The sequence below is a fragment of the Mustela nivalis genome (assembly GCF_964662115.1).
Source record: "Mustela nivalis genome assembly, chromosome: 6".
In the NCBI taxonomy this organism is placed as follows: Eukaryota; Metazoa; Chordata; class Mammalia; order Carnivora; family Mustelidae; genus Mustela; species Mustela nivalis.
In genome coordinates this window covers 25,082,152-25,226,330 of record NC_139025.1, presented here as the reverse complement: position 1 = coordinate 25,226,330, position 144,179 = coordinate 25,082,152, and the positions used below count along the sequence as shown (strand labels likewise).

At 39.7% G+C, this 144,179-nt stretch overlaps 1 protein-coding gene across 4 annotated transcripts; it reads right to left on the bottom strand.

Annotated features, from left to right (window-relative positions):
* Positions 1 to 26,342: 26,342 nt before the first annotated feature.
* On the bottom strand, positions 26,343 to 134,143 carry FLRT2 (fibronectin leucine rich transmembrane protein 2). 4 transcript variants are annotated; one of them, XM_082736310.1, is made up of 2 exons: positions 131,407 to 134,143; positions 26,343 to 39,994 (listed from the first exon to the last, which is right to left on the bottom strand). In XM_082736310.1, exon 2 carries the CDS (start codon positions 39,556 to 39,558, stop codon positions 37,576 to 37,578), a length of 1,983 nt encoding a protein of 660 aa, XP_082592436.1. In that variant the 5' UTR covers positions 39,559 to 39,994; positions 131,407 to 134,143; the 3' UTR covers positions 26,343 to 37,575. The 4 variants fall into 4 exon arrangements, with proteins under 4 accessions (XP_082592436.1, XP_082592435.1, XP_082592438.1 ...); XM_082736309.1 differs by lacking the exon at positions 131,407 to 134,143 and adding an exon at positions 127,981 to 128,089; XM_082736312.1 differs by lacking the exon at positions 131,407 to 134,143 and adding an exon at positions 127,767 to 127,788.
* Positions 134,144 to 144,179: the final 10,036 nt, after the last annotated feature.

Genomic DNA, 144,179 nt, shown 5'->3' with positions numbered 1-144,179 from the left:
TTCTAAAAGAAAACTTGCTATGTTTGTGATTCTTTGATGAAAAGGAAGCATGTCAGGAAATAAAAGTTCTTCCCAAATAGAAAAACAGTTGTTTCATAGGAACATTGGGGTGCAGGTGCCCCTTTAGATCACTACAGAACCAAGATGTCCATCAGCGGATGAATGGATAAAGAAGATGTGGTGGGATGCCTGGGTGGCTCAGTCAGTTAAGTGTCTGTCCCATGATCCTGGGGTCCTGGGATTAAGCCCCGCAACAGGCTCTCTGCTCAGCGAGGAGTCTGCTTCTTCCTCTCCGTCTGCCACTCCTCCTGCTTGTGCTCTTTCTATCTCAAATAAATAAATCTTTAAAAAAAAAAGAATGGTGTATGTATATTTATGTGTACATATATATGCACACATACATACAGTGGAATGGTACTCAGCCATCAGAAAGAATGAATACTTACCATTTAATTTACATCAGTGTGGATGGAGCTGAACGGTATTATGCTGAATGAGATAAGTTTATCACCAGAATGTTTGTCACCAGAAAGATAATCATATGCTTTCACTCATATGTAGAATATGTAGAACATCACAGGATATCATAGGGGAAGGGAGGGAACTGAATGAGAAGAAATCAGAGAGGGAGACAGACCAAGAAAGACTCCTAACTCTGGGAAACAAACTGAGGGTTGCTGGAGGAGAGGTTAGTGAGGAGGATGTGGTAATGGGTGATGACCATTAAGGAGGAAATGTGATGTGATGAGTACTAGGTGTCATATGCAACTGATAAATTATTGAATACTACATCTGAAACTAATGATGTACTATATGTTGGCTAATTAAATTTAAATTTAAAAAATAATATAAGAAAAAAAGAAAAACAGTTGCTCCTTAGTGTAAATAGATGCTCCCATCTACCAGAGCATCTAACAGTGAGTTATTTAAAGATTCTCTAAATATCAGCATGAATCATTAAAACATCTTCTGAGCTAATAAGGTCATTAAAAGCAGAATTATAATTGACTTAAAATAATATGTTTGTAACAGAATCTTCAGTAACCTCAAACATACTTCTAATAACACTTTACTTTGCTTCATGTTTAAGAAATATTTGATATTCTTTGTTCATTGCTTTACTTATAAACAGTTCATTTAAGGAGACTTATCTAATTGAGATGATTTTCTTGGTATTGTTTGGAAGCCCCTATATAATATAGAAGCTTTTTTTCAGATGCACATGTGAGCTCCCAGTCCTGGTGGCAAACCACATGTAAGTAGGCAGGTGATGAAGGGCAGTAACATGTTTGAAATTCCTCTTATTTTTCAGGGGAAATAAGAAAATATTGATTAAATTGGACTTTAAGTCAAATAGGCATTCTGAGATTGTCAAGAAGCCACTTGAAAGAAATAAAAATAGAACATGCATCTTCCAAATCAGTTGAGGGGGGGGAAAACACCTCCTAAGAGACAGTTTAAGCACATGGAGATAGGAAGCCTTAAAATAAGAGAAAAAAAAAATCACACCACCAACAAGAAAATACTGCCAAAATAAAGCTGGTATAACTATACTAACAACAAGATAGAGTTTAAGGCAAAAAAGTAAAATGTCCCTCTGAGAAATTAAATGAGTCATACATATTTATAAAAGGTAGAGCTTACCAAAAATACAGAACTTTCGAAAATCTACCTATTTAATAACAGAGTCATATATAACACTATTGAAGAAACTGAAATACTCCCAATCATTTAATACATCACTCCAATAACTGATAGAACAAGCAGGTAAAAATGAGATAATCTTAGTTCGATATAATGTAGTTACACAGAATTTTGTAAACAACTACCAAGGAAAAAACATTCGTTTCAAGCAATGACCAAATTTTACTAAGCCATAAAACAAATCAAAACAGATACCAAGGAAATGATACTTTTCAGGCCATATTCTCTGACTTAAATGAAGATAGTTCAGAGTAAGTCATTATAGATATCGATCTATAAAACAAAAAACAAAGACAAATTGGAGACATACCAAATAATTTTTGGATAAAAGAAGTTATATCAATTGGGTTCTGGAGTTAAGATGATGGAGGAATAGGAGACTGAGATGACATCAGGTCCCAGGAGTTTAGTTAGATAGTTATCAAACCATTCCGAACATTCCAAAGAGAAAAAAACAGCAATTCTAGAAACAGGAAATCAACCATTTTCTGAAAGGTAGGATATGCAGAGAAGTGAATCCAAAGTGACAGAAAGATAGACAGTGGGGGGGAGGGGCCGCCTCCTGGCAAGTGGCAGAGCAACAGAGCACAAAATCAGAAGTTTTAAAAGTCTCATCCACTGAGGAACATCACTCCAGAGGCTAAGCAGAGGTGGAGCCCTCGCAGGGACAGCATGGTCTCAGGTCCCACGGGGTCACAGAAGGATCAGGTTTCTTTGAGTGTAGCAGAGCTCACAGGTATTAGAGCGGGGAAGCTGGCTACAGAGACGGAGCTAAGGAGTGAGCTCTCAGCTCAGGGTTAGGTTACCTTAAACTGTGATCTGTGGCATAATCAGACCACTGCTCTTTGAGCAGGGACCCCATAAGTGGCAGATCTGGGGGAAGACCAGAGTGGCAAGAATTTGCTTGGACTGTTTGCCAGAGACAGAAATGTTTGGTCATGGGCTGGGTAAGTTCAGAGTGTGGCTAGAGACCAGGGAGGAGGGAGTGACAGGCTGCTTTTCTCTGAGGGCACACTGAGGAGTGGGGCCTCAAGATCTCAGCTCCTCTGGGCCGCAGATTGGGAGGATGTCGTTTTCATTCCCCTTCTCCAGAGCTCTACAGAAAATGTTCATGGAACAAAAGCTCCCAAGAGTGAAACCACACAGATTACTTAGCCCAGCCCCTGGCAAAGGTGATGTAATTCCACCTTGAACAAAGACACTTGAGAATCACTACAAGAGGACCCTCTCCGAGTAGATCAGCAAGAACATCCAGCCAAGACCAAACTCACTGATCAAGAACAGTGGAATTCCAGAGGAGGGGAAAGAAAAGAATGGAATTTATGGCTTTCTCCCCATTATGCTTTAGTCTTGCAAAGTTAACTAAATTTTTTTAATTTTGATTTTTTTTCTTATTCTAATTTTTTTAACTTTTACTCTTTCCTCTTTTTACATTTTTAACTAGATTATCTTAACAATGCCTTTCTTAAAAAAATATATTTTTTAAAGATTTTATTTATTTATTTGACAGATAGAGATCACAAGTAGGCAGAGAGAAAGAGAGGAGGAAGCAGGCTTCCTGCTGAGCAGAAAACTGGATGTGGGGGCTTGATCCCAGGACCCTGGGACAATGACCCAAGCTAAAGACAGAGGCTTTGACCCACTAAGCCACCCCAGCACCTCCCTCAAAAATATTTTTGAACCTTCATTATTATAGTCATTTTTAATCCTTCATTGTATCTAACTTTATTTTTTATATACATATAGAGTTTTTTTTTCTAAAAAATTTTGGGATACAACTTCTTCTAATAGATCGAAATATACCCTAAATCTAGCACAGGGCTTTGTTCTAGTCTCCAGCTTGAGCAAATTCTCTCCACTTTTTTTTTCTTTCTTTTCCCAACCAACTTATCTTATCAACTCCTTTTTTAGAATTTTAAAAAAAAATTTATCTTTATAGTCATATTCCATCCCTTCATCATGTTTACCCTTATTTTTGTATATATTCTGTGCGTGTGTGTGTGTGTGTATATATATATATATATATATATATATATATATTCTTCCTTTCTTAAAAATTTTGGGAGGTAGTTTCTTCTAAGAGATCAAAATACACCCAAAATCAAGTCGGTGGCTCTGTTCTATTCACCAGTCAAATATATATATATATATATTTGAGGTTAATAAGGTTATATATATATATATATATATATAACCTTATTTTTAACCCCTTTCTTCTCCTCACAATTTGGGGTCTCTTCTAATTTGGTTAATGCACACTTTTGGGGTGTTTTTGCCACCCTTTTAGTATTTTATTCTCTCTTCCATATATCCTTATCTGGATGAAATGACAAAGCGGAAAAACTCACCACAAAAAAAAAAAAAAAAGAAAAAAGAAAGAAAGAAAGAAAAAAAAAAAAAACAAGAAGCAGTACCAAAGGCTAGGGACCTAATCAATATGGACATTATTAATATGTTAGATCTAGAGTTAAGAATGATGATTCTCAAGGTGCTAGCTAGGCTCGAAAAAGGCATGGAAGATATTAGAGAAACACTCTCTGGAGAAATAAAAGCCCTTTCTGGAGAAAAAAAAATAACTTAAATCTAACCAAGCTGAAATCAAAAAAGCTATTAATGAGGTGCAATCAAAATTGGAGGCTCTTACTGCTAGGATAAATGAGGCAGAAGAAAGAAATAGTCATATAAAAGACTGAATGACAGAGAATAAAGAAGCTGAACAAAAGAGAGACAAACAACTACTGGGCCACTAGGGGAGAATTCGAGAGATAAGTGATACCATAAGATGAAACAATGTTAGAATAGTTGGGATTCCAGAAGAAGAAGAAAGAGAGAGGGGTCAGAAGGTATATTGGAGAGAATTATTATAGAGAATTTCCCTAATATGGCAAAGGGAACAAGCATCAAAATCCAGGAGGTGCATAGAACCTTCCTCAAAATCAAAAAGAGTAGGTCCACAACCCGTCATCTAATAGTAAAACTTATAAGTCTTAGTGACAAAGAGAAAATCCTGAAGGCTGTCTGGGACAAGAAGTCTGTAACATAAAATGGTAAAAATATTAGATTGGCAGCAGACTTGGCATGCCAGAAAGAACTGGCATGATATATTCAGAGCACTAAATGAGAAAAACATGCAGCCAAGAATACTTTAACCACCTAGGCTATCATTGAAAATAGAAGGAGAGATAAAAAGCTTCCAGGACAAACAAAAACTAAAAGAATTTGTAAACACCAAACCAGCTCTATAGGAAATACTGAAAGGGGTGCTCTAAGCAAAATGAGAGCCTAAAAGTAGTACAACAGAAAGAAACAGAGACAATATACAGTAACAGTCATCTTACAGGCAATGCAATAGCGCTACATTCATCTCTATCAATAGTTACCCTGAATGTAAATGGGCTAAATGTCCCAATCAAAAGACACAGGGTATCAGAATGGATAAAAAAAATAATAATAATATGCTGTCTACAAGAAACTCATTTTAAACCTAAAGACACCTCCAGATTTAAAGTGAAGGGGTAGAAAACAATTTTGCCATGCTAAAAGACATCAAAAGAAAGGTGGGGTGGCAATTCTTATATCAGATAATTTAGATTTTAAACCAAAGACTATAATAATCAAAGAGGAAGGACACTATATCATGCTCAAAGGGTCTGTCCAACAAGAAGATCTAACAATTTTAAATATCTATGCCCCTAACATGGGAGCAGCAAACTATATAAACTAATTAATAACAAAATCAAGGAAACACATCAATAATAATACAATAATGGTAGGGGACTTTAATAACCCCCCTCACTGAAATGGACAGATCATCCAAGCAAAAGATCAACAAGGAAATAAAGGCCTTAAATGACACACTGGACCAGATGGACATCACAGGTATATTCAGAACATTCCATCCCAAAGCAACAGAATACACTTTCTTCTCTAGTGCACATGGAACATTCTCTAGAATAGATCACATCCTCAGTCACAAATCAGGTCTCAACTAGTACCAAAAGATTGGGATCATCCCCTGCATATTTTCAGACCACAATGCCCTGATGCTAGAACTCAGTCACTTAGACTCATATATTTGGAGGCTAAATGACTGAGTTCATTTAGCCTCCAAATACATGAAGGTTAAAGAACATCCTACTGAAGAATGAATGGGTCAACCAGGAAATTAAAGAAGAAATCATTTGTTTTGAAACAAATGATAATGAAAACACAATGTTTCAAAATTTGTGGGACACAGCAAAGGCAGAGAGGAAAAATATCGCGATACAAACCTTTCTCAAGAAACAAAAAAGGTCTCAAATACACAACCTAATCCTACACCTAAAGGATCTGGAGAAAGAACAGCAAAGAAAGCCTAATCCCAGCAGAAGAAGAGAAATAATAAAGATCAGAGCAGAAATCAATGAAACAGAAACAACAACAACAACAAAAACAATAGAACAATGAAACTAGGAACTGGTTCTTTGAAAGAATTAATCAGATTGATAAACCCCTGGGCAGACTTATCAAAAAGAAAAGAGAAAGGACCCAAATTCATGAAATCATGAAAGAAAGAGGAGAGAGCTCAACCAACACCAAAAAAATACAATTACAAGAACATATTATGAGCAACTATATACCTGCAAATTTGACAATCTGGAAGAAATGGATGCATTCCTAGAGACCTATAGACTACCAAAACTGAACCAGGAAGAAATAGAAAATGTGAACAGACCCATAACCAATAAGGAGATTGAAACGGTCATCAAAAATCTCCCAAAAAACAAGAGCCCAGGGCCAGGTGGCTTCCCAGGGGAATTCTACCAAGCATTTAAAGAATTAATTCTTATTCTCCTGAAGCTGTTCCAAAAAATAGAACTGGAAGAAAAATGTCCAAACTCATTTTATGAGGCCAGCATCACCTTGATCCCAAAACCAGACAAAAACCGCCACCAAAAAGGAGAATTACAGACCAATATCCCTGATGAAAATGGATGCAAAAATTCTCACCAAAATATGCACCAATAGGATCCAACAGTACATTAAAAGGATTATTCACCATGACCAAATGGGATTTATTACTGGGCTGCAAGGTTGTTTTAACATCCACAAATCAATCAATGTGATAAAACACAATACAAGAAAGAACAAGAACTATATGATACTCTCAGTAGACACTGAAAAAGCATTTGACAAAGTACAGCATCCTTTCTTGATCAAAACTCTTCACAGTGTATGGATGGAGGGTACATATCTCAATCTCATCAACCCATCTATGAAAAACCCACAGTGAATATCACCTTCAATGGGGGAAAAGTGAGACCTTTTCCCCTAAGGTCAGGAACACGGCAGAGATGTCCACTATCATCACTTCTATTCAACATAGTACCAAAAGTCATAGTCTCAGCAATCATACAACAAAAAGAAATAAAAGGCATCCAAATTGGCAAAGAAGAAGTCAAACTCTCACTCTTTGCAGATGATATGATACTTTATATGGAAAACCCAAGACTCCATTTTCCAAAATTGCTAGAACTCATACAGGAATTCAGTAAAATGTCAGGATGTAAAAATCAATGCACAGAAATCAGTTCCATTTCTGTACACCAACAGCAAGACAGAGGAAAGATAAATTAAGGAGTCAATCCCATTAACAATTGCACCCAAAACCATAAGATACCTAGGAAAAAACCTAATGAAAGAGACAAGGAATCTGTACTCAGAGAACTATAACATACTCATGAAAGAAATTGAGGAAGACACAAAGAAATGGAAAAACGTTCCATGCTCATGGATCGGAAGAACAAATATTGTGAAAATGTTTATGCTACCTAAAGGAATCTACACATTTAATGCAATCCCTATCAATATACCATTAACTTTTTTCAAAGAAATGGAACAAACAATCCTAAAATTTTATGGAACGAGAAAAGACCCCGAATAGCCAGAGGAATGTTGAAATAGAAAACCAAAGTGGTTAGCATCACAATTCCAGACTTCAAGCTCTATTTCAAATCTGTCATCATCAAGACAGTACGGTGTTGGCACAAAAACAGACACATAGATCAATGGAACAGAATAGAAAGAGCAGAAATAGACCCCCTATGGTCAACTAATCTTCAACAAAGCAGGAAAGAATGTCCAATGGAAAAAAGGCAGTCTCTTCAACAAATGATTTTGGGAAAATTGGATAGCCACATGCAGAAAAATGAAACTGGACCATTTCCTTACACCACACACAAAAATAGACTCAAAATGGATGAAGGACCTCAATGTGAGAAAGGAATCCATCAAAATCCTTGAGGAGAACACAGGCAGCAACCTCTTTGACCTCACCCACAGCATCTTCTTCCTAAAAACATTGCCAAAGACAAGGGAAGTAAGGGTAAAAAATGAACCATTTGGGCTCCCTCAAAATCAAAAGCTTTTGCACAGCAAAGAAAACAGTCAACAAAACCAAAAGACAACTGACAGAATGGGAGAAGATATTTGCAAATGACATATCAGATAGCGGGCTAGTATCCAAAATCTTTATTTATCAAACTCAACACCCAAAGAACAAATAATGCAATCAAGAAATGGGCAGAGTACATGAACAGACATTTCTGCAAAGAAGACATCCAGATGGCCAACAGATGCATGAAAAAGTGCTCCACATCACTCCGCATCAGATAAATACAAACCAAAACCACAATGAGATAGCACCTCACACCAGTCAGAATGGCTAAAATTAACAAGTCAGGAAATGACAGATGCTGGCGAGGATGCGAGAAAGGGGAACCCTCCTGCACTGTTGGTGGGGATGCAAGCTGTTGCAACCACTCTGGAAAACAGCATGGAGGTTCTCAAAGAATTGAAAATAGAACTACCCTGTGACCCAACAATTGCACTACTGGATATCTACCCTAAATATACAAATAAAGTGATATAAAGGGGCAAGTGCACCCGAATGTTTATAGCAGCAATGTCCACTATAGCCAAATTATGGAAAAAACCTAGATGTCCATCAACAGATGAATGGATAAAGAAGATGTGGTATATATACACAATGGAATTCTATGCAGCCATCAAAAGAAAGAAAATCTTGCCATTTGCAATGACGTGGATGGAACTAGAGGGTATTATGCCGAGCAAAATAAGTCAATCAGAGAAAGACAATTATCATATGATCTCCCTGATCTGAAGAATTTGAGAGGCAGTGTGGGGGATTTCACAGAAGACAAGGAAAAAAAATGAAACAAAATGGGATCAGGAGGGAGACAAACCAGAAGAGACTCATAATCTCACAAAACAAACTCAGAGGGTGCCTGGGGTGTAGGGAGAGGGTGGCTGGGTTATGGACATAGGGGAGGGTATGTGCTATGGTGAGTGCTGTGAAATGTGTAACCCTGGAGATTCACAGACCTATACCCCTGGGGCTAATGATACATTGTATGTTAATTAAAAATTTTTAAAAAATTAAAAAAGAAGATATCTCAATTGAATTGGAAAAATTTAGAGCTAAATATAAAATTAAAATTACACACTAAAAATTTGAAGAGGTAGATAAATTAGTACTTAGAAAGTACTTAGAAAATACTAACCTCACTTAGTCTTGGGGTTCCTTGGGTGACTCAGTTGGTTAAATGACCGACTGTATTTAGGCTCAGGTCATAAGATTGAGCCTCATGTTTGGCTCTGTGCTGAGTGCAATCTGCTAAAGTTTCTCTCTCCCTCTTCTTCTGCTGTCTGCTCCTCCCCTCATCACACACACACACTCTCTCTTAAATAAATAAGTAAATACATCTATTAAAAAAAAAAAAGAAATTTCTATCTTATATTAAAGAACACAAAATATAAAATTATTGCAGAAAACATAACAAGCTAACAACTACTAGTCAGCATATTTAGAGGACTTGAACCAATTAGGAAAAAAATGAACAAAATTTCCTGACCGATTAAAAAAAAATTAATGAAAAGAAGCTTAAGTGAAAATTCAAACCAGAATGACACTATCTCCATTCCTAAGATAGACAAACATTTAAATGTTTTATGAAAGGAAATAGAAAGGATGTGGAAATGAGAACTGTTTAACTGGTGGTAATTAAAATTTGTACAAACACTTTGGAGAACAATTTGGTAATATCTAGTAGAGCCCCAAATGAAAATTGAGTCTTCAATCTAGCGATTTAAAACTTAGATATATATGATTAAGGAATTCCAGTATATGCCTAAGGTATTAAAAGAATGTTTAATGAACAAAATTTTATAATCCTCCAAAACATAAAATGGCTTAAAAGTTCATCAACATTCCAAAGTAAAATCTGAATTCTTATATATTTCTTAAATGATATATTTATATGACAGAATATCAAAGTGTATTGAGAATGAGTGAACGAAAACAACATAGGGACATTTCACAAATGTTATACGAATACAAAGAAGCAAAGTGCAGAATGATTCATAGAGTTTGAAATCCTTTATTTATAAATTTAAAATATGTAAAATGGCACTATATACTGTGTATTAACTCATGTGAACATAGTAAATATTTGAGAAAGGAAAAGAGACTAGTCTGATAGGTAAGATGCATGAAGTCTTCAATTGTAATTGTAATTTTTTTAATAAATAAAAGATCTGAAGCAAATGTAGAATAATATTAAGATCAGACAAAGGCAATTGATGGGTACATGACTGTTTCTACTATCCCTCTCTTTATTTTCCTGTGTGGTTAAATAACAATAATTTTCCAATAAAAATAAAATAATCATAAATAATGAAATAACAGAGCAACAAATTTTATAATCAACTAACACAGAAATTCTACATTCTTCCTCAGAATATGAGAAAGTTTCTATATATGTATAGGGTGTATATTTTTAAAAAAGGAACTCAATGCCTTTGCCCAAAATGAGGTTTCTTCTCTTGAAATTGTTGATAAAATTCCAATAAAGACAACTGAAGAATTCAAAGACAACACAAAATATCAATGATACAAAATTCATTAAATTTTATAGTAATGAAACATATAGATACTATCCAAAATTCCATTTTGATAGAATTCATCATAAAATCGTTTACCTAAAACTATTATGATAGAAACAAAATCCTTGTTTTGTTCCTCAGTTTCTTGTCGTCAGGATCAATCTGACACCATCCTTGCACATTATTCAAAAACTTAATCCAATATATTTTGTGCCACTGCTAACAAATGTGGTTAAAGAGTTCCTCTGACAAAACATTTTGTACAATTTTGAGTTAAGTTCTGCCTCGAGACATACATATCTATCTTGGTTCCTGATTATCTTCTTGTTTTTCAAATTATTAAAGCACATAAACTGAAAGACCAATGAATGCAAATAGGAGTTATAGCATCTGCAACAGATTTTGTTATCAGCTTCAGGCTAGTTCTTTCAATGAGCTATTAAATCATCAAAATTTGGGTCAAGTGATTTCTGCTCAAATAAATTGTTACCCAAAATAAATATGTCGAGCTTTCTGGAGGAAACTGTAGAACAGAAGATTAATAATTAGTACATTTTCAAATTCTTAATATCATGCTTAAAATGAATACATTTATAGTTAGGATTCTGGAACCAGACTTCAAGGAAATCTTACATCCCATTGAAGCACCACATGTGGTGATGAGAACAATACCAAAATTCCCTCAGAGATATGAATTTTTGTCCACATTAGTTATGGAGCACTGTCTGTGGGCAAAATACTCTACATAGGTGCTATGAGCCAAAGAAACTAGTCAGTTATAAGATAGAAATACAAATTCTGTACCTGCTAAAATCTATACATTCAAAATTTTTTTTATTTTTTAAATTTTTTTCTGATAAGTGCTACTTTAATTACTATTAGTTTTCAAAGATTCTGCCATTTTTTTTGTTTCTTCTACTTTTTTATTAATTATTTTTACTAACATATAATGTATTATTTGCCTTAGGGGTACAGGTTTGTGAATTGTCAGGCAGACACACTTCATAGCACTCACCATATCACATACCCTTCCCAATGTCCATATCACAGCACTCACCATATCACATACTCTCCCCAACCACCCTCTTCACAGGCCCCCTCTCCCAGCAACCTTCAGCTTGTTTTGTGAAATTAGGAGTCTCTTATGGTTTGTCTCCCTCCCAATCCCATCTTGTTTCATTTTTTCCTTTCCTACCCCTTTATCCCCCACTCTGCCTCTCAAATTCCTCATATCAGGGAGATCATATGATAACTGTCTTTCTTTTATTGACGTATTTCGCTCAGCATAGCTCTAGTTCTACCCACATCATTGCAAATGGCAAGATTTCATTTCTTTTGATGGCTGCATAGTATTCCATTGTCTATATATATATATATACCATACCTTCTTTATCCATTTATTTTTTGATAAACATCTTGGCATCAGGAAAATACAAATCAAAACCACAATGAGATAGCACCTCACACCAGTCAGAATGGCTAAAATTAACAAGTCAGGAAATGACTGATGCTGGCGAGGATGCGGAGAAAGGGGAACCCTCCTACACTGTTGGTGGGGATGCAAGCTGTTGCAACCACTCTGGAAAACAGCATGGAGGTTCTCAAAGAATTGAAAATAGAGCTACCCTATGACCCAACAATTGCACTACTGGATATTTACCCTAAAGATACACATGAAGTGATCCAAAGGGGCAAGTGCACCCTAATGTTTATAGCAGCAATGTCCACTACAGCCAAACTATGGAAAGAACCTAGATGTCCATCAACAGATGAATGGATAAAGAAGAAGTGGTACACACACACACACACACACACACACACAGGAATACTATGCAGTCATCAAAAGAAAGAAAATCTTGCCATTTGCAATGACGTGGATGGAACTAGAGGGTATTATGCCAAGCAAAATAAGTCAATCAGAGAAAGACAATTATCATGTGATCTCCCTGATATGAAGAATTTGAGAGGCAATGTGGGGGGTTTCAGAGAAGGGAAGGAAAAAATAAAACAAGATCGGATCAGGAGGGAGACAAACCAGAAGAGACTCATAATCTCACAAAACAAACTGAGGGTTCCTGGAGGGGGTTATGGAGAGGGTGGTTGGGAACCCTCCTACACTGTTGGTGGGAATGCAAGCTGTTGCAAGTACTCTGGAAAAAGGCATGGAGGTTCCTCAAAGAATTGAAAATAGAGCTACCCTATGACCCAACAATTGCACTACTGGATATTTACCCTAAAGATACAAATGCAGTGATCCAAAGGGGCATGTGCACCTGAATGTTTATAGCAGGAATGTCCACAATAGCCAACCTAAGGAAAGTATAAAGGTTTTTGTTGTTGTTGTTTGTTGTTGTTGTTTTAGGTCTTATTATGTGTGATAGTCTCTCTCATTGAGTCAACCTTTAGAGAGTTTCCTCTGAATCTTTGTTTCAATGAAGCCTCAACCTTGAGCCTTGTCATTGAGCCTGCCTAGCCCACTTGTAGCAAGCATCCTGCTAATTCAAGTTTGTGAGAATCTTCCATACTTGATATGTGATCACCTTGACCTGCCTATAGCAGGAATCCTAAATCTGTTTAATTAGAATACACCTGCTCTGGACATTTCCTCTTAGTAACTGCCTATCACTGACACTTCATTGCCATCCTTGGCTATATTCACAACTCCTGTCCTTGCTCTATTCACAACTGAGGCCAGTTCTACACTGAGATTTCTGTCCCATTGTTGCAATAGTTCCTAAATAAAATCTGTTTTTACAAATTTGCTATCTGCTGCTTCAGGTTCTCTTTATAATATGAAGCATTGTGCTAAGTTCTGAGCAAAACAACAGCTGTCCCTATTTTAATGGATCTTGCAATTAAATGGGAGATGGGCGTTAAACACATATTAACAGAGACAGATGACCACTTAAAGCTAGTGTCCTTAATGTAGTTCTGGGGGCAGTTAAGGAGCCAGTTAAGGAGCCAGACAGAGGTACAGTTCAAGAAATAAAACCTACCCTAGTATTTAGACAAGAAAGGAAATTAAGTATGTAGGAAATTGTAGGGAGAATGGTAGAGGAGCAGAGAAAGGGGAATGCCAGTGCAAGTAATGACAGTCAGTTCTATAGTACATTCGAGTGATTATTCTCTGGGAATTAGAGAAACTGCTGCTTGGGCACTACCACTATTCCATCTCAGCTGCTTTGGCAGTCATGTGTCAGTGAACTAGCTAACTAAAACAGCAACATAAGCATGGCCATGGCCTCATATTGCCTTCAAAAATGTTTATCTCATGGCAATACCTAAATCGCCATGGGGGAGGAGGGTCTGGAAATGCCTTTTTAGGTTCATAGCTTCTCTAATACAGGATGGCACCCTTTGGCAACCCAAGACCCATACTTAAAAAAGAAAAAAAAAAGGCAATTTCAACATTCACCTGCCGGTCTTTATACGAATCTTTATACAAATAGAAATATTTGTATTTCTCCCCAAATTTCTTTGTCACCATATCCATAGCTGGTTTTTCATTATCCTTCAGCTCCAGTCATAATCCTAACCTGATAGTCTGTAACTGGAGGACCAAATTACAAACATCACAGTGTGTATAAAATGTTGGGGAAAAGGAAAGAGGCAAAAAGGAAAGTCAGTACATACATAACAAAGCAAGGAAGACAATAGGAATGGTCATGGATTCCTTATTCTGAAACTGGTCGTGAGCTCACAAATGTCTTTGACGATAGCTTTTATCCTCATCCCATTCTCCTTAATTTTGAGTTCCTCTGTGAGCACTGAAATTGGTCAGAGATTTATGCCCAGTAGAGGAATTAAACCTTCATTGCTGAGTCATCTTTATTCTTGGAGGTTCTTCCTATATAGGGTTGTTATAACCTCCCATTTATATTTTGACCAAGAAGTATAGAAGTACTAACAGGTGATCCTATAAAATTTCCTGGGCTCTACATATATATCTCTTTGTGTAGAAACAACTCTGTTTTTCCTTAATACTCAGGATCAATTGTGCCAGCCAAAGCAGTTAACTTCTTCACCTATTTGTTAAGTGGCATGGAAAGACCAAATTACTCCGTTGTAATCTTAAGAGTTCACAGGAATTGCTGGGTGTCATCTTGGACAGGAAGCAATCTTCCTTGAGGGCTAAGACCTATAAGCCATCACAGCCCAAGGTCATGTGAATGGAAAGCTGAATATTCTGAGTAGTCTTTAGATGAAAAATAATGTTTCCTCTCTCAGTTCCATCTCTCAGTTTCCAGAGTTGTATGAGTTACATATGTTATATTATTATTATATTATTACACAGCATTCAATTCTGCTATATAAAACACTACAAACTCATAAAATGTGTTAGTAAGTCAGTAACCTATGAGCCATGTTAAACATAAAGCAAGTATGTTTTGAGTGTGCTGAACATAGATATAAAGGGATGGGAAGACCAAGAGCCACCTAACATTCATAATATGCTAAATATACATGAGGTATCGGAGGCACCATATGTTCTTGACACACTGAATGTACATAAAGAAAATGGGGTACTCAAAATTTGTGAAGTTGAGATTTAGCCCCACATTAGTGAAACTCCTCCTAACCCATGTGTTCTGTGTCCCATAACTGCAACAAAATCCATAGGTGTTGGTGCAGTAATTGGCCAGCTATAGCTTTGGCCAAGTGTACATGCTTCTTAAAAACGGTATGTTGACCCCAGAAACTTCTGTCTGTTAGAGAACTTTCCTTAAGCCTTAAGAGCACTTGCACCTTATTTTAAGAATAGCCCTTTCCCCTTGCTTTCTGGCATGTGTTTTAAATTGAATTAGCCATGTGAGATTTGGGCATCTTCATTTGGTCTCGGAAACGCCTCTGTGTTCAATGACCTCTACGACATCTTAAGGTAATTCCCACACAACTTTTAACTATAAACAGTAATTTAGATCATATTTCTTGTTCTGGAAGACTCGTCCCAGAGTGCCCTTATTCTCCAGCAGTGTTTTCTTCCAAGTGGTGCCATAACTGAGTCTTCAATAGTACATTATACTCTTTTGAAAGGCCAGTTGCTTCAGGCAGCTCGTGGCATATGATAACACAAGTATATCCAATTGATTTGAGTCCATTTTTTCAACCTTTGCATTATAAACAAGTGCATTGTTCAAAAACAATGTTATATGGGTCACTCTGTTGCTGTCCCATTAAGTAAGTCAACAGATGCAGAGGCATGGTCACAAAAAAGATAAATCTGTATGCAGAATGATTGTCTATTCCAATTTGGATAAATAGTTGCCCTTTCCATAATGGAAGGAATCCAGTGTCATAACCTGTCATCAGATGGATGACTGGCCCCCTAGTGGATGGTGAATTGTGAGAGTGTTGACTAAGGTTGGCAGCTTGGGTACTCAGCATTGGCTGTATCAAATAATCCATGTTGCTGAATCCATGTCTTAACCTATCTTCTTGCTGTTATACATTCTTTGTTTATGAAACTATTGAGCAAGCAAGGGGAAGTGGCTATTGAAAGTAACTGCTTAATAGTCACATAATTGGTCACTTATTCTCATATCCACATAATTATTGAGAGTTTCTTCAGCTAGGAATATTTCCTGAAGAGAAGTCATATGGGCATTAATATCCACAGAGATTCTATCAGCTCTGAAAGGTCCTTCCACATATCTTTTCCCCTTTATCTCCTTATTACCAATCCTCCAAATCATATCCATGCTTCTGGCAACCTTTGTTTCCACACAAAGGGAGCAAACAGATGTAGCACTCAATGATCTGCCCACTTGGAAGATGTCTCTTCTCTATGATTTTTCTGGGCAATAGACATAGATGAAAGAAGTGCCAATGCAACAACATAAAACTCATTGGTAAGGTAAACAATTGTTCAAGCAACAAATTTGAGCATAGAGCCAATCTTATATATACTATTTCTACTGTGTATAGGTCTTTTGTTGTCCAAGCTTAGCTTTATAGTTAGTTCATTAAAACAAAACAAAACAAAACAAAAATGATGATAATGTTTGCATGGCCACTTGGTCTCTCTTAGCATCCATTAACAAAATAGAATCTTTTTCTCAAAATGATAGTAATAAATCAGTCTCAGGAAAAAAAGCTCGATTTTTTTTTGGTACTCCAAACGTCTACCTTATTAATCTCCTATCAGATTTGCAAGATTTTCCAAACTACAAACCCATCTGCTTCAAACACTATAGGCATCATTGAATTTGCTGAATCATTATGACCAAATGGCAGAGAGAAAAGCTTATACTATAGCCTGAATAAGCTTGAGAGTCTACTCTTATTCTGGGATAAACTGAAAATTCACAGATATAGCAATTACTTGATAAAAGTATTGAAACAGCACATCCAAAAATGGTGTATGTTGTTTTCAAACATCCAGGAAGCCCACCAAGAACTGGTCCAATTCTTTTGGAAGGGATGTTCAAACATGTCTCACTGAACTTTCAGAAATATGAAAAAGATTGTAGGTCCTAAATTTTCATGGTGCATAGGGTAGTTTCTTCTACCTTCTGGCATATATGCAAATTACAAAGTTAACTTAGATATCATGTATTCCCAGCCCTCCAATTTTAGTCACTTGATGTCATTAAGTAGTAGACCTGTGTAATATCCTCTGGTATGGTGAGACAATCAAGGTCCCTGGAAGTAATTTATGATAGAAATGAGAAATGTTAATTAAGTTGAAAACAAGCCACTCTAGTGTTCTTTGCTTATTGAGATAAAACAAGAAGATACTTTATAACCATTTCTAGATCAATAGCTGAATATAAGATGTCACAACTCAGTTTATTTTTTCCAATAGACACCACATATTTTATTATTATTATTATTATTATTATTATTATTATTATGTTCAGTTGGCCACTATATAGCAAATACATCATTAATTTTGATGTAGTGTTCAATGATTCACCCAGTGCTCATCACAACACATGCCCTCCTTAATACCCATCACCCTGTTACCCCCTCCCCCAACCCCCTTCTCCTCTGAAACCCTCAGTTTATTTCCCAGGGTCCATAGATGACCCTCAACAGATGAATGGATAAAGAAGATGTGGTACATATACACAGTGGACTATTACTCAGCCATCAGAAGGGACGAACACCCACCATTTGCATCGATATGCATGGGACTGGAGGGGATTAAACTAAGTGAGTAAGTCAAGCAGAGACAGACGATTATCATATGGTTTCACTCATATGTGGAACATAAGAAATAGCACAGAGGACTGTAGGGAAAGGGAGGGAAATCAGAAGGGGGAGAAATCAGAAAGGGAGATGAATCATGAGATACCACATCTTCTACAATAGTAGCTGCTGAAGTCTTCACTTAATTAGATGTACACTGACCTTCTTTTCTCCAAAACATAGCCCACTTCTTCTTGGATGAAAGAAGCAAGTGAAATGGGGATAACATAGAATCACTACCCCTACAACTTAACTCTTGGAATTGGTAAGTGGCTGTGATACTCCAACCTGATTATTAAAGTCAAGCTACCATTTGTCACACCTGGGTCATTTCTTCAGTTGAACAATTTAATAAAAGTTAAGTTGGCTGGATATCTAATTTATTCATGAAGTTATGGTGAGCAATTATCCACTCCTACAGAATGGGTTAAGTCATTTACCTACTGCTATACTCTTGATGCCTATTATAATCATGTCCACCCTATACCTGATAGTAAGTGTTGTCATTTGACCTCTCCCACTCCAGGATTCCATCATTCTCACTTAAACATGGAGCCCATTTCAAGATCAGCATCTGCACCTTCATCTCTGTCCAAAAGATGACAGCCTCATCAATGTATTGGTAAATGCTTTAGTGAAGAAAATACCTTGGACTCTCTTAGAAGACAGATGAGAAGTTAAAGAAAGATGATAAATCACTCCTCTGTTCATATGCCTATAAGTCTCAGATTCTACAATATACCAAGAAATTCCTTGTCTTGCACCTTCACTTGGTGTGAGCCATCATGGAGCCCACACTTCAGGCAACCAATCCTGCTGGCAGTTACAGTCACTCTGGGCTGCTTGGGCAAACACATTAGATACAGACTCTGGTGCACACACCCATATTGGGGAATCTTGACCAATGTGTTTTTTATTTTTCCCACCTGGTGAAGCTCCTTTCAAATCCTATTGCCACACACACTCCCCAGTTATTTGCTAATAAAAGCCAACAAATACTTGGCATTTTTTCATATTTTAACCTTTTCCTCTTGGCTCACACTTTGGCCTCTACTAAAACCCTGGGACAGGATTCTAATTCTAGGTCCAAGGCAGGATGGTAGTAAGGACAGGCCAAGCAGAGAAATGCCATTCCTTATATACCTCAGGCAAGTTAGTACCCTAAAAAAGGAAGAACCAATTTTCTACAACAGGGATAAGAGGCTGTTAATGGCAAGAAGGTTTAATCAGATTTGGACATTTGGTATAGTCACACTAATCTATATCTACTTAACATTTCCATCTGAATTTTCTGGGTTCTCAGTCATTCCCAACCAAGGCCATAACTTTCACAGAAGAGACCTGGTGAGGCTGTGATTCAGCCCACATTATAATTCAGCAATAAACAAGATCAGACACCGTGTACTTTTTTTTTTTTTTTCCCAACAGCTGCCCTACAGCTACAAGATATAAAAGACTGTGGGAAATAGTCATGGATGCTCCCTGGGCCTCTGACTTGCCTTAAGCAAAGTTTTTAGAACCCTGAGCTGTTGTTTTCTTTCTCTGCATATTTCAGTCCAGTCAGAAAAAGCTAGCCTACCCCACAATTATTATATTTATATTCTTATCATAAAATTCTATTGAAGAAATCATACAGCTTACCAAAACTTAGACTTAATGGGTATTTCATTCCAAGTACCTCAGATAATAATTTTAGTAACTGATTTTTTTTTTTTCACTTCAAGTCAAGAATCGCCAATGTTCCATTACACACTAATATAATTGTCTCTTTTATAACCGGGTTAGGCAACCAATACCAAATTTATATCCTTGAATAAATAGACTTGCAGCCAGTTTGGGTACCAAAAACTTCATCCAACAAGAATAAAATGCTAGAGATAGAAAATACTGGAGAGGACTTAATACAAATATTAGGTCTGCACAAAATATTATGTGTGCATAGTATTTGGACTATTTATAGGTTATTTTATTTAACATCTTCACTTCCAACCTTCACTGTAACAAAACCATGGTTTACCAACATTTAGAACAAACACTATTTTTAAATTATTTCTATGTCACTCCATGTAAAAACTCTTCCTTCCATTGTCTATTTAAGAGGTGAACTTAAGGGCATCTGGGTGATTCAATCATTTAAGCATCTGCCTTTGGCTCAGGTCATGATCCCAGTGTCCCAGGATCAAGCCTCACATCGGGCTCCCTGTTCAGTCTCCCTCTACTTCTGCCCCTCCCCCTTCTTCTTCTCTCTTCAACTCACTCTCTCTCTCAAATAAATTAAAAAATAATAATTTAAAAAAAGGTAATTTAACAAAAAATTCTATTGTCTATGGTGGCTGACATTAGCTCCAAAAGAAAAGTAAGGATGGTTAAGTGAGGAGAAGTCTGGGACCACTCACCCCTTAAACTGTTGTGTGCAAAGACTTTTTATTGTAGCTGTTATCCAGAAATCAGGGTTCTCCTGCTATTGCCTCTTGACCCCAGGGAAGTTAATGACCAGACACTGGAACCCTAATTGTAGCTACATGGGCAGACTGCCTCTGTACCTGTGACCCAATATTGATAGGAAGATAATCTCCACTTCAGGATTGTCTTGAAAACTTTGTGTATGTGCATATAATTGGCAAGCTTAACTGACATACAGAATCCTACATGTGAAGATGTCCTATACATGTGCCAGATTTCTCCCAGAAAAAAAAGAAAAAATTTTTATGGAAGGAATTAGGAATCACACCTAGGGCTTTGTCAAAAAGTTAACTCTTACAGTGTGTACCCCAGCATTCATTACTGCATTTCCTGCTTTTATTTTATCCTTGGAAGTTGTAATACTTTGAAAAGTCCTATCATTAGTTTTTATTTTAGTTTTATTTAGTTTTAGCAGAAATGTATTTTATTGGGATAGCAAGGCACTAGAAGTAAATCATAGACCAAGTGCACCGTGGGAGGGATTAGAATATTGCAACCCACATTATGGAAATCTGGATGTAGTACGTGCTTTATATGCATTTAAACTCATTTAGTACTCACACCAAGTCTATGAGGAAATTATGGCTACAGTTTAAGCAACTTGACCAAGGTCACATGGTGAGATTTCCACCCACGCACTCAGCTTTGCTGCAGAAAAGCCCAAGGTAGGATCTATACTTTAGGAACATTCACATTAATTCTCTCAAACTTTTTTAAAGGATAAGAGGTGGCTTCTAATGATGTCTTTTCTAGGTTGTTTGAGTCACTTGCTGTGTTCCAGTCAAGGGGTTTAAACTTTTTTCAGAGATGCTAGACTCCAACAGAAAAGACAAAGCAAGACCAGTGAGAATCTAGCACATGTATCTAAATACAGTAATATTCACAAAGCATATTTATTAAAAAGTAAGAAATTTATGGCAGCAAATGCTAGTGTAATGGCAAAGGTCTTAGAGAATTTAGTCATCATTATTATTATTATTATTAATGAACTCTCCCTCTTCTAATTAGCTTCTATAGAGAAGGTTTTTAATGGCTTTCTCAAAGATGTAAGAAAATAACAAAATAATTCTCGAGGATATCTTATATATTTATCTTATCTATATGCTATATATTTGTTGGTGACTAAATCTTGCTTTTTACTTGCCAAGGAAAGCTGGGTCATGGTCTGCATTAAAACCTAGTAATTGCATGATTCTAAAAGTAGTCAGCATGTTGGTCTGGTCATTAATCCACCAAAATACACAATTTGGGGAATCCAATGCTCAGATTGGTCATTTCCAGATCTCTTTGGCTTCATCTGCAGAACGGCTCACCACAGGTTCATAGCAGAGTCAGCACAGTTAGGTAATGAGACAACAACGATGACCTCAAGAAAACCTACTAGTCAAGTAACACAATGCAGTAAAAGGAAGCATCTGGTTTGAAATTCTAAGCCTTATGTTTCAAAGCTTCCGAGCTGCCTCCACCATTCATGGTCAGATCTTCCCTAATTATTTCAGGGGGCTTCAGTTTTCCCTTCTCTGAGACAGATGATACATTTAATGATAGCAAAAGAATCTATAAATATAAATCCTATTAACGAGCACTCTAATCTTAGCCAAAATCAGAAGGGAAAATTCAGCAGCTCTCCAGCATGGTTGAGTCACTCATTCATCGTTGTCATTCTTTGCGCATATTGAAAACTAATGGAAGAAAGTAAAATCAGAAGTCTTACAATTTCTGGTGGAGTCCAGAATTGTACTTGCATTATAGAAGGTAAATTTCGTGCCCTGAATACCTGATAGCTTTTCATTCTCATCCTCTCTTTGCCCTATGGGCCACCGCTTTCGAGGAAAGCTGCTTATGTTAAAATCATAAACCACTCCAAAAACAGAATTCAGCTCTTTTACTCTTGTCAATATTTTGTCAATACAATGAGAAGGTTGCTGTCCAGTTAGCTGCATTTGTCAAGAAGTATTGTGGCTGGAAGAAGGACACCTGACCACAATAAGTGAGAGTCATCCATTTTTCCCAGTGTTCAGCCAATGATTAAGAACATTTCCGGGATCTTGCAGGTATAGTTGAAATAATCAGATCATGAGAGAATGTTGTTACAGAGTAAAGACTGCCTGCTCTAGAAATTGTTTTCATTTTACTTTAGTTTTTGTCTGTCCACAGAAAACACTTATTCTAAGGAAACCAGTAACCAAAGGGTCAATGGGATGAATCCCAGCTACAGATTTATTACTGCGACTACGACTTTTTAACCAGTTCTTTTCCCTTTGACTGTAAATTTCCCTGCCTCCTCTCCTTCTGGGAGGTGGATCTGAGGCTTGCTCTCCTGTCTTCTCTGGCTGCCTCTCCAATAAGGCCTTTCCTCACTACATTGTCTTTGCTGTGCATCCAGCAGACAGACTAGGATTTAGTTACAGTAAACCACCAATCATTTTGGTTTTCTTTTCTTTTCTTTTCTTTTCTTTTTTAACATTTTATTTATTTTATTATTTGAGAGAGAGAGAGAGAGAGAGCAAGCATAAGAAGGTAGAGTGGCAGAGGGAGAAGCTAACTCCCCACAGAGCAGAGACCCTGATGTGGGGCTTGATCCTAGGACCTGAGCTGAAGGCAGATGCTGACATAGCCACCCAGACACCCCAATTGTCTTTTTTTTATACATTTTTTTTTCATATGGAGTTGAGAAATTTTGGTTTTATTTGGCTTTAAAGAACTGAATGTTGAGACACCTGAGTAGCTCAGATGGTTAGGATTCTGCCTTCCATTCAGGTCATGACCTCTGGGTCTGGGAATCCAGTCCCACATGGGTCTCCATGCTTAGTGGGGAGCCTGCTTCTCCATCTCCCTCTGTCCCACCCCCCTACTTGTGCGTGTGTGTGTGTGTGTGTGTGTGTGTGTCTAAAAGAATTGAACATTAACTTTTTTTTTTATTTAACAGCCAGTGGTTTTTTTTTTTTAATTTTTATTTTTAAGTTATATTTGGGCTATTTTCTCAGAAATTGGACAATCATCAAAGAAGGGGAAAGGTTAAATATTGATTAGCTAAACTAGGTTTGCCATAAACATGCAGCAAAATTTGGGCCTCGTGTGTAGGTGCTCATGTGTCTCATTCAAATTCTAGAAGTAAACAGTCAGGGGTTATGACTTGAAGTTCATTTTATTTCATGTTGTTCAATGAGTAGGGAACACCTTTGGGTTCAGTTTTACACCTTCCTATAATTATAGTCCTACTTCTGGTGAAATTTAGCCTTGAGCAGAAGTGTGAAGCAGGCTGTGGCAGGTTGGGGTGTCAGGGAAGCAAACTCAGACGGAGATGAGCACACACGCGTAGACAAGGCTCTTGCAATTGACAGCTGTGAAAGCGGTGAGTGGGGAGGACGGGCAGGGTGGAGGGGAAAGTAAACCCAAGATGAAATCTCAGCTGAAGCTGAAATTGAACCTGCAGCCCATTTGTGAGCCAAGGTGCCTACCAGTCATCAGGTAAGAGTGGTGGCCTGGGGAAGAGGGTAGAACCTTAGAATCTTAGCGAATACTTTCTCTTCAGCCTCAGGCTCTCTACCAAGAGTGCTAGGGCACTTCATAGAATACCAAACAGGCAGGCAAAGCTTGTTCCCCTTAATGCTGTCCCCAAATTTGGGGACATGGCTGTCCATCCTAACGGCCTGTGCTCTAAAGTTTTCCATTTCTCCTTTCTCCAACCATACTCGACCGTCTTTTGCCCCATCCTCTACTGGTCTTTGCTATATTTGAGTAAGACACTTATTCCTAGCCCCCATCATAATGATTAATAAACACTCCACTTCTGGAAAATCTAGGTATCACCTCACTATTTCAATGAGGATGCCCGGAATCAAAGGAGTGAAGAAACTGGTGGGCATTTTAAGCAAAGTGGAGGGTGATAGTGCAAAGGGTAAGAGCCACAGGGAATGTAAGCTTTTTTTAAATGACCCGGTTACATGGGTACACATGGTTAACTCCACTGTTAATACTGTCAGGAGATTACATCATGAAAACTTTGCAGAAGTGTGGGCCCACCAGCTCTCCCACAAATACCTAGAGAAGCTCAAAAGGAAGCTACTATGTTTTAAAATGTCATTTAAATCAAACAGTCCATGAGCATGCCCAAAGTATGGTGGGACTGGTGGATCCGTGCTCAAAGCTCGTCACTTACAGGTCACATGAGATAGCATCTCTCTCTCTTTCTGACAATCTCATGGAAGAACAGACTGTGAGATGTCTGTACTCATTACAGGAGTGCAAGAAGCATTTTGTTATCATCCCTGGATGATAGAAAAGGAAAGAGACAGGAAATGACAGGAAGGAATTTGATGGAGTTAACACAGCTAAGCAACCACTATGTACTAGGTGCTGTGATGGTAACTTTTTTTTTTTTTTTAAGATCTTATTTATTTATGAAAGAGAGAGAGAGAGAGAGAGCACACACACGAGTGAGGGGAGAGCCAGAGGCAGAAGGAGAGGGACAAGCAGACTCCCTGCTGTGCATAGAGTCTGAGGGTTGGGGGCCTTGATCCCAGGACCCAGAGATCATGACCTGAGTTGAAATCAAGAGTCAGATGCTTCTCAACGGACTGAGCCACCCATGTGCCCCTGTGCTGGTAACGTTAAATGAACTCTCATACCAACACTATAGTAGGGGTTTTTATTATACCACTTTCAAGATAAGAAACCAAATATTAAAGAGGTCAGTTATTTGGCTAGGGACACAACTGGTAAGTCAATAAGCCAATATTTGAACTCCGAAGTCAATGCCATTTTCACCCTCTCATGTGGCATGGATTCTCAAATAACTTTTAATAAAAGCAGGTCAAATTTCTAGTATTAATATCTAGTATTAATATTTTGATCTACTTGTTAATTCTTTTGATAGCTTCTTGGTCTAGATTTTTTAATTATTATATTTTCTAAACTAGACCTGATTAACTTATACCCATTCCACAAATTATTTGCATATTTAAGTGTTTATTCATATCTCCACAAACATGTTGCTTATTTTTCCCTAAAAAAATATGTCCCACCAAAATATATTTGCCCATACTTTGATCACTCTTCTGCAAAACATATTTTTAAAGTGTTTATGGTTTTGGTTTGGTTTGTGTTGTTTTGTTGTTGTTGCTACTGCTGTTAAAATGTTGGTACTTTTATATAAAATTTTATAGATTGATTGATTTTTTTTTTTCCCTTACGTTGGTTTGTTTGTTGTTTACTCTTCAGGCTGCACTGACTTTTTAAAACAGATTCACTTTTTAGTAATTATTTCATTAGTGAAAGCTATCTTTGTTAAAATAAATTATTTCAAGAACATGCCTTTGAAAATTTGAACTTCCTTCACTATGCAAAAATAGATAAGATTAACAGCAATGTGCTTTTCCCTCCAGATAACATCATCTTTGATTTACTTATAAGTTCCTAAACTGCCTGGTAGAATTTTTAAAAATTTTAGAAAAAAAATGCTACTAAATAATTTTGAAATATTTGCTTTGATAAATTCCTTTTAAAATGGTATTTTGGTCCTTTAGAGAGGTAACATAATCCTTAACTAACTTTTGAAAATGAAATTTTACTAACTTGATTACATTTTATTTGATTCTCTTTATACATTCAACAAGCTTAAAATTTCATAATGAGGACCTAATGAAAGAATGAGATTGTAAAAGAAGTGAATACATAATGATACCTCAATTTGTGTCCCCTGAATCACTTTCTAACTACACAGCTAAAAGCCATTCATTTAAAGTAGCCATTACTAGATTGGAAACTCTGAATTATATAAAAATCTTTAATAGAGCAATGTTTCATTATTAAATTCAGATATATGATGTAATCAATTGAAGCTATTACATACCGGTATGGATTCTTAACCACTTTAAGGCCAAATATTAACATCCAGTGCTACCTGGTAAGCAGCAGTTCTATAAATTTATTGAATGTCCTGGAAAGAAGTATTTTCTGATTATTCTAAAAATTCATTCTTTATTTTTAAGATCATAATTATATCCTTTTTCAAGATTCAAAGATAAGAAGTGGCACAGTCAGTGTTAAAATCTGTTCTATTTCATCAAAAATAAAGCACATTTATCATTCAGCATTTTCCTGGGTATTCTTCTCATAATTTCTTTTCTGTTGAATATTTAAAGTTTAATAGCTATTACATAAAAGGCTTACAAAGATAGAAGATGCACTCAATATTTTAAGAAACAATCTTGCTTTATACAAGTTTTATTGTAGGGAAATCTATCTTTAATAATTTTAATTGAAATAAAGTATTTTATAAATATGTCTACTTAGTAACATAGTTTGAACTTCCCTCTTTTGAGGGAAAGATAATTGAGTTAATAAGAATGAGTTTTGTTTCCACTTGCTTCTCTATTCATTTGCAATTTTTCAGCCACAATGAATTTGAATGAGTCCATCACTGCACCAAACACTTGACATAAGTTATCTTGTTGACTCTGCACAAGTACTGTTTCCCCATTTCACATTTAAGGAGAGTTATTAAATAATAACACACAGGTACAAAGTGGCAGTTCTTTGTGATTCCACAGCTCTTTTGATAATTGTGCATATTGCTTCCCAAACATACTGAGCTTACTGTCATTGTCACCAATGGGGGCATGCTAGTCTTTACAATAAAGTCAATGAAACTGGGTGCTTGCATGCTCCCTGTTTTCAATCCTATATGCATCTTCCTAAAATTTATAAAAATGTATAACAAAAATCAGCCCAATTCACTACAGCTGCACTTCATTGAAAATTGACATAGATGAAATGAAATTTAAGTCCAAAGAACTTAAGAATCAACCAAAGTCTTATGCACTCCACTAGAAGAAACAAGCCAGAGAGATGAATGGTCTTACCCGTGATCCAAGGGATCCCCAAGCCATGTAACCCAACTTTCTGGACATTAACTCCACATATTTGCAGTAAATACCTGACATTGAGTATGTGTCAGGCCCTGTGCTGGACAATTGTTGTTGAGGTAAGTATCATAGTTACCCCCATGAACATAAAAGGAAACTGAATTATAAATATGCTCAAGGCCCAAGGTTAGTATGGACTGGAGTAAGGCTAACTGTAGCTCTGGACAGCTTTGAACTCAGACTCAGAGGAATTCCTTCTGCTCAATAATTAGCCCCCATAATATAGTCTGTATAGAAACTACTGTTCTCTATCAAAGGTGATTGGCCTTCATTGCAAAGCAACTGGTTCCCACTTATCCCAGATATACTAGTGGAGTGTGCTGTGTTCCAACTAAGGATGGCCAATATGTAAAATATTTAACAATAGAAAGAGCTGGGCAGGGGGGGGGAGGTCTATCAAAACAGACACCAGATCAAACACAAGAGAAATTGGCTCTAGACCACGGGAATGCCAGTATTGATTTATACCTGTGGAATAACTGCCTTGAAATCAATTAAACTCCGCAGTCAAGAACTAGAAGAGAAAGCATTTTTCCCCCTAGCATCGCACCTCCTGCATTTGTTAAATGAGGAAAGTCTGGATAAAAAGGAAAATAATGCTAATATGGATGCCAGTGACTGTGCTGCCTTGAGACTATCTTGTCTGCCATCAACGGAAAGTGTACAGAAGGAAAATACATGACCTGTCTGAAGAGGACGCATGCATTGATTACAAAGAGTTAGCAGGGTGTCAGCTGGTACATGTTCACATCTGCACTGCACAACCATTAAAATGTCCTTCCAGTTGGTGCTACCAGCCCCAATAGCAGCCAGCCAAGTGCAGTTGTAGATCGTATGGTTGGTCATAGAGTAAAATGAAATAACACTATACCATTTAACATTATAGTTTCTGGAACAGAAAGTTATTATCTTGAGTTTTTTTTTTTAATGTTTTAATTTCCCAGTGTTTTCTGAACACTCCATTCTGGAGTGCATTTGATACTTCTGAATAAATTTTCATCAATAATCCCATGCATATGTTTTGAAGACCAGAGAGGAAACATGCTAACTACACTACAAGGAAGTCTATTCTTTTCTCCATTCAACAGTGCTGCTCAGTGGTCCCACCCATCATCAGACAGAGGACCCGGTATGATGCTGTGCTGCCTGATGGCACCTCCTTTTCCCCAACTTTTCCAGGAAAAAAGAGAGAAAGAAATAAAAAAAGAAATAGATAGATAGATAGATAGATAAGGAAAATGGAAAAACCCCTGTCAACTTGTATTGATAATGGTTGTACAGTTATGTGTAACTTGGGATGCTAATTAATTCTTTTTAATAGTTGACTCTTACATATAATTCTGATCTTAATACTTACAAAGTTTGGTTTCTTCATATAAAGCTGGCAATATGTCACCCTGTGCTCACGAACGACGTTTGTCTGGAAAATACGTGGTGCTCAGTGCTATGTATTCAATGCTTGCCTTAGTCTGAGACTGCCAGCTGCTCTCCAGGCCCTCAGTTCTGACATCCTCCATACATGTTCAACTTCACTGTCTCTATTTCAGGTCAAAGAAACGGATGGCCATAAAGCATAAGCTATTAACAAGGTCAATGGGCAGAGACAGGTTTCCAAAATAAGTCAGCCTGTTTCAGGTGTGAGTTCCTACTAAATACCCCCTCTTCTGCCTCCTTCTTTATGGGAATATCATTTCTAGAAGAGAACTATGTCTTCTTGTAACAAATCACTGAGATAATAGTATGTGAACCTCTAAATGATGCATATCATATTTTAGATATAAGATATGACACAGTGAATAATGACTGTTTGATATTGCTGATGGAACAAAAAAATAAAATAAAAAAAGAGATCTTCTTCTGTGTTTTACATGTGAAAAATTCATCCTGACTAGAAAACTGTCAAAGTGTTTTACTTTGACTTTATGTCTACCCATATGTCAGGTACTTCCCATATGATGACATTTTGTGTTAAGACAATTCTTCAAGATATCTCTTTATATTCTTTTCTGAAAGTTAGTTTGGAGCTTTTAGATTGTCTGCAAAATATTAAAAAAAAAGTATGTTCTTCAAATAATTTGAACAGTTCTTTCAGCCTTTCTTGTGGGTGGAGACATATTCTGATTTTCTAATATAGCTTTCAAATCAGACACATGTGTGGTCACCAAATAATCATGAAAGCAATAATTGCTACAGAAATTGCCATAGGTAAACAAGAGTTTTGTTTTGTTTTATTTTTGTGTTTGATATTATTTTATTTTGTGTTCATTTTGTTTTATTTTGTGTTTTGTTTTATTTTATTTTTAGAAAAATGTATGTTTTGTTTATTCTTGTAAAGTATATATTGTGGAATTTGAACAAGGTTAATTCTACATATCCAGTATTTCACAGAACATTCTGGGGCTTTTTAGAAAGGCATCGAGCCATAGAAGATTGACAAGGTAGATATCATTTGAGCAGTTGCTGTTCGGGGATGCTTGAAGCCAAAGGGAGCCTGCCATCATGGCAGGGTCTCATGTGTTCTACTCTCATTTTACCCAAAAGCATATACTAAACACCTGCCAAGGTCTGGATACTATACTCAGCACTGGATGACATATAGCAATTGACAGAATGTGTAGTCTGTCCTCAGGGGGGTTGGAGCATAGGCATGAAACAGACCCATGAAAACTATACTGTATAGATGCCATAACTAAAAGTATTCTAAAGTTATGTTAGCTGCACGGAAGTCTCAGATAATTGACAGATATTATTTGAGAAATTTCCCAAAGGTGGGGGCACTTGAATTGTATTTTAAGGAAGGAACAAGTCACTGAGCAAAGGAGAAAGTGCATGTCATAGGATAAAAGGCCTTGAGTAAAACTACGAGAGTCAGGAAGGAGTTGGAGGTTCCTTAGAGATAGACTCTGTTTATATCAAATTTGGATCTAGTCTAGAGCACATAATGAACGAGGGGGACACTCTGGCAAGGAATGTCTGAGAGCACAGTATATATGGCACATATGTCATACAAAGAGTTTGAATTCTCCCTTAAAGTCATGGCAATGGAAGATTTTGAAACCAAGACAGTGTCACAGTCAGGTATTCTTTACGGATCTTTGTCCTTTGTCCCACAGTGTGTAGGAAAAATGTAAGTGGACTAGAGACCACAGGAATTGTCTTAGCCATGCCAGAGTTTGGAAACTGAGAGAAGAAAATACATTCGTGAAATCTTACAACTGTTGGAAGTAGAAATGTGCCAGATTATTTAAATGTAAGAGTGTGAGCTCTTAAAGAAAGCAAAGAAGTGGGAAAAGCCTAACCCATGTATTGAATGCCAGTAACTTCCAGGGAAGATTTTCAATGATATAAAGTTACTGTCAGCACCAAAACTTACCAGGCCTCAGCAAATATTTGTGGAATGGGAAAAAAAATGAAACTAACAAAAGCCCTTATTACCCAAATCACAGAGTTTAGCAGACTCTCAAAAAGCACAATTTTATATTTGGTTAAGAATAGAGTGATCCAATATGGATGTTGATTATGTCATTGAAATGACCAGAATCTCCTTAAAGGTGTAATAAATTTTTCATTTAGTTTAGACTTCGTACCAAGAAAATGGGTAAATGGGTTCATCAGTCGGCGTGTGTGCTAAAAAGCATCTGTTTTAGAATGTACCATTACTAAGTCTTTACTCTTAACTTTCAGTATAACTAATGAAAACAAAACTCCTATATCCTCTAAAACACACGTTTTCTATTTGTGCTATTAAAAAAAAAAAAAGTGTAAATCCAGAAGCCAGTTTGCTAAGGCCCTAATAGATTCTGACATATGAGCATCTTCAGCAGGATCTACAAAATACTTCGAGCAACCTCTCAAGTATGAAACAAATTCATTACCAAAAATAACCTGACTCAGGTCCTTTTAATAGTTCTTTCAGCTCACCCTGTGGGTTTAGGCATATCTTGATTCCATCTGAAGCTTTCAAATCAGATAAATGTGCAGTCACCCAATAATAACAAGCATAGCATTTCTATTAAAAAAAAAAAAAAGCAGGGATATGTAACCAATGGATTTAAAAGACAGATTTTTTTAGGTTTTAATAATGTTCCCTTGATTTGTCATGAACAATAGTTAATATCATCTACTGAGTGAAGTTGTGATATCTCCATCATCACAAATTTTAACCATTGACAAAGAAGTTGCCTTGAAGCCTTGTCAGTCTTAAAGCTAGTCAATTTATTAAGAGACAGGAAATAATTAAGAGCCTAAGAGTCACGTTTAGGTTAATTCCGACTCTTGTCATTTTACAGGTTTTGTGATCATGGACCAATCACTATACTTCTTGGGAAACTGAGCTTTACAATCTGAATAATGATGATAACGTACCTTACATGGATAAAGACAAAATGTGACCACATGTATCAAAGCATTCTATATATGGTCTTACATAGGTGATCAAAGATTATAAGGTGCCATTATTCTTGTTTTAGATTAGTTTATATTCAGGTGCCCAAAGGAAATTTAAGATTGCATGTCTAATTACCAAACACAATTCCTAAATGTTCAATCATGTAGTATATGTTTGAAAAGTTAATTCAAATTCAATTCTAATTTTATCAATTCACTATCACTTTGTGTCATCTATTAAATACCAAGATCATCTAATATATACAACTAATGCATCATCAAATTTACCAAGAAGTACATGTATTTCTTTTGTCACCCTAGACACTGTGGTGAGTTGGAGAGAATGCAGTCTCTGAAAATCTGGAAAGTGTTAGTATATGAGCTTATTGCATGATCTATGAGCTCCTTAGCAGCAGAGTCATATTTTTCTCCAAATCCCCAGAAGGATCTAACATAGTACTCTGTAAAAGTAGATAAGGAGTGAACACTTTGGATGGACAGATTTCTTTAGGAGCACAGGGAAGTGGAAGATATGATTGATGTGCCAAAGACTACATTTTATTCCTCTCTGAAAACTCTATACTCACCCAGGTTCCTGGAACAAAATAGAAGGATCTTAATAACTTTTTTTTTCTTTTGATATGAATTGTATTCCTTGACTAAGGGTCTGATTTTCACAGAGTAAGGTCTGTAATTCTTGGTAAAAGTAACTAGGAGTTGCCTGAACATTACTTGACATAAAATCTCCCAAATGGAATGTGAATCATCTGTTACCATTGTCTTTCATACTTAATTTTCCAACAGAGTCTACAAATAATTAACACTAGTTAACTGAAGTGTCGTGATTTTATTTCCTGATTTAATCTCTGTCAAATACATTATTAGTGAAATGGTCAAGAAGAGTTAAGAGAAAGGGCTCTGGCAAACTTTGAGATTAATCTGAGTTGAAGTGGAGCATATGAATAGATACATTTTCATGAGTGCTCATTAGAAGTATGTGTACATGAGCTGTAAACAGATCTGAAGTAGAAATGTACCATGAAAATATGTCAAAGAAAATTGACATTTAAGACCAATAGCTTATGTGTTGAAATAGGAAAAAAAAGATTATTCTGATTGGATAACTACATTGGTATTTATCTCTACCCTAAACAACATGGATTTTACAAATACAAAACAATATGTTTGATGTATGTGTGTATACTAAAAAGATATTCATAGAAACACACAATCTAGTTGGGAAGTAGAAAAGAACATGAAGATGTCATAGAAATCCCTCACACAAAAAGGCTCACATGGCCTTAAAAAACACTTCTTTAAGGTAGGAGAAAGGGAAAGATCCTACTACCTTCTTCATCCCTGCCATCCTCCTGCATCATCAAGAAGCATCCCATATTTCTTTTTAACATTAAGAATGCAAGTATTGGTAGAACCCCAATGAACTTACTCAGATAAACACAATGTGGTTTTCTTTTAAAATAAGCCTTTACTGAATATATCAACAAGGTACTGTATAGTGTGGAGTGAAGTTGATAGTTAACAAAATGTGTGACATGGTAGGTCTCAGAGGGTGTGTAATGCAGAATCTTCCAGCCCCTTGCAGTCCCTTGTCACTGAGAACACACTAAACGTAAACCGGAAGCAAATCAACGTATGGTTCAAACAATAACAAATCACTGGAATTAACTTTCAGTGAATATATACTGGTCCTAGGAGGAACAGACAGTGGCGACAGCTTCACCTTACCTCAAAAAGGTTATAAATCTTACATCCTATGGATATCTTTATAAATGCCTCGGGGTGTGCATTTGTGTGTGTGTGTGTGTGCACACGCACGTGTGTGTTTCATACTCGTTTAAAAATGTCTGTTGCAATGGCCTTGCTTTGTGCTCTTCGGTGAATGTGCCGCTAGAAAAAGAAAAATGAAAACCATAGCACAAGACTCTGATCCATTTCTTACAACAACAGTATCATACATGTACAAATCTTTCTCCCCACAATCTGTGACAAACATCCCAGTTGCCAGTAATTGTCTTTTGACCCTGCTGAAGAAATCGGAGAAGGATATAAGCTACAGCTTTCTTCATTAGTATTTTGACTGAAAAACAAAAACAAAAACAAAAACAACAAACAAACAAACAAACAACAAAAATCAGGCCAGTTTTGACTATGATTAAGAATTAGGAGAGTGTTTTGTTTGTATCTCTTTCCCTTTGGGGCACAAAGAAACTGCTTTGCTTTCCCATTAAGCAGGAAAATCATGGGCAAAACCATTCTTCTCATGTTCTAAAGTAATGTCTTCTTGTTGTAGGTTCAAGAAAAACGCTATACACAAAGAAAGCAATGGAAATGAACCACTTCATGGTCAAAAGTTGCACTGAGCTCTCCAGCTGAGGTTCCCCAGACTAGTGCAGCAACTGTTCCGTGTAAGTTGTGTTTGGACTGAGTGTCCTGCTAGCCTCATGCAGAGCAGGTTTTCCACAAAGGGGAAGGAAGTTGTGATCTTGTGAAATGACTAAGACATCATGATCTGCACTCATAGGAAATGGGGACTTAGAATTAGCTACTTCATTAATAATTTTGCCAGACTAGTCACATTACAGGTTTTTTGTTTTTGTTTTTGTTTTTACCTCAGGGAACATATCTAATATATTCTCAACAAGCATCCAGATAATTAGAAATTGCATTATTTCTCATGGGATGGAATGTTTTCCACTTCTTACACAGGGAAACACTTTTTGTCTCTGCCCGTGGTTGTGCATTGCAAAGACTGTTAATGCATTTGAGAGTTTTGTGGGAAGCCAAGAGCCTCTCTCCATTCAAGCCCGTCTCCCCAAACAAATAGGTATTAATGATAACCCTGGGTATGAATAACGATCCGCAATATCTGTGTGATCATGGGTATATCTTTTCCTTTTAGAATTTCCTCTGCACAGTGACAGTCCCCTAGCTCTGAAAGTGGCTGTGTATTATCTGATCATCTTGTTTGGTCAAACAGCGTCAAGCTCTTTACAAGCCAGTCCCTTGTGTATGGCTTTGTTCACGGACTGGGCCTGCACCTTTAACTGTGACTCTTGACTAATCTCAAAATACAAAACAATGACAGCAAAAGAAGCTCGAATACAGAGTAGAACACATTCCTGTGACCATAAATGCTAGTCAAATCCTAATCCAACACCTCTGGTTGGTTATTCAGCAGTTTTCCTAAGACACATAAGACATTACAAATACAGTGATGTGCTTTCTATCCTGGTATAAGCGAGAGCCCCAGGTATGCCATGACAAATGACACATTGATATAAATTTTAGCAGTCTCTGCTGTATTGTGTGCAAGAGCAAAGGGAAGCCTATAACTACATTCTATCTCTTCAGGAACATCTTCTAGCAAAGGAACCACTTCAAGTGACTAGGTCTTCATTGTACCAGTTAAGCCCCAAATAATTTTATGAATCCCATAAGACGTCATAGAAACCTCTCCAACATTGGTCTTCTTGGCCCAAAGCAAAAATGTCTCAGCAGCTCGGGTTATACACACAAATAGAAATAAATGAAAATGATTATTTTGTGGATAAGAGAGAAAAAAACCCTCAAAAGTCCAAGTACCATCATTTGAACACATAGTTTTATCTACACAGCCAAGGGGAAGAGGACAGTGGAAGGGAATTATCCAGGTAAGGACACAAAACCCCATGTCATTGTCCTGAACCTTACATGGCTTACCGTTTACACGGATCACCTTCACAGACTGTCTTGTCCCTTTGCCATGTGGAATTAGGTTTAAAATAGCAACAGCCAAAATTTGCTAGCTAATAGACTAAAAGGGAAACCTAAGCCACTTTAGAATTAATTCAAATTAATTCGTAGCTAATTTCAGCTCAACTGACTGCAGTTTTGATTCTTGCTTCTACAACATTATAACTTCGATTATATTTTCTGCTTATTCTGAGGGACAAGGGAGATTAAAACATAGAAGTTGGGGGTACATTATTAAAGAAAATAAAGCTCTTACTATAAAGAAAAACTTGCATAGCATTTTATACCTAAACTCTTACAAAGAAGACACATCACAGTTCTATTTTGTTAAAAGTGAGAGAGAGAGAGAGAGAGAGAGAAAGCGAAAATGATTGTGACATTAACTTCATAGGTCCCTAAAAAATGGCCAGCGGTAAAGGAAATATGCAACACAGGATGAAATTTGATTTTATAAGGAATTTTCCAAGGGTGTGTGTGTTTTAGATAATGTATGCAATCGATAGCCCTTCTACATCTAAGGGATGAAAAGGAGTAAATTATACATACTTTGTGAAGATGGGCATTGCTTCCAAAATATCTAGAATTAAACACAGACATCCCTCCCTTCCCTGTGTCCTCTGCTGTATGCCCTACTCTGCCAAGATTAGGGGAACAAGTGCACACTCCCTGACTTGTTCATTTTTCATGTTATCCTGTTAATAAAAGATTGATCATCCCTCCATGATTCCCAAAGAAGAGGGACATCCAAGACTGAAAAGGAATAAATGAAATTTCAAAACTGGAACAGGGTCAAAGTCAGTTCAAGGTGGAAACTCGGGATTGCTTTAAAAAAAATTAAAAAAATCTATGTGTCCCCATAGAATTATAAACACTGAAAATTAGTATACATTTTAAAGTGTTTAAGTATATATGGATATTTTGTGCAACCAAAACTGTAATCTAAAATTTTCTTTCAAATTTTAAGCAGAGTGGGAAAAAAATCAAAAAAGGTAGCATAAATAGCTAATTACGAAAATATATGTGAGGTGATTGGAAGACAAATTTGCAAGGGGATAAAGGTATTAATTCAAGCTATTTCAACATGATACGTGTTAACACAGCCATTTGATAAAGTATAGCAGAACCGCTCATCACTTGTTTTTGTCTAAATGGTATCAATAGTTTTTAAATAACAAGTTCAGTATATTCCAAATGCTAACCTCTTGTTGGTCTAAATATCATGTTGACATAGCTGCAGTGAATCTACCCAAATAATTCTCATTATCAAAAATAATTCCATTCAATATAATTCTTCCCATTATTTTATTAGCCTCTTCTAAAAAAGTATTCTAGAATATATCTCTGTTGAATGTGATTCAACCTGACATATAATTTGAATAGTAACACTTTTAAAGGGAGTTTTCTTGCTGGAACATCCTACCTGTCCCTGCAGATGACTGAAATCAGACTCAAGTCTCTAACTCTGTTATCATATAGGGTCAAGGAAGCATGAGGAGTGATTTTTAAGCTCCCGGTCAGAAAGCCAACACCCGAGTTTGAAGTTCTTTTCCAAAATGTCATTTGCTGGGTTCTGACGGGTTGGGTTAACTTATCTTACAGGAACGGGCTTCCTCATGATGCTTTTCTCTATTTCCTGCTTTGGGTCAACTCAGGGTAACTACCTCCTTTCTTCTCTTTCAAGATTTTTAACTTCTCTTCCAGACTAGGAAGGGCAGAACTAGCATGAAGGTATCTGGGCCATTTCTTGTTTCACCCACATCACTTAGCCTACCCTGACGAGCTCTTCTAATCTGCCCTTTCATCTAACCACTGACCGACGGACCGTGAGAAAGGAATTTACTCTGACAGCTTCCACAGCAAAAATGGTTAATGTGCCTCATGAGGAAGAATCACTCCGTCTTTTGCCTTGGCGTTGGGTTCTCCTTGTACAACCCTGTACAGTACTTCAGCGACTATTTTTTTTTTTTTTAAGATTTAAAAAGCAAAGAGTTACAAAACTGTTTGTAATTAACTTGAAATAGAAAAGATAGCACTTTTTTTTTTTAAATCCCATTATATAGTACACCGTATAAATTACAGAGTATTCAAATGCACAAATGCATCTGGGTAACATTTATCAAATGTAATTCGCATGTCTCTAGGCGCACACACGTGTGTGTTCTCGAGAGTCTCACCGTCCGCCTTCCTAGCGCCGGGGCTCGGGCTGTCACGTGTGGCAGTGCTCCAGATCTGGAACGCTGCTGTTGCAGTATCGCATGTTGTTGGGGATGTGGCAGTCTGTGTAATTAATGCCCCCGTTCGGGGTGTAAATGGGCTGCAGTCTGAAATCTCCTTTAAGGAGCTGATCGTTATTTAAGGAGACGATCTGAAAGCTGGTTTCGGTCATCTCCAGGATGGAGTTGTCCTTCTTGGTGCCGGCCTCGCAATAGTCATCTTTCCGCCGGCCTCGGTTGTACTTCCACTTCTGGGACGTGTAGCGCCCCTTTTTGTGCATGTGCCAGCAAAACACACTGAGCAAGACCACGAGCACGAATATCACTGCCCCCCCGATCAGGCCGGCCAGCAGAAAAGGGGAGCCCATGCTGTGGGAAGTCGTCTGCTCGTGGCTGGAAGCAGTGTTGCTGCCGTTGTTCAAATAGGAGGCGTGGGTGGTGGCCTCAGAACAAATGGTATCCTCCACAGCTCGGTAGTTAAAAGCATCCAGGGGCACCAAACAAATCCGGTAGGTGGATCTGGGCTCCAGGTTCACCAGGCTCAAGTGCTGCTTCTCACCGCTGACGATGCGTTCCTGGACGATGCCGCCCACCAAACTGTGGCCCATTTTCACCCACGTGAGTTTGTACGCCATCACCGTGAAGAGAGAGAGCCAGCTGACTTGAATGGACGTGTCGTTCACAAAATGGATAGAGAGCTGGATCCGTTCAGAAATTGGCGGGGTCGCTCTTTCCCTGCCGTCCCAGTCAGGAATGGTGGGCAGTCGGGAGGTGGTGGGAGTCAGGGGGGTATCGCTTCTGCTGGGGGTTGGGGCAGAAAGGGTGGGGGGCTGAGTCGTTGGAGAGGCTGTACTTGGGGCCGGGGTGAAGACGGGCAGCCCAGGGGTCGTGGTGGGGCACGATAAAAGATTCATATTCAGCTCCCTGACGGCCATCCCCCGGACTTGCTCGGGCCCCTGGCACATGAAACCTCGCACGTTGAGAGATGAAGGGATGTATCTGAGCCATTCCGTGACCCATTTAATGCTGCAGTCGCAAAACCAGGGGTTATTCCGAGCAGTGAGTTGCTTCAGGTTGGAGAGATTATCAAAGACCCCTTGAGTCAACACGCGCAGCTGGTTGTTGGATATATCCAGCCGTTCCAGCTTGCGCAGGTTTGAGAAGGCGGTCAGAGGGATGTGGTTGATCTGGTTGTCCTGCAGGTAGAGCTTGATCAGATGTGTACCTGGGAGATCGGGAGGGGGGTGGGAGAGGGAATTCCGCACGATGGAAAATTCCTTGAGCTTGGTGAGGTGGCTGAAGGTGCCCTCGGCGATGCCCTTGTTGGTCAGGAGGTTGCCGTCCACGATCAGACGCTCCAAACTCGTGAGGTTCTGAAAGGCCATGTCTGATATGACAGCGATTCGATTTTCATCCACTCTCAGCTCTTGCAAATCCACAGGAAGCCCCACAGGCACACTGCTCAGGTGATTCTTGGATAGAAACAACAGTTTGAGGCTAATAGCCTCCCGGAAGGCCCCGTCCTCCACCCCCACTGTGGATATTGAGTTGTCATCCAAGTGAAGCTCCTCGAGCTTCAAGAGCTGGGCCAGAGCAGCCCGTGAAATGGTCTGAATGTTGTTTTCCTGCAAATGGAGAACTCTGACGTTCTTGGGAAGGTTCATGGGGAATTCATCCAGTTGGTTGCCATAAAGGTAGACCGTGTGCACAGACCGGACGTTGTGCAGTTCTGCAGGAAATCCAGCATTATTAATTTGGTTGTTGTGGAGGTAGAGTACGGTTACGCCCTCCGGGATCCCAAGAGGCACTGAGGTCAAGCTTCGCTCATTACAGTAGACAAAGTTCCTATCGCAGCGGCACACGCTAGGGCACGCCAAGATTTCTGACACTTGTGAGTAGAGCCCCAAGGAGATAAGAAGCCAAGATTTCAGGAAAAAAGCCCCATGGTTGGGCCACTGTGTGGTCTGTAGGCCCATTTCTGAAGTACAGAAACAAAATACAAGGTGGTAGGGAAACTAAAAAGAGAAGAAAAAAAAAAAATATATATATATATATATAGCAAAACCAAAATGATTGGACAGGGTTCTGTTAAAGTCCAGAACTCCAAGTAGAGGAAAAGTCTTGAAGGCCTGTGGTAAAAGAATTCTCCTATGGTCTCTGGTCTTATCAGCCTGTGTTGTCTTCTTTGTTATTGTCCTCCATGTGAAAAAAAAAAAAAAAAAAAGAAAGAAAGAAAGAAAAAAGAAAAAAATCAATAGGGAGAATTTTCCACACAGGCAATGAGTGAAGCCAAGTTTTCAGCGGTCACCAGGGGCCCAGCTGGGCAGGCAGAACTGAAACTCCCTTCTCGTATTGTAGATCAGGTCAGCGTTGATCAGACTCTGAACTTCTTGGTTAAGCTCAATCCGCAATCTGTTGTAGGAAAGCAAAGAGAAAAAAGTCAGCTAAGGTCCTAATGGATGAAGGGCTAATCTGATTCTTTGCCCTTCAAGAGCTGGGACCAAGTGACCAGAGAGGCAGGAGCTGGCTTAAAGTGATGTTTTAAGTAACAATAATTTGGTTGAAAAGGTATTCAAGAAAGGAACATGATTCAATGTTGCCTCTCACACTCAGGGGTCAGCCTGTGAAATTTACATCCCCATCAGTACCTTCTCTTACATATCTATTTGCATAACCAAATAGAAAAGAGCAAGGCTCACTGTTGAATCCACTGAATCAATCTTTAACCCACTGAGCCACCCAGGCGCCCCACCACTGAATCAATCTTGATGATACCTACAAATCCAATTGGTCACATCTTATTTCAGGACAGCACAAGTGACTGAGTAATTAATACAATTTGAGGGCAAACGCATGAAACCCTTTCTAGTTATAAATAAACAAAGGCAAGATAGGGACTGATGAAGTCCTTTAAAAAGATGTGTCCTTTTGATCTGATGCTAAATGAAATCAAGTCAGAGAAAGTAAAATACCACATGATCACTCATATGTAGAATTTAAGAAATAAAATAGATGAACACTGGGGAAGGGAAGGAAAATGAAACAGGAGGAAAATTGAGAGGGAGGCAAAACATGAGAAATGCTGAAGTCTAGGAAACAAACAGGGTTACAGGACGGGAGGTGGGTGGGGTGACGGAGTAACTGGGCGATGGGCACTAAGGAGGGCACGTAATGGAAAGAGCACTGGGTGTGATATGCAGTTGATGGGGCACTAAATTCTACCTCTGAAACTAATTTAAAAAATAAAAGAAAAGAAAAAGATGTGTCCTTTCGATCTGACACTGTGAGGGAGAGGGATAAAAGTAACGCACAGAAGCATGCATGAAGGCAAAGGGAAGATTTCTCTTTTCTTCCCCACTTTTTGCCTCTTTTCATCTTCGCCCTTTTCCAAAATAGTTCACGCTTGAGTTACCAAGGAGAACGACTAGGCTCCAGCCCATGATAATGTTTCTATTTATTCCCCCTTTCGGGCCCTCCGCGTACAGATGCCACGTACAGATGAGATACACCCTTCCAATCTCCTTGAGAGCTGCCAAACTCATGACTGGGAATAAGTTATTTTTCACCTCTACCACCTTCCTCTCATCGGTGAGGGCTTTTTTTCCACTTTTCAAGAAGGACCTTCAGCAGACTTTGAAATGCTAGCACACCCAGTTGGGGAAGTAAAGGCAATCCACAGATAGTAATGATGCCTTCCTGCTCTGGGTGTTCTGTCTGGTTTTAGATCAGAGAGGTAAAGCAGTTAATTGAAAGGTGCCAGATTTGATTTCCTTACAAAATAAGCTAACATGACAGGACATGGCAAGCTATGAGTTTCTTAATTCTCACCAACAGACAGAAACTCAAAACAACTTATATCGAGAAGCACAGAGGAACTACTTGAAATTGTTCCCTTTGTTATCTTTAGAAACATAATTTAAAAAAGAAAAAAAAAAACACTGTAAATGCTGTTTAAGTGTCAAGGATATTGTAAATTTGTTCCACTACTTAAAAAAAAAAAAAATTGCGAACACCTAAAAAAAAAAAAAAAAAAAATGGCTCTGGTGACCTGAAACAGCAAAATGCATGTCTTACTATTCAAAAGCTTTGAAAGGGAAAGGGGTGGGAGAAGGAATGCTTGTCCAGGCAAAAACTGCCTGTGCTATGATACTGCCTGTAAAAACCAAACATAATTTAATTTGTTAAGACTTAAAAATATACGTTTCCCACTAGACAGGAGCCATGCCCCCACTCCAGCAAAAATCTCCCTGGCTGCTTAAAGAATAATTTATAATACAAATGGGATAGTACAGGAAAAATTGAGTTTAATGTCATCACCCTGATGTCATCCTTAGCTCAGATTTCAAATTTTAAAACCATCTCGGTGTTCCCCAATAGCATGCTACTCGAAGGTGATCCTGGTCCAGGAATGTGAACTCAAGCTGGGAAGTTGTTGGAAAAGCAGAATCTGCATGTTAGCAAAAACCTAAGATGTGCACCTTAACATCTGAGAGGCATTCCCCTAAACACAGTAACATCTTATTTATTCATTCAAATGTTTTACTTTATTAAACATAAAACAAATGCAAAAGCATGTCAAATAACCCTTAAGGAGGAGTAAAAGCATAAGGCATATTGATCACTTTGGTCCCCAGGAGATAGTCTCAAATTGTATCTTCTCCATAAATGACATCTTGTAGAAGGAGTAATGCAATGACATACCATACACTTGGCCTCAACATACCTTTGAAAATGTATGTCTGAGTGACAAGCACTAATGCCCAGTAGAAGCTTAAAAATGTTTTTTTTTTTTGTAATCAGGGAAGCCCGCTTGATATAGCAGGATTTATTTAAGAACAAACATTTGTTTGGTGCCATTCACATTTACTCCTCACAGGAGGTAGGAAAGTGAGACCCATAGAACCACAGAACAGAACCTAACCCAGTTCTGAGTATTCCACAGGAATCTTCGACATGGAATGCCAGCACAGAATAAATAGAATCTCCCAAGAGAGAAAAACAGCTGCTCCAGAGTTCTAAGTTCCTAAGTAAAAAGAATGGATGGTTCTTAACTATGTTTATAGCCAAGTTTTAGGGCCCTGGAAACAAGGAACTAGTACTTGAGGATGATCGAATTTACTTAGAAAGGTCATCAGGTAACAACCACAAAGCAATAATCACTGGAAGCTAACAAAGTACTTGGGTTTTGGACCTGGAAACTATCATGTTCCCAAATTATACATTTTCCATTTGTCTGCACCTCGTCTTCTGTACGGAAGGGGAAAAGCCGCACCCCCTCACCGTTTGCCCCAGGCCTTGCTCTCTTGCTGACAGACTCTACTTAGGAGTGCTTCTTTTGTAATTATGTAAGAGGAGGATGTGGTCCTGAAGAAATCCTCTAATAGGATTACTTCGGGCAAACTGTCAGGGTTTATCCACCTTAACAGAAGAAAAGTCCCATCAAGATCACAATAGGTTGATCAGCTATGACAACTTCAGTTCTGAATGAAAACAAACTCTTTCGGGGTTTTCTTTGAATTTCTTGAGAATCCCACAAAATTACAGCAAATAGCAGACGTGTTGTAATCCTTGCATCAATGACAGCCTATATTTGTCTGTCAATATACTGTATCTTTGCATTCTTTACACTTTGCATTCAAATTAATGCAAGTGTAAAATTACAAACATCTAGGCAATAATGACCTTTTTTTTTTTTTTTTTTCCACTGAAGTAGTCTAAAATTTCCTCTATATTTTCAGGCTAATTCCTATCTAATACTGAGAGCAGAAATGCTTTCAGACCTTAAGCTGGAGACTCTATTCTTAAAAGAAAGATGGGATCCAGAGGGAGACAAAGTGTAAGAGACAGGAACAAACTGACGGTTGCTGGGGGGTGGAGGATAGAGATGGGGGGGCTATGGACAGTGGGGAGGGTATGTACCATGGTGAGTGCTGTGAATTGTGTAAGACTGATGCTTCATAGACCTGTACCTCTGAAGCAAATAATACATTATATGTTAATTTAAAAAAAAAAAAAAAAGAAAGAAAGAAAGAAAAAGAAAAGGAGAAAAAAAAAAGGAAAAAAGAAAGCCTTATAGTAGAATGGTCAAAAGCAAGGCCCCCAGTTCTTGTCCCACTCCTGACAAGGAGTAGCCTCAGGATCTTGACCTTTGACACCTTCCTTCCCTCACCTGGAAGATTAGGATAATAAATAGCTCCTAACTCGTAGTATTCTTGTTAGAATTAAATGGGATAGTATTTGCAGAAAGCTTTCATGATGTCTGACACAGGCAAGAACATAATAAATAGAAACCATTATTCTCTCCCTAATTATGATTATTTATGTTGTCCAAAGAGGTAAACTCCAACATGTACTGCAAAATAAAATCACCTTGAACCTGCTAAGTTCTATGCCTTTCCATATACTCCAGAATTTCTCAGCCTCAGCACTATTGACATTCTGGGCTGGATAATTCTGTGTGGGGCTGCCATGAACATCCAAAAATGTTTCCAGTCACACTGTCATAGCATATGTCCCCTGGGGTGACAAATCATTCCCAGTTACGAACCACTGACCCACAGCATCTTATAAGTGCCTTAGAAGATTAGCATTATTATTTTAATTTTATAGAAGAAATTGAGCATAGATTTCTAATAAACAGAAGCTAAAAATGCTTCTTGTCATGGACACCAAAAAAAAAAAAAAGAAAATGTAACGTGTTTTTCATTCATTTATTCAACCAATATTTCTTGGGCACTAGAATGAGAATACAGACTGAGGCGAAGCTAACGTGGGTTTTGGCTTCACGTGCTTGACTAAAGTCAGTGAGGGGAGAGAAATTAATAAGCAGGGAATTACGGTACTATGTAAAGTATCCCACTCTTAGGGTATCAGAGGATTAAGGTACTGCATAAAGAGATCTAACCTAGTCCCTGGGGTATCAGGAAAAGTGCTGCAGGACAGAGATTGTTTATGTGCTGGTCTGAAGGCTAAAAAGTTGCAAGCAAGGGAAGAGATTCCAGAAGTTCTGCACATGGACCCAAGCTGGTTGTAACAGGGATCAAAAGGTGAAAGCCAGTCCAGCCAAAAGAAGAAATAAAACTTGGACAGCACGTTCTCCCAACTCTGCCTGCTTCTCACTTGAGGAGTCCTACTTCCAGAAGATAATAAATAAACCTATGTTTCAAGTTCACTGGCCATTTCCATTTATAAGTCTCTAAATATTGGGAATAAAAGATTTTGCTTACAAGATGAGTTTCAAATATCAAGGGCAAAACTTGGTTTTTGTTTGGTTGGTTTTGTTTCTCCTTTCCTATTTGTTTGAATATTGCACTGAATATGCTTCCTTTCCAGGAGAACTAGAGATTGTGAAGAATGGTTTAATGGAAGGTGCTAAGGAAAAACAGGAATTTTCACTGAAAATAGAAAACACAGTTTCCAAAGGTTGAGTATAAATCAACATGGAACAAACGCTCTTTGGAGACTCCCAAGAACCTGGCCCTGCCATTCTGTTAAAGCTGACCGTAATGGCAGAAGTTTTTCTGGGCTACTTTACTCTAATTTAACTCTTTTCATAGGAACTGAGACTCAAAGCGTATAAATCACGTAAAAGCTTTCAGCAAAGTGTTTCCCTCCCAGTGCTGCATAAGAAGATTTTTTTTTTTTTAATTAATTCCAGGAGCCTGTATTCCAGGAGCGCTTAATAAACTCAGACTATAAAAATCATAGTACAGAAAACAAGAATTGTCAATAAGCACTGCTGATTACATAATATAATGACACCAGGACAAACCCAATAAAATCTTAATGGTCTCAGCATTGGCTGGATTGTGACAAGACAGCCCAGTGCATGAAAGGCTATGAATGAGAAAGCTAACCCAAAGAGGGATTCTTTACAAAAGTATCCCTGGGTACCTGGGACTTAGCACTTCTGGAGTTAGACACTTTGTGCTTAAAATCAGACACACAGGTGCAGAATCCATAGCCTCGACTATACTACAAGTGTCTCTGTTACAATCTGGAAACACTAAAACAATTTATAGATCTTGTGCACATTTCCACATTCCGGAAGATAGGTTATAAATACTGTTCTTACAACAGTCAGGAGAGTTCTATAGTTAGCGGGCCAAGATGTGGGGATTAGCAGAGGAATTTGGGGGAAAAATATAACAATAGCCGCCCCCTAACTTGAAGCCATTTTTCCATCTCATTCACTGACACTTAACCAAGCCCCTTGAAGTTTCTCATTAGATGAACATTTTTATTTGCTGAAGAAAAGAAGGGAAGAGGGAGAGAAGGAGGAAAAGAGGAAAGGAAGGAAAGGAAACACTTTATATAAATAGTTGACAATTCCCTGGCTCCAGTCAGTCTAGAATTGAAAACATTAAAATTGGACCAAAAAAAAAAAAAAAAAAAAAAAAGCTATTCTCCTGGCAAGTATAAAATTCTCTAACACATTTGAAGAGTTGTTCCCACATGGCTTCCAATGCAGTTGGTTCAAATAATAAGTTTGGAACAAGCAACCAATGTTAAAAACTCAAGTGCACAAACTTTGAGGACACATGCGTTACTGTCTCTGGCTGTTCTTCACCCGCTACAGAGCTCCCACTGACCAGTTCTCGGTTCCACCAAAATCTTCATATCTGGATGCAAGCCTGGAGCTTCATGATGTTTAAACTTGGGGGTGAACAGACACTAATAGAGAAGAATTCTACTGAGATAGGACCAAGAGGACTAAAAAAGAGAAACAAGTATACAGTTCATAAAGGATGGACCCCCTAGAGCCCATATCTCTCCATTTTTCAATCCATTTCCAAAGAAGATATTCGCTCAATTATACATTCATTCATTTGCTCAGACAAATGTATACAGAGAACCTCACGGTTCAAGCAAGGAAAACAGCTGGTTTCCGAGGCTCTTCTCTTTGAGAGGACTTTGCCTCAGCATCTGATTCAGAGATTCTCCAACCCCAAGGGTCATCAAAACCCCTAGGGAAAGATGGTGATAAAAAGGAGTTTTCTAGGTAAATCCTACAAATGTTTGGTTTGATGGGTCTTCAAAGAAGGCTGTGCATGTGCCTTTTGTTTATATTCTCCAGAGGGATCTGATGATGAACCACCTTAGAGTTTGACTGCCCAAATACCCACTATAAGGGCATGGAGACAACCAGTTTTTCTCTTTTTCTGGATCAAATTGACTTGTGAGAGGTGGAGCAGTAGAGGTGGTGGCCTGGCAAAAGCAAAGGGTTTAGGGTAAGTTAGAGTTTGGTTTTGACCTCAGCTCAGCGACTCCTCCAAAGCATGACAATAGGCACTTGACTTAATTTCCCTCTCTTTGTTCATCTCAAGAGGGGATAATAAGGCATGCTCACAAAATCCTTGGGAAGACTAGAGGTCACACATGTGAAGTAACGAAGAATACCAAGTCGGCACTCAATAAACTGTGCTGGGCTCTGGCGACAGGTACCCAGACAGTTTTCTGACTTGCCGGTGGTGTTAATCTGGGCGAATCACTTCCCCTCCCTTGTTAACTGATTTCTCAAATGGAGAAATTGGTAGTATACTTTTCTCACAGTTGTTAGGCTGCAAATCATTTCAAGTATAATCGAACATGTGGAAAACATCCGCTCATTATGTGTTGGCCATTCCCATTTTTAGCTTTAAAAAACCAGCAGCAATAGCAAAAAGCATTCCTGCTCAGGAAGCTTTTGTCCTGAATTTAGTAGAGAGTTGATTCTTTTGAATCCATCAAATTTTACTTTCCTCTTTTGTTTACCGATCATAGTTCTTTCCTTTGGAGATATACACATACAGCTTCCCACCCATCAACACTGCAAATATGTGGAGACCATGTACTGAGTCAATCAGATCTTCTCCTTTCCTATGTAAATGTCCCATTTCTTTCCTTTGCTTCAGAATCTTAGCAGTGCTGATGCCTCCATTTCTTGATATGTGCTGTCTGGAATGGAAAACAAGACCCATGTGGTGAGACCAGCACCACGTACAGCCTAGCCAACCCGTGGGGAGTACCCACCCCCTGCCAGGCATAGACCCGGTTACTAGAAAGATATCTATGGCACAGGCTCCATGTTTGAGTATCTATTCACATCAGATCAAATAACTCTGTGCATGAAGCTCTTTATAATTCTAAAAAGCATTTTAATATATTTCATTTCTTGTAATCCCACAACAACCCATAGGAGATAGGCATATCAACCTCAAATGAAGTCTATAGAGATGAAGTAGTTTGCTTGAAGCCATATTGACAGAATGAACAGAGGATGGTATTATAAATTTTCCCTAAGAAAATACTAGCTACTGGCATGATTTTATGAATGGCGTTAGTTATGATGGTATTAAAACCAACATGCACTTTCCTATAAAAACAAAAGCCTCTCCCTACTGATTAAATATACAAAACTATCAGTAGCCTGGCATCTGAAGTGAGTAAAACTGCCAAGATGGACTGATGCATAAATAAAGGGTAATTATCCCAGGGAGCCCATTGTCTGTTCTTCCCTGTGACTCCAGGACTCAGCAGGAGTGGGAAACTAAGCTGCAGTTCAGCTGGTGGCCAGCATCAAGGTGCCAAGGACGGGAGGAGTCTGAAGGACTTGAGGCTACTGATAGGCTGCTACCAAAATGATCAGCAAAGCTTCCTTTTCCACTTTATCTCAAAGAACCCCAAGTTGGCCGCCACCACATTCTACAGCTTGGGAAGGTCTTTATGTGGGGCCACTGTGGCAAAAGCTGTTGAAGCAGTAAAGCCAGTCACCAATTGCCCAACATATGGCCACCTTCTGCATACTAATAGCTTGGGATGAGATGTCATAGGTATCAAGAATTCCTTGAATTCCAAGGGAAAAAAATCTGTAGAAAATGAGATCAGCATTCTAACAGACAATAATTTTAAGGAAGATCTTGCTAGATCTTTTTTTCTTTTTGTAGGGTACTGTTTCTAAATAATCCCATAAGAACACTTGACTCCAGAAAAGTCAAAGATCTCTTCTGTCTTCTGCCCTAAGAATACACACACAGTGCTCACTCTGAATACTTGTGTCCCTTTCCATGCTGTCCCCCAGTCTGTCATGCCCCCAAGCATTCACCAAGAGTGGGGGAGGGAGAATGAGAAGTCATCTTCTTTTCTTCCCTTCTTCTCCCTCTTTTTTTTTAAAGGAAAGCTATGTTGGGACAGGACAAGAGATTGGAGCTTCCTGTTCACACTGCCCTTAATAATTCAACAGAAGAAATAAGTAAATGACTATAATCACTTTATGCACCCCTAGACTCTGGTGCATTTCCGACTTGAGTTCAAATTCAGCTAAATAGTCAAATACCTATTAAGAGCTAACCACTGCTAGTTTGGTGCAATACTCACAGAGCCATGCGAAATAAGTCATTATTATGTCGAATTTGCAAATGATGAGACAACCTTGGAGAAATCCCTGACTTACTCAAGTTCAAACAGTAGCAAATACTAGCCATAGAATCCCAGGTCAGTTTTTCTGATAAGATTTTAAAAAGAGAGACAGAGAGAGAGAGAGAGAGAAGAAAACAAAAGAAAAGAAAAAGAACAATTTGGTGCTCTTCCCACCACATTTCCCTCCTATCTCACTGGTTTAGGGTATACAACCTCTTATTTCAAAAATTCTTCTGCCCTCTATTCTTTCACCGCATTTTGAATCAAGCAGACAAACCCACTCAATCACAAACTCAGTCTCCTCTGCGCCTGCCTGAGTTTCAGATTCTCACCAGAAAAAGTCACCTAATAGCCCACATGAGATCGACTTTAAATAAGGGATCACTCATCTACAGTGAGGCTCCCCCCCACACACCTAGCAACCCTGTCCTACTTCTCTGAAAAATTCCTCCCTCATTCTCTCAAAGATGGAGTCAGTCTTCACTTTCCTTATATCACTAACTTCTCTCACTTTCAGTAGACAACCTCACCTTAATCTGAAGACAGGCAGAAGACATCAGACAGATGTCCCACGTCTTCTCGTTGCCAAACATCTGAATCCATCTGTGTCTGCACCTGCTTTCTTTTCCTTAAAAGCTGACCACTCCATCTCCATCTCTCCTGTGGGGCCTTACCCTACAGGCCTCTCTAAAATGTATCTTTCCGTGTTCTCTTCCCCTCTGCATGCAAACTCTCTGTCTCAGACTGGATCTATTTCTAAACATTCTCTGGGGGCGACTGGGTGGTTCTGTCAGTTGGGTGCCCGACTCTTGATTTTGGCTCAGGTCATGATCTCAGGGTCATGGGATTGAGCCCTGTGTGCAACTCTGTGCGTAACGCAGGGTCTGCTTGTCCTCTCTCTCTGCACCTCCCCTGCTCGCACTCTATCTCTAAAATAAATAAATTAAAAATTTAAAAAAATTCTTTAGTATTTTGCACGTAAAAATAATGCTTCCTCCAGCTGTTGCCCCATTTTTCTCTTGACGTGTAGCCAAACTTCTAGAAAGAATGGGTAGAAATTGAATCTCTGTTGTCTCACCTCCCACCCAACTCCACCACCCCTCTCCACACTGGTTCCTGGCTCTACTTTAACACCAGCATGTCTCACTGACGTCAACAATCAGCCCCAGATTGGTACATCCAAGGGCTCTTGCTTGCCTCTTTCTTTATCTCACAGCATCATTTAGACCTGCTGTGTGTGTCTTTCCTGAAATGTTCTTATTCTCCGACCGCTATGACATCATAGTCTGCTGGGTTTCCTCCTGCGCCTCCTATCTGCGATTTTTCAGGCTTCCCCTCCTCTACCCAGGTATTCAGTGTGAGTCTAGTAAGCTCGGATCCAGGTGCTGCTCTCCTCCTCTTTCTGTAGGACATGGCGTCCAACCCCAAGTTTAAATTGTCATCTGCACATGCAAATGAATCATAAATGACAATCTCCATCCTAGCCTGTCCTCTTAGCTCCTCTCCTATTCAGCCAAATGCCCACTTGACTTATTCATTGCAGTGTCTTAAGAGTATTTCTAACTTAGCTTTTACAGTTTCAGATACTTTTTAAGAACCTATGTAACTGATTCATAATAAAGCAATAAAATTTTTTTAAAGATTTCATTTATTTGCTTGATGGAGAGAGATCTCAAGTAGGTAGAGAGGCAGGCAGAGGGATCCGGGAAGCAGACTCCCCGCTGAGCAGGGAGCCTGATGCGGGGCTCAATCCCAGGACCGTGAGATCATGACTGAGCCCAACGCAGACACTTCACCATCTGAGCCACCCAGGTGCCCCAAAGCAATGCATTTGATATGGTTATTACCTCCACAGAGAGGAAGAGTACCAAGTTAGGTAGCTTCTCCAAAGCCAATCATCAGATAAGGGACAGGAAGGGACAGAATTTGAACTCATGTATAAGCTTCAGGGTCTTGCTTGTAACCCCTTTCTTGCTTCCCTGTAAACTCTATACGGGCAGAGTTTGGACTGCTTTTGCTCACTATTGTTTCCCCAGAGCCTACAAAGCAGACACTACATACAAGAAGTGTTTATAGAAAAAAAAAAATGATGAATCAAAAAACAACCTTCAGATGATTACTTTGCTTGAAGAGGCAGTCTGTTAAAACTCTTTGACATTTCAATCTGAGGTCCCATAAGGAACCATACCCAGCTAATATTTTGGAAAAGGCTTCACAGGTTTTGAGCAACACTAACCTATGTGTACAGATAGAGAGATGGATGAATAGTTTTTAGATACAAAGAAACTAGATGACCTAAGCAAGGGCATAAAACATAAAACATGCAACTAGAAAATTGTAATTGCTACAGCACTACACTTGTTTTGCAAAATAACTTCAAATTCTGTGCTATTATTGACTGAAATGGGGTCAGTCTGACCCATTATTACAAACTTGGCTTGATGAAGGCACATCTGATCACCCTAGATACATACCCTTTCCGTTCTATGAAGTTCTGACCCGAATTCAGGTAAGTCCTTATGCTCTACTACAGAAACTCTGTTTCTTTAACAACAACAACAACAACAACAACAACAAAAACAAAACAAAATAAAACAACAAAAACCCAAAACAAAAACGACAACAACAAAATAATCCAAGTGTTGTGTTTCTTCTTCTATAATGCCATAGCTTATAAATATTTACACAAATTTCAGAGTGACAGTTCAACTGTGCTTTAATTGCACGGCAGTTTACCATTACTCATAGTTAGAATCCATACAAAATAGGCCGGGAACTTTGAGAGCTATAAGAAAGCTCGTGAAAAAAAATAAACTGAATCCAAAAATATAAACATGACCCATTTTCCCACCAAAATACTGCACCACATATGTAATATGCATAAAGAAACAGAAAATCTTGTTGTCTCCTTCACACGGAGAATACAGATTTCAGGCAGTGATACTGATCAGGCACATGAAATGAAATTACATAGTGTGTATTTGCAGGTGAGTTATCTGGTTTTGAGTTTAAAAAATGAAAAATTCATTGCAGGAGCCTATTTTGGTATCATAGGGATGGCTCTGAATGCAAATGGTACAAAATATCCTAACTGAATAAACAGGTTTTACAGAGCGCCTCCTCGTCTTCAGAACACCTGTCACGCTGAAGTGTCAGGCTATGTTCAGGAGACTATTTCTGGATTTGAGGCATGAAAGGGAAAAAGAAACAAAAGAAAGATGATGATTTCTTATCCTTGACCTTCTCCTTTTCTCGACGGTATCTCCCCCAGCACGGTCAGATATGGGATAAGATAAAATCAAGTGATTTCCCAGACTGAAAATTAAACCCCATTAGTATTGTCCAATATAAAATTCACACGGCACAAAAAGAATCATTCAAAACAAAATATTAAAAATACACAGCAGATTTTAAAATCTATCTTTGAAAAACCTACACTAGCAGATTTTCTCATTTGAACGAAATGTTGATGTTTCCCAAACAAAGGAGAATTTAAACGTACGCGGGGATCCTGTTACAGGTTTATACACAGTCAGAGCACTCCTTTCATTTATGAACACTGCAGGCTTCAAACTTTATCCCCAATGCAGAAAGTTTGTATTTTCTTAATTATATGCTGTCAATCAATTTCAATCACTTAATTCTTTGTTTAAAAAAATTGCTTCCCCCAACCCCTGACGAATACACACACACACACACACACACACACACACACATATATACACACACTCATTAGAACATGATGACTTTTTCTTTCTTTTTATTAAGAAAGCAAACAACAGTCTGACCCAATGCCACCCATGTCCATGTACACAAAGCCGCCACCAGAGGGAGGCATCGCAGCTGAAAGTGGTCTCAGTAACACATACCCACACCCCACTACACACCCCAACACACAACCACACCATGCAAGACCATTTTTTTCCCATCTTTGTCTCAGCTGCTTGATAGTTGTCCAGAAAAGAGTTCCAATCTTCACTTTTAAATAAAATTAAAAACTCAAGTATTAGACAGTACCATGATGTTTGGGATGATAAAGCAGATTAAAATACTGAGATCGATGAAGGTAGCATACATGTATGAAATAAGAGCAGTTTACTCTTTGCTTCATTAGCTACATTCTCATGCTTGACTAAAATATGGGCTCCCCAGACCCTTGGCAGTATCATGACTGGTCTAACAAGGTCTGTCTTCTAAAGGATTACATCTAAATGGCAAGTCTGCTCTCTGAGAGAAACATTCAAGAAATAGGTCAAGGAAAAATACACATTGAATGGGCAACCACTTAACATGATGTAGTTTCCTCCAAAACCTTTCCTCACCAGGTCCCTGATGCTTAAAATTTTATAATTATAAACCAGTTCCTTTGGTTGAGAATGCTACTTTCTCCAGAAATTGAAACATTCTTGGCAGACATTCTAATAATGCATGTATCTGACCTTTTCCTAGAGCTAGTATTTCTCACTCATTCATTCATCAAACAATTGTCGAGAGGCCACTTACTGTGTCTGGTATACGGTGGGGTCTTTGTGATGTAAAGGTGAGAAAGATAAAGTCCTTAGAGTCAGGAAAGTGACATGTTTAGGAAGTAAGACAGAAAAGGGAAAAAACAAAACAAACAAACAAAAACACATGAGACAAGAATAATAAAGTCCTGAGCAAGGTCATGAAGGAAATAAAGAAAGATGACAGAGAATATCACTGTGGATGATAGATGTGGGTTTAGATATGGTGGCCACGGTTGACATCTTGGAGAATGGGATTCCCAAAGAATGAAGAGTTGTAATGAATTAGAGACCTGGGACAAGGAAGGACAGTGCATGGGGAGAGGTCAACTCATCGTCTGAGCGTAGTAAGAGCAGGTGCAAAGGTTCAAGGGAGGAAAAGCCTAACCTCTTCCTGGAATGAGAAAACCAATGTGGGTGGCATTTATTTATGAGGAGGGAGTGGACAGAGGCCCACTGATGGGCCTGTCACACAAAGTCTCATGGCTCTGGCAAGCCATTTGGATTTTATTCTAAGGGCAATGGGAAGCTCAAGATTCAAGGGAGTAGAACATGGAGGGTATGGTGAGAGAAGGTAAAGATGGAAAGCCATAACAGCAAAGAGCTGAAAGAAGTTTTGGGAGGAGGGATAAAGTAGAACAGAAAATGTTATTGAGGAGCTTGGAGAGAAAAAGTAAGCTCTGTCCTCGGTCACAATTTTTTCTTTTAATGTCCTGTTTCAGGATAAATAACCCCGACATTTTTCAGCTGTCTCAAATTCTCTTTGGAAAGAGATGAAGTATAAATAATAAATAAAAGAAATAGTTTTGACTAAATAAGAACTTTATATATTTTTTTAAGATTTTATTTATTTATTTATTTGACAGAAAGAGATCACAAGTAGACAGAGAGGCAGGCAGAGAGAGGAGAGGAGGAAGCAGGCTCCCTGCTGAGCAGAGAGCCAGATGCGGGACTTGATCCCAGGACCCTGAGATCATGACCTGAGCCGAAGGCAGCGGCTTAACCCACTGAGCCACCCAGGCGCCCTAAATAAGAACTTTAAAGACAAAGGGAGGTACCCACGCTGGGTAAAGACAGCCACATAATTAATTAGAAGGGTCTCTCCCCTTCTATCCTGAGTACAGAAGAAAGCCACCCTGGTTAGCATAATGTCCCTTTCACTGAGAAAGGTACAGACCACCCGCTGTTCCCTAGCAAGTAAATTGGTCCCTACTATAAACTATTCTATGTGGTAAGGAAAAGCACTGACTTTTAATTTATTTATTTATTTATTTATTTATTTATTTATTTATTTTTTCCTGTCACTCTGAAGGCTTGGAAAACAACCTTAAATAATTTGAAGAAAAACAAAAAACAAACAAACAAACAAAAAACCCAAGAAACCAAAAAACAGCTTTTAGTGGCCGTAGTGGCAAAAATATTTGCCAGTATTGTCCAGGGTTGGGCAGGGCTGCATCATTCCAGAAAGGTTGTTCTTTCTCACCTGAGGGGTTGGGCACTGCTGCTTTGCTCTTTGCAGTGACAGTGGGCCCCACTCAAGGGGGGCAGGAACCTGGGTATTGTCTGCTTCCACCTGAAAGCTCATATGCTTCTAGACCCAAGTTTGTTTGTTTGTTTGTTTGTTTGCAAGTGGTGAGTTGGTCTTTTGTGGGACTTATGGGGCCAAAACCTGAAGACTTAGAGTCAGGATTTAATGGAGAGATTCTCAGGTGAAATGACAAACTCCATTAGCTTCCTTTGGCTGCCACTACGCCCTGACCCTAGTATTTCCTCAGAACATTCTTTCCCCTCTCTTGCTCACTCTTCAGGGAAGTCAGAGAATGAGAACAATCTCAAAATCCGTGGGAGTTCCTCTAACCATGACTGACCACAGTTCCACCATCAGACCTGTGACTTGCACCCTCCTACCAGGTCAAGATGTGCCCCAGGCCAAAGGCCAGGACCATGTGAAGCCTGGATGGCCCCCTCCAGCTACGCTCTGGAGCACCCAGGTTGCGGAAACCTTGTCCCATGGCCTGGACTGGCTTCTCAGCGGGGGCGGTTTTCCTGAGGTTACAGCACCTCTAGGTCTGTTTCTCTGGTGCGGGAAGCACAGAGCTGGTGTGTGTGTGTATACGTGTGTGTGTATATACGTGTGTGTGTGTGTGCATGTGCATGTGGGTGCACACACAAGGCCCCTTGGGGCTCAGGATGGGACCTCTGAGGGAACAGAAGATGCTTGGTACCAGTTCTGTCTATATTGTCCCTTTCCATGCAGAATGTGGTGGAGTTGGGGCACCTGCATGGTTCAGTGGGTTAAAGCCTCTGCTTTCTGCTCAGGTCCTAATCCCAGGACCCTTCCCCTCGGGCTCTCTGCTCAGGAGCCTTGCCTCCCTTCCTCTCTTTCTGTCTGCCTCTCTGCCTACTTGTGATCTCTGTCTGTCAAATAAATAAATAAAATCTAAAAAAACAAAAACAAAAAAAAAAAAACAAAAACAAAACAAAACAAAGAATATGGTGCAGTTTGAGAATTCTAAAGTTAAACCTGACTGGCCTTCCAGGACATTCTAAAAGGCAGATCAGTCACATAGAAGAATAGTACACAGTTTTTAAGCAATTTGTTAATAAGATTTACAATTTTTGAGAGATTAACTCTGTGGTGGGCCTCTCTGTAACCCTGGAGCAGGGCCCTGCAAACGTCTAGGGCTGGCCTGCTGGCATCAGTGGCTCTCCAGGGGAGAAGGGGACCTGCCTTCATGGAGGGAGCAACTGAACATAGTTATTTAAAAAACCACAAATACCCCATGGGATTTTGTCTCTTTCAGGGTAAAATAAATATAAAAATTTTAAGAAACTTAATAATAACTCACAAGTATTAATGGAATTGCTAATTCAAATTTGGCAAAAACAAAACAAAAATAAAAATTCATTCGTTCATTCATTCGTTCACTGTTGAATGTCCACACACCATAGGTAGTGAGTTGTTATGGACGCAGTTGTGTCCCACAAAACTCTTTGTTAAAGTCCTAACTTGTCGAACCTCAGAATGTGTCCATATGTAGAGACAAAGTCTTTAAAGAAGTAACTAAGTTAAAATTAGGTCATTAGGGTTGTCCAAATCCCATAGGACTGGTGTCTCTCCAAGAAGAGGCGATCAGGGCACAGTTACACAGAGAGGAACCATATGAAGATACGGGAAGAAGAAGGCCATCCACAAGCTGAGGAGAGAGGCCACAGAATCCTGCTGACATCTCGATTTCAGATGTCCAGCCTCCAGGATTGTGAGAAGATAAATTTTTGTGGTTTGCCCAGTCTGTGGGGTTTTGCTATGACAGCCTACACAGTCTGGTGAATAATTCCCTTCCAAAGTTCACAGTACGGTGGAAAAGAAAGATATGCCAGAGTCAATCATAAAATGAGATGAATAAGAAGCAGCTCACTCATACCCCACTCTCCGAGGAGGACCGCAAAGCAATTTGTTTATACACCCCTGGGAAGTCTTCCTTCCAGAACTCCACTCTGCACCGAACTTCAGCTGCAAGGCCTTAAGCTTTCTCAGTCATGAAGCTAAAATCTTCTTTTCTCAAGTGCCATGGTCATATGACCCCAGCAGTTCCAAGAATCCATCCACTCCCTATTTTTCAGGCCAGAGAATAATGACTTCATACCTTTGACGACAATCCATTAATAAAAAATGAAAACTGCTAGGAGGTTATTAAGAAAAGTGTATTATCTAACTCTAATTGCTCTTTCAGGTTCTAAAGGTCCATGATGTGCTTCAATCCTTTACCGGGTTCTTTGCATCAACACCTTCCAAATCGAAGTGTCCATCTCAGGGCGGGCTTCCTCTGGCGGGGCAGAGAGCATGACTCCCAGGTCAACTTGCCCAGTCTAATACCGAGCCAGCCCCACTCTGACACAGTGCCCCCCAGCCTTGGGTGGAGGAAAGCACAATTACCTGACATAGAGTAGATCAGAACATACATTTTCTACAAGGGTAATATCACCCCCAAGGTGGGTAAAACTGGTTCTTAAGAAAAAGAGGGAAAAAAAAAAAAAACTTAGATATTATGATAGTCCGTGGCCTTTCCAGGGGCCACATGACACAAATAGATATACAGCAGATCGCAGTTCTAAAATGTCACAAGGGAAAGGGAGCTTTAGGAAAAGAAAATATCTAGGCAACCTTCTTAAGGAAGCAATAAAAATAAAGTTTGAGAGATACTTGTATAGACTGGAAGTAAGAGTACCAAGCATGGAAGTAAGAAGACTAATAACTAACATGTGCTGAGTGCCATGTAAAACTGGAATGTACAATGCCACGTGCTTGAGCTTTGTCAACACCTTTAATTCTCGCCCCAACCAAAGAAGTAAATATTATTATTATACTGCCATTCTAGTGATGTAGCTATGGAGGCCTTAAGTGTTTTTTTTTGTTTGTTTGTTTGTTTGTTTTGTTTTTTTTTGTTTGTTTTTCCATTCTTTTTTTAATTAATTTTTTATTTTTTTATAAACATATATTTTTATCCCCACGGGTACAGGTCTGTGAATCACCAGGTTTACACACTTCACAGCACTCACCAAAGCACATACCCTCCCCAATGTCCATAATCCTACCCCCTTCTCCCAAACCCCCTCCCCCCAGCAACCCTCAGGTCAAGCAGAGAAAGACAACTATCATATGATCTCCCTGATATGAGGAAGTGGTGATGCAACATAGGGGCTTAAGTGGGTAGGAGAAGAATAAAGGAGGCCTTAAGTGTTTAATTTTGTGAAGGTTACACATCTTAGATCTATAGTGGCTGGGATATATGTAGCAGAAAGCTCCTTACCAATAGGCCACTTAATAATACACCTAAAAATACTATGCTCTCATACTCTCACTGATGGTACCAACGGCATACGGGGCCTTAGTGGCTTCTTAGATAGTCTTTTAGTACATCTGTACCTGCTCTGGACTTCTGAGTTCTATGCCTACCAAGAGTTCTAAACCATATTATGCTAGTTACACTTTTGTACTTTAATTACACAATTAGAATAAAGATTTTGCAAAACAATATAAGAGAAGTACAAGAAAGGAGTTACTCATATGAAAACATGGTTGAATAGTTTAGAAAAACTAGTTTTGTTTGTTGGTTTGTTTGTTTTGTTTTTTAATGGCAAGTCAGTTAAAGGTGCCAGCACATTAGGTAAGACAAAAATGGAGAGAGCAGAATCTTAAAGATCTGTTACAATTCTATACTCCGATTATTCTCCTAGATCCTGATTGTTTTATTTCCAATATAAGAAAGGAAACCGGAAATCAGAGTTGCTGCACTTGGGGAAGAAAAGTGTATTAATCCAATCAGGTTCCCCATGAAGATGGAACCCTGGTGCCTACATCAAAAATTGCAAATTAATGTCCACTTAAATAGTTTTGTTTTATGTGCGTACAAGTTATTATTCACTTTTTAATTATTTCTTAAATAAAATGAACTAATTGACCCAATTTTGTCTGATATAGGTATCTTGTACACGATGGACATTTTCAGAAGCATCCTACATTCTATCAGCCCTACAACCTAGAAAAGCTGTAATTTATTACTGAGGCAAAAACGTAAGCAAAACCGAAGAGCACCATACAATGGGAGACAGCTACCACTGCCAAAATAAATAATGCTCTTTATTTCCAACTAGAGTTGTGAGTTCTTGAAAGGCACCACGTAGCTAAAATAAAACAAAACCCTGCACTCCCTAAATGATCTTTCTTTTTTGTTCCTAAGTGACCTTTCTTGATGAAAAAAGAAAAGAGAGAAAGAGATGGAAGAGGAAGAGAAGGGAGGAAGGAGAGAAAGAAAGAAAGAGAGAGAGAGAAAGAAAAGAAGGGGAGGAGGTATGGAGGGGGAGAACGAAGGGGGGAGATGGGACAGACAATTGAAAGGAGGGCATAAATTTAATTAAATCAGATGGAAAGTCTGGGATGTTATTAAAAGAAAAGATGAAGAAGCACATGTAAAGGCTGCCCTACCCACGCACTTCTGACTACTTGAATTATTTATCAGGTGCACTGCAGTTAGGCTCCAAAGGGCTATGAATTCTTAGTGGTGTTTTTTTGACCTGTAATGATTCTGAACCCTCCGTGTCAAAGCGTCCTGTCTTTGCTAACCAGCACTGACAGCCAGACTGAGGCTGGGAGGGCTGCTGTGGTCTTCCCATTCTCTTTCCTAATCCCCCAGGTCCACAGCTCTGCACACAGGCACAGCAGGAAAGACTAATTTCTTTCGCATTTTCTAAACCCTCTTTGAAGGTATTTCTCTAGCGCAGCTCTGAACTGTGGTGATTTAGAGCAATTTAGTTTATCTGCATCTTTTTATTTCCTCTGCCATTAGTCCAATTTCAAAAACAATAAGAACAAAAAGAAATCCTTCTCAGTTTTAAAAACAATCCTTAGGCTTATTTATCTTGCTTGTGATTTTTTTTTTCCACTTTTGGTGGAGTTTTCCAACTCTCAATTTCTTTATCCACAGCAATTTGTGCAAACAAATGCTGCCCACAGCCACCATTAATCCTTGAAGTGTGACCTACTGTGAATAATAATGTTCAAAAACTCGGGCTTGCTTGTGCAAGGTCAAAAGAAGTCAAAGATATGATCCGAGTCCTGGAAAAGTTCACAAATTGGTTGGGTAAATAAATGTGCACAATAGAGAAGATTACAGGCAACAGAAAAACACGGTGGAAAACACATGAAATAAGGTATAACTAAAGGAAGACCTAGATAAGATTTTGGAGATCCTGACTTTACCCCTAAATGTCCCACCAACAGAGGCATGTCACTTAACTCCCCTAGGCATTGGGTCCTACACAACTTTATGGAAGGAGCTGGACTCATTTCTATCTAAGCTCCTTTCCAATGTCAAAATAAATGACAAATTCACACCCCCCCCCAAATCAACAACAAAAACTCCACCAAAAAAAAAAAAAAGGGTTCAAAATAATCAAAACAGCAAAACAGGATGGTATTAATTTAGGTAAGGTTGCTTTTGAAGTTCTTGAGTTCACAAAAGTAATATTAATGAAAGCAATGATGTGAGCTTGAACAAAAACAGTTTGCTGGAACACAATCAAAATGGTCCCATCAAAAATAGTGGAGGCACTCTTTTTGTTAACCCAGAAATCTGTACAGTGTTAATTTCTGACTTTTTTCGCCATTCTTAATCCTGGTTCTCAATTACCTGCCAACATCTGACAAAAAGACAAGAAAAGGAAAAATAAGGAGTGAAACCCTTCATCTACGATCAGAAGTCATTTATCTGGACATATCATCTCCTCAAGCAGAAGGATTCACTTATCAATGAACAATAAGACAGAGTCATTCTTTATATGCTGGTTTTGAGTATATCAGTTATTCAGTCAATGCCATTATTCTAGAAAGCATTATGACACAAGTCCCCCCCCCCTCCGTTTAATAATCGATGCCCAGAACCTCAACTTTCATCCTCCCTACAGACTCAAGCAAAGAGGCCTCTATCTACTGTTCTTGGGGTTTACCTCATTGGAATGGCTGCAGCAGCTACCAAGTGAGCGAAAGCTAAGTGGAGGGCTCTGTACTAAGTGCCTTCAGGGAATTCAGAAATAAATCAGTTCAAGTCCTTGCCTGCCTGTTACTTAAGAGAGAAGAAGGCAAAGAAGATGGATAAATGAATAAATTAAGGCAGAAGGTCATAAAGGCCATAAAAAGGGGCATCAACAAAATTATATCCAGGCTGGTAAGAAAGAGGGATATTTGGGAATAGCTGAAGGCCTTGGAAGGGAAGTGGCCTTTGAGACTAGCTTTATTTTCAACTCCCCATCTAGTCGTAAAGAAGAAAATCACCTCAAGATCCCCTCAAAATAAACCAAAGAACGGTGATGATCATTTATCTTGGGTTATGGCATATATATCTTCCAAATGGTTATTAGTTTCATTTTCAACAGGAATGAAGGATCTCCACACAGAATTCTCATACATCAAAGGATATGCCATCCATTTATGACATTGTAGCAACTCATTTCCTAATAAATAAGTTGAAAGATCCAGTCCACTACAGGGCAAATGAAGTCATTGATGTGAAGGTATGGCTCTTAGAGCAAAATTACGCTCATCCTTTCCATTTTACTTTCCATAATAATTGCAGCTTTTACGAAATCACAGTCTTCTGCACTGAATGTAGAGCCCCCTTAAGCTACTCTCACTTTGAAAACTCTAACTTGGCTTTGAACAAATCCTGATGAAGACAAAGAGAGCACAGAATGTAATCAATCCTGATTTCTCCAATTTGTTCTCTGAGCTACAGGGTGCTTTAATGAAATCGGAAGTGCCATCTAGCCTTCCAATAGAGGAGCTGGGCTGGGAGAGGAGCCAGAAGCATACCAGGAATGATTCTGCAGCAGTAACTCCAAATCTGAGCACAGGGACTATTCCAAGGTTGTTATAGCAAGATGGTTACTTTGAGAAACTGGAATAAATGTATCATCATTTTAGAAAGCAGCTTTGTAGGCTAGAGCAAAGAAAATCAGGTAGGTATATATATATTTATTTTTTTTGCAGGAGGGGCAGATGAGGAGGGCGAGAGCATCTCAGGCAAATCCCATGTTAAGCGCAGAGCTTGATGTGGGACTCAATCTCACAACCCTGAGATCATGACCTGAGCAGAAATCAAGAGTCAGACACTTACCCAACTGCATCACGCAGGTACCCCTAGAAACAAGTATTTCATGATAAATTTTAGAATGTGGTTAAAAAATTCACATCTCTATTGTGAAAAGAGCCTTTCATCCATATAAACCAAGAAGCACAATTTGACATAGACACTAACGTCTTCCACTTGACTTCCAGTAACAACCATTAGTCCAGCCTCACATTCAGAACATTCCATGGTGGACTTAAGGACAAGTACATTTCTGAGATACAGGGTAATCCTCCTGCTTAGCCATCCATATCTCCGGGATTTACCAATAATCATGACACTTACGAAAGAGATAATATTTGCAACGATCTTGCAATTTTTCATGCACTCCCCCCCATACATCTCCTTTGATCTTCCCATTCTAGAAGACAAGGCTTACGGTTGGGCCATTTTATAAAGGGCAAAACTGAGGCTCAGGAAGTTCCAGGGATTTCAACCTTATCTAGGTCATGGGTAGAGGGGCTGGGATTTAAACCTAAGTGTTCTCATGCCAAGGTTATGCTCTTTCCTCTAGGATGGAAAGATCTTTAGAGCTTTTCTCCCAAGCCGTCCATCCACTGTGGCCATTGCGCAGCTGCTGGGGAAGCCTGCGGTCTTCCATTATCTAGAGGCCTGTAGTCTCTCTAGGGAATTGGTGATGTTGGGCATAATTTTAGTCTTGGCAGCCTGGCTATGCTCCAGGACCTCTTTATTAGGATCATGCTGTGTCATTCAAAGTTCAAAGGGGCTTGTAAGCAATGCTGACAAAACGGTTCAACAATGGTCTATAGCCCCGGGAGAGTTCAACCTGGCCCTGATGGTTTTGGCACCGTCAGTCTGCAGACGGTCCTGGGTGACATTCTGTCAGGTGGTCTCTTTCACGTTTTGCTTCCTTTAAATCTCATCGTGTGTCCCTTCAGCACATCAGCCTCTGTCCCTCTCTCTCTTCACTGCCTTCCTCAGCGGCAGCCTCTGCTTGGCCATGAGTGAACCTTCTTTCTGAACGTAGCCTGCTGCTCTCCTTCCAACCTCCTCCCCTCCTTTCTGCCTGCCTGAGGACATGGCTTCCGTTTGTTTATATGACTCCATGCTGTTTTTTTAATAACTAAAATGAAAGTAATACCCATCTTTCTAAATCTGTAAAAGTCTAAGCGACAGCACTCAATGAACAAACGTCTCCTGAGCACTGGGGATGGATAAGGCACCAGGCAGCTTAATGGTAAGACAAAGGCTTGACCTCCAGCTAGATCTTCCTTGAGGACAAAGTTGATCAGGTCTTCATTATTCCAAAACCTCTGTCCCAATACAAGCTCCCACTTTGCCTTTCTCTTTGCATTTATGTAAATTGTATTATCTCTATGTCTTACCCTCTGGTTACCAACATCCGGCTTACACTATTTGAAACTCTCTCTAAAAAGTTCACATTTTGGGGGCACCTGGGTGCATCAGTGGCTTAAGCCTCTGCCTTCGGCTCAGGCCATGATCTCAGGGTCCTGGGATGGAGGCCCGCATCGGGCTCTCTGCTCAGTGGGGACCCTGCTTCCCCTTCTCTCTCTGCCTGCCTCTCTGCCTACTTGTGATCTCTCTCTCTTTCTGTCAAATAAATAAGAAAATCTATTAAAAATAAAAAACAAAAACTTTAAAAAAAAAGTCCACATTATGATTTCCAAATGTAAAATCTAATGGTCTGTCTTCCTTCACCTTGATTCTCCACAAGCAATGCTGTGCCTGACCACATTTATCCTTTCCCTAAACTCTCCCTTCCGTCAGTTTCTCTGATATCCTGTTAGTCTTCTTTTTACGTTTCTAACCACATCTGTTTCCTCCCAACCCCTGAATGTGGACAGTCCTTATAGCTCTACCCTCATGCACCTTCTCTTCAATATTTGATTAAATGTATAAAGCTGGATTCCAATCTTCAGCCCAGTTCCAATAGTGATACATCTGAACTGATTTCCAAACCCACAGACATTAGCAGCCATACATCCATCTGGGACTTCAATCTCTCAAGCTCTTCTGACTTCCCCATTTCAACCAATGACATCGACATCCTCTCAGTGACCCACAGTAACGGCACCCACTCTTTCTACTTCCTCCTAACTTACCACCCACGTGAGTCACTAGTGAGACCAATTCTTCCTTCATAATTCCCTCTTCATATATTGGCTGCTACCCCCATAAAGACCTAAACTGCACTTGTCTTATATCTCCCTGCCCCTAGCCTCTCCTTTCTAGTCACTCTCTACTCATATGAATACCCTGAGCATATCCTAGTATTACCTCACTCAAAATTTTACTTCTACTGTTTGTGACGGTTACAGCCATTTAAACTTTTTTGGAGCTGGATGCAGCCTATCTTTTTTATTTGGGTCTTGGGTTGAAATCCCAGATTTGCCACTTTATGGCTGTGTGACCTTGGGGAAGTTACTTAATCTTACCATGACCTGATTTCCTCACTTGTAAAATATACAGGCTTTTGTTAACTCACTGATAAGGCAGAGAAAAGATAGATGAATGAGTGATTAAACTGAATGTCCAAGGTGCAATTCAAGAAGCAGGAATTTAAAAAAAAAAAAAAGAAGAAGAAGAAGAAGAAGAAGAAGAAGAAGAAGCAGGAGTTAATATTGATGTAAATGGCATTGTTAGACATACTTTATAATTCTTTCTTTAACATTAATTAACTTTAATTTTGTTAGGCCAACGTAGTACAAAGGGAAACATGTAAGCTTTATAGTCAGAGAAACCAGTGTTCAACTCCTGAATATTCTGATAAGTAGCTATATGACATTGTAAAAATCATTTATCTAAACTGAGTCATGGTTTTCACCCCATAACTAGGGACAATGATATCTACCTTACAGAGTTACTTTAAAAATTAGCAATAGCAACATGGTTTATCTACAGTCGCCACCAGCTTGATGGTGGTTATTAACACTATTCTTGAGCATGGTCTAGGGATGAAGCAGCCGGAACATGGCCATCTCTGACATTGGAAAATAATTTTAGCCTACTGAGTCAAGAGTATTTCATGGGGTCAAAAGCTGTTTGCATTTCCATCTGAATTTAAAACAAACAAACAGAAACCCACTTTTCCTATTCATCCTAGTGCATAGTTGTATGAATATGTTGTATATGATTAATTAATGTGATGATCTATTACTCAACAATATTTTTTAAAGGAAGGCTTTCTGAATAGTAGGAAGAGGTAAAGCCATGGATTCCAGAGACTTGGGTCTTTGTCTTAGTGTTGTTACTAACTAGATGCATAGCCTGGAGAGAAGTCATTTAATTTCTCTTCTTGAGTATTAAAACCATAATAGGAAGAAGATTTTTACAACACCTTAAGTCTCTTTCAGCTTGAAAATCCCATGAGTCCCAGGAGTGGAGTGCCACCTGTTGGGTCCAACTGAGAATTAGCTTTGAGGTTTAAAGAAATTTCTGAGCATCTGAATGTTGCCATCAGAAGCCAAACCCCACAATACATAGACTCAATATGATGTTTCCATGAGGATGACAGACAAGACTTGATTTCCTGAATCTGCGTCTAGTACCTGGCTTCTGATAAGTACGGCTTACACTCTGCAATCGAAAATCATTTGAAAATCCAAGGACGTTTATAATTCCAGTAGAATGACTTAACTCAATTAAAAAAATGTTTAATTCAAGGATGGATAAGTAGAGTCAGACAGACTTGGATGTCCAGACACCCTCTCTGTCATTAATGAGCAGTGGGCAAACATTCAGCAAATCCTTTAATTCCTCTAATCCAAAAATTTCTCAGAAGGTGGGTATAAAGATTAAACGAGGAGATCTACACAAAATCTTTACTTAGTAAATGGCCTGAATGGACTGAGTGCACAATAAATGATAATCATTACTTTCATCATTGGATGTAAGCTGTTTTACATGAACTAACTAGAGTAAAAGAGTTTTGAAGGAGACATCTACAGTGGAATAGTAACAAGTATAGAGCTACCAATGCGAGTCTAAAACAGAGGAGATCAAAAGCTTCTTCCCCAACTGCAGAAATTATATTTATGACTGTAAATAAACCAATTTTGTTGGTGTAAAAAATGCCACCAGAGCATATCCTCTCTGCGATCCCACTGAGCTGTAACATCCTATCAGTATATAATTTTAAGCCACACATCTGACTGTATAATTCGCTGATATCTTTAGATTTCTGCAGAAGTAGAAATGAGTGAGCTGTAGAGAGTGTAGCGCCTGCGTCGATCTGTGAACAGACGGGACTTCTCACGAGTTGTTTCAGCTCTGAAATCTCTTAAAAACCAACTGCATTTTATTTCCAGTATTAAGTTTAAACTATGAAAATAGAACAATTTAAGAAAAAGGAACTTCACAGATTTTCGTTATTTAGCTGGGAACGGCAGTCGGTAAAATCTAGTAGAACAAATGAAACAAACTTGGTAATGACACCGCCATGTTTTTCCTCATGAAGAAAGCAAGTATCTCGAAGTGGCTCATCTCATTTACTCACATACTTCTCTCAGTTAATAAGAGACTATGCACCACATACTATATACATAAATGTAGTTCATGCCTAAATAGCTAATATTTCTCTTCATCTTTCTTTCACAGCATGAACACATTTTCTCTCATTTTCCAGCTCCTTGAACTACATTTTTCCTTATTATATTTTAATTGACTTTTCATATTAAATTTTGCTTGAAAGGATGATTTGAGTTCAAAGCACCAAAGGAGTCATACCTTTTGAGCAAAGCCTTATGTCATATTTAATTTGATTCAAACTTCGACAGCAAATTCTGGTTTTCTCTTTATTTTTTCATATTAACACAATAACATATAATCAAGGCACAGCTGAAAAAAATACAGAGGGAAGACACAGTTTCTGTCATTCAAACACTCAGATTTCACCTTGACTTCGCTATAAGAAACTCTATCATTTTTAAATGTTTTCTTGGTTTCTGAGAATCAAATCGTTAAAGCCATATGCTATCTCCCAGCTCTGCATTCTCATTACCATTTAAAGTGTGCTTAAAATCAATTGAAAGTCAACATATCACATAACAAGCAAGGCACTGCTAGCGTGTTCTGATCTGTACAGTTGCATGGTAACTGCTCGCATACGAAATATCCAAATTCTCCCAGGTACCATGATGATAGGCAGAACGAGTTTACATACTGAAAATGCTAAAAAAATTAAAATTAAAATTAAAAAAATAAAAATAATCTTTCAAAAGATGATGCGTTCAGCTACTTCAAGATTTTTATGTCTAAAATTCTTTTATTTATTTCTGCATTGGAAAAAAAATCTAAAAAAATAAATTTTCACATTGAAATCCTTTTTCCACATTAAAAAAAAGGAAAGAGAAAGGAAGAAGAAGAGGGTATTTAAAAAAAAAAGGTGTCTTGTGTTTGTGTCTAATCTCCTTTGGTCTCTCACTCTACAAGGCAGAGGGGTGACAAACAGCAAATGTGCTAGAACATCACAAAAACAAACTACATGAAAAGGGCGTGTCCAACTATTTTAATATTTATAGAACTGCTGGATTCATCGTAACTTACTTGTGAAGTCGAAGGCTAACGACTCTTTAAGGGACCCTACCCCCACCTCGATCTGTGCAGACAGGTTCTCCATCATTCTCCAGATCTGGAAGAGTGGATAGCAAGTGAAACCCCTGCAGGACTTCAGGGAAGCCAGTTCCTGGCCCCTGGGGGAGACACTGTCTTCCTGACCTGTGCAGGGAGAGATAGTTTGTTTGTTGGATGCTAATATTTTAAAAGGTCCTTCCTGAACAGTCAAAAAATGAACTGTAATTTCCTGAGAGACGCAGGCCTACAGCCTGTCTGAAAATGAGCCCAATCCCAAATGCAGAATTCTCAAAGACCCCCAAGCCTGCCCTTAGGGTATTTGTGGAAGTTTACTGTAAGCACCAGACCAAGCAAGGAACACACTCACCTCTCACCAGTCAACTGAACCTTTCTCAACCCTCTCCACAGCACCGAGAGAATGTATATGTAAAGACAGGAAAAAACAGTGAAGCAGAAATGGCCTAGTTTTCCCGCTGGGCCTGTTACTTGATATTAAGAAGTGATCCCCCTATAGAAATAGCTATGGGTTTCATTTCCAGGCCCTTCTGTATTAGGACTTCAAAGAAAATTCTGAATATTAATCCTATTGATGCTCTTTGAACATGGGAGGCACTTATACCTTGGATAAAAGAGGGACATTAATTCCTAAGCTCTTTTCATATAGACTTCAAAGGGTTCTTTCTTCTGTATCTTTGAAATCCATGATTTCGCATAGCTATGTGCATATATACAAACATAATATAAATAAGCATACACACACACACACATATACTCAAAATGTGTGCCTGCCAGCTACTAAGCATGTTCTTAATGACAAGTGCACCTTCTCAGTCACTTTTTTACATCTCACCACTAATACTCACAAATCACTTGTAGGACATTATGACTAACCCAATTTTGAGATTTAAAAAAAAAACACAACAACAACACCACTAAATTTAAAACAAGTGAAATAATGTGCTCAAATTCACACAGATTATAACCATCAGCCATCAGCTCTTGAATCTAGGATTATGCAACTTCCAAAACCCAGGGTCATTCTGACATATCACACACATCTATTAACTTAGTGTGGGTGTGTATGGAACTATTAAAAACAAAATAAAACAAAAAAAGTTTTTTCAGGACTATATAAAATAAGACAGGAGCTTTGAATCAAAAGTACCAAAATATAAAAGCCTTGTGTATGTTCCTCAAATGGAAATGACAGAGTCTGGGGCAACTGTAAAGGCTGAACTTCTTTCAGAGCACAAGGAACAAATTCCCTATTTCTTTTTGAGCAAATACCACAGTAAGAGGGATTTAGGGTGTGTGATGAAGGGCTGAGTGGGTGCATTTTATTTTAAGATTCATTTTTTATTTGGGAGCGAGTATGTGCATGAGAGCTGGGTGTGAAGTTGGGTGGGAGGGGGTGGCAATGCAGAGGGAGAGAGGATGCAGAGGGAGAGAGGGAGGGGGAAGGAGAGGGGTTGGTGATGCAGAGGGAGAGGGGGAGGGAGGATCCTTATGCCTACTAACCACTGACTGCGGAGCTCAGCATGGGGCTCCATCCCAGGACCCTGTGATCAGGACCTGAGCCAAAACCAAGAGTCAGAGTTGGACACTTAACCAACTGAGCCACCCAGGTGCCCTGAAGCACGTACATTTTCAACAGGACATCTGAGCTGAGGCTCGTAGGTGGGAGGGAACTGGGCACAGGGATCCCAGGGGAAGCAGTTCAAAAAAGCTCTACTCAGGCAAACATCATACTCAAAAGACACACACGCACATACAAGACAAATCCCCAGTGTTTAGTAACCATGGCCTAGACCCTCCCCTGAAGCAAACTTAAAATACAGGTGGGACCTGAGCAAGACCCTAGCCAAGATCTGCAGTCTCTCATCCTGGAATTGCGTTTTTAACTCCCTGCTAATGGGTCACTTCCTTTCACAGACTTGCAACTTTCTTAGGGTCAAGACTCTGCCTGTTGACAGGCTTAGGGTGTGTCTGTGGAATTTCTTCTCTTATTATTTCTTTGCTGTCCCTGTGGGTCAGATGGACAGTTCCAACTGACCTCTCCTTTCTGCAGATACTTTTCCTGGGCTTTTCCTTATTCTAAATTGGAAACCAACATCATCCCCATCAAAGGTTCTTTACCTTCCTAATCAAGATTAATTTTTATTTTAGACTTGGGACACTTGGGTAGCTCAGGCAGTTGAGCATATGCCTTCAGCTCAGGTTATGATCTCAGGGCCTGGGATAGAGCCCCACCTTGGGTTCCCTGCCCAGTGGACAGTGTTTCTTCCTCTGGCCCTCCCCCTACTTGTGTTCTCTCTCTCTCTCTCTCTCTCTCTCTCTCTCTAATAAAAAATAAATAAATAAAATTTTTAAAAGACTAAAAAAAAAAAAAAATTAAATAAATAAAGTGTATCCTTATTTTTGGAGATCTAACGGAAGGAAGCCACGCTAAAAGGTACCAGACAGTGGAGCTGGTGTTTGGGGCAGGACATTCAGCCTTCTGTGTCTCCTCCCCACTCCCGCCCCAACCAAGTTTCACATTCTCAGCCATAGAAAGAGGCTCATCTTGGTTACACGAAGACAGAACTTTGTCTGTGTTTCATGAGGCTGCTGGATACCTGAGTCTATCAACTGCAATATGAATCTTCTTGACAAAGTAGATTGAGGGACTTGGGTCTATTGTCAGTTCTCAGAAGACCACAATCTGAGCAGACTTAAAATCACATTACTGTTCAAAATATAAATTTTAGCTCATTGTTTTAGGTAAAAAATAATTATGTTCATTGACTTACCATCAGTTAAAACTTTAATCACTTGTTTGCTTCATATAATTTAAATAATTTTCAAATATTATATACTCCATATTGACTAATACTGTTTTTAGATAAAATTGGAAACAATTATTAAGAGATACTTGTGATCTTCATATTCTTAATAAGCAGAGAAATGATGAGATCCCTAGGATATAAGGTGAATATGGATGTTATATAAAATATAATTTTTAAAAATCAAAGACTGAGTACCTTTAATGCTTAGAGCCATGTATAAAGTTATCTCAGTTCCAGGAGAAAAAAAAATTAAAAAGGTAACTAAGAGCCATGTAAATAATGCAAAATAATGAAAAGAATAATTAAAGGTGGGCAATGGTATAAAAAGGCCCAAAACTATAAAACATTATTAATTAGTTTCCAGGTAGACTTATAAATATTCAATGATATTCCTTCAATATTTCCAATCCCCAGAAAGTACATGACATATTTAAAATTCTGATGGCACCTACTGTTTTTGGCTCAACATGTTTCAATCTTATCAAATCAATAGGGTTCCAATTGTATCAAAAAAATCATATGAAAGTTTTGGTAAACCTTAAATTAGCCTATTGGCCATGCAGCCAGGAGATGAGGTGCAAAAACAGAGTTTGAATATCATGAAGAAGACACAGCTGTTATCTTCATGGAATTTCAAAAGCAACACAGAATAGAGCCACGCAGGCATCACAAAACAAAACCCTTAGAAGTTTCAAGAAAAGTCTAAAAACTCACTAGTTAACCATTTGAAAGCTAGGCTCAAATAAATGGAAACTCAATCTAGATATTTTATATAGACATCTAACCAAAATCATCTTTTCCTCCTTTCTTCTGAAAATCAACGTTCTTAATAAATCCTACTATAAGCCAGTGGCAACTGTACAGGAAAAGAAAATGTTACCCATATCCAGATGTGAATTGACCTATTATAGTATATACAGTAGAAGAAGACATATTTTGTGTATTTCCCATGCACTGTTTGAAAATATTGTGCAAAATATTTATGTAATTTTAAAATATTATGGATTGGCTGCAGAGAAGGCCCTGAGCTCGTGGAACTGGCGAAGCAGCATATCCTCCACGTCTAGATCCCCTAGGGCGCTCTGCGTGGCATCCTGCATGAACAGGTGCAGAATTCACGTGGTTAGTTTTTGACAGAGCACGTTATGCCAATACTTCTTCACACATACCAGACCCCATTTATTCTGAGTTGATGCACTTTTATCACCAAGTGGGAAAGCGTGTGCCAACTCTTCTTACCTGTTAAAGAAGGAAGAAGAGTGGAGGTCACCAGATACTGTGTGTCCCACAATTTGCAGTCTAACGGCTATCAGATGGGGAGAGAATGCGGTGATGTGACCCCTAGGATGATGTAAAAGACAGAGCAAGGGAGGGGCTGTCTCCTTCCTTCTCTAGAGTCATTTCCTTCCCTTTCTCTTCCCTTGTCACAGGGAATATTGATTAACATTAAGAAATAAGAAAACCATCTTTATCTTATCACGTGTTTTCTCCTAAAAAAAGAAACTTATAAAAGATTTTTGCTTTCTTCCTGTCCCCATCTGTTTTAATGACCTTTTTCAGGCAGGGTGAAATCAACTACTATATAGACAAATATTTAATTTGACACTTTAAAAAATCAATTTGTAATTAACTTTGTTATTTCAATTTAGTGGAGTGAGTCGTTCCTTTCTTGATGGTTATATGTGCTTAAAACAACAAGATAAATGTATATTAAATTCATATAGCATTCTCCATAAACACAATGTCCCTTAATTTCTCACATCCATAAGAGTCAAGGCTTAGCTCAAGAAATATTTATTAAGCAATAAAAATGCTATATATTAAGTAGACAAAACTGAATCTCATTTATAAATTAGGTACTCATGTACACCTGCCACTCAATAAATCAAAAGCAATTAAGAAGAACCATTCAGTTGCTTACTAACCTAGGCATATAAAGATTTGTTTTATTCTCAGCTATTTTATATGCTAATTGGCAAGAACATCTTGATGGCTATTGTGCAGGCTGAAGGTGATGGGATTTCTGATCACCTAAGCATTTACCTAGGTTACCTTTCAAGTGCTAATAAGAACCCGCTCCCTAACCCACAAAGCAACAGGCAGGGCTGTGGTCCTTCCTCTGCCTGTGCATCTTCACAATCTCAGAGTTCAGATTCTTCTTCACAGCAGACGTTCTGTGGAGAAGGAATTCCCACAGGACAATGCACTTCAAACACACTTACACTGGAAGAGGGCAAGATATGTCCTCAGCTTCTGTGAAATGAACAGATGATACCAACATCAAGACACCACTGATGTGTCCTTTCATTGCATTTTTTTTTCAAAATGATATTTGTTCAAATCCTCAGTGACTATGAAGTCTGAAAAAGTGTCTAATCCTGAGAAAACTGAATCTAGAAGAATAGGATAGCTGAGGATAGCTTGGCAGAGCCTTGAGTTGCTACCTCCCGGCTTTCTTCAACTTTATATATCGATGGCGGACAATTGGACCATTTCATCTTGAAAATCAATTCCACTGGATAATGATTTGTCTTTCAAAAATTACATTTAGTTTTCAATTAATTGGATGCCTCAGAATTCTTTTCAAAATGTTTTGCAGTTAATATCGCACCGCTCTCCGAAGTCAATGGTAAGAGGCATTCTGACAGAGGATGGTTCTCATTTTGTCAAAACAACAAAGAGGACACACCACACGGATGATGCAGGGCCTTGCTCAGGGCCACCCAGCAATTCGTAAGAAACAGTGATTAGACGTCTACTCCGTGAACGCATGACTACTACATCACCCAAGCACATACCAAGCAAAGCAAGTGAGACGAACAAATTAAAAAATGCTCACTGTATGCTTCTTCCTGCGTGCTGCCTTGCGTGTGTGGCTCCTCGAGACTGTAGACCCCTACCCCTTTTTTCACCAGCTACACCCACACAAAGGAAAGGAAGGTGTTTATCACGGCACTTAACCCATCATTGAGATGAACAAGGAGACATAGTAAACACTTATTAAAGGCCACAACTCCAAGTTCATAAAAAAAGAAAGGGGAGGGCAGCTGTAGCTATGCGTTTTATGAACAGAGAGAAGCAGTACAACAGAGAGCGAAGAGAAGGGGATTAACCCAAGACACTCCCAAGCTGTGCCACATAACCAGGGCAGTGGTTCAACAGAGGCCATTTTGCCCCCGTCCCATAGAGGATATCTGGCGATGTTGGAGACATTTTCAACAGTCATGACTGGGAGCACTGTTCAGTGGGTAGGGTCCACGAACCCTGCTCAGTCTCCTGCAGGAAGCAGCACCGCACCCCACAACATTGAGCCCCTTAGGTCAAATTGTCAATTATACTGTTGTGAAGAAACCCTGAACTAGTCATAGGACACTGAACAAGATAATGACCTTCTGGAAGCCCAGATGACCTCTGCATAAAGGTAATAATAATGTAAGAGAACCTATCTTGAAAGGTGGGTGAAGATGTTGTAAAGACAAAAGGCAAAAGCACTTCATCCAGTTCCTAGAAGGTGGATTGGATTAGAAGTATTTTTCTATTAATTTGTATTGATAACAGTGCTTGCGTCTTTCATTTAATAATGCATGAAGACATTGAGCCTGGGTGGCTCAGTGGGTTAAGCCACTGCCTTCGGCTCAGGTTATGATCTCAGGGTCCTGGGATCGATCGAGTCCTGCATCAGGCTCTCTGCTCAAGAGGGAGCCTGCTTCCTTTCCTCTCTCTCTGCCTGCCTCTCTGCCTACTTGTGATCTCTCTCTGTCAAATAAATAAATAAATTCTTAAAAAAATATGCATGAAGACAAAACACTTAAGAGGCCACAAGAGGAATCACTCATTTCAAGTTGTAATAGTATTACAAAATAAAATTCAGCACACAAATAGTCAAATTTGGTTCATTTCAGAATATCTTCATCTAATTCCATCACCAAAAATCAAAAAAGGAAGCTAAAATGAAAGCAGTCCCCTAGAAGGTTTCCTCATCATTCACCACACAAGGGTTCCAGAGATCTCACTAAAGGATGATGAAGACAATATAGCCTTGCAGGTAGAGTTTAATCAGGAAAAATGTATGCTAAAAGGAGATATTAAAAATTACTATCATTTTAATATCATCTTTGAAATATGAGTTCTTCTTCTAAGGATGAGTTTTTATTTCAGGCCTTAAAGTGTTTTGATTTCGTTCTTTTGAACTGTCAACTGTGACCACATCCAAAGAGACAGTTTGCATTTGTCTGTTGACCCTGTGGTAGGGTTTGAGGAATAGCAAACTGTTCACATTTAAAAAGAAAAAAAAAAAAAATTCTAGTCAAGTCCTTTAATTTGTTGAAATAGAACTTGAAGAGCAAGTTTCAATTAAAATGACCTAAGAATCCAGTATGTTTTTCTGCTTTAGATGGCGAAGGGGGGCCAGAAACCACAAGATTATACATCAAATGAGCAAACAAAACAAATCAGGAAAACCTCGGACAGCAGAAGTAGTTCTTCCACAAGAATTCTTAAGAGCTGTTGGCACACTGTTGTCTGCTGTCGGGGTCAATTAGAGTGACCAAGATGAACTTATTTTTTTTTTTTCTTTCATTCCTTAGCCATCTACAAACCAGATGACCAAGCAGTTTCAAGCTTAACATGTACTTCTGCCTATTTTCTGAAACGCTGGAAGAATGTAAATGTGTTTTTATAATATCATTTTGAAAACAGCATAAAACTGAGCTTTCTTATTTGATGGTAAAACTGGAAATTATAACACCTTACCTAAGATGTAACCAAAGGCCCAATATCAAGTAAGATATTGGAGTGACTGTCCCCTATAGCCAAATTGGGGAATGCTGATTCATGAAGGAAAGCAACTCTAAAAAAAAAAAAAAAAAAAAAAAGAAAGAAAAAGAAAAAAAAGAAGGAAAGAAAAAAATCTCTTCTATCGTTAATATTTACACACTACCTGGGAATTACTTTGATTCACCTCAATTTCATGAGAACCAGCTTACCTTTCTGTGTTGACCTTGTGGATGTGAACTTCATCCTGACTTTGAGAAGTATCATGGCCCATTGTACAGATGACAGGATCATTACTAAATTGATTCCATGTCTACCATGCCCAGGAGAATTTGCCTGACCAGTGTTCTAACTTCACCTCTTTAAAAAAAAATAAACAGGGGAATGCCTGGGTGGCTCAGTGGATTAAGCCGCTGCCTTCGGCTCAGGTCATGATCTCAGGGTCCTGGGATTGAGCCCCACATCGGGCTCTCTGCTCAGCAGGGAGCCTGCTTCCCCCTTTCTCTCTGCCTGACTCTCTGCCTGCTTGTGATCTCTCTCTCTGTCAAATAAATAAATAAAATCTTTAGAAAAAAAAAATAAATAAACAAAGACCCTGTTTTATCTTTTACTATTTACTTTGAAATAAATAGAACAAAACATCATATTTTCAATTCTCAATTTTCAAACTGGAATAATTGACACGGTAAGTAGAGATGAGTTTTCTCAGGATTATGAAACACCAATTTGGGATATTGTTTCTTTTCTTTTTTAAATTTTTTAATTTTTTTTTTATTTTTTAAAGATTTTTAAAATTTACTTGACAGAGAGAGATCACAAGTAGGCAGAGAGTCAGGCAGAGAGAAGGGGGTAAGCAGGATCCCCCCTGAGCAGAGAGCCTGATGCGGGGCTCGATCCCAGAACCCTGGGAGCATGACCTGAGCTGAAGGCAGAGGGTTTAACCCACTAAGCTATCCAGGCACCCCTCTTTTCTTAAAAAAAAAAATTATTTTATTGGGATAAGAAAATGATCCCTCTTAACAAAAATTTAAGTGTATCATACTCTATTATAAACTATCAGTGCAAAGTTATACAGCAGATCTCTGGAACGTATTCATTCTGCAGAGTAGAAAATTTATGCCCATTCCTTGAGCATTATTTTTGACACCAGCACTGTCAATGAGGTCAGTGAATTTGATAAAAGTTCAAGTTGCACAGCCCCTTGTGGTTGAAGCCTGGTTCCACTGCTCACTGTCTGTGTGACTTGTGGGCAGGTTACTTAGCCTCTCTGTGCCTCACTTAGCTCTTCTATAAAAAGAATTATATATAAATCATATGTATGTGTGTATATATAAATCATACGCATGTATATATGTGTATTATATAAATGTGTGTGTGTGACAAGTAGAACCAATGCCAAAGAGGCAAATGATATAAAGGTTATTTGCTGTCATTATTGTTGGCTAGCAGCAAAGCTGAAGCAAAGATATTCCTAAAGAACATTAAGAAAGGCACACACAATTGTATTTGTCAGTTATACCTCAGTAAAGTTAGGGGAAGAAAAGAAAAGAAAATGGCAACTGCCCATCCTTGGATTCTCAGCTCTCCAGGTAAACCTTGTCACAGCTTCCAGGATCCGATGGCATTATCAAATTCCTGACAATTTAGATATATCTAAATCTGAAGAAAATAAAATTCACCCCTCCTTAATCTCAATGAACTTTATTTTGCAGAATCCAGAACTCCAAACAACACATTAAGTAAATCATATCTAATAAAATATCCACCACATATACCCTCCTGCATATATAATGCGCGCGCGCGCACACACACACACACACACACACACAACGATTCTCTATAGTGAGATTACAACTGCTGGTTATTTTCCTCTTTGACTCTGGATTTCTTTATGTATCTGCAAATAAATGTATCATATTTGTGATCAGAAATAAGTTTCGCGTTTTTTTGAAACACAGATAATTTTAGTATTTCTATTAGAACCAAACACTACTGAGCCCCCTCTGAGTGGGGGAGGCAGGATCAGCACACCGATAATATAAATACCGGCCTAAAAAATGACAGTCCGGACAAGGTGGGATTGGGAGGGAGACAAACCATAAGTGACTCTTAATCCCACAGAACAAACTGAGGGTTGCTGGGGGGAGGGGGTTTGGGAGAAGGGGGTGGGATTATGGACATTGGGGAGGGTATGTGCTTTGGTGAGTGCTGTGAAGTGTGTAAACCTGGCGATTCACAGACCTGTACCTCTGGGGATAAAAATATATGTTTATAAAAAATAAAAAAATAAAAATTAAAAAAAAAAATGACAGTCCGGGATAAACCAAATCTGAAGAAGATTAGTAAGAGAAATAAAACATTTGAACAAGCAGTAATGCTCTTTCAATCCAGAGGGGAGATTCTGGGAGGGATGGCTTCCGAAGGCTGCAGGACTGGGGACACTTACTGAGTGTTGATGACAGAGAACTCCACAAGCCTTGTATCTCCTTTCATCTCACCCCTACCTTGCAGGTCGCTATTTAGACCACCATCTTACAAGTAAGGAAACAGGGGTTCAAGGTCACAGGGCCAGTCCACAGCCGCAGTAGAAGGCCAACCACATTTCCTGCCTCTAGTTAAATATCCTTTCACTCCGCCACAGAAGCCTTTGCCTGTCTCTTGCCTTTCCTCAGTCCTCTTATATCTTTATTCATTGTCTCCCCCATGGCCCCCACCCCCACTTCCAGCCCACCCTGTCCATGCTTTTTTGGATGATGCCCCATTTGCAATGAAAAGTAACACGGGGCACAAAAGCCTCATATAGCTCCCACACAGAGGGCCTGACGGAGGTAGGGCCAGCGATGCCCGAACACACCAGTCTTCTCACAGACGTGCAGCTGCAGACATGCACACCGACTCTGCAAGGCTCATAAAGCAGCTTTCAGCGCCACTTAGAACCCTGTGTGAGCGGGCATCTGCGGCCAGCTCGGGCACAGTGACTGATTCTCTGCTGAACCCCAGCGGGCCGGCCGTGTGAGCCGAGAGGCGGCCACAGGAGCCCGGAGAAGAATGTCTTTCCTCTGTGGCTCTGGAGGGCATATTGTCATGTCCCAAAAGACAGGAAGGGAAGAAGGCCCTGCAGGAATGGCAAAGGAAGAAACTCCGAGCCCGACCGTGTCCAGTCACCCAACCTGGGCACTCAGTGTCGGCCGCTTTACGCAACTACAGAACGAAGACACCACTGAAAAAGGCCTTTCACGGCTTTCACTGACCCCACATTTTTCTCATTTATACCTTCCAGCATTTCTTTCCCATGTCATTTCGTCTGCTAATTACTGAAACAGGGACAGGAGCGCAAGGCTCCCAGGTCAATACCATGCAGCCTGGTATGCGCATGCCCCATGAAAGATGTTTCCTACTCCTGTGCAAATACTAACCTACTAACCGACTCTTGGACTTTGTAAGGCAGTTGAGTTCCCCGGTGCTTAAACAGAGAGGTTAAAATAAGAGAACGATTTAATTATGGAGGCGTCCCTAAATTGGAAGCTCACAGGTTCCAGGGAACGGGGAGCCCTTATTCTCAGAGGGATAAATAAATCAATCCCAGTGCAGGGATGAAGACAGTCCAGTGCACGAGGGAGCCAGTTAATACCAAAAAACTAGCTCTAGTCACTGCCTATTCCTTTTTTTTTTTTTTTTTAAAGATTTTATTTATTTATTTGACTGACAGAGATCACAAGTAGGCAGAGAGAGAGAAGAGGATGCAGGCTCCCTGCTGAGCAGAGAGCCCCATGCGGGGCTCTATCCCAGGACCCTGAGATCATGACCTGAGCCGAAGACAGAGGTTTAAACCACTGAGCCACCCAGGCGCCCCATCACTGCCTATTCTTAAAACATCCACGCGTCTATCCTCAGATTCTCATCAGCTTTCCTTCTGTCCTTGGTTTTTCAGGAGGTTCCAGCTTTTGCTCTCTCCAGAGCACGGTAATCAACCGGCAGTGCTCATGTTATAAAAAGGAAGTGATATTTTCTTCTTCGCACACAATGTCCTTAAGAAATACCCCTTCCGTGGACCTGGAGTCTGACCTTGATTTTGTCCTGGAGGAGTTCTGGGAGAGGCTTGGAGCTTCTCCCTAAAGGGATCCACTGCCTTCTTCTGGGTGTATCTGGAGCTTCCGGAGCTGCTGCCAAACTGGGAACGTTCTGCTCCCCAAATTCATTGCTTTAACCCACATTTTGAATTCTGTTCACGGTGGAGACTACCCACCAGTCACTCAACGGATTCCTTGATTGCTACTATGTGGGGAATCTGCCCATTCAGCTCACCAACAGCGAGGATTCTGAAAGGGTTAAAAGTGTCATCTTACTTTCCAATTTAACAAAATGCATGGACCTTCTATATTTTTTTCTCATTACCTCTGCTTCTTTAAGTATTACAGAGGGGTGTAAACATTATATGAATAAAAAATTAATTTATCACACACAAACAAGTGTCCCTCAAGTATTTATTTTTGGAAATACTGGAGAAGCAGTTTCACTTTCAGGGTCAATCTCCCCACCCCCATCAAGTAATTTTCAGCATCTTGTGGAGATTATCTTTCAAAAGTTTTCTGCATACAGGTGCTAGAGCCCGAGCCCTAACCCTTCACAAGGACAATCTCACTCCTCACATGGGAATTTTCTGTAGGTTCTTTTCTTTCAGAGAGCTATTTTCAATAAGTCATGGGCGGGCAGGAGGGTGGTGTGCAGCAAGTTTAGCTGTAACCTCTGAAACTGTGCAGTGAAACAATATACAATTTTTATTCTGAAAAAAATTAAATAGAATACTGTAGAAATAAATTAAACAATTACACTATATCTAACATACACAAAACCCTTTAAAACGGTGTTCTTTTCCACAGTCACTACTTAGCATCTCTCAAAATTCGGTGCCTTCATTCTGAGTTAATAATAAAAATAGCTAGACTTTACTGACTGCCTTCTTCGCAGGACAAATCAGTGCATGGCTATCTCATGTAACCCTCACAACGACTGCACGTGATCAAACTATTATCCCCATCATACATATCATAGTAATGATTACAGCAACAGTAGCCATGATTTTTTATTGAGTGCTTAACTAAGTGCCAGGCGCCTCCCCTCAGATGTCTTTATTTAATCTGTGCAAAAGCATTACAGAGTCAGTTCTCCAGTTATCCCTCATTATACCAATGAAGAAACCGAGCTCGCAGTGGTTAAGTCACTGACTCAAGATAAATACTAATAAATGCCAGAATTTCAACCCAGATTGACCTGATTCTAGACTTCTTAACCATTTTGCTCTACTGTCTCAAACAAGTACTGAGTACAAATGAAAATCAGTGAGTGGGGATGAAAAAGATTTCCAAGAATAATTGAGCAAATCATTTCTATCTTTTTCTTAGTTTCCACAACTCAAGCTTTCTATCAATTTCATAAAGGCTCCTAAGTCAAAACAAACCTTTACACCCCCTCCCCCCAACACCATCTCTCACTCTCACACAGGCACATACACACACATCATATAATTGTAAGGGCTTATTATATCAAAGAGATGCTCATCTAGCTATTGAACAGAATGGTATCAAAACTCCATTCATTCTGCCTTACCACCAGCCTGTACATCTAAGAGCAGGACCCGGGCATACCTTAAGCCTGGTATATGATACAGGGTATGGGGTGGTAGCTGTTAGGAAGTAAATACCTTTCATTGTTAGGGATGCCATTTCCTATAAATATCCTCTCATTTAAACTTCCTAAGAGTATTCCAGAAGGATTATTAGTACTATTATTATTATTATTATTATTTTAAGATTTCATTTGTGAGAAAGAGCATGAGCTGGGGTGAGGGGCAAAGGGAGAGGGAGAAGCAGATCTCCTTGAGCAGGAAGCCCGATGTAGGACTTGATCCTAGGACCTGGAGATCACAACCTGAGCCCGAGCCCAACGCTTAACCAACTGCACCACCCAGGTGTCTTCCAAAAGGACCTCTTAGGTATTTTCAGAAAAAATAATGGTCAAATATGCATTTAAAATTAGTTCTTCCTCCAAAGCCTGTGCTCTTTCCACCGATAGACTACACTGACAATACTCTCCATTTGCCGACCCTCCAAAAAAACAAAAACAAAAACAAAACAAAACCAGCCAGGGTAAATGAAGATATCCACAAAAAGAAAACCATACCCCTTACTGTAGTGAGGCACAAATTAATGCCAGATTGCATGCGCGTTCACAGGTACATCTGTCCTCCACAGCCAAGGCTTCATCCCTTCAAAGGCTACAACCCAAGTTGAAATGAAATGACAGGATCGTTTTTGTCACACATCCTATTTGTGGATGACATAATATGAAGAAATAACCCTGCAAAATGACCCCAAATACTGGATCTTTGTTTTCATTCCAGTGAAATGTGGCAAAGGAAATCTGGGCACCATCTTCATGATCCCCATAAATGTGCACACTTTTCTCCCGAATAAAAATTAAAAACTGTATTATTGAAATGGATTTCTATAAATTTAAAAATATTTGATACCATAAAACAAACTTTATCACCACTGCAAAAGGAGAATTTAATCTTTTATTCCAGAGGAAAATGGAAGTCTTCATCCTGGATCAAACCCCAATGTTCACATCACTGCTCATCACTATGAATGTCCATGAGGACCAGGGCTTTGAACCAAAGGAAGGGAACAGCCATCAATTTGTTCCGAGAAGTGGAGACGTGGTAGAATTTTCTAAACTGTTTAAACTGGGATTCAATGGCACTGTCAAACTATTGTTTTCTTCCTTTGACCACTAAATATAGAGGCTGGGCCTCTCTGGGCTAAGCGGCGTCCTGTAACTAGCCATGTGAAGCCGTGGGCTTGTCATTCAGAGCACCGCTTGCTCTATTCTAGAATCCTGGAATACTCCATGACTGCTGCTGCCCTGACCATCTCTGAACAAATGGGAAGCTAATTTGCATAAGCCTCATTTCCATTTTATTCATCCTCTGCCCAAATCTAGATCAGGATGTTTAATATCATCCCGCTGTGGGAGGTCACAGGAATTTAAAGGGCATTCCTGGTCAAGGATTAGAAAGCATAGGTTCCAGAGTTGAGTTTCTATTTGAAATCCAAAGCTGAAACAAGAGAAAGTCTGTTGCAAGACACAGGGTAAGAAAAACAAAAAGACCAACTAAAATATAAGCAGGGAAGAAACCAGAACCATCGCTGTGTTCTTCTCTCCCCACAGATGAGCTAGAAAGCCACCACCGAGGAATGTACACCAGCTACCTAACTTGCATTTCCATATTCAGTCTTTTTTGACTCCCTGATACAGAAGTAAAGACGGGGCTGAGGGTGGAGGGTGTCAGCGGGCTGGGAAGGTCAAAAGGCAGGTGGTTTTCTCAATGTTAAACATCCTCTACAGGGCAGAAGCAAGACTGAAACATAGCAGTCTCTCGGTTTAACTCTATTTGCTTTGCTCAGGGGACCTCCCTTCTGTGGCCCCGTTGTTTTCTGACATTGCTTTTCATACAACAGGAATGTGTCCTGATAAGTGTAAGCAAAACCCTCAGGGGCTCACTCAGCGTTTGAGTGACTTCTTCTCCTTGAACATTAAACAGTCCAGAGACAAGCTGTTAAGTGAGATGCAACCTTATTTAGGTTGAGGAGCCCGATTATTGAGGTGTGTGTTAAGGTTAATGTCCCAAACATAAATCAGCTTGATGTCACAGTGAACATACACGCATACAACACACACACACACACACACACACACACACACACACAGGCACAGACACAGACACGGACACAAATGTCTTTCGCAAACACGATCCCATTAGAAGGAGAAACGAAAGTACTTCTGAAAACTCTGCAAAAATCCTGCAACCCCAACAGCACCTTCTCTGGCTCATTAATTCTGGCCTAAATTTGCTACTGTCAGGCAAATCAGGCACACTGTCCAGCAGACACCCACCTGCTATTAGGCTGAATGTGCCTGGCATCTTGACATTCTATTGATTCCGATCCAAGGCTTATGTGAAAAAAAGGCAGCCTCAGAGTCCAAAAGGAATTTTAGCCACAAATACTTTGGGAGAAATCCAAACAACTAAAAACAGAAAGAAAGACAAGATGCAAATCTGAGTGACAAAACTGAGACAACCCAAGCCGGACTGCTGAGCGTTCAAGGACAAATCTACAAATGACCCAGGCACCCCCTTATGAGAGAGACTTATTTTAGGAAATGCCAATAGCCTGGGCATTAGATGACCACTCCCTCCTCGTCTAGACTATTGGCCTATAGATTCTCAAGGGTATTCATTATTATTCCAATGGTATTGCTTTTAATGATGACCGGGTCAATTCTTGCCCTCTAGATCCCTGTACATTTTCAGTGAAAACATTCTACACTCTAAACACGGTCTTGATAATGACCAAGGATTCAGGTTCTTCAGTTGTTAAAATAAACCAGAAACTACTTAAAGGGCTTTAAAGGACTGTGTTCTTTCGTCTTCAAAACAGGCCTTTGAGCTAAGAGTTTGATTTCCATTTTATAAATAAGGAAGACAGGTTCTGAGAAGGAATGCAATTTTTCCTGGTAGCTGGAAAACAAGATACTAGAGAAGAGAGAGCATCAAGATGCATTTATAAATTTTCTGACGCCTCCCAGCCCTTGTCCACCCCCCAAATAACCTAAGTAAAAGTGGTCTATGTCCAATTTCCAAATCCTGGCCCTGATGACTTAGGTGGCAGCTGCTTGTCACAGTCAACTATGCTTAAACAGGATGGCTCTGGGGGAGTTCTTTAAACCCAGAGCAGCTCTCTCTTACTTTAGCCAAGAAAAGGCATACCTTTCAAAATAAAAGTGAATATATATATTTTACAAAGTAAGAGAGGTTGAGAGAGAGAAGAAACCTGTAATCCCACCGAGAAGTATGAACTTCAGCTGGCTCCCAGTCTTCCCCTCTGGCCCCCCACGCCCACCAGCCTCTACTTCAAAGACAGCTCTGGGAGGAAGGGAAGCAAGCGATCCATCCGGGCCAGCTGGAAGAAGGACCTCATGCTTAGGGGAGAGTAGAAGAGGAGTGGAGATGCACTGCCCATGTCAGTCATCTCAGAAAAAGAATTCAAAGTGTTTTCCAAAAAGCTGATTTCTATCAGGGCTGCCAGGAGGTTCAGAAGATTCGGAGTTTTAAGTGGGAGGGAGGTGTTATTGCTGCACAGCGATTTCCAAAGCTTTTAGGACAGTTGCCGGGTTTTGAGTGCTGGTCTGGGTTTAAGGAGCAGGGCCAACCATCGACATTTCAATGAGACTCGACTTACCCCTGTGACCATGACAAGACGGGAGTATTTTACCCTGCTATACAGCAACTCTGCGTGACTCTTGAGCATTCCTTCTGTGACTTTGTGCGTGTCTGAACTTTGAAGCCATACTCTTTTTTTTTTTGGTAAAAGAATGCTCCTACATTGAGCTGCATAGAGTAAACACGTGAAATAACCAAGCAGTTCCTTCAAAGGGCTTGTTACGTTTCCTGATCCCCATCTGCCCTAGTCTGCGGTGGTATCTATTTTTTCCTGCCGGTATCAGGGGTAGGAGGTTCTGCCTGCAAGTCCGGCCAAGGCATCCTTCCTGCCGCTCTGCCTCTGATTTACAAGGTGACTTCTCAGAGACAGCCACTTAGCCACCCCGGCCTGGGTTTATCATCCATCAGTGATCATGGTTACTGCTGCCATTATTATTCAAAATGGTTATAGACTTATAAAGATGTTCTCATCTGATAATAATGTTTGCAATATGCTTTTTACACTGCCTAGTTAACAAAGCGATTTTCGGTCCAGCACAAGTCACAAAAGCTGCTGCTATGGAATGCTTAGCGGCTTTCCGAAGGGTTACACCCAGAAATGGGGGTGGGGGATGGGAAAGGTGGCAATGTATTAAAAAAAAATAAAAAAAGACTGGGTATGCTTTTGTACATGGTGACAACCAAAAAGGCAGCACCCCAGGCAATCATAAATATATCGGACTCCTTCCTCCTCAACTCAGAGCTTGATAAACTCTCTCCAAAGGCAGTGATTGCCATTAGCAAGTCTGTCCTTGACCTTCTCACTCAAGCCCTATTGACAGCAGAGGAAGTAGAACACACATATTGAAGGCGGAGGCTGGTCCTTGGAGGCTAATAAGCTGACTAATAAAGGGCATACTGCCTAGAGAGCAGAATACTGAAGGGGAGCACGGATGCAGGGAATTAATAAAAATCCGTGCACCTTCTTCGTAATGACAGCAACAGTGGGCTTGTGACTAGAATTCTCTTCTTCCTCATGCACTCACCTCTCTTGAATGTCAACAGGAGTTTAGTAAAAGCACATCAGGAGAAAATGGATTCCTAGGTCATTTATAATGAGCCCTTTCACTTCCTCTCCTCCGTATTTACATATACAGACAAAATATAAAAATGCATTTTAAAAAATCGATTCAGCTTTGTAGTTTTCTACTCCAACAGCAAACGGAGACATCAGAATTATGAGAGCTGATAGCCTTTGAATAATTATTTAAATGGGGTCACCCACAATGGAATCCCACGGGCCTCTGATTTGCCAACCCCAGATGAAAAAGGCGAGTGGCAATGCGATACAAATCGCTCCTCATTTATGGTGAGATTTGAATTTCCATTTTGTGTTTAACAAGAGCGTCCCAGTTCGCTGACAAATGTCCTGAGCTATATTTAGAGGAATAACAATACTTAAGATCAGGGGCAGAGTTGGCTTTTCACTTTTTCTAAACAGAAATACGAACCACATGCTCTTTCTGTGACTTTCAGGTCAAGGATTCAGGTTGGCCCTCAGAATGTCTGCTGCCTTCTGAGCCCAGTGCATCCCTGCTCTTGGGGATCTGGAATGCCTTCGAGGTGAGTCAAGAGGACCCTTCCTCCACTGCAATAGAATAAAACCATCAAGCGAGCAATTGGTTTTAATATGGAGAGCTGTAAATCTGAATGAGTTTGATAACAAAATGACAAATGGATTGTTAACTTACCCCCCAAAGGTATAAGCAGTTTGTACTGCCATTGCTTTAGGGATTAGATTCTCAGAAATTGGAAAACACAATCTTTGGCTTTCCTTGAAAGAATGCTAGAGGCAATATGCTGATTATTTTTCAAAGGAGGGAAAGAAGGTGTTGAAAGCTCTTAACAACATGTAAAGTTCTGAGTTTGCAAGCACCAAACACAAAACAATGATAATGTTTTAGCACTTTATAAATGAAAGTCACTCTGTCTACTCTTTGGAGACAGTAAATACTTTCAAAGTACAGCATCCCTGCCTCTAAGCTCAAATACAGGAAAACAGCCAAATACTTTTAAGCATCAGAAGATAACCATGGTGATGAAAATACATAGCTCTTGTCCTGAAAGGAAAATAAGAAAACACATGTAATTAAAATAGCAGTGAATCTGAAAGAAACCCAAAAAAGTACAGTTTTGGTCATGAGTTTCTGAGACTGCCTCTGACAGCCAGAATTTCAAGTAACAGCACAAACTGTAAGGAAAGGAACACCATTTTAGCTCAAGACTGGACACCGATGAACCCAACAAAAGGTAGATCAGTAATCAGAGAAAGTGCAGACGATAAACAAACAAGGTTGTGCATGATCTCTTAAAGAGTTAGTGCAATAAGCATTCTTTCCAATGCTAGAATACACCCTCACAAATGGAGTTTTATAGGCAAGAGGGAATTAAGGTTTACTGAACTCCTTAAAAGCTATGTGTCTCCCAGATATCGTGCTAAGCACCTAACATATATGATTTGCTCTAATCTCCTGGATAGCCCAGCCAAGTAGGTAGTATTATCACCTTTTTACTGATGAACAATTTCACCCTAGGAAATGAAGGCTCTGAGCAGTGGAAGTAGGGCTAGAAGCTGGCTGAGGTGTAACAAAGGCAGCCCCCATTCTGTCTCCCTTGTGCACAGTCACTGGGGTTGGGCACCGCTGCTATGGTTGGCTTCTGCAATGTCCTTTGCCCCAGAGGAAGGAAGGGTGCGAGGACAGTCTGAGGCAGGGTTTTCCATACTTGCTGCAAGCAATGTTGGTTGGGGGTCTTGGGATTCCCAACTGTTCCTCTCCCATATAATCCAGTGAGCTGCCCTCTGCATAGGATTCCTACTGGGGAAGCCCATGTGCCTATCCCAAAACGGAGAACTATTTTCACTTCCTTAGTGCCAACCTAATTTGTACCCCAAAATGGTGAGTCGATTTGGGGACACCCATCTTGTCTTTCTTGAGCTGCAGAAGCCCTTAATCCATTCTAAAACAATGTTTTGAGGAAACGGAGGTACTAGTAGATACTGCTTGAATTTGAAGAAATATTTATGTAAGAACTTAATCAAATTGTCATCAGCTCCAGAAAATGAGAAATGGGGTTCTAAGTCAAAAGGTCACTTGCTCCAAGCACCCATACTCCACTCCAAGGCACCCAGAAGTATCAGAAATATTTACCCGCGGTATAACATTGCACTGTTTCACACATGAGGACTGTCTAGGATGATCTGGGTGTTCGTTTTGAGATCTCTGTGAGATGGCAAAAGCCAGGATCAAAGGTTGGGAATTAACAACTTTCAGGGTGATGATAAGGTTGGGTCCAGCCAGCTGAACTATTTCCTTCACAATTACAAACATCTATTACAGGCTCTGCGTTAGTATCTACCATATTCACAAGACAAGTGTACCTACTAGGTACATAGAAAATCACATCTGAGAACTTTATTAAATAAAAACCAAAGGGAAAGTATTTGCTTACCCAATGACTACAGGCCTTCCCTGTTGAGTCAGTCTATAATCAGGTGGGCAGCCCCCAGAGATCAATTTCAGTAGAAATGAATCTTAGTGGTGTTGGCAATGACCCGGTCTCCTCTTGAATTATGGCCAACACCTTTGTAGACTACCGTACCCAGTTATGGCCTGGGTAAATTTTTTCCGAAGGAGAGTAAAGAGATGCAATTCAATGACAGTGCAAAACATTCTGTTTGGAAGAATAACTATTTGGGAAGACAACAAATTGGTCAACAGGGAGGTCTTAGGTTCCTCATAAGCCTCACATCAAAATAGAGCTCTGTAATTTAGGAAAAGGTGGTTGTACCCACATGAGAGGCCTTGGAACAAATTTCCACATGAAGCGATGTCTTAATAGGAGCCATGCGGCTAAATTCCTTTGCACTCTAAAAATCCCCTCAATTCGTTAAAGAAATAAAAGTGAACGCGACAGTTGCACAATGCAGCATAAAGGCATAAAAATCAATAAAAGATTTAAAAAGGCATCTTCAAATTTCTTTCTAATATAATGCTTCCTCAAAAGGATCAAGATACAAGTTTACAGGCAGTACCAAAGCCTTTTTTTGTATCAGGATCCTTTCTGACCTCTCAGGACTGACCGTTGGGAAAGAATCAAGATAGCCTTGAATTTCTATAGCAAGAAAGGTTGTCAGATAAAATAAAATAACATACAAACAGAGCACAGGACATATGCATGCAAAAAAAAAAAAAAAAAAAGGCACTGTTTGCCAAGAATCCAAATTTAACTGGGCATCCTATATTTTTATTTATTAAATTTATTAACCTTATTATGATCAAGCAGTCAAGAGCAAATTTTGAATGAACTGCTTTGGAGCTGGTGAATGGTGCAACCAGAGGTCCTTAATCACTAGCGCACTTCGTGGTTTCCTGAGAAGCTCTTTGAAAATGCTGACTCCTGAGACTTTCCTTTACAGATTCATTCTCCAGTTGGCCAAACAGCACAATGTTTACCTGCTCCCAGGTGAGCCCTGATACACACACATTTGAGAATGACTGTTTCAGCCCAGACTAATACAAAGAAATGAGAAAGACACAACAAGCTTGATTTCTCTGATGGCTGAAGTCACTCTGTTAAGCCTTCAGAGGTATGTCAGATGTCTGAAATCTTAAGACAACTTGAGGAACTACCTGAGTGGCTCAGTCGATTAAGCATCTGCCTTCTGCTCAGGTCATGATCCCAGGGTTCTGGGATCGACTCCCGAATTGGCTCCCTGGTTAGCAGGAAGTCTGCTTCTCCCCCTGACCCTCCCCTTCTTGTGCTCTCTCTCTCTAATAAATAAACAAAATCTTAAAAAGGCAGGGTTAACCTGAGAATGTCAAAAGGAGTTCATGGAAACCCAAATATTGCTTAAGAAAATATCATCATGGACCATTTCTTCACTACCCAGATGAAGACATTGAGGAAAAATCACTCACTTTAAATTAGCAAACCAGAAGCACAACCAAGAATAGAATCTCTGATACCTGATGCCAGAATTCACCCCATGCTGTCATCTTTAAACAATTCCTCCTTCCATCCTTTCTGTAACAGCTGAAAGAGTTGGCACACCCAACAGGAGGAGCTGAGATATTTTTCTATCCTTAGCTAATGTGTAAACTCCTTAGCTACAAAGTAACTGTCCAATCACAATAAAATATAAAGAAATCCACATTTGAATCAGAAATTATCTCAACAGATGTAAGCTGTTTCTTCATTGTATCAGTAAATGTTAACATAGCATTAAAAGTGAGTAAAGAAAAATTTAACTGCACTTTACTGAATATAAAACTCAAGTACTTTTTGCTTCCAAGGATAGGAGGTGTGTATGTGTGGGTGTGTGTTCATGTGTACACGTGTGTATGTGTGTGTGTGTGTTCTATGTCTGTGGTAGGAGTGATGGAGGAGAAAGTGCTTCCTTCTCTTACTATTGGCAGAATTTCTTTCCTGTGATATTCTGCCCATTCGATATAAGTTCCCAACACCCCTCCACGTACAATGAATGAGATCTTACCACCCATGGAGGCCATGTTTGACAATTCTAGGTGACTAACGATGGAGTTCAAAATGTCTAAAAACATGACTCAGCCATGAAAGATGTCAACATAGAATCTATGGCTTATCAGTTAGTTGTAAGAGTGGAGAACGGGAAGCTAAAACTGCAGCATGGCCTATATGCGATAGGTGTTCAGTCGAGTGGAAAGTGTTGATAAAAGCTCTCTCTTCAGAGTTGCTCAGACCTCGGTTCAAATCCAAGCTCCACCGTGATGACCATGAGACCTTGGGCAGGTTATTCAAGCCTTCTGAGCCCCTTTACCATCTGTAAAATGTAAATAACAGCATCTAGCTAAAAAAAGGTCAGTTTTTTTAGTTTAAAAAATCCCACCATGACCATGAGGCTTAGTTAAATTAATAGGTGTGCCGTACCTACCGCAGGGCAGGGGAACATGGCTCACTAAATGGTGAGAATGAGAAGCACAAGTGTGTGTTTCTGTGGGTCCATTGGTTTACAATGTATCTGCTCGTACTGGGGTACAAACCAGCTCTGTGCCTGGCTAAGTGCAGAACCAATGAGCAATGAAAGAATATCGACCTACTCACCACCTGCAGATAACTGTCTGATAATCAGTTAACCTACACAAGCTCTTCCACCACTGCCATGAACATCGGACCTGATTAATCAATGCCAATAATACCAAAAATCCCAAGATGTGCTTCCCTGGAACTCCAGGTCTCCGTTAAGGAGGTGACCCATACCTGTGTGAGAAGTTGATGAAAATTACGCCATTTAAATACCACCAAAGGACAACACAGAAGTACAGATGGCAGTTGATGAATGGCTGATGGAGAGTGGGAGACAGTGTGTAACTGATAAGGCCTCGGAGCTCAGGGGAAACAGGAATTAAGACAGCTGATGCAGTTGGGGAATTCTTCATGGAAGATAAGCCACTGGAGACTGGCCTTGAAAGAGAAGTGGGATTTAGATAAGCAGAGAAGAGGAAATCCTCGATTTCTGATACAAGTAAAGCTGCAGAAATGAGAAAACGCAGGGTTAAGTGATCACTTACTGGTAGATACTACGGCTTCCACATCATTTGCAGCACTGAATACCAGGCACAAAAGCTGGACCATCATGATTTACGCCTGTGGTGCTCAAGATTTTAGCGTTTGTTCTCAGCACTGCACAACTGTCAGATAATCACAGTGACCATTTTCAAGACTACACCCAAACATATTTGGGCTTGCTTAGGAAAGATTGGCTATAGAGTACACACAATCCTAGTAAACTGACACTAGCACCTTCTTCCCCCAGTCATTTCCATTTTATTGACCACAAAAACAATGCTGTCTCTTGACAAATGGTTTATATCATGGGAAACAGGAGCCATGAAGAACTTTGGCAAACCCAGTCGAGAAGACACTTGATAAGGAAGGTGCTAACTGTATGTTTCAGAAGTCAAATGCAGAGTCAGAAAAGAGTCCTACTATAGTTCTGCCCCAGTGGCTTCACCTCAGCCCACCTTGCTACTCCCTTACCTTGTTACTCGCTGCCCATCCCACCACAGTAGGAAAGTTAATGAAGTACCAGACAAATAATGATCACCTTTGATTCCCCTTTGTTTGGCATCCATCTTTGGCATACCCTTTGGACATGTCAGTGGAAGGGACGAGATTAGAGTTTAGACAAACCATTTCTTCCTTCTTCCACATCAACCAGCCCATCCTCCGGTATACACTCTTCAATGGTCAGTTAAGCACCATTAAATGAAGATGCCATAGCAGGCACTGTCTGGCCCCCTAATAATTTAATATTCTCCCTATCCCATAGCATTCTTTATGCTTATAGTTTGTTAAAGTTTCTGAAACCAATATATAAGTGTGATAATTTTCATTTAAAAATAAATCATAGAATTAAAAAAATTTATAACAGCTCCAAATATAGAAAACATTATAGTCAACCCTGAGCTAATACCATTGTGAATATTAAAATGCTATACACTTCTACGCCTGGGTGGCTCAGTTGGTTGAGTGACTGCTTTCATCTCTGGAGTCCCGGGATTGAGTCCCACATAGGGCTCCCTGCTTGACAGGGAGTCTGCTTCACCCGCTGACCTTTCTCCACTCATGCTTTCTCTCTCTCATCCTCTCTGTCTCACTCAAATAAATAAATAAAATCTTAAAAAGAAAAAAAAAGATGTACACTTCTAGAGAAGAAACATAAGCAGATAGCATCCCATACTGAAATAAGTCTAGCCATTTTAAACCACTCAGGCTTGAGCAAAATAGATGCAAAAAAGCTCTGGGTTCCAAGTCTTTAAAAGGATGTCACCAGGGCCCAAGATACACAGCTACCACTTTATGCCACCCAAACAAAATACCACTGACAAACATAAACAAACACTTTCTTAAGAGCTAGGTCTTACAAACACTTGAAGAAACAAGGCTTTAAAATCTAAACTCTTGACTCAGTATAGAGTGCAATGGAAAAAAACCTTAAAAATTATAATAGAACATATTAAGCTACCAGAGTTGTTTTCAAAGAAATAATGAGAATTTAAGACAAAACACAAACATAAAGAATTCATTAAAACCATACAGTTCACTCTTGGCTCTTTCATTAAGAGTACAAATTAAAGCACAGCTATTTGATGTTTTAAAAAATAATTGACCTCTAAATGTGAATTCATTTAGCTGCTTCCAATGCTGTGGTCAGTTTGAGGTAAGAAAGTACAACAATGAATTGTAATGCCTAAAATGAAAAAGGAGTTGAATTATTGCATGTTCAGTTTTCATACCTACTGAGTTATTTACAATAACCTCACATAGATTCTAATCTGCAGCTGAAATGTGAAACTTAATAAAAACCAAGAGCTTTCACTTTTAATGGTCAATGCAAAGTTGGCAAAAGAAAAGAGAACATCTTTAAAGGAGCCAAGGCATAATTTATGTGTCAAAGTGACAACTCTCCCTCTTGGACGATGGCTGTCAATGCCAGAAGTTAGAGAAGGAATGGTAGAGATAAACAGTCTTATTTGGTGTGAAGGCATCTAGTCACTTTCCATGCTTGACTTTTTTCTTACGTTGAAAGACCATGTGCCCATTTGGAGAACGCCTGTTTGAGGAATACTGTGGTAGGTGAAATGGACATACCAACATCTTATAAAAACCACTAAGATTCACTGTCACATTTAACCAGTGTGATCCCCAAATTGTACTGATGGAAACTTTTAAGAGAAAACATCTTGGTAATGACAGCACTTGCGATCATTTGTATTGCTAATGCAACATCCCTCCAAAAGCACAGAAAAAGAATGCTTTCATAACATCACTTCGGGATTGGTATTCTGCCATTGGCTTGTCAGTGTTTAGCAAGAGAAATGTATTTTTCAGTAGCTCTGATAAAACCCAAACAAACCATGGTAACCAAAAGGCTTGGGGACAAAATAAACTTCATTTGAAATTCTTAAAACACATTTCCCACTGTGACTGTCTGCAGACTTTTATTAGCACTCTCAAGTGCCTTCACCGTGTCCTGGCTCCTCAGGTCTCTTTGTCTCTAACTTTCCTCCCTAAGGGCCAAGTTGAATGCCTCCAATGTGGTGTTGGGTGCTGGAAATGATCTCTTGCCCAGGTGTTGTCCTGGCCCTGCCCTGGTTCCATGGTCCCAGCCCAGAGAACTCCACGCTGGGTTCTGCACTACTGGTTGTTTCTTGTGCCGTTTTCTTGTCAGCTCTCCAGGGGAGCTCACATTTCCCCCTCACTCCACCCCAGACTAGAGAAAGGAAGCCTGTGCAGACACTCAGTAGCCTTTACAATAGATGGTCAGCTGCCAAGGATGTGTGCTAATGACAGAGCTGCTTTGGGCAGGGTTCTTTTCTTTCTAGAAATCCCAAAGTCGTGCTCAAAGGCAAAACGGTAATCACCAGTACCAGCTAAGGTGGCCTCCTTCTGCCCCAGAGTCTTCAGGAGTCTGCTACAAGCCCCAAAGGTCCATCATTATACAGTCCGTCTGTTTCAGCGAAGGAGTGTGGTTGCCAGGAAATTACTGTTAAAATGTTAACTATTTCTCATGAAAAGGTTTACTGATGAGTTTGTATCATAGCTGCAATTTCAAAGATAAAAGATAGACTGGGCTGCACATCTTTAACAGAATTACAAAGCAGGGAGAGGCGATTAAGATACGCCAGGTACTTTCATACCATGTCTGTTAACCTCTAAAGTCAGTAAAAGCTGTTCCATTTTATAGGCCATGAAACTGGGTTTCAAAAGATTATAAGAGAAAGGTAAGTATCCCAAGAAGAACAGGAGAGAGCAGCCAAGGTGGGGTTCCACAGGGAAGTGTCCCATTAACGGGAAGGCAGGGGAGGTCGGATTGGGAGCCTGGGTCCCAGGCAATCACCATGGGAATGAAGGAGAAAAGATAAAGAAACATCAGGAAATCATCACACCGAGAGTGTGAAGCTCAATCACCATTTTTCTGTGCCCCTCTGGTCTACAGTTGCTTCAAGCATCCCAAACGTGAGCACATTTTGAAGGAAAAGCCCCATTTACATTATATAACGCAAGAAAAGTTAAGTTAATTAGGAAATACACCTAGTAAGGATCGTTATCTTGGTATATTCGTGTCTCACACATGGCCATTAAGGTTTTCCAATCATCTTTTAATTTCAGTCTTCATTCGTACAATAGCACTTTTGATTGCCCAAGCAGGGCACTCCCACCCCCTGAGAACGTGAGTGACTTGGCTAGGCCCCAAGAACAAAGTCATGTGCCTTGCCCCACAGGCCCGTGTTCTTCCCCAGGACTGGCTTCTCCCGAGTCAACACGGTTCTGCTTTCACTATATCATCTTTATTTGTCCCATTATGAAACAAAGAAGGGGCCAAATTCCCAAGGGCCCAACCCTAAGGAGAACAGGGATGACTAATTTCCAAATAAGTGGGAAGACCTTGCTTTACAGCTCTCTACAACCCTTCTGTAACTCACCTGCCGGGGAGTGTAAACCATGCTGTTCCCAGAAATTAATCATGCTAAGCGTTCCCCTGATCCCTACAGGAAAACAAAATTCACTCATCAAGTTATTTACTTTGTGCAAGGTTCCATTCTAGCCCTGTTGCAGAAACCAACTCATTCAACCCCTACAACAGCTCCAAGAGTAGATACTATAATTATCTGTGTTGCACAGGGCAGAATACCAAGGCAGAGTGATAAAGGAACTTGTCCAGTCTCCTACATGAGTAACCGGCAGAGCTGAGATCTGAGTCGAGACAGTCTGGCTCCAGAATTCATGCTCTTAATCCACACAATACGGCCATAGGGCAAACACACACAGGACATAGAAAGACAGCGCCTGCTTTCCTAGAAAGCGCCACTTAGTCTAACAGGAATGGTATGGAAGGAAGCTCAGAGGTCTAAATCCTTTTGGAGTTTCTATTAGGTCAGGCACCACACCAGCGATGTGAAAACTGTGATGTTCACAGCATAGCCGAGGTGCCCACAGAGCTCTGAGTGGACACGTCAGTGTGGCCGCCAAACTAGGATGGTCCTACCAGTTCTGTAAAGCTTGAATCCACAATCCTGCTTGCAATTTATGGATGTATTTGCACACAACTTCCCCAGGCCAGCTGCTTTGAAAAGGAAAAAAAAAAAAAACTTGAGCATTTTTCATTTAAACAGGTTCCAATAGAGGTATCCTTCCCCCAACTTCCAGAGACACAAGTTGAATCATGAGAAGCTCTGTGTGATCCGTGGAAACTATTGTCATTACTTTTTAGTTACAGCACAAATATGAATACTGCTTGAAAGTCCTGCCCCGTATTACGCTTCATCTGGCAGAAACAGACTGTTTTTTTTCATCATGACTAATTCGCAAACGACCAAACTGAAAAGTATTTACACTTGCTTCATTCCTGGGAAGCTGATCCATGGAAGGGATATACTTCCTTTTATTCATGCCAAAGATTTGATAGGACCCAATACTGAGATTATTTTTCAGCCACCAGATGACATTTTCTTTTGCTGTAACTAGGCCAGGAATATAAATCCTGTGTATTCTACCATACAGATTTGGATCAACTACTGAATAATACCAAATACTGCATTGTCCAAAACACTTTCACCAAAACAGAAGCAGAAATGTCCACCTTTCTTAAGCAAACACACACACACACACACACACACACACACACACACACAGGTACGCATTCACAGAGTGGTGAGAATGGTTGCTGTAGGATTAGCCTGAACTTACCAAAGTGTTATCTTATGGGTTGAAAAATCAAGATGTTCCCTTGGATTCCTTTACAAAGCCACTTTATTCCTGGAGAGCAGAGGCTGATTTCAGTCTCGAATGGAGAAAGAATCTGTTACATTTACCTCTCAATGACAAATGTTTCTTGTAAGTTTCTACAATCAGATCCGGCCATCATCCACTGAATACCATCTCCCCTGACCCATGCATGCATGGCTCTTCAGGGTACCTCAGTCCACAACACAGACTCTTCCTCCCCTCTAACACATCTAAAACCTATTTTTGGCTCATGTGCCCTCTTTAAGGCCTTCAACCAGAGGGAATTAGGTAAGTGCCAATATGAAAGTACATCTCTCTCCAATTATACCTTCCCTTGTCCTCCGGTCTCCATTGTATGAATAATCAGGATACTTCATCAGAAAACTACTGACACAGTAGAATTTGTAAATTCCCCTCCATTTGTGGCTTTACTACTCTGATTCACCTGGGAGCATGGCCTAGATTTGACAGAGGGCAAAGACCCATCTTTTTTATTTTAATGGTTGGGAGTTGAGAAAAATCTTATGAAAGTTGGTGCATTTTCCTTATTCATCCTCTACTAAAAGCACTCCACAAGCAGCGAAGTTTCTGTCTGGACGACTAACAAAGAAAGGACATTTTCCTCCCTAGATATGGCCTGTTGGTTGGCATTTTGTAATAAATTCCATTACAGGTTCTAAACCTTCCCAAGGACCCACGGATTCAATTGGTACGAATACATCAGTGTCATGTCAAGCACATTCTCCCTCATGACTTGCAACAGCTCTTTCAATGTAGGAGTCTTTTTTTTATTCTATTTCCAAGTGCCTTTTAAGCATGACAACCCAAAATAGCAACTTTTTAAAAAGCAAACCACCTATATTTTAAAACCAATAACCTGAGCACAAGAACTCTCAAGCATGTGCATCTTAATGCATCCCCATGTATATGGTTCCTGAAATGACTTGAAAATTTTAAAAGTAAAGAAATTTGGTCATTGGTCACGCACATCCTGGAGAGCTGGTAATAATCCTATGAATAAGACCAAGGAACTACTGGGGTTCCCGATGCTATGTAACACTCGGAATAGCTCCATCAAGGTCATTATTTTTACACCCAGCCCATTAAAACAACTGCAGAATCCACTCGTCTCATACTCACATTGTAACTTAAAACGAATGTGACAGATTTCTTATGAGAAGAGGAACAGCACATAAGAGATATTATGACAAAAGCTATTTTTATGACTCCATACATACTGGAGGTATTAATATCACTCTTCCTATGCAAAAGCAATATATGACACCTCAGATTACATGTCATTTGGATCAGGAAGATTTTCATTATCCTCAGCCTACTCCTGCACTCCCCCAAAGAACGAACAGTTTTTAAAACAGGATTTCATTCATATTTTCCCAAGATCCTTGAAAAGAATAGAAGCAACAGAAATGGCAGTCTGGTTTAAAATAAAACTCTGGGATGGGGGTGGGGGGGCGGCTGGCTGGTTCAGTCAGTAGAGCATGTGACTCTTGATCTCCAGGCCATGAGTTCAAGCCTCATGGTGGTGTAGAGCTTACTTTAAAAAACGAAAACAAAAACAAAACTCTACGATTTCCATTGCTATGTACCTTGACTGCTGTATATAATATCTTATCAGTTCTGTTTCAACAACTGGTATAGCTTATGACTCCACTACCCTTTTCTTGCTGTCATAGAAATGGTAAGACAGGGATAAGATAAAACTAGGGGTCACATGATTGATTTCTTATCTCCTCCTTATTATGAAATGACCAGTGTATGTTCAATAGCTTCCTTTTTAATATTATATAAATTACGTTCAACCCATCAGTTCAGGAGTTTGAATTCTCTTTAATATTAAGGAAGCAAGAGGTGCCTGGGTAGTTCAGTGGGATAAGCCTCTGCTTTCGGCTTAGGTTATGATCCCAGAGTCCTGGGATCGAGCCCTGCATCGGGCTTTCTGCTCAGAGGGAAGCCTGCTTCCCCCTCTCTCTCTGCCTGCCTCTCTGCCTACTTGGGATCTCTGTCTGTCAAATAAATAAATAAAATCTTAAAAAAACATATTGAGGAAGGAACATTTAAAAATCTCCAATTCCTGATTATATTATAAAATTAAATTGTTTGCTTTTTGGTAAGGCCAGGATCGCATACGAGAAGTAACACTTGGTTACACAGGAAATATGAGACAGTAAATTAGTGAAACCAAAGGAAATAGATTTAAATTGGGAATTATTATACATACTTCTTATGACAAGACAGGCCACATGAAATACAGCTTAATGTATGAACTACCCTGTAGATGAGAATAATCACCACCACTAGAACTTCCACATGAATAGTACCCTTCAACTTGCAAATAACTTTTAGATACAGCCTCACATCTGATCACTACAAAAAAATCCTTTGAAATCAGCACTATTACAATCCTTACCATATAGATGAAGAAGCTGATCTGTAGGACAATACAGAGCTGCTCAGTTTAAGAACTATTACATTAAATTACATATCATTTGTTTCAATCATGACAGGCAGAGTCATATTTTTCTGTAATAGTGTTACCTATGTCTACAAAAGACATAGAAAATGGTTTTCTATGGTCTACAAAAGACACAGAAAATGACAAAACCCTACTTTCAAATATTTTATTTTTATACTACCTATGAGTCCAGTGGCACACTCAGAATATCAACCCTTTTTGCCAAAGACAAAAATGTCTTCACACAGATCCTCCATAAGTACATTTGGAGTAGCCTTGATTGGTCCAATGGAGATATAATGATATAGGCTTTTAATTATCTTAGTATGTTTCTAACTCAGGTGGTTAGTGATGGATATTGTTTGTTGAATTTTTTATTATCCTCTATTTCTCTGAGTTAACCCATTTGTAATAAATGAAGGAAAACAGTGTGAATTTTAACATTACCAAACTGTTACTCACTGTGAGTTCTTAAAAAAAAAATCACTAAAGTTTCTAAACGTATCCATCCAACTCAAGGAATACATAGTCGTTGACCAAATAAATTCATGAGACATGGATAAAAAAATGCCATTTGGCTATAATGTTCTGCATGTATAGGCAGAGAAGAGTAAGTGTCCAAGTGCCACTTTGGTTTCCTGCCATGTAAATATTAAAAACAGAGCCGCTGAGGCGCCCATACCTGTCCTTCACTTCCGTTTATAAAGATCATCTTCTAGAAAGAGTATCAGTGCCCTGACTTCTGGCTATCCATTCAAGTGCCACATGAAGGACTGCTTTTTTAAGGATTTTTTTTTTTTTTTTTTGGCTAAGATTTTTACATGTGTCAACACCATCTCCTTTTCAACTTCAGTATCTTCATTGACATTTTAAGTCAATTATCATCTGTTAAGTTATGTACAAATAATTGCCAGACACATCTATACCTTCCACCTAGGACATTTTACCTTTTTTTGCAAGAGAAGTCCACTCTGTTTTTGTTTATCTTTTCTAAGATCACGTAAATACTGAGGTTTAGAGATTACAGAAGATCTGAACCAAGTCAGTTGCAAAAGGTGGGACTTGCGGTAGGGTGGCATTCGATATATCTCCCATTTGTTAAGTAGCATAGACTCTCAAGTCAGATGCATTCCAATTTCATCATTTCCTGGTTGTGTGGCCCTTGTGACAAAAGTAACTGCTGTGATATCATTTGGGCATGCCCATGACAATTCATACTTCATAAGCCTTCTATAATGATTCAACTGAGTAGGGCAACAGTAACTTGAAAACTGTATTTCTCAAAAACTGATATGTGCTATAGATACTTCTGGATGTCTAATTTTATGCAAGAAAAACGCATTTAAAATACATATATTTATTATTTAGCTCTACATTTAACAGTGTGAAAATAGTCTTAGAAAAGTAAACCAAAAAGTCCTGGCTCCTCTGGTCCACATGGCTTCTCTAGGTCTCCGGGACTCAAGAGCTCTGTCCCTCCACGTAGGGTTGTGTTACAATCCATTGATTTTTCCTCACAGTATAAAATTTCCTTTGTTTAATTTCATTGGGCTGTTTCCCCTGGGTCATTCTGACCAATTATGTTCCTTGTTGTTTATACTGTTCAACCATCAATAGATTACATTTTAAAGAACATGATGTAATCATGTGATGGCATTCTTTCCAGTTATTGAACTATTGTTGCCTAAAGAATGTCATGAAGAACAGGAAAATAACTGATGCCCGTGACCATCATAATCGTCAAGATAATTATGAAATAGGTTTGAGATCTTTTATCTAGATTTTTTTTTTTAAAAAAAAGGGTGCAACAGGGGGTCAAGTTGGTACCAGCTACAACTACCTGATGTTTCATGCCCATCTACTCTCTCCCTTTCTCCACTACTTAATAACATCTCATCTGATCTTCAGAACAAGTCTATGATGGGGTATTATAAACCTCAATTAACAGAGGAAGAGACCACCCTGCTAAAAAATCAAATAACCCGCATTAGGTCCTCAAAGCCAAAAAGTGATAAAGACTGCACTCAACCCTGGTCCTCCTGACACCAGCTACCAGATATCCTTTCTGGGAAACCCAGGGATCATTAAAGATGTTCAACTTTTTTTTTTTTTTTTTTAAACATAACATTCCAAATACTTTGGGTTTGAATTTCAGATATGTCTATGTGAAATGAAATATCCTTTTGAAAAACTGAGTGAGTCCTATGGATTTTAAGAAGCCGAGCTGGTATTCAGGGAACTTTCACAAGGAAATGATGTCTTTCCCACCCACCATGAACACTCTTCCTGTTAGTTGCTCAGTCTCTGCCAAACATTCCATTTCAGAAACAACTTGCTATTTAGCCCAAGGCTTTACTCATAGTTTTTAATATGTAACTGTTTTCAAAAAAGTGACCTTTATTAACTTATCTTGAGACAGGTTTTATTGGTAGAAGCTTGAGGACAGAAAAATAACAAAAAAGTGATGACCAAAGTGTCCTGTAGAAGTAAAATTGGGGACTTGTGGAATTTTAAGGGCACTAGAGGAAGACAAGAGCAAAATCAAAGACAACAATAACAACCACCCTCAAGATTTCATGATTTTACTTAAGTCTGAGGCTGTTTACAGAACTGATGATTTTCAGGGCTACATTATTACACATTTTAAAAATAAGGGACATTTACCATTCTGTTTTAAAGTATTTCTGTTATGACTCTATTTCACCTCACCCCTACATTAGCATTATAAACCAGGCAGCCATTCTGCAACTTTATTGGTTGTCAGCAGTATCATCTGGTATAAAGACAGATGGAGAATTTCCACACAGGCAAGACTCATGCATCAGGATGCCTTGGTGTCTACCTGCCAGCGTTCTGTGAGTGTTCGAGTCGAATCCCAGCACTCACTCTGCACAGGTCACAGACTAACAGATGGCACCATCAAGCCAGTGTCCCTGGTAGTCCGTCTCTTTGAAAACAAGGGCAAAGAAATGCAGGCTAAAATTAAGTCGACTAGAAGAAGGTACATCCTTATTCCTTACAGTATGTTGACAATGGCTGACAAATTTCTAGCAGATATAATCTCACAGAACATGCACAGTAACGTTTTACAACAACATGAACTGAGATTGTAAGATACCTTGATAAATAGCTACTTTTTACCCCAGGCTGTGTGTGCTCCTCTCTCCAGATACAGGGACAGCTCCTGTCACCATCAAACAGCCAGGGGAGAATTACAGACTGCTCCAGATAGCTTCAGAAGCTGTGAGGAGCTGTTGCAAAGTTGCATTCAAATCATGGGGTGGTGGAACACAAATGTGTTCTACAGAATGAAACATCATTTTCGGAGGGGAAAAAAAAAAAACACTATGTTACCGAAAGGTAATGAGAAAAAAAAAAAAATTTAGTGTTCTACACACTGACAGTGAGCTGTTAACAAGGTAAAATTACCAAATATTGGTGCAATTTGGAGCTTGCATTTTCTGTTTGGGAAATTATGATAATGTGACAAGGTTATCGTTATAATTAGGAGAGTAATTAAAGTAACAGAGTAATTGCTCTTCTGCATTTTTTCTTAGTCAAAAAGATCTTAATTGTAGGGGGAAAAAAAAAGAGAAAAGATATTCTTCATTTTTTTTTTTTTTTAATGTCTCACAAGCATTACAGAATCCCAAATCAGGAAAACTAGTCACATTGCTACATATAGCATCTTTCAACTTTCTTCTTATGAGCAACTGGATTTTTGTTTGTTTGTTTTTTTTTTAGCTAGCTGTTACGAATTTTTTGCTACAGAGCATGGATTCTACGTGTGAAGATTGTCTTTATTAGCAGGCAGTCCCTTCTTGTGCGATACCACTTTTAATTTTTATAGGTTACGGGGTTTTTCTCTTCCATGCTTCCTGATTCCAGACTTAGTTTCAGTTAATTACATGGTCACACGGTCGCGCCTGTACAAATGAGGAAAATCAAAATCGTTCCTCCTGGGTGGGTGTTAAGTCCATAGGTAGTAGACAAAAAAACAATTAAAAAAAAAAAAAAAGAAAAAGAAAAAAAAGAAAGAAAGAAACCTACCCATCCCTGAAGAGTCAGAGCTAGGGCAAGGTCTGTCTAGCCCTTCCGTACTTTGAAGTACGGAAATGAGGATGCAGCATTAGGAGATCTGTTTAAACTCCTGTGGGGAGAAGGGAAGCGGACCTGGCAGAGCTACGATAAAGTCAACATTTTTGCTCAAATCCTATGGGCTTCCCAAAATAGATAAAGAGCCTTGCCAATTTTGCATGAAGTGAGAGCGATCAAGACAGGCCCACTGACTCATGTTAACTAGTTATCCATCACTAGTGACTAATGATGACTGAATGCTGCCAACGTGGGAGATCCTGAGGTCCTTAATTAAACCTGGAATTCACCACCCCTCTCAGGGTGGCATGGGTCAGTGTTGCCCCGGGTCCCAGAGGTGAGTCCCGGGAACATCACTGGAGGGAAACCCAGTCTATGACCTTGTGCACATGGTACCACTTCTGTGAGCCTCCCTTTTCTCCCTGAGAAATAATGACCCAATTCATCTAATGCTGAACTACTATGAGATAAAAATATAAATAAATAAATAAATAAATAAATAAATTTATAAAAGGCTTTATTTATTCCATATAGATGTATATATACACAGAGACATATTGCATATAATCTTTATAAGAAGCTGTGGTTTGCCTCATGGACTCCCCTTCATTTGGGCAGTGAGCACAATATATTCAAAGAATACTGAAACTGTTTATAAACAAAAAAGCTCATATTCATTTTGGTGTCAACTTGGTCCTGAAGTGATAGACCTCTTTCTGCTTATCTAATTAGCTGTTCCTTCATCAAAGATCAGCTCATAGGTCACTTCCTCCTGAAGTCTCCCTGGGTCCCAGAGGGGAAATGAAGCTTTTACTTGCTTAAACGGCAGCACACATACCCCCCCCCCACCATCACAGGTTATGATAACCTGCTCACCTGTGTGTCTCCCTCCAGTCACGAGCAACCTGAGATAGAGGCTGAGTCAGTCCTTTGAATCTCTGCCACCCTAGGCTGAGCAAATGTTCAAGGTATATACTGATGGGGCTTGAATAATAAATTCTTCAGCAGGAGTAACTAGGACCCTTATAAATGCATGGATATGCATGCATCGGTGTAGGTAAGTATGGGCCTGTGTGTACTTATGGGCTTACCTGTGTCTTCATCGGCTCATATCTAGATCTAGAGCTGTATCTATCTTTTTAAATACAGGTTTCTTTGATTAGGATACTAAACTCTTAGGAAGTCACTAGCCACCCACATTACCCAATCCCAAGAAGACCATGGGAATAAACAGTGCCTTTATTCCAGGAAATGTTATTTCCTGAAGGTTATTATCTGTTCAGGCAATAGCAATATCATGGCAATTACTCTAAAGAAATATTATGTCCAATATGCATGATGCAAAAGCATTTCAAAAACAAAATGTTGATCTGTAAAGGAATCATGTACCGGGAACTCCCCGGTGACTAGACACCTCGAAGCTGATGTTAAGCCTGTTGTTCATCAGAGCGGCTGCATCTTCCCCTCTCTTTTGTGATGTGATTTTAAACTGGAAGCATTCGGTAGCAAGAGGCACTGTAATTAAAGCTTCAAACAGAAAATGATTGAAGAAACACTGAAAGAGATGTCTCTTTTGAAAATGCATTTCAATTCTTCCCATGTCTCCAGAAGAAAAATGCCTCTGACAGTCTATATTTTACCACTGTTTCACTTAATAATGCATATCGACATTGATCCGGGAACATCGGCCGTTGCTTTGCTTCTCATTAAAGTCAGCTAAACACCTGCCCTTGACTCATTCTCCCCCCAACACACACACTACCCTCCCCACTTTATTTTCTCTGTTTGTTCTCATTTCCTTGTTTTGAAAATGAACTTTTGAAGCAAGGAAAAATGGAGCAAGGGTGGAGACACGATTTCCCTGGAAAACTTGAGGATAATTCAGGGGGGAACTGAGTGCTCTTTGCCTCTTGTTCTGTTTGCAAAACAACAATTTCATCACCCACGTGGAAACACATACAGGCCCAGGACATGTATATTCCAAGAATCTAACACACCACACGGAGGGTTCATTATCCTTATGCTCTGTGCTTAGAACATTTGAAGAGACACTTCAGTGGGCAGATGCCCACTACCTGCTTTACTTTCTAAAAAAGGGCTCACATTAACTATTTGTACAATCATCACTTTCTTTCTAATGTGAACTATTGCTATATAAAAAGAAGCAATTGTGAGAAGTGTCTTTGTGTTTGCCTTTTTTTTTTTTTTTTAAAGATTGTATGTATTTATTTGACAAGTAGGCAGAGAGGCAGGCAGAGACACGGGGGTGGGGGGGGGGGGAGCAAGCTCCCGGCTGAACAGAGAGTCCGATGCAGAGCTCGATCCCAGGACCCTGAGACCATGACATGAGCTGAAGGCAGAGGCTTAACCCATGGAGCCACCCAGGCATCCCTACCTTTGATTTTATAACCTCTGGGTCTGCAGAGGGACCTCACCTGGTTTATCTCCTTTTGGAAAATTGAGGCATTCTCCTCATAAAACCTAGTATCCATAGTGTAAACCTAGAGAAGAAGTAGTTCAGACAGACTGATTCATCACAACGCTCATACTTAGTTAGGAGCTGTAGAAGTATTACGAGATGAATGTATTGTGCACAATGCTCTCAAGGTATCTGCAAACTAATAATGTAGTTATCTAATTAAAAAAAGCTTTACAAAAGAACACTGTAAATTAGTCATGACTTTAGCTTCCAATTGAATAAAAGGGTCTGTGTTTTTTTAGGTTTATCACTTAGGAAACAACAGGAGTTCACAAAGTCTTTTACTAGACAATTACAAATGGTACAGAAATGGTGCCAGCAAAGCATTATCTAGAGCTCATCAAAATAGCTAATGATGTGCACATACTACATGCCGGGCCCTGTTCAGAGCACACTGTATGTACTGATTCATTAAAACTCCCCAACAACTTTATAAGGTAGACATTATTTCCTTGCTGTAGATAAGAAAACTAAGCCACCAAAATGTGGTAACTTGTCTAAGTCACCGAATAACAAGAAAGAGATGGGATTTGAACCCAAGGAATCTGGCCCCAGGACGAGCTTGACCATTTTCTACAAGTCTGTCTAGGTGCGGGTGAGCCCCTGCACAGGAAAGCAGGTGCAACACTACTGGACTGAAAATAAAATTCTCTCCAAGGAACGTGTGGTTCTCAGACCAGGCTCTGGCGATGATTCCATTTTTAAAGCTAAAACATTTTCCCAATATAATTTTACCACCAGCTTTTTGACACAAGTAGAGTACCACTTGTAGGTAAAATTTAGGGAAAGAAAGCAGGGTGTTTGAGGTGTAGGCTAGAGCTTGTCAAAAGGTTAAGCTAACTATCTCCAATAAAGCTTCTACCAACGAAATCGCTGTGCCTTGCACATACCCCTTTATGCTTAATTTTCAACAACCCAGTGGGCATTCTCTCAAACTGACAAATATTGCAGATAAAAGTCTATAAAACTCTTTCTAGAATACCAGACTTTGAAGCCATTTTAAATATCCAAACAGCACTGCCTCTTACTATTGAATATTACCTCTTACTATTGAATAAAGAATATTATTATTCTTTTAATTTTAAAAGAATCATCTGCATACTCCAGGGTTTTAAGTACAAAATATCTATATTCACAAAACCTAATTTATCAGCTTAATAATAAATGTCTTAGTAATATGCCTTCTATCCATATTGTATTAACATCTCTGCTAGAAAATAGAAACATGTATACATCTTAACACTTATTTTCATCCTCTAATAAAATTTCGAACAGCTATTTCTTCTCTAGTTTTCAAACAGTTGGCGTTCTTCCCCTCTGGTACTCTTCTTACCAGATTCATTTTAAGATTTTCACATAGGGAAGAAATAGTTTTGTTGCCGACCTGCAGCGAGATACAGGACTCTAGGCATAGTCTAGCAGACTGACTAGTTCCTTTCTGAAGGCACAGCAAGAATATGAGGGTTGCCAGCCTCCTTTGGCCCCTTACATCACGTTCTGAATCTACTGTGACATTTGATGTGAAAAGCCTTCAATACCTCGCCACCTGTAAATTTTCTGTCTCTCCATTTCAATAAATATCGCTCTTACATGAGGAGTAAAATCAAATTTCTAACTTGTAAGTGTCTAAGGACCACAATTACATTACCAGAATGATGCCCTATCTCCATTAGACAGGCTTTATTAGATGATGTTATAGGTCTTTAATCCACATCAGTGCCTTCTGCAGGGCTGATGTGTACCCAGGGGGTGAGGACGTGTGAGGCTAGCTCAGGACCATGCCGCCTCTGACTCTACCCTAGGGCAAAGCCGACCTGGAAGGGGGGGGGGTGGAGGGAAGAACCTCAGACTCACCTTACCAGCTTCCTGCAGTGGTAGAATACTGCTCTCTCAACCAGGCCAGATTTATTGAAATTCACAGCAGCAGCTCTCTGTTTTTACGTTCAAAAAGAAATGGCTACAAAGACATAACAGTTTCTTGGATCAGGTTAAACACGATGCTCCTATTCACAATGCTAACTGTTTGGTCAAAGACAAAGAGCTGAATTTTACTAAGAATGGATCAAGTAGAAATAGTGCAATCTTAAGAGGGAGGAATTCTCAGCTCTACTGAGTTGAATTCATCCTTGGCTTTAATTGGAAAGTCAGCTTTCAGTTCAGGAAAAGGGTGGAGGAGTCAAAATGGGTTTTCAAGCAGCGAAGACCTGGTCTGAGAGGAACTTAGAGTCATCTGTATGCTCCAACAAGCTTAAAAAAAATGTTGTTCATTCTGGACTGTATTTCTTAGCCGGACTAATATTCCAGGAAAGGAAGCACATAATACTTCCATTCTGTAGAAAGGGCATTTGCAGCCTGTGATCGCTCCCTGACAAAATGTTTGTCTCCTACAGTATTTTTTTTTTTTTCTTTTTGCAAGAGGACAGTTTATTAAATCCCTCAAGAAGACAACTAAACTGGCAGTTGGAACTTTCTGTCATTTGGGACTTCAATAAATAGTTGTTGATTGCTGGCTCCATCTTGCATCTTTCGTTAAAGTTTTGTACTGTTCTGCAGAGCATAATGAAGCCCTTTAATAGGTAAGTTAAGTGCTTTGAAGAAGAATAAAATAAAATGTGTTCTCCTTTCTTCTATATGAGAATGGAAAGAGAAAGGAGGCTTGACTTTCTACGCCTGATAAGATTTTCTTTCCAATTTAAACCCTCAAAATCATGTCTGAAAAGTATGTGTCCTGTCCTATAAGTTGATGAATATAAAACTGAATTTATCCTCTTTGTATAGTAATTTGGATAACCGGACCAAGCACAGAGGCAGAGCTGAATTTCAACACACTCCAGAAGTCATCTGCATGCTACTTCTTCAACAGGACAAAAAGGCTCTGTCCTTTTCCAAATTTATAGTGCAAAACCACCACCACCAACAAAACTGTGTATAATCACCTGTTGGAAGTAAGCTGAAATATGTTTTTTTCCCTCTTCCTCAATCTTTCCTTCTTTTCCCCTCTTCCTGTGATTCCTTCTTGCCTTCCACAAGTATGTGTCGAATCCCTAACCGTGTACCCGATCATGGGGATAAAATGGGAATAAAATCATGGGGATATCATGGGGATAAAATAAATTACATAGCTGTCGTTCTCAGGGGTTCAACAAGGAGAAATGACTCTTGGATGATCCCACTGGTATCACCAGGAAAGATACACACACACACACACACACACACAGCATGTGAAATATTGGGGGCAAGCATTTGAAATTTGGCCACTACTAAATACCTTGTTTATATTATAAGGAGATTTGATCATCACATTCGGTTCTGATTTCATGTTTCTTGGCCGATAAAATTTTATGGCTGCATTATCCATTGCATCCTTTGTCTGAAGGCTGCAAAGGAGAGTGGGAGTGTATTTCATAAGAATGACTAAGGCAGATACCCATACTACCTTACTGGAATCAAAGGAAAAGAGCTACCAGGTGGAAGGTCGCTGCTGTCTGAGTCTTCTCTGCCTTATTTGCTGTACGTGTGGAAGCTGAACATCTTTAATTTGAAAAAAAAAAAAAAATTCCCGTAGTCAAAATTAAATGCAAGAGCCATATCCTGAGCCTGGCATCAAAAAATATCATTACCTCTGCAGTCTTCTGAAACTAGATCCGGGTGGTTAGGCTGGTAAATTTCCAGAGACTTAATGCATAGCAGAAGCATCAGATATAAGAGAAACAAGACTTGTTAGTTAAGCAGTTTAGGACTCTTGGCAGGATTTCTGGAATAGCTCACTCACACCAAAGTTTTCGCAATCAGCCTTCCAGATCCTGCCAGAAACCAAAAAAGGTCCCCATGTCTTACCTGTGTGCACCAGTGAACTCCGAGCTATGACAATCATCCACATTATCACCGTCAAACATTTACTGAGCTTCTACAGGGAACTAGAGGAACTGTATCTTTCTTTGAGAGGCCAGCAGGATGTTCCTCTGTGATCATCTCCCTTTGGTAGCTTTGAGGGCATGACCGAGGCTGTTGGGTCAGGAATGTGGGGACACATAAGGTCTGCTGCTTTTTGAAAACATCAGAGATACTTAACCATACTTATTTTTTGAATAAACCATGTTGGAAATACCTGTCAGTATCTATTGAGCACGGAATTCGACCAGGTATGATGCTAGATGCTTTCCATGTATACCTCATTGAATCCTAAGGCAACTCTTCAAGGAGGTTTTAATTTGGCTATTTCCACTGCACCGATGAAGAAAAGGAGGCTTATACAGATTAAGTTCCTTGCCAAGGCGCCAAAACTGTCAAGTAGGGAAGGCACCTCTAAGCCCGAGCAGACGAAAACCAAAGCCAAGCTCCCAATCACTAATGCTAGTTCCTTAGATTCTAATAATTAATGAATTACAGGAACTGCCGGTGTTAAGCAGAGGAAGAATCTGAGGTTCAACAATACTGAGTAATTTAAAAGAAAGCAAAGGGTTTTTTTAGAGATAGCACAAAAACTAGAACTCCGACCTTCTGCCCACCCACCTAATTGATGGCCCATTCAATTCATGGCATCAACTGGTGATAGGGTGGCTGTTTAGGACACAGTGACACAAAACAGAAAGGGGCATGCCCTTAAGCATTCCATTTTCCTCTTGGTGATGCTATGAGGAATGGATAATGACACACACCTGCTACAGGAAACAGGGAAGTTAAGACCAAATGAGTGGTTTACATTCAAATACAAGTTACAACAATGACAAGAAATATGAAGCATGGTTCCCATCTCTAAGTGTCTCCCTTCATACCGTACTTTCTCTCTAGTGATGATTAAATCAAATTTTCATGTATTTCACTAGAGTCCATTGCAATCTTAAGTAAAATGAATCTTTTAGACATTTCAAGGAAGAACCTCTACACATATTTATCCAATCCATGCATCTCTCCAACATTTTTTTTATAAGACAGAACTTAGGATACAGTGATAATTCATCAAACACAGAAAACCAACAACAATACACTAAGATCCTATTGTGTATAATGCTTTTCATCTCTTATGTCACTTAATCTTTACAAGAACAGTAAAAAAATTAGTATCTTCATTTTACAGAAGAGGCTTACATAAGATGCATAATTTGCCCCCGGTTTCACAGTCAGTTAACAGTACAGCTGCGATTCGAACTCCAGCCCACCTACTTCCACTCTGAACCACGACGCTGTTCTTGAGATTCCCTCCGTATGCGGTTGTTCTTGGATGTGCCCATGACCACAAGGACCTTCTCCCCCATCCCTTCCTATTAAACAGGACAAGTGGAAGTGACACTGGAACCTCTACTGCTGTCACTTGGGCTTCACAAAGTTAAATGATGGAGTTCCATGAAAAAAACAAACAGTTCACGTTTTTATGAATTCCCAGTACCTATCCATTGGAGAAGGATAAGAGCCACTGTATGCAGAAAAAGAGATTCTGGGATGTTATCTCTACCTGTGATATGCCTGAATCTTTCTTAAGCTTCTGTCCCCTAGATTCCGTTTCCTAACTTTCCAAACAATCCCATTCCTTATGCCAATTAGGACCTATGGGCCCTGCTCACCAGAGTTCACAGATACCAGCTACCACTCCTTCATGTGCAATGTGCTCTTAATTTTGAAGAAAGAAGGACATGGCCCTTGATGTTCAATCCTTTCATCATGTTAGGAGTCTCAGTAAAAAGGTGGAGTAAGAATCAAACCCAACTACCAGTTACATGAATTTAGAGATTTCCTCTGGATCTCATTTTTTATGTCTCTCCATCACTTAAAGACAAAGAATTATCTGAATATTCATCGTTTTTTTTTAAAAGATATTTGTTATATATTTTCTCAGAAATTTTGGTCATAATTTAAAAATACAAAATCATAGAATAGGAAGGGCAATGTCAAGTCAGCTTGTTTCCATGCCTATCACAAAAACACCAAACTTAAACTAAACCAGCAGGATAATTATGCTTGTTACTCTCATCACTGATAAAGGGAATGCTACGATTTTCCTTTTTTTTTTTTTTGAAGTATCTTTTTTTTTTTTTAAGACTTTATTTATTTGACAGATCTCACAAATAGGCAGAAAGGCAGGTAGAGAGAGAGAGAGAGGAGGAAGCAGTCTCCCTGCTGGGCAGAGAGCCGGATGCGGGGCTTGATCCCAGGACCCTGGGATCATGACCTGAGCTGAAGGCAGTGGCTTTAACCCACTGAGCCATCCAGGCGCCCGGAATGCTACAATTTTCTCATGAACCCTTTCCAGATTTCCAGAGTATTTTGCATAAGGAGATCAATATCTCCACACAAAGAAAAGTATCTTCAAGGGTTAAGTTCCAATACCTGTGTATTATAGGTTGAAAAAACAATCATGGTGTATAGTGTAGATCTTTCTTTATCTTCTAACATTGCGTTTCCAGACTATGGATAAGCCTTTAAATGGAATTCTAGGTAAAGGCTAAAACAACACTGATTTTTCACCAGGAAAGAGACTGATAAATCTAATTTTGCATGGCTGTGGTGTTTTGATATGAAAAACACCTCCATAACTAGGGATGACACTCATATTATGCAGAAAAAGAAAAAAAATTCATTAGCCAGTTATAATTACAGTGGTCATCAGGGTAAACCAACTGTGACTCTATCACATCATATTTTCCACAATGTGGTCTGCAATGAAATTATTTACTGAATTTGCCTTTTTGTTCCCTCTTTGTCATGGTTTTCATTTTGTTGCTTACCTGTTTCTTAATAGACATTCCCTGGGGTTCTTGGAGAGTTCATGTTCATTCTTACAAGCTGTTCCTTGAGAATTTCACCTATTGGAAACATTCACAGCCTTGTCCCCAAAGAATATATTATGAATGTTGCTATTTTCATGTTTGTAGTGACAAGCTGAAATTTAGTAAAAATTTTTTTTTTTTTTTTTTTTTTTTTTTTTTTTTTTTTGCCTGTTGATAAACCAGACTCTGCAGGCAGTTGTCTTTAAGAGCACTTCCTTTGGATAATTCCTTTCTAATAATCCATGATACCTACTGTTTTTGAGGCGATGAGCCTGTTGGAAAGATTTTTTTTTTCTATAAAAGGACGTGATTTTAAGAGTTTTTCATCAGTGAGTATCCTAAGTCAGACAGGGTAATGATTATTTCTGGGGTACTATATCCTCTTCTGGACCCTAGAAATAAATAGTGTTCTAGAGATACTGGGCGGGAGGTAAACTGTGTCCCTACAGAGATCCTTTGGGGGAAAGAGTGACACGGTATTACAAAACTGCCTTACCTGTGCAGGAAAAAATAGTCACTTATAACCACAGAATTCGTATTATTTTAAGTCAGAGGGCAAGAGAGAAGGGAACTAAAGCTTATCATACTTCATGTGTATCAGGCATCACCTGCTCTATTTGCTACAACGAAAGTGATCCCATGAGATGCATATCATTTTTCCTTATTTAAAAATTGAAAGAGTAGATACAAAGGCAACAAAAACAAAAACAAAAACAAAACATGCTCTAGTTGCCCTGCTGGCTGAAGTAGAACCAGGATTCAAATCCATCTGTCTGAATCCAAACTCTGTGGCCTTCCATTACCCCCTGCCCTATGTCTTTATGCAGCTCCCTTTTAAAAAGAATACATTATGGAGATAATAAAAAACATGTGATTGCTGTATTTTTCAAAACATCCAGATGTCGTCAAAGATTCCAGCAAGCTGAAGTCTATGGTTTTGGAATAACACAAGCATCTCTTTCAGTATAAACTAGCACACCACTAATTTTGGCTATCAAGCCTCAGTTATAAGAATCCAATTCAACATAATCAAGTTCTAATGCCTCTGATTATGTCTATTTGCTCTTGCCTAGAGGCCTGGAAAGACTACAGGTTTTACAAATATAAACAGAGGGTTCATGATGCTGTTGGAATGTTCTACCTTCCTGTTTTCAAAGCAAGAGTACACTGCTTTGACAAAGAATTCCACAGACGGAACAAAGAGACCTTATTTCATTAAATAACTTTAAAACTCAAATATGTGAGAGTTATCTCTGCAAACGTTGTTAATATTAATTTGTCCCATATTTAAAATCTTCTGGAAAGTAGTACAGATAGAGGGAGACACAGCATTGTGCTGTAAGGGAATTTCACAGAGGTAGGTTGGGGTCAGCTGCCTGAGGTCAGTTTAGCACCTCAAACATTTATTGGGCATGACCTTTGCCCTGGGTCAGCTCGCAGATCATAGAGACAAAGCACTTGGTAAAATTTTACACAACAATACTACTACAAAGATAAAAAAAAGGACGTACTCCAAATTTAGTTCAGAAGAGAAGAAGATAAACTTTCTTTGGGAAGATTAAGGAGAGCTACAGAAGGAACAGCCTTGAGGAGCAAGCTAAGAAGTTTAGACTTGACCTTGTACTTGGTGGAAAGTAATGCCATCAGCACCGGAATGAGTAAGGTAACTACGGTGTGCAAGTCAGGGGAGGAAAGGCCTATCTGGGCCACGATGGAACCAACAAGGGTAAGAAGGACAGGGTTTTGAAAAGATGCATAAAACTGAGATAGAATACTTGAAAATGAATGAATGGGAGTAATCAAATATGGCTCAAAGTAGTGGTTCTAGACAATATAGCTTGTTTAATAAAGAAATACGAATTAAGTTCTTTGTTGGAATTCTGTTGCAAGCAATCAGCTCGTGCTGACACACACTCACACTGAAGTCCCACAGAAAATGCAATCAGGTCAGCTCTCTGAGTGGAGAGGAAAGAGTGACATGGGGTCATAAGCTGATCTGTTACAGACGCAGGCAGTCCAGACAAGTCAGGCCACCATTCCTGGTAGGAGCAACACTGGTATGTTTACATTTATTTTACATGGTCTGATCGCTTCTCAGTTGCAGACTGCAGATAGCAAATGTTGGGTTCCACCTAATTCAGCCAAATTCAGACCATCATGGACAGAAATGTCACAGAATTTCCCGAAGGGCCAAACAGAGCTAGTGTGTTCATGTAAGAACCCTGTCCTTCTTACCCTTGTTGGTTCCATCGTGGCCCAGATAGGCCTTTCCTCCCCTGACTTGCACACCGTAGTTACCTTACTCATTCCGGTGCTGATGGCATTACTTTCCACCAAGTACAAGGTCAAGTCTAAACTTCTTAGCTTGCTCCTTGGAGCGGGCTGGTCATGGGGCCATTCACCAATCTGCTCCCGTGCCTGGGCAGAGCCTGCTTTCATAACTTCATCAATGATCTCATCTAGCCTGAGTCTACGATGCCAACCATCCAGAGTTGCATCATGACAAAGAGCAGCCATATGGGGACAGAAGGACACAGAAACCCCGAGAGCCATGGTCTAGCTGTCTAAAGGGAAATGGAGGAATTAAGGAGTGGGAAATAAGGAATTAAGGCAGCACAGATAATATTCACATGGAATTAGAAAGGACAGATCATTGGGAGGTCTTCACTCTAATCCCTGAATTCATAAAACACAACTTTGCTACCTACAGAGATGAGTGTATCAGTGCAAATGCAGAAAGGGAAGGATGACCAAAAGGAGGAGGAGGAGGAGGAGGAGGAGGTGAGGCAAAGGAAGGAAGGAAGGAAGGAAGGGAGGGAGGGACACAGAGGGATAGATGGATGGATGGATGGACAAACATCCGTGACTTTCAAATACATCTATGCTTCTTTTCAAACCACCAATGGAGTACAGCCTTCCCCAGCCCATCTCAGGGTCACTCCTTTTCCCCAATAAAGCCTACAGCCTGAGCAATTACATAGTTCTAGAAAAGGAGAGAATCGGACCTATTTGTAATGCAGTCAATTCTCCATTATTTTCAGGCTCTCTTAGAGGCCACTAGCTTTACGCTATTATCCGCCCTCTGGTCATTCCATTGTCCATTATCACCTCCACAGGAAAAAATCAATTCATTTAACTATTTATTAGTAGTACTAAAGGAAAGAATGGAGATGGGCACCTGGGTGGTTCTGTTATTAGGTGTCTGGCTTCGGCTCAGGTCATGATCCCAGGGTCCTGCATCAGGCTCGCTGCTCAGCGGGAAGCCTGCTTCTGCCTCTCTCACTTCCCCTGTGTTCCCTCTCTCACTGTGTCTCTCTCTGTCACATAAATAAAATCTTAAAAAAAAAAATAAAAGGAAGAAAGAAGAGTATCATCTGTAATACATATACTCCACAATCTGGTACTTATCTACAGACTTCCATTAGTACAGAAAATAAGATCACAATTGTCACACTTTATTTCAAACTAGCAATTCTTCCCTCTTCCCATTTTACAGAAACACCTTTAGAGACCCAAGAACTTCTTTCACTTGAAAATGGCAAAGAGCAAATAATGACTTCTTACAAAGTTATCTACTAAAAAATATCCAATACAATGAGCTGTGTCACAGATTACTTCCTGGACTATGAGCAATCACCCCTGAAATTGATTTTCAAGGTATGGAAAAGTAAATGCAGAGTTAATTTTGAAAATTACTCAGTGCTCACCTATCCTATAAAGATAAGTAATAGCTGAAAAATAAAAAATAAATTAAAAAAAAAAAAATCTTGTTAATACTGCCAAAAAAAAAAAAAAAAAAAAAAAAAAAAAAGATAAGTAATAGCTACAAAATAAGGTAAGCAACCTGAGGCAATTCTTTCTAATTCAGTGTCCCTGTGTGTAAAACTGAGTTATGAGCAGTATTGCTAAACAGAACCTACTTTAAAGGGGTTCATGAAAATTTTAATGTGATTGTATCCATGAACTGCCTAAGTAGCACTCCAAATAAACCTTATCTATGATCCATATCTTCATGTATTATTTACTATTGTTATTATTAAGCCACAGGTGAGAATATGGCCTTGCTGATACTCAGTGTGATTCAGGAACAAGGAGAGCATACTGTTTCTAAACAGCCCCATTAATTAACATTATAAGATCTTTTGGGTGGTGTTCTAAGCATCTTACATTAAAGCATAGTGGCTAACAAAAATCATCTGAGGTGTCATGCCATGTATTTCCTATTGACACTGAGTGTGTAGTCAACATACAGGCACCCCAGAGGGAACCAAGGGCTAAGGGAGGAACATATCAAAATATGATCCACCATCTTCTACTCCAGAAATTTTGCTGAAATTCTGCACACAACCTGGCCACATGTGTGCAAGTCATCTCTGTTCGTCAATTGATGATTCGCTGTGAAAGTAGCCAAGTATTGTTAGAATCACGTTTTGGCAAAGAAGAAGAGATGAAGGTCCAACTTTTGTCACCGTTATGACCACATTAAACAAAATAGTTTTGTTTAATTTATTGTACCCTTCAAATATTCTTCGATGTGCACATCATGAAGACTAAGCTGGGTCCCGTTTTGTGGAGACAGAGCGATTAAGAAGTTATGATTTCTAGTCTTCTTTTCTCCTCTCTGGAGAGCCCTGGCTCCTCAGAGATCTCCGTCAGGAAATAATGTGCCTATGATAAAATCAACAACATCAAAGCAAAGGGTAAACAAATGAAAAATGAGAGTGTACACGCACAAAATTTTCACAAGTTCTTTGCTCTCCTTAATCATGCCAAGAAAGATACGCAAAGTTAATTCTATGAGCTAAATTTCTCATCCAATGGTTAACCACATCTGTGTGCACAACTGCTTAACGGATGGTTTCACTCAGTGGCAAGAAGCTATATCATCAAGTGGAATTACTTCTTCTTTAAACAGTTCTTCCAGTGTGGCATCTGAATCGCCTCACGTATGGTTTGGAGTGTTTGATGATGATCAGGATTGGGTTAACCAGCTGGCATTGACCTGACAAACTTGCTCAGAGGAAGGCAGAAAGTGGTGGTTGTATTTTTTCCCCATTGGGCAACCAATCTATGGGATTGGAGGAGGGAGTCCCTGCCACTAGGTCATGAACCTTCTGGTCTTCCAGGACTGGCCAGCCCAATTATGCATTTATTCATTCAACTACATTTATGCAGAACCTGCTGCACAGGGCATTATTGTCAACACTAGGGAGATAGAATGAATGAGCCAAGGTTCTTGGAGTTCCATGGAAAAGACAGACATTAGAACTGACACATTACAAAACAATACGAGTAGGGAAATAATAAAGGTACAAACAAAAACCTGTAGAAGCCTAGAGAAAGGAATGAGTAATTTTGACTGGGAGGGAAGGTGACATTCATGTGGGTCTTAAAGGAGAAGAGTTTGCCAAATGTAGAGTGAGAGGTCATATTCTACGTAAAGGGTAAGCAGCATGGGAAAGGCTAAGCGTCACAAAGCCATGCTTTACCATCAACGTGGATGCAGGAGATGGGTTGTTTAAGAATGAGGCTTGATGATAGCTTGAGACCCAGATGGTCATGGATCTCACATTTCCTGATAAGTTTAAATGGGCTTTATTCACAGGGACAGGGAATCTGAGTGGTAGGTGACTAAAGTAATATAATTTGTTTGTTAGGAGAATAACTTTGGGGATATCAAAACCAGCACAGTGACCAGTGTAAGGGACACAGATGCCTAGTGGTGGCATCACACAGATGACTGTGGTACCGAGAGAGAAGCCAGTCCTGATGTCTGGCCCCTCAAAAGGTTCTTTACTAGAACAGTTGGGTTAAATCAACCAATACTTTCTAAGTGACAAAACACACCGGGAAAAAAAAAAAAAAAAAAACATCAGAAATTCACAATTGACTATAAACCAGATGATTATAAAACTACTGAGTCTCTGGGCCAGAAAAATTCTAAAATTATGGAGGTAAGTAAACTCCAATCCTGGAGGGTTTTGCACATCCACATTTCCAGGCTTCATCAGGGCCTTAACAAATCAAAACCTCTGGGCCTACGTCCCAAGAACCTGGGTTTTTAACCAACTTCTCCAGTTAATCTAGACCAATGAGTCAAGTTTAGAAGAGGGTATCTCTAGGCCAACCCATCACATTTCTTGATGAACAGGATGAGGTCTTCTTTGAAAAAATATCACAAAAGCCAAAACAGCATGGTGCTTGGCACTCGGTAAGGATTCAACTTTTGTCAAATCCCCGGTTACAAGCGCGTGAGTAGAACGGATGTCTGCCGTGCATTCCTTCAGGACTCAGAGATTATTAGACTTTAGTTTTAAATTCCACTGCTGTCAGCACTACTGGACTTGTTTCTTACCTATTTGAGTAAAATAAATTTTTTAAACCACTTTCCAAAGAATTTTAATCTCTCTTCCATGTTCTAAAGTAGCAAAACAAGGTCTTATTGTTTTATGCTGGGTGGAATGTTGGGTCGGAAGCTACTTACTAAGATGCTAACACCTTACAAAATATACTCTAGTGCCTGCTTCTCTCTGCTCCAATTTGATTAATTTTATGTGTATGTATTACATATATATATTAGATGTTCTAACCAGGAAAAGCTTCTGTGCTTCTGTGCTTCTGGGCTTGGAGGTCTGGGGCATGCCTAACATCTTATTAAGTATAACTTTCATATAGCAATGAATTTACAGACCCATAGTGGGGGGTGGGGGAAAAAACGTAGTGCTGAGTAGAAAGCAAAAAATTATACTACATATTCATCCAATTACAATGACAAATGAACAATAACCCCAGCATTTCGTATTTTGACCAGTGCCTTTGAGTTGTGTACTTGTTCAGAATATCTTCCACAGACATCATTAGAAGTCCCTTTACTTAAATTAACTGAAAATTACTTTCTGAAAGAAATAACTCCATGTTAAACTGATCATCTAACAGCATCATTCTGATTCAGACATCTGTCATTATACCAGCAAGGTGCAATCATTCCATAAGTACAGACTAAACATTATATAACAATAATTTGTATGTTAATCTTCTATAACAAAATAGTTTCATGACTCTGCCAAGAGGCATGTGTGAGATGAATTATGTGAAGTAAGCATTTAAATTCATTCTGATAAAAATCTCAGTATAGAGTAATAAGCACAATTCCGTGTGCCCAGCATCATAGTCTGGGCACAGGACATGTTGTCGCAAGCTACTGGTATTAGTCCGCCATGGAAGGGTGCACAGAGGAGGGGTGGGGAGATGTGCATGAAGAAGCATTCCTTGGGCGCCTGGGTGGCTCAGTGGGTTAAAGCCTCTGCCTTCGGCTCAGGTCATGATCTCAGGGTCCTGGAATCAAGCCCCACATCGGGCTCTCTGCTCAGCAGGGAGCCTGCTTCCCACTCTCTCTCTCTGCCTGCCTCTCTGCCTACTTGTGATCTCTCTGTCAAATAAATAAATAAAATCTTTAAAAAAAAAAAAAAAAGAAGAAACATTCCTCAAGTGTCAAAGCCTGCACTTTCAATGAACAGTAACAACAGCAACGACAACAGACTCCAAGACGGACACTACTTTCTGATTCCCCAAACTGAGATGAGTTCTCTTTTATGTTCTCCCTCCCTTCTCTGGCCCTTATCACACCAGCAGCCTGTCCTGTATATACTACTAGCTCTGAGCTCATCCTGCCACCGTGCAAAGGGCTTATTTCCCTTACTGTCCTGTTCATGCTCTGTTACACGCATAAATATTGAAATTTCATTTTGCAGAAGAGGCTGTGTCCTGTGAGTGAACAGGTTCAAGGGGTCCAAAGCCTTCTTGGGGATTCCAGAGAAATGGCAAAGATATTTGTTGAAGGCGAAAGTAACATAATGAAATCATTATCATTTCAGAGAGAGAAGGATCTGCGGTCAGCATTTATTAGGCCTCTACTGTGTGTCAGACAGGCAGACATTTTACATAATTATCTCAGTCCTCCGAAGGACAGCCCTATGAGTATACAGTGTTTTCTCCCATTTTAGACTAGACACAGAGATGGAAAGACATTTAAATTTTTGCTCAAGTTTATCAAGTTAACAAGTGACACAGCCAGCGTGAGAACCGGAGACTATCCTTCTCCAAACATAAAGGTTTCTTCATTAGCACTACGTATCCCTGGCACACTTATTAGGATTGACTGTCTTCAGTCACGTACAAACTAAATGCAATTAAGTTTGTGTCTCCCTCTTTCCTCCCCAGCCTAGGCAGCCTCAAGTGGAGGGATCCTGCATTACCACTTGCCTCTCCAATCTTACTCTGCCAGCATACAGCAAATGCTAAAAATCACCCCTCGGATGAATGGAAAAGCTTTCTTTATCATCTGGTATATACCCTCTGCCTCTGAAAGGATCCTATCTCCTTCATGAGTACCAAGCCATTCACACAGAAATAAATTCCTCATTGCATTTTGTGCTTTTCTTTATTTAGAGCTTCCTTAGGACCTATTTGGAAAAGAAAATGTCCAATTAAAAATAACTTGGGCTATCTCTTTCTTCTATTCTGTTAGGAACATATGGGCTAAATTAGCACCACCCAGCTGAAGAGTAAAAGAAGCACCCCTCTCCCCATGGTATCTAAGACTAAGATTTCTTTGTGCCTTTCTAACTCCCCACACGTATACCTCTAGACTCTTCTCGTTTTATGAGCAGAACTCTTCAGATAGTGATAAACATTTCTCTTCTTCAAATATTATTATTGCATCATTCAGCACTTCCAGAACAAAAAGCACTCAGATTAATTTTGCCAAACTACCAAAGTAATTTGTCATGTAAAAATAGAGTTATATAGTCAGGTGTTTTACAACATACTGCTAAAATTCTCATCAACTTAAAAAAAAAATGGGTTTGATGTAACTGTCAGAACTTTGGCAAAGAGTAAGTCAAAAATGGAAAAGAACACCATGGGATACACACTGTCGTGTATCCAAATAATGGATAAAAACATTCCTTCTGATCAAGAGTCACAACCTAATCATACGTTTTATAAATACAGTTCACATATGCATGTGTTTTCTGCAAGCTTCATTTAAGCAACCTTAAAATGATTAAAAATTAACCTTTACAAAGGCCTACATGTATACAAATCAGGAAAGTAAAATAAACATGCTTGCTCTTGGAACATTTAAAATTAAAACTGTCTCAGATTCGACAATTATAAAAATATAACTGAACGAAGTATGGGAAAATAAGTTGTAAAAAAAAAAGCTGCCCCACAAAGATTTTGTGATACTCACAATGTCAAAATAAGGCCAAGCTTTGGAAAGTATGTCGGTGTTGTAATAAATCAAGTCTTTCCATTCACTGAGGAGTTGCTCAGGAGGTTTGCCCTACCGAAAAGGCAGTCCTTTGCACCAGTCTGCCTCATGTTGCAGAACCAAAATTTTAAACATCATCATATATCCTATTAATGGCTTATGTTTTTGTGAAAGGTAACTTGGACGACTCAAGTATAAATCCAGCCAAAAGGAGAAACGATGTTACTGCAGGGAATGTGGAAGGTTTCTTCCCAAAAGAGCCCCGCTGGAATCCATGTGTGATAAATTCAGTTTCCAACAACAAGCCAGCCTGTCAAGGATGGAAAGTTTGGCCCTTGTGTAGATCTTATCCTAATTACCCTTGATCCTTGAAAAGAATACTTTGTTCGAAACAGAGCAAACTCACAACAGAAGATGAGGCCCCATTAAATGAATGGAAGAAATGGTCTAGAGGGCCACCAGACAGTTGACTGCTCGGGTGATATCCCATGACATTCACAAACACCAGAGTTCCTATAGGGAAGGGCACTCTGTCTTAGTATAAGACCTAGAACTATTCTGGCACATGAAAGTCCTATGGGGATAAATGTTATCAACTTGAATAATGCATCTTTATAGGTATATAACACTGTATGATTATCGAGGTATTTTCCCACGCATTAATCTCATCTGACCCTTCAACAACCCTGTTGAACTCTGCAGAAAGGAAACTAAGTCTCCTGGAGATTAAGTAATTTGTCCAAGGTCATCAGTGTACAAAGGAGTGTGCTGACATAAGAATGCAGGTTTTCTTTATATAAGCACATATTTTCTTTCCTCCAAAACAACCTCCCTACCGTTCACTCCCCACCCACAGTTAAGGTCCCAAGTCACCAGACCTACATCATAAAATTAAACTCATCCATAACAGGAAAAACTTGTACCTACTATAATGGTGGAGAGACAATGAAATGTTATTTTTTATAATTACACATTTAGGTGATTGAAATAACTGCTACTATTTTAAATGAGAAATCATTTCAGGTAAGTTGGTAAAGGGAAAAACTTATAAACTGCATCTGGAGAATTCAAACATCTATGTGATTGAATGTAATGTTCATCCTTTTGTGCAACGCCAAATGGTCTGAGGGAGAACTCGGTGCAGCCATGGGTAACCTTCAACTTGTTTGGCTCCAGTCACCCCATATAGGCCAGGCTAATAGGGTTTTCTCGGACCAACTCACAGAAGCGATTGTGAGCCATAAAATCCTGCATGCGAGAATTAGGAAAGGTAAGAGAGGAGGCGGTCAAGGCTAGGTATGAATCAGTTTCATCCCTTGGGCCTAGAGAGAATTTCCTGGCACCTGTATGGCAAACGCTTAACTAGTCTATCCCCATGACCTTCATATCCTCTTTATCTCTGAGATATTATAATTCCCTGTATTCTATCTCTCTTCAAAATATTTCATTCTGAGTTCTGGAGCAAAGTGGGAGAGGGAACGATCACAGAGGCTATTTTAACACTGGATTTCATGAAAAGTGACGCCCCTAGGCAGCTGGGGATAAGTGACACCAGCACATGGACCTATTTCGGGACTGATAGGAGTCTAATGTTTTCCATTCAGCTCATGACCTCTGTTGACTTCAAGGGACACTATATTTGTGAACAGACTCTGGGAGCCACTCTTCTTTCACTCCCTGTTGAGGGGGGTTTCGATATTCCAAGGACCTCACAGCCATCGATGAACTTTGAGACAGGATGGTTTTTTTGGTGGGTTTAAATCCAAAAGCCCTCAGGTTCTTAAAAGGTTCAGATGGAAGATACTTTTATCTGTGTCTTAAAAGCTCTAATAAAAAGAACTGAAATATCACACATGACCTGTGAACTGAGGGGGACAGAGGACCTTTTGCCAAGTTTCCTGCACATTCCCTTAAAAGCAACCTGGGAAGAAAGTGAGAAAAACTGCTCAGCTCTAATGAGCGCCTAATGGGTAGGGGCACCAGAGATTTATTTCGTGAATGCTTCAAAAAAATGGCTGAGGTCTTTAACCACTAAACTGCCGGAAAACGTGTGGTCTTATTAAGCATCAGCAGAATAACTGACCAGTGTTTGAGAATCATGAATGTGGCCTTTCTGACTTCCCAAAGTATACAAGGATATTTTCTTTGACTTTCTCTTCTTGCAGATCCATAAAAACGACACTGCTTTGTTCAGGAGACCCGGGACACATGGTGCTGCCTGCTTCTGCAGACACACATCCCACATTAAATTAAGTTAGAGGTGGTATTTGAAAAATAAATAAATAACGGAGTTCCAATTCACTGCAAATGGTACAGGAGGCCCGTAAGTGGGAAGCCTACAAGAAAAGGACTTCTTTTAGAAAGATGTTTTACAGGACTTTTTCTGCATCATTAACTCTTCTGGAATCCTGAATATAACATGATGAATTTCCCTAAAAAAAGTAGCTACTGTTTAATTTTGAATCACTTCAAAGAGCCTCAGTAGAAGGAATCAAAGAAAACCAAAAAGACCAGTAGATGTGAAATTCGCCAAAAAAAAAAAAAGAAGTTTCTAACAGATTTTGACCATGTACTGAAAATACCACTGATTATTTTGCTAATACAGTATTTTACTGTTCCATGCGGCTGAAATAAGTCTCTGTATTCATCGGAACGCAGGATATTTTTATTACAATATTTGTGTCATAGCTCTTTAAAAAGAAACATATTTAAAACCTTGAAAAGAATCTCTGTCTTAAAATGGTTCTTGATGTGTAGGTGAGTACGTGTGTTTTACTATAAACAGATACTTAATGAGAGTTTACTTTGCTAAAAAGAGTAAAAAAAAAAAATACTGGTAGTCTTAGTTCTATCCCCAACACATAGTTCTAGAAAAAAAAAACTAATTTTTAAAAACTAAAGCAATTTGGAAGGTGGGGAAAGGAAAGAAAGTTGGCTGGGGTATTATAATGGTTGCCTGATAATCACCATCATCATCATCATCATTGGTCTTTAAAAATGTCTTTTACATAAAACCTGCCTAAGGGAAAAGAAAGAAAACCTCCTAAAAATTCCACATCCCTGAACACCACTACATCAAAAACCATCTGGAAAATGTCAGATAATGGTATCCACCCACCTAAGAAATTCAGCAAACTTTGTCTTCAATTACCATTTAGAATAATCAACTCAAATTGAAATTTCAATTTGAAAACCCTCAGAAGACAAAGCTGGGATTAGGAATCAGATTTTAAAAGTCTCCTTAAAAGACCATCTGTTTAAGACACCCTTCTCACATCCCACCTCGTCCTTGATCTGTACCATAAGTTCACAGCAGAAGCACAGCTGAATTTAAAGACACATACACACGGCTGCTATGAAGTCTAGTTATCACATGTATGTTCTGAGCTTGTCTCAAGTTTCTCTTGTTATGTAAGCACTTAGGGGCAATAAAATTTCACTCACATTCAGCAGCATTGTGAGTCTCAAAACATTAGTCTACCTGACTGTACAATCCTTTTACTGGCAGTGGATAGCCCTGGTATTTTATTTATATTGATCATATTGTCAATGCTATATGGAATAACCATTTAGTAGCCTATTAGCCTGTAACATTTTGTTACTGTTTTTAAATATCATTACCCATTCTGAACTCCATATTAGAAAAATCAGCTTGGAAAATCTAAATATTCAGAAAGAACTACAGAGCTTTGGGGTCCCCCCCCCCCACATAATTTGCAGACTGATGAGAAGAAAGGAAAACAATGAGTATCCACTTCTCACAGATAGAGGTCACTAATGGACTGAATTTGAATCACTGTGGCAGAAACCACAAAGTTATTAAAGTAATCTAGTGAAAAGTGAACTTGAATTAAAATTAAAGTAAAAATACCAAAAGACGATTTTTCAGAAAGGTCTGACCTGAATAGAAACAAAGTTGCATCACCTGGCTCTAAACAATCTTGTTTAGAGCTGTCTTCTAAAACCAGTGAGCAAAACTGAGAGCACACTATCCTTTGCTGTTTTTTAACTTCAGTCACTTCTGATTGCAGAAGCAGCAATTCTTCCTTGTAGGCTACAAGACTGAAGAGTCAAGCTAGATCAGATGTTCACCCCGAGTCTCTACAGAATAAGGTTTCTGGACATACATACTTGAGCCTTTCTTGAAACCACAGCTTCAGACTGGGAAGATATAAGGTTGCTTCAGGGAGATATGTCTAAATCCTAAATCAAACTCTCCAGCAGGCCAGAATATAAATGTAACAGGCATCAGAGGAGGTTCAAATTAGATCCAGCCGGTCAAAGTCAAACTGGGATAAGATCACATCATCTGAAACCTAGCATTCAGGGGAAAAACCACGACTGCCCAGGGGACCTTAAGGCAGCCCAGCATGGTGTCATTTGGGAATCTACTTTCTTCTGTTAAAAGCATCTCCTGGAATTTCTAAAACTGCAGTGAAACTACTGAAGTTTTAAGACATGGGCATCTTGTTTAAAATCAGCATTCTTTCCATGCTAGGTTTGTAATAGGTTCTGCTACTAGGCTAGTCCACTTCTTACAATTTCTTGTACCTACTGGCAGAGACATGGAATAATGCTTGAAATTTCATCTTCCAACCTCCTCCACTCCGATATTTGCAACTCAGCATGACAGTATGAGGCTGAACCTCCATCAGTGATTATTAAAAATTCTTAAATGGTTTAACCCTATCCTGTTTGGGGCTTTTGAGGAGGGAAGGAAGAAAAGTTGTATTTGGAGGAGCAATAACATCATGGGGAAATAAGCAACTTTTCATGGATAGTGTATTTCCCAAAGATTTATTCTCTTCTAATATGGCCTGTCGGTATTCTGTATCTGGTGCATACTGCTTAGCTAAAAAAAAAAAAAAAACAAAAAAAAACAGTCCAGTTCTAACATTTTAGATACTGACCTAAAATTTTACATTCATACAGCAACAACCCATATACCTCCCTGGGCAAATGCCAACCTGCATTCTCTTACCCCAAATTATTGGGGGATCCTCTCACTGGAGAATTGGGAAGGTCATATCACTTAAATACACAGACAATACGGGTTCCTATATGGAAGCTAGCCTACATATTAGCTTTTGGCTAGGAGAAGTTAGATGTAATAAATTTAACAATAAGCCTGTGTGAGCAAGGGGACATGCCCCAAAGCTCCCTGAAACCCTGTGTGATTTAAGAGCCTCCCAGCTGAGTGGTAAGCAATAGCTCCCATTTAGATGGGGCTTTGCATAGAGCAAATGCAGCATGTGAAGAAATCTAATCAGCACCTTGCACTCTTGCGCGAGCATTTACACGGATTTGTGCCCTGCACTCGATTAGCTTACTGCAAGCTTTACAAGAGATCTCCTCCACTAAAATTAATCAAAAGCTCTTGGAGACTGCTTTCCATTTACAAGAGAAGTCAAGATGAGCTTCCAGGTGAATAAATAATGATCATACTAATGATGACAGCAGCAGCAAATGCTGAGCTGCTCTGAAACTCAGCTGGGGGAAAGGGGATGGTGGGGAGTTGGGGCTGGAATATTTCTGTAGCTCTCTGAGGGAAAAGCAGGAGCTATTTTCTCAGTTAACCTAAGTAAGGCTGCTGTTTGGGAAAGGTGACCATATTTTCTCTCCACTGCCCCTGGCCCCAAGTGCACCCAGGAGACCACTGTCTCCCCCCATACCACCGTGTATCAGGCCACCGAGGAACAACATGCCTCTCCACAACACCATTAACCACCACCCACAACACACACACACACACACACATACACGGTAAAAAAAAAAAAAATCACGGTAAATTCACGTCGCCAAAGGCTAATGCGTTTCATCTCATACTGTAATAAATACGAGACTTCTAAAGTTTTTATTTTATGACGCCAGAAGGTGAATGGAAGGAGGGAGGAAGGGAAGGCTCCGGGGATGTCAAAGTGGGAAAAGGAAAATTTTCCCTTTACTTGATATTCTTCTCTCTCTCTCTCTCTTACACACACACACACACACACACGCGCGCGCGCGCACACACACACACATTTGCTTTGCTTTCCTGCACCAGCTAAATGAGGTGGGCTTCTATCATTTTTAAAAGATGCTAAACTAAACAGGGCTGAGAGAGTGAGAGGGTGAAGGTGAGGGGGGGTGGGGGGGGGTGAAATCTATGCACCATTTCCCCGGGTTGAAGAATACTAAAAGCCCCTGAATACACCTTCTCAGTTTCCGAGGAGCTACAAGATGAGGCTCCAGCTGGGGCCGAGGTTTCTCACCCATCCCAGAGGGGCCTCACCTCCCCGCACAGCTGCCCACCGAGGGCACAGAAGCGCCGCGGGCCCCTCGAACCTGACTGTAGATCTCCCCGCGCTGGGTGCCCATCCCCGGGATCTTGAACTTCGCCTCCCTCTTACTTTGACTCAGATCTGCCGAGCGTCAGGAAAGGCGCTGGGAAGAAGCAGGAGCTCCGCGGCGGGGCAAGGAAGGAGAGGGTTGGGGGTGCGCGTTACCTGCGAAGGTTCTCGAGGTCTCCTTCCAGCCTCGGTGGTAATCTCGCTCAGCGCCGCGTCCTCCCCCAGATCCAAACTTTTGCTAGGTCCTCCGGGTGGCGGCGGCGGCGACGGTGGCGGGTGCTGAAGCCCAGCCTTGTCTCCCGCAGCGTCGCGGCGCGGGGGTGCGGAGGCCGGAGCCTCAGAGCGGCGCGCGCCTCCCCGCAGCCTGCCGGAGCCCGGGCGCCCGGCTCGCCTAGCTCGCTCTCGCCTTTCTCCTCTACGGAGCCGCGGCATCGTCTTCCCCCGTCCTCCGCCACCTCCGCCTCCAGGGCTCGGGCATGCCACTTTCTCTCGGCTCCGGCCGCCGCGGCCCCCGCCTCCTATCCTCCTCAGCCTCCCCCTCTCCGCCTAGACCAAGCCACGAGTTCCGAAAGAAGCAGAGAGAGCGGGGAAGGCAGCGGAAAGAGGCCCCGCAGCGCCGGGGCTCCTCAGAGACCGGAGGACCTCGGGGGTCAGCGGGAGAGCCGGGCGGGCGCGCCGCGGGCGCTTAAGAACCCACCGCGCGGAGCCCGGAGCTGGGCGCTGCGCGGGGCTGCGCGGGGGCGGGCGCGGGGCTCGCTCCAAGTGCTGCGCCGGCGGGGCGTGGGTCCCGAGGCAGCTCCGACCTCACTGCTGCCTCGATCGGTTGCGGCGGGGCTAATGTAGACGCCGCGGCCCCCACCCCCACCCCTCCTGACACCCCCGGGAGATGTTTACAGTAATGAATTCGCGGGATCGCCTGCGCCGCTCGCGCGCTCCTCCTCTCACTCTGTCCCTCGCGCTCCGGCGCGCTCCCCTCCGCGAGCCCTCTCTCTCTGCCCCCTCCTTTACTCCCTCCCTTTCGGAGTCCCTCCCACATTTCTGGTTTAAAGAATGCTTGGGAGGCGCGGCTGCAACCCTAAGCTTTCCAAGAGGCAAAGTCGGTCTCGGTTTTTAACCCTCTCCTCCCCAAAGAGAGTTGCAGAGTGCCTGGACCAACACCATGGATGCCACCCTGACCGAGCACGCCTTCTCGCTCTAGCCAGCCTTATCCCACCCCCAACTCTTAGGGAGAATGCCACCGTCTGAGCTCTGAAAGTCGATTTCCCCCATGCCCTCCAAGCCAGAGGATCTATTACTTAGACAGTGAGAAATGATCGAAACGTGAGATTAGAGGGTAAAAAATATAACAAGTCTCTCAACCAAGATGGCGTTATTTCAAATGAAGGCAACCCTGATGATGTGCTCCCCCACCCCCACCCATCATCAGTTAACTCCCTTATCCCGGACCTTATTAAATAACTCTAATTGGGAAAATAATCGGAAGTTTAGTATGATTATCTTGAATACCTATTTTCTCCCCTCACTCTAGCTGCTGGAAAAAAAAAAAATGATTGTTCACTTTCCCCATACATTACAACGGACAACTAAATTCAGCCTCAAAGATTCAGGAAACAGACTTAGCAAAAGGAGCCTGATTTGTATACGGGCAACGTATCCACTTCGCAATCTCTTTGCAAAGGTTGAAGAGTAATGTAAGAAAACCAGGTGCGCGTCTCTTTCTTGGAAAACATATTTTAAAAGGTTCTGTTTTATTCCTCTCATCTCATTGTCGCTCCTCCTGCCTCCAGTAAGTTGCTGTCATGTTTTAACAAGTCTGTGGAGAGGCTGAATGTGAACAGAAGAGGGAGAGCGAGCTCGCGCCAAGCTCCAAGCAGCGCCAGAGACGCGCCGTCGGTAGAGAGAAGCACAGATCGAGCTTGAAACTAGCTCAGGACCAACTCCCTAGGGATCCGCGGGGCTGTCTCGGACGAAAGGTTGGGCAGGGGCGGTGGCCTCGACTGACTCAGGAGGATTTCCCCGTCTTCAGTTCAAAGTCTGAGTCACTTGGCGCTACTTTCCCAATTGTTTTTATTTCCTTCGCATCCCTGTTGTGTCTACCGCCTTCACTTATTTGAGTGCCTTAGTTGTGTTAAGGGGACTTGCAGAAACGCCCCATTTGCCTCCCAAGCACAAGCCACGCATGGATCCACCCAGACGCACGGCCAAGACGCACGCTGGCACACGCTCTCTCAGGCGCGCACACACGCACACACGACCTGGGTTTGTGCCCAAGGGTCGCTGTTTCTGTTGCATTATGCAGTGGTGAGGAAAATACTTTGATTTACATCTACATTAACCACTCTTCTCCCCAAACTCAGTGTGTGACTAACAAATACCCTGAAGATGAGGGGGCACGGCGGGGGTAGTTAATTGGACCAGGACAGCGAGTGCCATCTTGCTGGGAGGTTCCAGGAGCAAAGCGCCAGCGTCGACTGCCGCGGTGGCCTCCACCTCCACCTCCAACAGCAGCTGCCGCTGGCTTGAGCCCCACGCGATCCAGGAGTTTCCTTGGCATCGCTGGGAGTCCAGACGGCCCCAGTCACCCTCTTTCCCGATCCTTAATTTCCTTAGTTAATGCCCCGACCTCAACTGACAACCTTGATCTTGGGCCTGATTAGAAATGAGAAGTGACCGCGCCGGCGCTGAAGGCATGGAGACAAACCCGGGACTGGTCAGCGCGGCTGAGGGATCTTTGCAAGCGACTCCGAGCCCGCGCGGGGACACGGTGGCAGCTGGCCAGGCTCTGCTCCCTACTTCCTGGCCGCCGCCGGCCCCCGGCACTCAGCGCCAGTGGGGGGCCCGGCACTTTCCGCCCCCTCGCCGCCTTCCACGCAAGAGGCTCAAACAAGGCAACGGGAGTTCAGCCTGGTGCGCTGCCTGCGCCTTCACCACCCACGCTGGCGCGCGGGGAAAGACGCTCCGGCCACAGCTCGGTGCCCGGCCACTGAAGACCCGCAGAGCTGAAGACTTGGTTTTGGTAAAAAGAGTAACCCTCTCCCCAACTCGAAGGAAAATGCACTGGCATCCTTCTTAGCCACGAATCAATCCCGGATTGCGGGCGGGACGGGGGGGGGGGGGGGGGCGGGCCGGCTGGTGGCTTTAGATGTAACCGCTTGATTACATCGGCGACATTATCAGCAGACGGAGTGGGCGCGGGGGTGGAGGAGTAAGGGGTGTTACTCCTAGAAGTTATCATATTCATCCTGGGAAAGTGAGACGCTGGATTACAGCAAGCTTAATGGTTCTAGAACAGCGATTTGGGATCTATCCTCCCAGCACACTGACAAATGTGTGTTTTGACCCAGAGCTCAGTTACAAAACTCTTTCCAGGAGACGAATTCTACCTGCAAATAGACCTCCCTAAAGTCGGGGGGAGATTTAAGCAGCTATGCTCTTTCTGGAGGCAAGAAAAAAAGCTAAAAACATCCCATCCCGTTGACCACCCTACGCTGGTTCAAAAAATATATATTATCTTCCCCCCAACCGCGTAGCAGCAGCCCCGGCGGTTACTGGAAAGTCCACCTGGCACCTCTGTCCCTTTACCTGGCGGCCGTCGTGTCTCCTCGCAGTGGGCTCATCCGAATCCGACCGGGTCGGGGAGGTGGAAAGGGAAGAAGCTGGCGCGGCAGCAGCGGGGCTCCCGGGGCATGGTATTGTTTTAGGGGTCACCGCCAAGGTCCCTCCTGCCCATCGTTGAAAACGGTCAACCTGATCCCGGGTCTGGGTGGACACCGCGGCAGGCGCAGTGCTGCCGCCTCGCAGCTGCTAGACACCCGGAACCGAGGGTGAAAGACGCACCCCGGGCGGAAGCAGCGCAGCGCCTTGGCGCGGAGACTGTGGCCACTGATGTTATCTCTGAGCGCTCCTTCTTCTGCGGTGACAATGGAAGATGACAAACTCGCCAAGTGACAGCGACAGGTTTCCAACGTACAACTAACTACAAGGTACCCAGCCGGAGACAGTATGCTGCTTCCCCCCGCCCCCTTCTCTCCCTCCTACTGGGGAGGGAACTAATTTAACCCTGTGTGCGTCCTATTCTCCCTGGAGAAGCTGGAATCGACTCGGAAACCGCAAGCGGCGGCTCCCGGGGCAAGAGCTTTGTTCACGTGCGTTTCCAGTGGGTGTGTTGCTGTCTGGGGGCATTCGCGTGGCAAGACGCCAGTGGCAGGCTTCCAGCGCCAGACTCCGGCATGGGAAGGAGACCTAGCGTTTCATCCGGACCAGACCCAGCCCTCGGAATCTATTTTTTGCCTCCAGTTACCCGATTTATTGAAGTTGCCAGCAAAGTTGGGTTTTATTCCTTTATTTCTTCCTCTCTCCCGCCCCCCGTATTATTTCCTTTCTTAGCGATGCTTTGAAGAAGTGGAACTCTCCCCTCATTCTAATTCTAGCTTATAACTGTTTTGCGTGTGCGAGACGAATGGTGGAGGGTACCCACCCACCCACGCAAAATTTAAATGAAACCGCAGGGAAAGCTGTCTCCCACCAACTCACCCAGTGTGGGCAATGGCAAATGACCACATATTCAAATAAGACCAAGACGCCGGGAAGATGAAGGGGAGGGTTTGGGGGAGTTAGAGCTGGGTGAATAGGGAGATGGAAGGGAGAGAGAATGCGCCTTAGAATGGAATAAGCAGGGGAAACACAGACAAGAATGATGATGCAGAAAATATACCTGAGTCCCAACACTGAAAACAGCAGGTCAGCTTTAAGTGCCTAGATTTTGATGGGCAATATTTCCCCAGCTCCTTGGAAGCAGAATGAATGAAAGAATGAATGAATGAACGAATGAATTTGGGAATTTGTTTTGTTGTTGTTGTTTTTTAATGAGAGGGAGAAAGTGAATATGTGAGGCTCAGCCCTGGCAACCCAGATGCTTAGTTTTATAAACAGCTTTGTCTAAGTGCTCTGAACTCCAGAGAGTAAACTGGAGTTGGAGGTCAGTCATCTCCTAGACGTGGAATGGAAGCTTAGACAAGAGAAAATGACAGCTCTAGCTTCTGCTGTCATTGTCATACCCAAATGATCCAGATTGTTGCCCACAGTGCAAACTCAGACAATCTTCAACAGATTCCCTTTTTCTCCACCTCCATACTGAACTAAAGAGAAAGATAGAAAGACTGAGTCTTTAAAAATCATTTAGAGGGTAACACTTGGATCTTGCAAAAACGGAGTTATTTTTAAAAGAAAAAAAAATGTGATTCTCCATGGGATAGATGTTCTAAGTTCTCTCTGCAACATACCCAAGCCAATGGGAATCTGTAATACCCATTTTAAACGCCCCCGGAGCCGGGTCTGCCCACGGAGGCAAAGGGAACAGTTTCCAGCCAGCCTGGCGCAAAATTTTGTTGTAAATCCTTCTAGTTTGCCAAGGTGGCAGCAAAGCATAGGGAGAGCTTGTCAGGCAGCAGCATCGACACTGAAGACCACATTTTAGGACAAATACTCATCTACCTGCTTTTTAAGACTCATCTTCGTGTACCTAAGTGTACATAAGTATCCACATGAGACTCTTTGAAATCTTGATCTGAGATAACAGTATAATTATTTCATCTTTAAGAATACGTTTTTGTTTAAAAAAAAATGGAACTCCATATACATTTCACTTTCTGATTTATGCTGCCAGAAATTGACTAAGATTAAAAAAGAGAAACAAGGTGGCTGCAGATGTACAAATTTTCTATTTTAGATTACTGTTGTTTATAAATTGTAAGGAAACACTATCATCTGGCTGTGTTCCCTGTGATAGACTATTGATGGGATGACTGTAATCAGGACATGGAAAACAAAGTACAGAAAAACATCACATCATATATATGAAGAGAATATCTGTAACACATTTCTTAACCACACGACCCACAAATCAACTTTAGAAATGTGTGCTGGTGGAGCCAGAGAAAGTGACAGAATAGTAAATGTGGTTCAGGGGCTCCAGAGAGTAATAATTTTGCAGACACACAAAACTGGGATAATTAGGTTACTTTATTTTTATTAAGAAGCCATCACTAATACAAAAGGATAGAAGAGTAGAGAAACAAAAAGCAAATCTGTGAGCCTCAAAACATGGAAAGTCATGGGGCACCTGGGTGGGTTAGTCAGGTAAGTGACTGACTCTTAATTTTGTCTCAGGTCATGATCTCAGAGTACTGAGTTCTAACCCACTGAGGTGCTCTACACTCAGCAGGGAGTCTGCTTGAAGATTCTCTGTCCTTCTGCCTCTGCCCCTCCCTCCACCTGTGTACTCTCTCTGGAGTGCACTCTCTCTCTCAAATAAATAAATAATAAAACCTAAAACAAAAAACAAAACAACAACAACAACAACAAAAAAAAAAACCCAGAAAGTTAGCTCATTTGTTATTCTTTGGACTTCATTTCTTCAGCCTAAACTTGACTGCCATCTCAAATCTTTTCGTGCCCCTCTCCATGTTTTTTGTATACTCTCCCATCTATACAATGCACATGTACATTGGCCTGGGTTTCTAATACTTTGTAGAAAGGTGCCTGGGTGACTCAGTTAGTTAAGTGTCTGCCTTTTTAGGCTGTGATCCCAGGGGCCTGGGATCGAGTCCCCAAATGGGATTTGGCTCCCTGTTCTGCCAAGAGTCTGCTTCTCCCTCTGCCTCTCTCTCATGAATAAATAAATAAAATCCTTAAAATAATAATAATAATAATAATTTGCAGAAGTAAAGATAACACAGGATTTGGATTTGTAAGATCATGGTTTAAGCCCAAGGCCCTGAAAATTTTGATCTTGGGTAAGACTGGCTCTGAGCCACTCTTTACTCATTAATAAAATGGGCATAAAAAGACCTGTTGCACCAGTCTCATAATATTGTCACGTTGTGAGTCAGTGCATGGGAAAGTGCTTTAGAAGATTCAGTTGTTATTCAGTCATTGCTAACAATATTATCATTACATCACACAGTCGCAGCCTTCAAAACATTGGAAAGTTACATCAACCTGAACAGCTTCCCCTAATGTTATCATCTTACATTACCTTGGAACATTTATCAAAACAAAGAAACCAACACTGCTATGTTGCTATTAACTAAACCCCACGCTTTACTGGTATATTGTCATTTTTTCCATTAATATCCCTTTTCCGTTTTGGGACCCCATCTAGGATACCACATTGCCTTTAGTCATCATATCTCCTTTGCTCTGTGACAATTCCTCAATCTTTCCTTGTTTTTAATGACCCTGGGAGTTTTGAAGAATAATGGGCCTGTATTTTGTCTTTCCATTTGGGTTTGTGTGATTTGATTGTAATTCTGGGTTTGGGGGGGAAAAATACTCAGGAGGTGGAGTGCTGTTCTCGCCTCATCACAGCAGGTGGTGCATGATATGGGCATGATGTCACCGATGATAACATTATCACTCTCTAAGGTATTGTGTGCAAGGTCTCTCTGCTATAAAGTTATTTGTTCTTTTCCATACTCTGTTCTTTGGAAGTGAGTCACTAAGGTCTGTTGACCCTCATGGATTTAATATTTGTAAATGCACAGGTTAAGCCTTTAGTGCAACACATGAACACCCCAAATATTGAATCCACCTAGGAATAATTTCCCCGGAAATTCTTCCTGTATTCTACATCTTTAGGAAAGCGTTCAACTACCTCCTCTTGGCTATGTCTTTTGAATCCATCTTCACCACGCCATGCTTTACAATCCCAAACCCAGTCTCCAAATACTGTTGATTCTTTTTTAAAGAATCAATCCTATCTTCCTAGTTCTCATTGTCACATCTGGTTGGTTTAGAATCCCAACTTACCCACAGAAAGATGACATCCATGATCTCTTATCCTTTCCTTCCTTTCATGGTTTTCTGACAGTTTGGTATTCATTTCAGTCTTCCTCCAAGGGACAACAGCAATCGACTAGTTTGTCTTTGGCTAGTCTAAGGGTCTCTGAGAGTTTAGTTGGTGTTACCTTTCTTTTATTCTGGTAAATACTTGAAACATGCGTGTTGACTTCATGAATAAGCTTCTGTAGTAAGTAGAAAGAAAGCCAACCTTTCTTCTGAGATGAGAGCCACTGAAAGGAAATCCGTGGTTAACAGACTGGGGCTAGGTGGCTTTTCATTTCTCTCATGAGTATAAAAGACTCCTTATGCATTTGTGTGTGTGTGTGTGTGTTTGTGACATGATTCATGGAAATCTATGACATTGAAATGCATATTCCTCTGGTTTTGAAACACTATGGTACAGTTTATTGTTCATCCATTTATTCAACAAACATTTGTAGAAAACACAAAACATGCAGCAGAACTTTGATAAATACACTTAGTTCTTACCCTATCAAAGCTCTCAGTGTAGTGAGGTACACTGTTAAATAATTACACATGTAATTAAATAATTAATTTTAAATTGATTAATTAAATCAAATAATTTCAATTAAATAATAGTAATATAGTTATAATATAAATATTATATATTAATATATAAATAATAATACATTTAATTAAATAATTACAATCATCAGGTAAATAAAACAACTTGGTATATGCAAAGCACATTAGTAACCTAAAATAGATTCTCTGAGGAGGGAAATCCTCATCCAAGTGATGAGGGGATTTTATTGATAATGTACTGATTTTATAGGGGAATTGTAACATTATTTTTACTTCCAGCCTTCTGCATACAGCTACCCCAGGAACCAACCAGAGTCCCTTGTCTCAGGGAAATCTTTTTGGGCCAAGAATGGGAAAATCAGTGTAGAAGTAATTGCTTGACTATCCATTTCCCCTAAGCCTTGGTTTCTTAGCCTCCCCATGCAGGTTACAAGACGATTATGCGTGAACAAAAACAGAAGGTCTACACTGATGGCAAACAAAAGCACGTTACACCATGGAGATTTCCTCATACATAAACCTGTCATTTGTCAAGCACTTGCTCTCTGTTCCAAAGAGAAGCTAGCAAAACCTTGAATCAACCATTCTCCAACAGCACTGGGGAAGAATAAATGAGGGAAATGCCCAATTTAAAAAAGGTATATGGTTGATATAAAGATGGAAGCCATTTTAAGAAGAGATGAAAGATCTACCCAGAGACGGATTTGAACCTGGGTGCTGCAACTGTAGTAAATGTGACTAAGCCTCCTGTATCTGACTCCAGTTCCAATGAAGAGGGAAGTTTCATTCTTTTTTAAAGATTTTATTTATTTATTTGACAGACAGAGATCAAAAGTAGGCAGAGAGACAGGCAGAGAGAAGGGGGCGGGGAAGTAGGCTCCCCGCGGAGCAGAAAGCTGGATGTGGGGCTAGATCCCAGGACCCTGGGATCACGACCTGAACCGAAGGCAGGGGCTTTAACCCACTGAGCCACCCAAGTGCCCCTGGGAAGTTTCATTTTAATGGAGAAAACATACTTCATTGAGTGAGTATAAAAGATTCTGAATTAGAATATATATCTAATATATATAACAAATACATATATATATAACTTCCCACTAGACGACATATCTATCTATCATCTGTCATCTACATATCTATTTACAAACACACACATATACACTTCTCATTGTCTGTTGATATATTAGAGAAATAAAATTGCATTCTTTAGAAGGTCAGAGATCGTTTTCAAGCCTGACTCTTATTATAAGGATTAATACTACATCAGTTAAGCTATGTGTAGTCGCAAGAGGCCTAATCTTGGACTTGGATGGTGGGACTTTAAGTCTCTACCACTTTATCAGGGAAATCATTAATAGCCCAAGGCCTCAGTTTCTCTTTTATCCAAAAAGGAAAAACAAAATGATCTGCCAGGGTAGATACATGAACAGTAAGTGAAGTGGGTTATTTTGAAGCTCAAATTAAGAACAAACTATTATTATTTATGTAATGACTGTGTTTAACAGACCATAATTTAATGTGAGATCTATTTTATTCTGTATAATCTTAAGACATTCCTGGCTTTAGGGGTGCCTGGGTGGCTCAGTGGGTTAAAGCCTCTGCCTTTCGCTGAGGTCATGATCCCAGGGTTCTGGGATCGAGCCCCACATCCGACTCTCTGCTCAGCAGGGAGCCTGCTTCCTTTTCTCTCTCTCTGCCTGCCTCTCTGCCTACTTGTGATCTCTGTCAAATAAATAAATAAAATCTTAAAAAAAAAAAAAAGACATTCCTGGCTTTTCTGGTAACCTGTTTTACACAAAGTTTCAGAGTTTCAAAGACACAGAGTGGTTAAATTCCTGCAATGTTGCTCCAAACAATACTTTCTGGTGCCACTTAACCAAGTTTTGACTATCTGAACAATAAACTGGTCTAATATAGGGAATTCTTAGCTGTCTTCTCAATCCCTCACTGAAAAATTCATATAAATTGCTGTTGGCCAATTATCTTTTGCAGTTCGTTCACTTAGCTAATCGAAGTAACTAAAGTTTTCTAAGTGATTTTTTTTTTAATTTTATTGTTAAATTATTTTCATGCTTGCGTTTTCTGGATTTAAGTCATCTCATTTGCTTACTGAGTTGAAACAACTTAGATTTGATGTTTCCTCTCTCTCTGCTTGAAACGTTTTTGAAAAATTAAATTGTCACTAAAACTTGTTAGCAAAAAGTTTAGAAAGGTAGCTCCTCACAGAGAGTGTCTCTCTGTTTCTCTCTGTTTCACCTCTGGAAGTTTCCAGTAGTACCATATTTTGTTGACATATTAGAAAGTCATATGATATGAATGAAGTGAGCTTATTTGCATTTGATTTCTACCCTTTATCGATAGTACAAGGACATGAATTAAATTCTTCTTCCTAAACACTGAAGGGCCATTTTTGATCACAGTCCAGTGTATAGTTTGGCAAAGGCCATGGCATTCCTTTCTCCAAAGAAGGCAATAAAAGCTTGATTTCCAAAGGCTTTCCCATTTTCCTCAGTGTTTTGAAGAAATGAATCTCAAACTATATGAAACAATGAAAATATCTGAATCATTCTGTCCTTGAAGTATGTATTTAATTTTATTTCTAGGGATTCTGCTACAGTTTTGAGTTTCAACAGTATAATTTCCTCTTCATTTTACTTTAATGCTTTATAAATGGAATCATATCAGATTATTAAGTGTAGCAGATAAAAGAATATGGATTACCCATCAGAGTTAGTAGAAAGACAGGAAGTTAACCTTTAAAATACCTCCATCTGCAGGGTGTTTATCTCTTACATCATTACCAAATGGATAACTATGTCTGAGAGCTCTCTGCCTTCCGCCGACATGTCGTAGGTTACAGAAACAGTGAGGCAGCTAGTAGTAGATGCCAGATCTCTAGAAACCTGTCCAGAGTTTAGCCACTACCCTGCTATAGATTTTGTTTTTTCATCAACAGGAATTATTTTTTTCTTATCATTTAGATAAAACCAAAGTTATTTAAATTTATTTCTAAGTCCCTATAAATTTATTTCTAAGTCTCTATAAATTAAAGACTGTTTCCTTAAAAGACATCCTGTATTTCTCACATGTCTGTGCTAAGCAGACAGGTTTAAAAATTATAGAAGTGAGCCTGTGAAAGCTAAGGGAGCCTCAACATCATTAGGGAGAAAAAACCACAGTGAGAAACCAGTGCACTCCCACTAGAATGGCTATTTAAAAAGACAGAAACTAATGAGTGTTGGTAAGCAAGTAGAGAAATCCAAATCAACATACCTTAATGTCGGGATTGTAAAATACTACAGGCACTTTGGTGTGAAGGTTTCCTAAAAAGTTAAACATTAATTTACCATACAACCCTGAAATCCCACCCTTAATTATATCTCTCCAAGAAAATGGAAATATACGTCCACACAAACACTTCTCCATAAGTGCTCTCAGCAACGTGTTTCATAGTAGCCCCAAACTGGAGCTAGATAGACATAAAGGCTATTAGGGGCTGAACACGTAGACAAAATATAGTGTATCCACGCAATGGACTGTTATTTGAACAAAGTAAAGATACATGGTAAAGCACGGGTGAACCTCAAAATAATTTTGTTCCATAAACGAAGTCATGCTCTAGAGATCACATATTGTGTGACTTAATTTATAGAAATCACAGAAAAAGCAAAGTTTTTGAAGATAGCAATTCAGTAACTGCCAGGGGAAGAAGGAACAGAGATTTACTGTAAATGTGCATAAGAGATCATAATGCAGTGATTAAAATGTTTTAAAATTGATTCATGGTGATGTATGCATAACTTGGCAAATTTACTAAAAATAAGAACTGAATTGTACACTCAAAAGGAATGAATTATATATGTAAAATATGTCTAAATAAAATTATTTTTTAAAAGCAAAGAGGATTAATGTCAATATCTATGAATATTTAATCTTGGTAATATTCTTGCTAGGTCCTCTTATGTCACCAATAAATAGGGCTTGAATTATCTTAAGACGAATAAATAAAGAATATGGAGAGTAGTAGAAATAATAAACTAATATGTGTGTCTAAACATTCTTCTTATTATCTACTTTTTCAGAAGAGCAGATCATTTGCAATCTGACTAAATTCATCCACGTGATCTTTAAAAATTCGAAAGTAAAATAAACAGAACACAGGGTGACATATCCTTTTCACTCTTCTCTTTAAAAAAAAAAAAAAAAGCTAATTCTTTGCTTTTTTATTAGGTCCTCTGCTCACCAGTCTACTCTGCCAAAAAGATTCTTCTATTTTTACAACACATATTACATTTGTTTACTATGGCTCAAGGAAACATAATGTTTTACTAATAAAAATCCACTTTTGATAATAGAATAATCAATTATTTTAACATACCCTTTGAACAGCTTAATTCTTTTATATAGTCATCAATCAGGAATCTTCTTTCTTTATGTCCAGCTAGGGCAATATAAATATGATTTTGTGAGGATGTCACATTTTTCTTTTTTTCTGGCAAAACAAGAAAGCATAAGACAGATGGGTTAAGAAGAAAGTCAGAGGATCAGTTGCCAAAGGAAAATAAAATAAAATAAAATAAAATAAAATAAAATAAAATAAAATAAAATAAAAACAACATCTTGTCCATCAAGGAGCTCAGATCAAGAGTCTTTCTTTCCTCAAATGATGACAGCTCCAGAGCTGGAGCAATCAGAAAATAAATAAAGCAAAACCACTAAAGGTGTTTATCCACAGTTTCCACTGTAATGCCTTGAATAGATAAACATGTCATTTTACTAGGAGAATTACCTGAAAAAAAAAATTAGCTAAATCAGACAAGAAAAAAGAAGAAAATAGAATAAGGGCATGTCATGTCTATTACTGAGGAATGAACGACATCATGCTTTTCTGGGTACCGCTGATGAAAATGTCCAGGAAGAATAATCTACATCTACCTTCAACAGTAGAAAAAGAACCAAAGTACAGATTTATAATCCTCACGTGAGGAGCTTTAGGACAATTGGCATAGTTGTTCTCAATTGCAAATGGGCCTGGATTGGTATTCTGCATTCATTTTTCTCCAGCAGGAGCTTGGCCACTAGATGTGATGAAATCAAGTTTATGTGCTCTTCAATAACCTTTCTCCAGACAGGAAGACCTTGTTTTTCAGGCCTCTGGAAGCTGTTGATAGAAGAAAGGAGGTTGGAAGTGGGACTAGATCTACTGGACCTGTGAGCCATCCGTCACGCACTTACAGCAACGTCCCAGATGGAAGAGAGATGGTGGTTGGGGGGTGGAGTGCACATTTAATGAGTTTTGAGTTTGGAACGGGCAGAAAAACACATTTTTGAAGGTTTTTAGATCAATGTCTTTAATCGACACAATGAAAAATCTTTTATCATAGATAGAAAAATCACTTTTTTTTTTTCATTTTTAACATTACTTTCAAGTTTTAGGAAAAGAGTAGAGACTACGTTGGAAGATACTGAGAAAATTTGCTAAACTAGCCGAGTTCTTCGTTAATGCCTTATAGGATATGTGTAAGTATAAGAGCATGTTGCAGTCTTTTTGGAAGAGAAGCAGGGTGAGTTCTGGTATCAAATATGTTCCCAGCTAGCTGAAGATTTAGGAAAGCCACTCAATTTTCTTAGGTCCCAGATGTCTCTTCTCAGAGGTGATAATAATTTCTGGCAAACTTGCTTTGCATCATTTTGTAAGCATAGAATAAAATGGTAAATGTAGAAATATCTATGAGGAAAGAATTTCCCCAAGCAAAAGTGTCATTTTTATTTGAAAAAAAAAAATTATGAATGTCTCCTCTTTAACCCCTTAGCTTACTTGAGGATGAAAACCAGGGTAATTCTCTAGGAAACGATCAGGTTCTGGTTTACATTTCTTCTTTGAGGAGGGTGATAAAGGACTGATCTTTAGATATGACAAGTACAAAGTTCCATGCTTGGGCTAGAGTTTGGAGAGCCTCATTAATCATGTTCCATTGTGTTAGAGGTTCTGTAAACATTGCAAAAGCATAAAGTACAGCCCTTCTATTAGTGACATCTTTCCAACCTAACTCCAGGAAGCCTTTGAGATTTTCTTAACTGACTGGATTTCATTTCAGTCATTAGTTAACCCTGCTTAGTGGGTGACTCTGAATCCCACCAGGCAGGAGTAAGGGGATATGTATTCAAACAGTTCAAACATGGCTTGTCCCAGTCACATAACCATTAAGAACAGTAGGGGGGATTTCCTTTCTCAGGATAAGTTAAATCGTTTATGTGAATCCCATAATATTCCTCTTTTTCTTCCCTTTGGAAACTAATGCTATAAAGTTATAGTTAGAAAAAAAAAATGCTGACAATCCTTCTTATGGATACTTTGGGTGAGATGAAAAGGCAAGTGTTATTGCTTACAGATTTGTACGTCCTGTTGGCAAAGTCTTTTTATGTATGAATGAGCCACTTGAAACAACTAAGAAGCCAGGCCACCTTTGGGATATGGATTGGAGCACATTTGGTATTCACTAGGACTAATCTGCTCAAGGTTACTTTTAAAATATTGGCTACATTTAGCTTCCAAAGTCTGTAAAATCCTCTTCTCATTTGTAAATATTTTTATTTTAATATTTTAAAATACTTTAAAATATGTTATTTTTATAATATTTTATTGTAAATATTTGTTTTATTTATTAATATTTCCTCCCTGGAAATGTTTTCAAGTATATCCATCAGTTGGAATGTAGTTCTTTTTAGTTATAATAGCAAAGATCCCAATAGAGTTTATGCAACAAGACCATTTCAATAGCTGCTGGGTGAAATTTGTACAGAAACATATCAATGTATATTTTAATATCATTTATTAATTTTATGATTTAGTTGAAGAAGATAATAATAATTCCCAGTTTCAAAGTTTTTTTTGGAAGTTCTAGATATGGTACGTTGAATAAAAACACTAATTTTTTGGCTGCTTTTGTTTTTGTTTTTGTTTTTTTTGCTGTTGACTCCCTCCATTTGTTTACACCTTAGGAAAAGCGATGGCTGTGATGGGTAGATGTTGGTCTAATAAGGCAAATGTTGGAGTTTATATAAAAGCAAGCTATGTTCCTTTTGCATAGACAGCATGGAAAGTTTATGAGTCTCCCAGCAGGATGACATTTACACACAGAGAAAGAGCATGTAGCTGGGTCAGAGATAATCCATAACCATCTGTATATGAACTATTTAGGTTATAGAACATACTGACAATGTATGACAATTCATACAAAGTTTATAGATAATGAAGCACGTATTTCCTATTCCTACAACAGTAGTTTTCTTCAGATTCATTGTTGATCCTGCCGTCTCTCTTTTTATCTTCAAAATGTTTGCTCCTCTCATACTAGTATCTTACACATATTTCAAAATAAGTGAGATTCGAACTAAGCAATTGCTAAACATAATAATAATTAATCAAAATACATGTGTAAATAATTGCAGAGGGTAAGTTAGAATCATTAATAACAAGGGAATATGGATGTGATAATGTCAACACTTATGATAACGGACTAAGCAGTATGAAGTACAGCTATGGGACTGTTTCCTGGTCTTTGCATATCACATTCCAATAGATATGTCTGGTTATTGCCTCATGCTTTCTCATGCTTAGACCATATTGCCTACTCAAATTTAACTAATTTCCCAAGAAATCCATATTCTTTGTACTACTCTTGGGCCTACCTCTCTCTAAATTTGGTTGTTCTTTCTGTATGTTTATGAACTTCACATGGTAGTATTTTTTTCCGTGAGTATATACATGGCGTCCATATTTTATTGTTTACATGATTAAATATTTCTGAAACTCTATGATATGCTACACATGACAGACACTGTAATTTATGCTGGTAAATGTGTCAGCAGGAAGTAGATTATTATGGAGTATTCAGACACATAAGTGAAACTACAGTTCTATTTAATAGCAAGTGCTAGATGAGGAGAAATATAACATTTTATTA

What these genes read in the sequence shown, in the direction of transcription:
- FLRT2 (XM_082736310.1), bottom strand. Translation starts at nt 39,558, where the DNA reads ATGGGCCTACAGACCACACAGTGGCCCAACCATGGGGCTTTTTTCCTG.